We start from the raw sequence: 121,896 nt of genomic DNA on the forward strand, positions 1-121,896 counted from the left end.
CCATATCAAAGGGTGTGAGCCAAGCCAGTTCCCAAGTGGAACTTGAGGGTGGCCGGGCAGGGCCTCGGTTTCTTTCCCAAAATGCTACAACTCCAGGGGCTTCGATGAAACCGATGGGCTCCAGGGCCTCCAGTGAAGCAGAATAGATTCAGGATGGATAGAAGGAAATATTTCGTTACACAGCGAATGATTAAAAGGTGGAATTCGCTGCTAGAGGCTACAGTGATGACCACAGGAATCATGATAACTCTCTCAGTGGCTACTAGCCACGCTGACTAAGGGGGACCTCCACATCTAGAGGCACTAAGCCTCTGCATCCCAGAGCCAGGAGGCAACATCAGGGGGAGCCTCGGACTCCATGCCCTGTTGTTGGCCCTTCAGAGGAACTGGGTGGCCTCTGTGTGAGACAGGAGGGTGGACTAGATGGACCCTCACTGGTCTGATCCAGAAGAGCTCTTCTGTGGTTCTTCTCAGGGGAAGGCCTCGGCCTCTCTGCCCTGTTGTTGGCCCTCCAGAGGAACTGGTTGGCCTCTGTGTGAGACAGGAGGCTGGACTAGATGGACCCTCACTGGTCTGATCCAGAAGAGCTCTTCTGTGGTTCTTCTCAGGGGAAGGCCTCGGCCTCTTTGCCCCGTTGTTGGTCCTCCAGAGGAACTGGCTGGCCACTGTGTGAGACAGGAGGCTGGCTAGATGGACCCTCACTGGTCTGACCCAGCAGGGCTCTTCTGAGGTTCTTCTCAGGGGAAGGCAGCCTCTGTGCCCTGTTGTTGGCCCTCCAGAGGAACTGGTTGGCCACTGTGTGAGGCAGGAGGCTGGACTAGATGGACCCTCCCTGGTCTGATCCAGCAGGGCTCTTCTGAGGTTCTTCTCAGGGGAAGGCCTCGGCCTCTCTGCCCTGTTGTTGGCCCTCCAGAGGAACTGGCTGGCCACTGTATGAGACAGGAGGCTGGACTAGATGGACCCTCACTGGTCTGACCCAGCAGGGCTCTTCTGGGGTTCTTCTCAGGGGAAGGCCTCGGCCTCTCTGCCCTGTTGTTGGCCCTCCAGAGGAACTGGCTGGCCACTGTGTGAGACAGGAGGCTGGACTAGATGGACCCTCCCTGGTCTGATCCAGCAGGGTTCTTCTGATGTTCCTCTCAGGGGAAGGCCTTGGCCTCTCTGCCCTGTTGTTGGCCCTCCAGAGGAACTGGCTGGCCACTGTGTGAGACAGGAGGCTAGACTAGATGGACCCTTCCTGGTCTGTTTCAGCAGGGCTCTTCCTGTGTTCTTATGTCATTTCTGCCACCTCCCCTTTCATGCTGGATTGGGAAGCAGTTGGCCGACCCTTTGAGAACCTCCGCTTCACCCCCTCCCTCCCTCCCTTTCTCACCAGATGTCTCAGTTCATCGTCCAGTGCCTGAACCCCTATCGTAAACCAGATTGCAAAGTTGGCCGAATAACCACCACTGAGGATTTCAAACACCTGGCACGCAAGGTACCGCGCTGGGACTGGGCTGACGAGGGGGGGCGCGGGCTGTGTGTGTCTGCCTGCTTTCTTGCGTTGGCCTTCACCTCTTCAGAAAAGCCCACCCCGTTCTTTCACTCAACGGCCTGCAGGCTTGTCGTGGGCAGTGCTGAGATCCGATGAGATTGGGCTCGCCTGGACTTCCTCCTCGGCGGTCTCCTTTCCCAGCCCTCCCCACGCCCATCCTTGCTTAGTTGGCTGAAATCGGGGTCCCGCCTGGGCTGTCCCGAACTTCCAAGACCAGGGGGGCTCTGGGGGAACCGTTGGTGGTTGTTATAAATAGGAATGGCCAGAGATGCAGGAGGAGAGACGTTTGCCTTTGCTTTACATGTGAGGGCCTGGGAGAGGAGCTTCGTGCCTCTTTGCCTTTCAAGAGCAGAAGCGGGCTGCAGTGTGCACATTTGGGGCTGAAGTGCCGCCTTTGAAGTCAGTGCCAGATTTGGTCTTCTGCTAGGAGTGCCCCCCCCACCCCCCGCATCCCTCCCGTCTTCAAATGCTGCTCTCTGCTGAGCGGCACACGTTGCCTGCTCTTGAGCCGGGGAAGGTCTGAAAGCTCCGACAGACAGCTGGCGTCTGGTGGATGCCCGCAGCCTGGCTTGCTGCGTGTTGGAGGTGCTGCCGCCCTGTAGCCACAAGGCAGTCTCTTTGCCCGACCAGGTTGGTAGCAAGGAGTCAGGTAGTCTGCTGCTACTAAGAGGCAAAAGCATCTTGTCTGTACAAGAGAGAGGGTGAGCTCTTGGTCCAGGCAGTTCCCTCTGTCCATCAGCTCCAGTCAAGTCCCGGGGCACCTTGGAGACCACCTGTGGGGGGAGGGGCGGCATGGGCTTCTGGGAGTCAACACTCCCTTCGTCGGATCCTAGTCGGCCTGGAGTTCCACAAGCCCTTCTAGCCCAGCCTGAAGATGGGATGGCACAGTGCAAAAAGTCATCGCCTTGATTAGAGCAGAGGAGATATTCTGAGGGGCAGAAAATTCGCACCTGCGATAAGAATCCTGTGTCCCTGTTCAGGCCCATTCTGAATCTGTGAATGAGCTTCGGTCAGATTGTTATCTCCCTAGACGCTGATTTTCTGCCTCTAAGCACCTTTTCTCTGTTCCAATCAAGCAGATTTATGTTTTGCATGGCACCTTTCAATCCTTTCTTTGGAACATCCCTCCTACCTTCTTCAGCCGGGGATAGAAGGACTCGGGGACCTCCGTTCCTACTTGTATCCCACGGAGGGAGATTTCACCCTGATAATCCAGCCGGGTCCCTAAGGCGCTGCTGGAACTCCAGGCCTAGCCGTTCTCCTGCGGACCAAGACGGCTGCCGTCTGAAACTCTCTCCCACCAAGGACATCTTGGGCCAGCCTGCCTCTTAACTCTGCCTCCGCCTGTTCTTTCCCCCCCCCCCTCCCCAGCTGACCCACGGAGTGATGAACAAAGAACTGAAGTACTGCAAAAACCCCGAGGACCTGGAATGCAACGAGAACGTGAAGCACAAGACGAAAGAGTACATCAAGAAATACATGCAGAAATTTGGGGGGATCTATAAGCCCAAAGAGGACACAGACTTGGAATAAGGGGCCCAGGGCCGCCGCGTCCCTCTTCAGAGGCCGAAGCCGTCCAGCTTAAGGAGGCTTCGTTTGCGTGGGATTCCTGGCCGCCTTGGGTGGGGGCGGGGGATCCTCGGTCTGCCACCCCATGAATCTTGTGGCACGTGCGAATCCCTTTCCATGTCACCTTTGGGGAGACCGGAGCAGAGCTACAGAACGAATGACTGACATCCACCTGCTATCCAGCTGTGACTCTGCACATCACCCGGTGTGCGTTCTCTGCGCGAAACTTCTGACCTGGCGGTGGCGCTGTTCAACACGACGCCCCACGAGCACCCCCCCCCCCCCAGCCCCGTCTCCCCGTTCGAGATCTGTATTATATTTGAACGTATATGTGAATATCTGGAGGTTTTTCTCTCGTTCCCTCCCCCTCCCTCCATGTGTTGATATCATGGGAACACTTTGTAAGAATAGTTTTGAAGGTTTCTTCTTCTTCTTCTTTTTTTTTTGGTTTTGTTCTCTGGAAGGTTGGAATCTGTTATCATGTAAATATTGGCAAAACTGGCTGCCTCGGGGTTTCCGGCCGGCCCTGTGCTATGTTGATAAGATTGATTTTACTGCTTAAAATCATTTTACTTTATCCAATTTTTACTGAAGTTTTTATGTAAAAGAGAAAAAAAAATTAAAAAATTAAATAAAATGGCCAATGGAAAGAATGCCATCGTATGGAAATGGCCCCTGGACTTTGGAAAAGTGCCAGCTGTGGCGTTACTGGAACACGTATGAAAACTGCAAGGCTGAAAAGCCGGGAAAGCTGAAAACGAGGAGGGAAGGAAGAGGCTTCTAGCTCCGTTTCTGTTCCTTGCAATTGTGTCAAAGAACCTCACATCAGGTAATATTTCTTTGAAGGCACAGAATTTTAGGGGGGAAGGGGGACGAGAATACCGTCTCTCTATTCCCAGGTTTGTTTATTTTTTTATTTTTTATTTTTCGTATTTATATCTGAAGCAGGCTCAGGGCGGCTAGGTTCCGGTGTATTCTCTCAATCAGGGGTGGCCAAACTTGCGTAATGGAAGAGCCACACAGAATAAATATCAGATGTTTGAGAGCCACAAGAGATGAATGTCAGATGTTTCAGGGGAGGGAGGGAGATGGGGAAAGAAAGCAACATTAACTTTGAATGCATTCTCCAAGCCACCTGATGGGGCGGTAGGGGCTCCAAGAACCATACAGTATTTGTGAAAGAGCCACATGTGAGTTTGGTCACCAGTGCTCTAGACGGGGTCGATGCCCGAGAGCCAGTTTGGTGTAGTGGTTAAGTGTGCAGACTCTTTTTTAAAAAAATATTTATAGTTTATTAACTTTATAGACAGTTATACAAAAAAAATAATAATACCAAAAGCATAAATATAAAACGAAGATCAAAGGTAGTTCTATAGCAATAACTTATCATTTACAGTTTATCTTTCATTTCAGACCCATTTTTCCTTCACTTACACTGTAGTTTCCTACTTCCACGTTCCTGTAACCATCTATATATCATTTGTCTTTGGCTGTTTCCTGCTGTTTCCCATTCAACAGTTTAGTTTTTAGTTTATTTATGATTTATATCCCGCCCTTCCCACCAAGGTGGCTCAGGGCGGCTTACAGCATATAAAATCTAACATAAAAAATATTTTACACAGTTAAAACATTAAAAAAGCATAACAGCAGTCTAATAAAACTACACTCAGTTTCCAATGCCGGTTAGTTATAAGCCCAGCCGGAAGAGGGCTGTCTTGCAGGCCCTGCGGAACTGGGCAAGGTCCCACAGGGCCCTCACCTCTTCCGACAGCTGGTTCCACCAGGAAGGGGCCATAACAGAGAAGGCCTTGTCCCTGGTAGATTTCAGGCGGGCTTCCTTTGGCCCGGGGACAACGAGAAGATTTTGGGTTCCCAATCTCAGTACTCTCTGGGGAACATGTGGGGAGAGACGGTCCTTCAGGTAGGCAGGTCCTAGGCCATATAGGGCTTTAAAGGTAATGACCAGCACCTTGTACCGAACTCGGTATATTATTGGCAGCCAGTACAGAACCTGGAGCCCCGGCCGAATGTGCTCCCATCTTGGGAGCCCCAATAACAACCGGGCGGCGGCATTCTGCACTAACTGCAACTTCCGGGTTCGGCACAAGGGCAGCCCCATGTAGAGGGCATTGCAGTAGTCCAACCTCGAGGTGACCGTTGCATGGATCACCGTTGGTAGATTGTCACGCTCCAGGAAGGGAGCCAACTGCCTCGCCCGCGTAAGATGAAAGAATGCGGACTTGGCAGTGGCTGTTATCTGAGCCTCCATCATTAAGGAAGGCTCCAATAGTACCCCCAAGCTTTTGACCCCGTGCGTCGCTATCAACGGCGCACCGTCAAAAGCTGGCAGGGGGATTTCCCTTCCCAGACCCCGACGACCCAAGCAAAGGACCTCTGTCTTCGCCGGATTTAGCCTCAGCCTGAGCCACCCAGCCAGGAGGTACATGGGTCCAATTTGCAAGTTGTTGGGCGTGCAGATAAGAGGATCCTGTCAACTTCCTCCAGGCCGAGAGAACTGAAACCATCCAGAACACAATCCGAAGACAGGCACAGAGCCTCGGTTTCGCTAGCTGTCTCTAATATGGCAGGGAGGTCGAGGCGGAGCGACGCGATCTTGTCCGCAAAAAAAATTCGTGGACTCTTATCTGGGAGAACCGGGTTTGATTCCCACTCCTCCACTTGCACCTGCTGGCATGGCCTTGGGTCACCACCTTGGGACAGTTCTCTCAGAGCTGTTCTCTCAAGAGCAGTTTCTGCCCGAGCTCTCTCAGCCCCAACTACCTCACAAGATGTCTGTTGTGGGGAAGGGAAGGAGACTAAGCTGCCTGGGTAGAAAACCAGTCTCATACTTTCCAGAGTCTCCGTGCTGCTTTCCTTTCCCTGGCTGAGATATTGGGACTAAAGGCCACCCAGTCAAAACCCACAACTGGGAGATTTAAACCACTTGCGTCTTTGTGCAAGGAGCTGGAATGTTGCAAGTGGTTTGCAGGGAGTGGGGCGCTCTGTAATGACAGTCCCAATAAAGGGGGCAACGCGCCCCGTATGCTTGTTTTCAGGGGTCGTTTTGTAGAAAACTAGGTGGTGGAGCTCATTAAGCATAACTCATTAGCATATGCCGCCGCCCCCTACCAGCCAAAAGCAACCTGATGCAAGAAAGGAGAGCCCCGGGTGAGCGAGGCCTGCTTGGGCTGGCTAGAGAACCAGCCAGCCCGAGCAGGCCTCACTCAGCTGAGGTTCTCTTGACCCAATCAAAAGGCCAGCGAGCCACCTGCCGCCCAAAATCACATCAGAAGTGGAGAACGGGTGGTGTGGGCTGCTCCAGGGATTAGTGAGGGCTGTTGGGGGCATGGCAAAGCCCCTGGTGGCTGGCTGGCTGCCCGCTCTCCTAATCCAGGGATTGTTATGCAGCTGCACCTCCTATTCAATGGACAAGGTAGGTGGGGAGGAAGGGGGGGGGAACCCTCAGAAAGCTTCGGGAGCTGCGCTCCTGTGAGCTGCTGAATTCAAGGCCTTCTTTCTCTGTCTAGATTTGAATCCTGCTTGTTTCTCTGTCTAGATTTGCACACTCCAGAGAGTTGCAAAGTCTTTTCAAAGAGCGTCCCTTGAAAATGGCTTGTGTTCTCTTCCCGCCCCCCCCCCCCTGAGTTTGGGAATGTTCTGGTGCTTCAAAATTGCTAGTCTCTTACCCTGTGCTGGAGAGAGAGGGAGGAGGGGGAAATCTAACGCTTGTGGTAGCCAGAGTGACGCTAGAGAGCAAATGTTTTGGCCTCCGGCAAGCTGAGAGCCATTAATCCTCCCTGCTCCTCCTGTCTTTGTGAGTCACGGATCTGCCTCTCAGAAAACCTCTCCGCTCTCATGACTGACTTCTTGGCTCCGTTTGACTCAGAGAAAGAGCTTGTTTTTGTTCAGTCACACAGCTGAGTCCGACTCTTTGCGACCTCATGGACCAAGTCACGCCAGGCCCACCTGTCTTCCGCCATCCTCCGAAGTCAGCCCAAATTCATATTAGTTACATCAGTAACGCTGTCCAGCCGTCTCATCTTTTGCCGTCCCCTTCTTTGGTTTTCTGTCTTTCCTAGCATCAGGGTCTTCTCCAGGGAGTGCTCCCTTCTCATTGGGTGGCCAGAGGATTTGAGCTTCAGCTTCAGCATCTGACCTTCCAGGGAACAGTCTGGGTTGACTTCCCTTAGGACTGACTGATTAGATCTTCTTGCAGTCCAAGGGACTCTAGTTACGTTGTTGTTCAGTCGCACAGTCGAGTCCGACTCTTTGCGACCTCATGGACCAAGTCACACCAGGCCCTCCTGTCTTCCACCATCCTCCGAAGTCTGCTCGAATTCGTGCTTGTTCCATCAGTAACGCTGTCCAGCCATCTCATCTTTTGCCGTCCCCTTCTTTGGCCTTCTGTCTTTCCCAGCATCGGGGTCTCCTCCAAAGCAAGAGTCAAGTGGCACCTTTAAGACCAACAAAGTTTTATTCAGAACGTAAGCCTTCGTGTGCTCTCTAAGCACACAGTAAACAATACTTGGGGAGTGACGGTATACAGCAGTACAATATGATACAATCAACCCGACACTGGCTTCTCAGGAACAAATCACTTAACACTCGTGTAGTTCTGCCCACTCAGTCCCAGATCTCATCAGACGAAGGGATCAGGTATTGAGTACTGTGTGCAGTTCTGGATATTATAGGATTGGAGAAAGTCCAGAAAAGGGCAACTAGAATGATTAAAGGGCTGGAACACTTTCCCTATGAAGAAAGGTTGAAACGCTTGGGACTCTTTAGCTTGGAGAAACGTCGACTGCGGGGTGACAGGATAGAAGTTTACAAGATTATGCATGGGATGGAGAAAGTAGAGAAAGAAGTACTTTTCTCCCTTTCTCACAATACAAGAACTTGTGGGCATTCGATGAAATTGCTGAGCAGACAGGTTAAAACGGATAAAAGGAAGTCCTTCTTCACCCAAAGGGTGATTAACATGTGGAATTCACTGCCACAGGAGGTGGTGGCGGCCACAAGCATAGCCACCTTCAAGAGGGGTTTAGATAAAAATATGGAGCAGAGGTCCATCAGTGGCTATTAGCCACAGTGTGAGAGAGTCTGTGTGTGTGTGTGTATATATATATATATAAATTTTTTGGCCACTGTGTGACACAGAGTGTTGGACTGGATGGGCCATTGGCCTGATCTACCATGGCTTCTCTTATGTTCTTATGAGTAAAACTTTGTTGGTCTTAAAGGTGCAACTTGACTCCTGCTTTGTTCAACTGCTTCAGACCAACACGGCTGCCCTCTTGGATCTATCTACAGGGTCTTCTCCAGGGAGTGCTCTCTTCTCATTGGGTGGCCAAAGTATTTGAGCTTCAGCTTCAGCATCTGGCCTTCCAGGGAACAGTCTGGGTTGACTTCCCTCAGGGCTGAATGATTGGATCTTCTTGCAGTCCAAGGGACTCTCGAGAGTCTTCTCCAGCACCACATCTCAAAAGCATCTATTCTTCTGCGCTCGGCCTTCCTTATGGTCCAGCTCTCACAACCATACATTACCACTGGGAGTAGCTGATCTCTAAGGTGCGGGTTGGTGACACTGCGCTGAACCCGGCCGAGTCTCAAGTCCAACCAAGGAACTTTGAACTGTGTCTGTTCTGGGGGACGTGCGGCAGCAACTAGGGTTGCCAACCTCCAGGTGGGAGCCTGGACATCTTCCAGAATTACGACTTCTCTCTAGAGAGATCCGTTCCCCTGGAGAAAACTACATATCCCAGGTACCAATGTGGTGATAATATACTGCAAGATAAATCACCAGTGAAAAATGCCACTTTCACACTTACAGTGTGTACATGTGTTCTATTTAGTGCAATTTATAAGAAAGTATAAGTTCATAAACCAGCATGAACAATGCAGCTACTCAGAGCTGAAATACAAGACCAAAACACCAAGTGTCCTTTTCTCCCCCAAGCGTCCTTGTAATAAGCTTCAACTATCAGGCAGCCACCGCCTTTTTCAGTTCATAAGTCTGCAATTTGGGTGGAGTCTTTGTTCAGCTATAAAAATCAAACTGAGCAAATAAGGAACTGTATCACCAGAATCTCCCACGGTTTCATGCTTCTGTCCTTCCTCAGCCTTTTCTCTCGAAGATGCTTTTTTTCTGGAGTCAGTTTCCCTACATCAAACATGGAACAACGCATGTTTTCAGCGGGAAACAGGAACCTTGAGTAGCATGCGTTGATTGCGTTACTGGCCGTTAGTTTTGGCCACTTAGCATCTCTGCTTTGTGGGCACCAGAGGGCACTCCAGAGTCACACTGCCTTGGGCTCCAGTTCCCATATGGAAGTCTTGGAGTGGGGTGGGAGTAACTTTGCCTGGTCACTTGCCATGCTGAAGGTCCCTCTATTTTGGGATGTGTGACGTTGCACCCTGCTGTCTGCAGAGAATACACCTACAACCTGCAAAGCCCTTTCCCCCCTCCCTGCTAGTTTGCTGAAGATGACATAGATTGAGATAGATCCCAGTAGGCAGCCGTGTTGGTCTGAAGCAATAGAACAAATCAGTAGGCAAGTGACACCTTTATACCATATACCAACCCATCCTGCACTGTATTTTAATGTCTTCCTTTTTTTCCTAATGGCAAGCTATAATAGATGTCATAACCTCTTGAGAAACCGTGCCCTCTATTTAAACTAACAGAACGTTACTTAGATTTATGGCACTTCGCACCTACGACAGCAGTCTGCTTTTTAGCACCCTCCAGTGTTGTTTCAGCCCTGCTTTGTCCTAACACTAACAAACACAGATCCCTATTTGTGATTCTTTTAATCTGCTAAAAACATTCCCATGATTCTACGCACCAACTCACTGTCCACTTATATTAAGAACTGCCACTGTGTGACACAGAGTGTTGGACTGGAGGGGCCACTGGCCTGATCCAACAGGGCTTCTCTTATGTTCTTATGTGACACAGAGTGTTATACTGGATGTGCCATTGGCCTGATCCAACATGGCTTCTCTTATGTTCTTATGTGACACAGAGTGTTGGACTGGAGGGGCCATTGGCCTGATCCAACAGGGCTTCTCCTATGTTCTTAAGTGACACAGAGTGTTGGACTGGATGGGCCATTGGCCTGATCCAACAGGGCTTCTCTTATGTTCTTATGTGACACAGAGTGTTGGACTCGATGGGCCACTGGCCTGATCCAACAGGGCTTCTCTTATGTTCTTATGTGACACAGAGTGTTGGACTCGATGGGCCATTGGCCTGATCCAGCAGGGCTTCTCTTATGTGACACAGAGTGTTAGACTGGAGGGGCCATTGGCCTGATCCAACATGGCTTCTCTTATGTTCTTATGTGACACAGAGTGTTGGACTCGATGGCCACTGGCCTGATCCAACAGGGCTTCTCTTCTGTTCTTATGTGACACAGAGTGTTGGACTCGATGGGCCACTGGCCTGATCTAGCAGGGCTTCTCTTATGTGACACAGAGTGTTAGACTGGAGGGACCATTGGCCTGATCCAACATGGCTTCTCTTATGTTCTTATGTGACACAGAGTGTTGGACTGGATGGGCCATTGGCCTGATCCAACAGGGCTTCTCCTATGTTCTTATGTGACACAGAGTGTTGGACTGAATGGGCCATTGGCCTGATCCAACATGGTTTCTCTTATGTTCTTATGTGACACAGAGTGTTGGACTGCATGGGCCACTGGCCTGATCCAACAGGGCTTCTCTTATGTTCTTATGTGACACAGAGTGTTGGACTGGAGGGGCCACTGTCCTGATCCAACATTTCTTCTCTTATGTTCTTATGCTGCTTTCCATTCCCATTTTGTCCGATGAAGTCTGCTTAAGAGCATATGAAAGCTTACATCCGGTGTGTCAAACTCATTTGTTATGAGGGCCAGATCTGACATTAATGAGGCCTTGTCGGGCCAAGCCTTGTTGTGTCAGGCCGTGTTTGTTCCTTTTTAAGATCAGGTAGCAGAGATACAGAGTTTATAAAGGAAACAAACACAATTTTTTTTAAAAAAAAACATGCTTAAAACATTACTATTCATTGTTCTTAAAGGTGCTTTCTTTGTATTTCTCCCGTGGGATCCAGGGAACTGAGCAAAGGAAGCTCTGGCTCTTTCCTTCCTTCCTCAGGGGACCAGGAGGGGGAGGAGCCTCAGCCAATAGAAGGAAGAGAGGCTTGGCTGAGTAGCTCTGCTGTGCGACTGAGAGAGCACGGCAAAGCGAGCTCTGCATCCTCTCTTCTTTCAAGGGAGGACCCTTGGCCAGTGGAGAAAATTAATTTTTTGCTCTGTAGCTCTGCTGTACGATTGAGCAAGCCTTGCAAAGCAAGTGGCGATGCAGATTTTTTATTTATTTATTTTTCGTATTTATATCCCGCCCTCCCCGCCGAAGCAGGCTCAGGGCGGCCAACAACACTGAAAGCAAGAGAGAAGGAGAAGGAAGCAGATGACAGCCAGTTGCTCGGGAGCCTGATAGGAGCCCTCCAGGGGCCTGGTTCGACCCCCGGGCCGCATGTTTGACACCCCTGGCTTACATTCTGAATAAAGTTTAGTTGGTCTTTAAGGTGCACTTGTCTCCTGCTTTGTTCTATAGATTGAGATGGGCAACCACGTTGGTCTGTCTGCAGCGGTAGAAAAGAGCCGGAGTCCAGGAAGACCAGCGGAATTTGTGGCTGCAGGACAGGCGCTTTTGTGAGTCGGGGCTCACCTCTTCAGCTCACACCACAACAGCTCCTCCTCCCCCGCCACAAATTCTGCATGTCTTTCAGGGGCTCCTGGTCTCTGGCTCCTGAAAACCACAGAGTAGCAGTGGTCCCTCCAAGCTGAGGGAGTGTGTGCTAGCTCACAATTTTTTAGCCTTTGGCTCACACATTTTTGTCTTAGCTCAGGAAATACGACCCCTGAGGAAACTAATTTATGCAGCGGCTCACAACTTTAAGGCCAGTAGCTCACTAAGTAGAATTTTTGCTCACAAGACTCTGCAGCTTAGAGGGAACATTGCAGAGTAGGCTAATAGTTAGCTTTTGGATCTGACTTGCTATGATGGATGGAAGGATGGGTGGATGGATGGAAGGGTGGGTGGATGGATGGAAGGATGGGTGGGTGGATGGATGGAAGGATGGGTGGGTGGATGGATGGATGGAAGGATGGGTGGATGGATGGAAGGATGGGTGGGTGGATGGATGGATGGAAGGATGGGTGGATGGATGGAAGGATGGGTGGGTGGATGGAAGGGTGGGTGGATGGATGGAAGGATGGGTGGATGGAAGGGTGGGTGGATGGATGGAAGGAAGGGTGGATGGATGGAAGGAAAGGTGGGTGGATGGATGGAAGGATGGGTGGATGGATGGATGGAAGGGTGGGTGGATGGATGGATGGAAGGAAGAGTGGGTGGATGGATGGACGGAAGGGTGGGTGGATGGACGGGTGGGTGGATGGATGGAAGGGTGGGTGGATGGATGGAAGGGTGGGTGGATGGATGGATGGATGGATGGATGGATGGATGGATGGATGGATAGATAGATAGATAGATAGATAGGTTTTATTGTATGTGGCCATTGGCCATTACAATATAAAATCACAGTATAAAAATTTGCATTCAGAAATACCATTCTTAAAAAGCAAATCTTCCGGTTAGAACCGTGCACTTCTAAAATTTCACGAGAATTGATATATTTAAAATCAAAACAGCTACACTAATCTATAGAGCTCACTGTGATGCATTAGTAGGAGCCCCCTTGGGCCTCACTTTTCTAGCTGCGAGGGCAACAAGTGCTGCTTTGCATGAGACGAAGACTCTCTCAGGGCTTTCTGCTCTCCTGATGGCACCTGGAGACCTAATTTGCCCAGCGGAAGAGCCGGCCCTGGCAGGAGGCAGGCAAATTGGAATGGCGATAGAGATCGCCAGAGGTCTGGAAGAAAAATCCTAAGAGCAGGAACTCCTTTGACTATTAGGCCACACACCCCTGCTGTAGCCAATCCTCCTGGAGTTTGCAGTAGGCCCTGGAAGAAGAGCCCTGTAAGCTCTTGAGGGATTGGCTACATCAGGAGGTGTGGCCTAATAGCAGGCCTTTTTTTGTAGCAGGAACTCCTTTGCCTATTAGGCCACACACCCCTGCTGTATCCAATCCTCCTGAAGCTTGGAGTAGGCCCTGGAAGAAGAGCCCTGTTAGCTCTTGGGGGATTGGCTACATCAGGGAGGTGTGGCCTAATAGGCAAAGGAGTTCCTGCTACAAAAAAAGCCCTGTCTAGGAAGAAAGGAACCTGCAAACGTCATTCGAAGAAAAGGATGGGGAGGGAGGGAGGGCAAGACCACATCTCCTGAGCTTAAGTGGCAGAAGGGTTGATTTCCACTGAACTTTGAGGGAACTGAAGCAGTTACTGGGCAAAGGTCCTCCCGTTGTAGCTGCCTTACAAGCTGAGGCTGAACAAGCTGTCTTCCAGGGATACTCTGACTTCAATATTTCCTGTACTGGCTGAGCAGGGAGTTGGACTAGATGGCCTCTTAGGGACCTTCCAGTTCCGCAGAGTTTTCGTCTGAGGAATTCCATGCGGTGGATTTACCAGGCCCAGCCTCTTGGTCCCTGCTGTTTCTCCAAAGGGCTTTGCTGCAGAGAGGAGAGAGAAAGAGAGCGCCGCTTTCTCTCTACGCTCCTCCTTTAGCTGGCATTTCATCCCCTCTCAATTTCCCAGCCTGGCTTCTATTAACAACAGCTGCTCTTCCAGCTGTTCCTCTCGGGGGGGGGGGCTTTGATAACGAAGGCTGGGGCAGCCAAGTTTTCAAGACACCAACACCCCAAGTTCGTGCGTGGGTGCTGCACCAAGCAAGCAAGGGGGGGAGAAGACCCCTGGGCGACCACTCACATACAACATGTGTGCCTTCAGGTCCCAGGTTTTGTCTCCAATGTGAGGGGTTTTTTTTGGGGGGGGGGAGGGGAAGCAAGAGACAGCTGGGTCTCTCCCACCTGACACCCATCAGTCTTCCGGGCTTAGGCTGGAATGGAGAGCAGACTTGGGCTTCTTTCAAGAAGCGATGCTGTTCCAGCAGGTGTTTCCGAGGGGCCAAACCACAGCAGAGGGCGCTCTCATCCACTCAGACTCTGACCTCAGCTTGGGTTGCCAACCTCCAGGTGGATATATGACTCTTGAATACTCTATGAGGGTGTTTCTTTCGAGAGAAAGAGAAAGGGCCCAGTTTGGTGTAGTGTATGGACTCCTCCACTTGCACCTGCTGGAAGGGCCTTGGGGCAGCCATAGTGGTTAAGTGAGTGGACTGTTATCTGGGAGAACCGGGTTTGATTCCCCACTCCTCCACTTGCACCTGCTGGAAAGGCCTTGGGTCAGCCATAGCAGTTAAGTGAGTGGACTGTTATCTGGGAGAACTGGGTTTGATTCCCCACTCCTCCACTTGCACCTGCTGGAATGGCCTTGGGTCAGCCACAGCTGTAATAGAGAGCCAGTTTTGTGTAGTGGTTAAGTGCGTGGACTCTTATCTGGGAGAACTGGGTTTGATTCCCCACTCCTCCACTTGCACCTGCTAGCAGGGCCTTGGGTCAGCCGTAGCTCTGGCAGAGCTGTCCTTGAAAGGGCAGCTTCTGGGAGAGCTCTCTCAGCCCCACCTACCTCACAGGGTGTTTGTTGCGTGGGGGGAGGCGGGGGAGGTAAACAAGATTGTGACCGCTCTGAAACTCTGAGTTTCAAAGTATAGGGCAGGATATAAATCCAATATCTTCATCTTCTTTCGAGAAGCCCAGGACAATAGAAGTGCGGAGCCCTGCTAGATCCACTGGAGATACAGAGCTGTGCCGATTGAAATATTGTATCCCTTGGTGAGCTGCCTGAGGAAGGATTAACTCCAAAAGTGGATGGAAGCAGCCATCCGGTTGCAGCCACACCCATTTAGGAATTGCAGCCACACCTGTTTGGGAATTACTGGACTTCAGGAAGCCAAAGAAAGAAAGAGAGAGAGAGAGAAAGAAAGAAAGAAAGAAAGAAAGAAAGAAAGAAAGAAAGAAAGAAAGAAAGAAAGAAAGAAAGAAAGAAAGAAAGAAAGAAAGAAAGAAAGAAAGAAAGAAAGAAAGAAAGAAAGAAAGAAAGAAAGAAAGAAAGAGAAAGAAAAAGAAAGAAAGAACATGGCACCTTGTCTTTGTAAAATGGACGGCAAAATAGTTCTAAATTGGTATGTGAAAAACACTGTGGTTAATATTTTGTTTTTCAACATATGTCTTCGTTAAAACCCTAACGCAGTGTTCAAAAGTCATACTCATACCCATGAGCTCTCTGGCTTGAACCAAGGCCGGATTAACAAATAGGCAGAGTAGGCACTAGCCGATGGGCCCCCGTGCCTCTAAGGGCCATTCCAGCTGCTCCAAGTGGAGGAGTGGGGAATCAAACCCGGTTCTCCCAGATAAGAGTCCATGCACTTAACCACTACACCCAACTGGCTCTCTATTAGAGCTTTGGCTGACCCAAGGCCATTCCAGCAGGTGCAAGTGGAGGAGGGAGGAATCAAACCCGGTTCTCCCAGAAAAGAGTCCGTGCACTTCACAACTACACCCAACTGGCTCTCTATTAGAGCTATGGCTGACCCAAGGCCATTCCAGGGGCTGCAAGTAGAGGAGTGGGGAATCAAACCCTGTTCTCCCAGATAAGAGTCCACGCACTTAACCACTACTCCAAACTGGCTCTCTATTAGAGCTCTGGCTGACCCAAGGCCATTCCAGCTGCTGCAAGTGGAGGAGTGGGGAATCAAACCCGGTTCTCCCAGATAAGAGTCCGCACACTTAACCACTACACCAAACTGGCTCTCTATTAGAGCTTTGGCTGACCCAAGGCCATTCCAGCAGGTGCAAGTGGAGGAGGGAGGAATCAAACCCGGTTCTCCCAGAAAAGAGTCCGTGCACTTCACAACTACACCCAACTGGCTCTCTATTAGAGCTATGGCTGACCCAAGGCCATTCCAGGGGCTGCAAGTAGAGGAGTGGGGAATCATACGTGGTTCTCCCAGATAAGAGTCCTCACACTTAACCACTACTCCAAACTGACTCTCTATTAAAGCTCTGGCTGACCCAAGGCCATTCCAGCTGCTGCAAGTGGAGGAGTGGGGAATCAACCTTGGTTCTCCCAGATAAGAGTCAGCACACTTAACCACTACACCAAACTGGCTCTCCAGAAGGGTCTTCAGAATTACCAAAAGGAAAGTGGGGAAACTTCTTCATAGAACAGCTAGAAAAAGCCCTTCGAAAGCCTAGATATTATTTATAAACTAGATTGTTGAAGTGACGTCCAACAAGACACTGTCAAGACAAAAATCCCAACTCAGAAATTTAGGGTAAGAATTGAATCCTGGTTCTTACAGAGGACAAAAAAAAGGTTAACCTTTTTAATGCCAAAATTAAATCCACCTGTCGTTTCCCCTTCAGAACAAAGATGCAAAAACTCCACCGTGGCCCAAATTGATCAAATCTGAAAGCCAAAGTGAATATGTCACATTATAGCCATCTAATCTTCTAAGTCCTCCTTTGAGCACTCAGAGGTACCAAAGGGTTGTCGACTCCGGGAAACGCCTTCCTTCCTCAGTCTCAGATGAAAGCCGGATTCCAGATGTTTGCATTTTCTGAATTGTCGATTATCCTCTGGGTGGGTTTCAATTCAATGCAAGGAACCTTGGAACGGGCACCGTTTCAGTCCTTAATACAGATTTTGTGTTTGCAGCTCTTGGTCTTTCATTTAAGGTTGCTGACAGCCTGGGGGGAAATGTCTTATCCTTTTAATAAACATGGTTGCCAGTCTCCAGGTGGGGCCTGGAGATCTCAAAGAGTTACCGCTGATGTCCTGTTAGATTTGAGTCCAATACTACCTTAGGGGCTGCCCTTGTGCCGAACCCGGAAGTTGTAGTTAGTGCAGAATGCCGCGGCCCGGCTGTTATTGGGGCTCCCAAGATGGGAGCACATTTGGCCAGGGCTCCGGGTTCTGCACTGGCTGCCAATAATATACCGAGTCCGGTACAAGGTGCTGGTTATCACCTTTAAAGCCCTATATGGCCTAGGACCTGCCTACCTGAAGGACCGTCTCTCCCCACTTGTTCCCCAGAGAGTGCTGAGATCGGGAACCCAAAATCTTCTCGTTATCCCCGGGCCAAAGGAAGCCCGCCTGCAATCTACCAGGGATAGGGCTTTCTCTGTAATGGCCCCTTCCTGGTGGAACCAGCTGCCGGAAGAGGTGAGGGCCCTGCGGGACCTTGCTCAGTTCCGCAGGGCCTGTAAGACAACCCTCTTCCGGCTGGCCTATAACTAACCGGCATAGGAAACTAAGTGTAGCTCTATTAGACTTCTGCTTTGTTTTAATGTTTTTATATTTTAAATGTTTTTAATTGTGTAAATGCCTAAACTTAATATTGTTATGTCGTATTTCATGTGTTGTGAGCCGCCCTGAGCCACCTTGGTGGGAAGGGAGGGATACAAATAATAAATAAATAAAAATAAATAAATAAAAATAAATTAGGGACCAACACAACTTCTAGGGAATGAACTTCCAAGGGTTTAGGCTTGCCAAGTCCAATTCACGAAATATCTAGGGACTTTGGGGGTGGAGCCCAGGAGCAAGGGTGTGACAAGCATAATTGAACTCCAAAGGGAGTTCTGGCCATCGCATTTAAAGGGATCGCACACTTTTTAAATGCCTTCCCTCCTTTGGAAATAGTGGATAGGGGCATCGTCTATTGGGGCTCATAGAATTGGTCCCCCTGGTCTAATCCTTTTTAAACTTGGAGAAAATTTTGGGGAGAGGCACTAGATGCTATGCTGCAAATTTGGTGTCCCTGCCTCAAAAAACTGCCTCCTTAGAGCCTCAGATACCTGCAGATCAATTCTCCATTATACTCTGTGGGAATCAGTCTCCATAGGGAATAATGGAGTGCCCAGCAGACATTCCCCCCCCCTCCACTAGGAGGGTGTTTTGAGGAGAGACACCGGATGCTAAGCTGCAAATTTGATGTCTCTGTCTCAAACAATAGCCTCCCAGAGCCCCAGATACCCACGGATCAGTTGGTCTCCATAGGGAATAATGGAGTGCCCAGCAGACATTTCCCTCCCCACCCAGTTTACTGATGACCCTGAAGCGGGGGGAGGGCCTCCAAATTGAGGATCCCCTGCCCTCACCTGGGGATTGGCAACCCTACAAGAGTTAATGCTCCCTTGGTGATATGCCAGCCTACTGAGATGAGTTCCCCTGGAGAAAATGGCTGTGTGTGGGGGGGGGGGGGGGCGGGGTCAGCTCTATGACCTTATACCCTGCTGAGGTCCCTCCCCCCAAACCCTGCCTCCCTAGGCCCCATCCCCCCCCCATCTCCAAGAATTTGCCAACCAGGTTTGGGCTACCTTAGAGACTAGATGGGATGTCATTTGGCAAGTGATCTTATTTCTCTCTGCGCCATGAAAAGATTTCACTTCCCATCTCCACACATGAAGGTGGCCTGGGACACAATTAGGCTTCCCAATCCCCAGGTCCCAGCAGGGGATCCCCTGGATTTACAGGCTTCCCCTTCCCCCTCCCTCACAGCCACCATGCACCTCTAGATCTCCGGCAGGTTTCGAGACCTGTGAACGGGTCCATTTCTAAATGTGTGTGTGTGCCTTTAAAGTTAAGTAGGAAGTACTTCATGGGGAAGGGTCAGCAGCACAGTCTCTCCATCTGTTTTGCTTTCGTTTCAGAGCAGAGAGAGAGCAGTGTAACCCTAATCCTGTTCTTTTCAGATGCCCTTGCGGAGGAACCAGACACAGTAAGTGTGTGTGTGTGTGTGTGTGAGAGAGGGAGAGAGAGAGAGGGTTGCCAGTCCCCAGATTTGGAGGCCTTCCCCCCACTTTAAGGTCATCAGAAAGCAGGGGTGGGGAGGGAAATGTCTACTGGGCACTATTATTCCCTATGGAGAATGATTCCCATAGGGAATAACAGGGAATTGATTTGCGGGTATCGGGGGCTCTGTGGAGGCTGTTTTTTGAGGTAGAAGCACCAAATTTGCAGTATAGCATCTAGCGCCTCTTCCCAAAATACCCCCCAAGTTTTGAAATGATTGATCCAGGGGGTCTAATTCTATGAGCCCCAAAAGAAGGTGCCCCTATCCTTCATTATTTCCTATGGAAAGAAGGCATTTTAAAAGGTGTGCTGTCCCTTTAGAACATAAGAGAAGCCATGTTGGATCAGGCCAGTGGCCCATCCAGTCCAACACTCTGTGTCACACAGTGGCCAAAAAACCCAAGTGCCATCAGGGGGTTCACCAGTGGGGCAAGAAGCCTTCCCACTGTGCTCCCCCCAAGCACCAAGAAGACAGAGCATCACTGCCCCAGACATAAGAACATAAGAGAAGCCATGTTGGATCAGGCCAATGGCCTATCCAATCCAACATTTTGTGTCATACAGTGGCCAAAACCCAGGGGCCATCAGGAGGCCCACCAGTGGGACCAGAACACCAGAAGCCCTCCCACTGTTGCCCCCCAAGCACCAAGAAGACAGAGCATCGTAGACACAGACAGGAGCTTTCCATCCCTACCTTGCAGCTAAGAACCAGTCATGGACCTCTGAGAAAGCGACCTCTGACTCATGAAAGCTTGATTGTTGGTTTTATGCCTTCATATGTATTCTAGTTCTATTTCACATTGTTTTTAATGATGTGTTGGTGTTTTTTTGGTTGGCTTTGTTCCCTGGGTTTCTCTTGAAAGGGCCAGACAAAGAAGCCGAGGGAAGAGAGAATTTTTGGAATACTACTGAATATTGTTTAGTATAAAAAAATTGTTTTGGTATTACATGCATTAGTAAAAACCTTCATAGAGTGTTCTATATTTATTTGCTGGTTTTTATAACAGGCAGGGAAGGATCCCTGAAAGGGAAGATTTGGCAGGGGTGGGGCTTTTTCCGGTAGCAGCACCTTCTTTGCCTATTAGGCCACGCCCCCCTGATGTAGCCAATCCTCCTGGAACTTACAGCAGGCCCTGGACTAAGAGCCCTGTCAGCTCTTGGAGGATTGGCTACATCAGAGGGGTGTGGCCTAATATGCAAAGGATTTCCCGCTGAGTTCCACAAGAGTTCCATACACCCCTGATGTAGCCAATCCTCCTGGAGCTTACAGTAGGCCCTGGACTAAGAGCCCTGTCAGCTCTTGGAGGATTGGCTACATCAGAGGGGTGTGGCCTAATATGCAAAGGAGCGCCTTGCAAATTGTCTCCATGGCCTTTCGATGCCATTTCTGAAGGCCGCGGAGACCATTTGTAAGGCGTTCAACGGAGTAACAGACATAGAGCCATGAAAGCGAGAAGAAATGCTATAAGAACATAAGAGAAGCCATGTTGGATCAGGCCAGTGGCCCCTCCAGTCCAACACTCTGTATCACACAGTGGCCAATATATATACACACACACACACACATACACTGTGGCTAATAGCCATTGATGGACCTCTGCTCCGTATTTTTATCCAATCCCCTCTTGAAACTGGCTATGATTGTAGCCGCCGCCACCTCCTGTGGCAGTGAATTCCACATGTTAATCACCCTTTGGGTGAAGGACTTCCTTTGATCTGTTTTAACCTGACTGCTCAGCAATTTCATTGAATGCCCACGAGTTCTTGTATTATGAAAAGGGGAGAAAAGGAGAAAAAAGACTTCTTAAAATCTTCTTTCTCCATCCCATGCATTATCTTGTAAACCTCTATCACGTCACCCCGCAGTCGACGTTTCTCCAAGCTAAAGAGCCCCAAGCGTTTCAACCTTTCTTCATAGGGAAGGTGTTCCAGCCCTTTAATCATTCTAGTTGCCCTTTTCTGGACTTTCTCCAATGCTATAATATCCTTTTTGAGGTGCGGTGACCAGAATTGCACACAGTACTCCAAATGGGACCGCACCATTGACCAACCGCTATGTTTTGCTATACAACGAAACTATAGCCACTATTTTAAAAAGGGCACCACTTACCTTCTGAATCATCAACTAAGAAGACGGTCGCAGGAAGAAGAGTCTTCCGACTCAAAGCGATAGCGGACTGGTTTTTTGTATATCGTTGGACTTTCATTACAGCTCAGATTCTTTTGGACATTGTTCCACAGTACAGCAGGAACGGCGTGTGCTTTTCGTACCGGAGGGATTTTGTGTTGTAGAAGATTGTGGTTTGTCTATCGCTGTGAGATACCGCTATAACTATTCATTAGCAAACGCTGGATTAGTTAAGAATGGTGTATCATTAATTTTCACGTTGCACGGGGAGGTTTTTTGCCGTGGTTTATTTCGCAGCGGAGCCTCCGTGGTCCCGGCTTGTTTGCCGTGTGATTGAGAGGGCCTGGCAAAACAAACTCTCCCTCTCCCTTTCCTCCCCAAGGGAGGAGCCGCAGCCAATGGAGAAAATAGAGGCTTTGATTCGGCCCCTGAATTGCATGTTTGATACCCCTGGACAAGATGGCATCACATCCCCTTCTCAAATGCCACTCTTCCCAGGCAGTGACCCTAAATCTCCAGGATGTTCCTTAACTGGAGATGGCAACTTAAAGTGCCACGGGCCAGACACTATTCTGAATCCAAGAGAGGGAATCTGGCGATACCCTTCCATCTGCTGCATGTCTCTTTTTGCCTGATCTCCTTTACAGCAGATGCCACCTCTGGGCACTTCCGGCGAGGGCCGGGTACCAGCCGCTGGCCCCCCGGAGCGTTTTGGTGCCTGAGCCGCCTCTCTTGACTTTTCAGGATATTTCTCGGTGTGATTCATACAGCTTTTCTGCAAATGATTAAACCGACCTGACTTCAGAGAAGGGCTCTGGGATGCAGTCTTCTTTAAAAAAAGAAAAGAAAATGGGCAACATCTGTCGGACATCTGGGAAATGCTGGCAGGGGGAGATGTGACCGTCTTGCACAAGAGGCCCGGGAGGGGAAGGGGGCAGGACTAGGGCTGCTTTAGGAATGTTTGGGTCCCAAATCCTCTTGCCTTTGTGTCCCGGTTTGGGTTGCCAACCGACAGAGGAGAAACTGGAGATCTCCCAGAATTACAACTTGGCAGCCTCCAGGTGGGGCCTGAAGAACTCCCAAGATTATAACTCATCCCTAGACTACAAGGATCTGTTTCCTGGGGGTGGGGGGGGTGGGGAGGGAATGGCTTCTTTGGAGGAGAGACTGTCTAGATGAGGTCTCTTCCCTCACCAAACCATGCCTCCCAATGCTCCATCAGGAGTTGCCAACCTCCAGGCGGCGGCTGGAGCTCTTCTTTGATTGCAACTGAAGAAGAAGAATTGCAGATTTATACCCCGCCCTTCTCTCTGAATCAGAGACTCAGAGCGGCTTACAATCTCCTATATCTCCCCCCCCCCCACAACAGATACCCTGTGAGGCGGGTGGGGCTGAGAGAGCTCTCACAGCAGCTGCCCTTTCAAGGACGACCTCTGCCAGAGCTATGGCTGACCCAAGGCCATTCCAGCTGCTGCAAGTGCAGGAGTGGGGAATCAAACCGGGTTCTCCAAGATAAGAGAACTATGGCTGACCCAAGGTCATCCCAGCAGCTGCAAGTGCAGGAGTGGGGAATCAAACCTGGTTCTCCCAGATAAAAGAGCTATGGCTGACCCAAGGCCATTCCAACTTCTGCAAGTGGAGGAGTGGGGAATCAAACCCTGTTCTCCCAGATAAGAGTCCGCACGCTTAACTACTACACCAAACTAGCTCTCCATTAGAGCTCTGGCTGACCCAAGGCCATTCCAGCTGCTGCAAGTGGAGGAGTGGGGAATCAAACCCAGTTCTCCCAGATAAGAGTCTGCACACTTAACCACTACACCAAACTGGCTCTCAACAGATCTCTAGGCAACAGAAACCAGTTCACCTGGAGAACATGGTTGTTTAGGAAGTTGGGACTCTGTAGCTTTATACCCCGCTGAAGTCCCTCCCCAAACCCCACCCTCCTCGGTGGGGTCCCTCCCTGAGCCTGCTCCGGCGGGGAGGGCGGGATACAAATAAAAATTGTTGTTGTTGTCGGGGCCAACCCCTAAATTTCCTGGAATTTCTCAACCCAGAGTTCACAACCCTTCTCTGGATTTCAGGGTTCAGTAGTTCTCCCAGATTAGAGACTCCGCACTCAGCCACTACACTGAGCCAGTTGGTGTAGTGGTTAAGTGCATGGACTCTTATCTGGGAGAAGCGGGTTTGATTGCCCACTCCTCCCCTCGCACCTGCTGGAATGGCCGGGTCAGCCATAGCTCTGACAGAGGTTGTCCTTGAAAGGGCAGCTGCTGTGAGAGCTCTCTCAGCACCACTTACCACACAGGATGTCTGTTGTGGGGGAGGAAGGGAAAGGAGATTGTAGGCCACTCTGAGACTCTGTCCTTGAAAGGGCAGCTTCTGTCAGAGCTCTCTCAGCCCCACCTGCCTCACAGGGTGTCTGTTGTGGAGGATGAAGGGAAAGGAGATTGTCAGCTGCTCTGCGACTCTGTCTTTGAAAGGGCAGCTGCTGTGAGAGCCCTCTCAGCCCCACCTGCCTCACAGGGTGTCTTTTGTGGGGGAGGAAGGGAAAGGAGATTGTAGGCCACTCTGAGACTCTGTCTTTGAAAGGGCAGCTTCCGTCAGAGCTCTCTCAGCCCCACCTGCCTCACAGGGTGTCTGTTGTGGGGGAGGAAGATAAAGGAGATTGTTGGCTGCTCTGAGACTCAGAGTATAGGGTGGTATATAAATCCAATATCATCACCACCACCACCACCTTTCTTGTGCAAATTTACTCTATTGGTATCCTTAACACAGACCATCCCCCCCCCCCCCCGCCAGGGTAGCTTTTAGGCTACATGAAATAGCTTGCAAATCCAAGTTGCTTCTCTATCACCGATCATCTTCTCAGGGACCAACTCCAGAGGAACAGCTACATTTCCTGGAACGCAGTGCAAGAATTGCTGAAAGACTGAGAGCTGTCGCCGTACTAGGGTTGCCAAGTCCAATTCAAGAAATTTCTGGGGACTTTGGGGGTGGAGCCAGGAGACATTAGGGGTGGAGCCAAGATCAAGGCTGTGACAAGCATCATTGAACTCCAAAGGGAGTTCTGGCCATCACATTTAAAGGGACGGCACACCTTTTCATTGCCTTCCTTCCATAGGAAATAATGAAGGATAGGGGCACCTTCTTTTGGGGCTCATAGAATTGGACCCCCTGGTCCAATCTTTTTGAAACTTGGGGGATATTTTGGGGAGAGGCACTAGATGCTATACTGAAAATTAGGTGCCTCTACCCCAAAAAACAGCCCCCAAAGAGCCCCAGATACCCGCAGATCAATTCTCCATGATTTTCTATGGGAATAAATCTCCCTAAGGAACAATAGTTTCCAGCAGACATTTCCCTCCCCTCCCCCCCCACCCCGTTTTCTCATGACCTTGAAGCGGCGGGGGGGGGGGGAAGGCCTCCAAACCGGGGGATCAGGGCCATCTGCAGCTGTTTATTATGACAGAAAGAGCCGAAGGGAAACTGAGCGTCTGATGGGCTTTGCCAAGAGAGGGGGTGGATCAGGCCACGCTGTGGATCCCTTCCTTCCACCCGCTGCTGGTGCTACTTCCAAGGAGACCCCCTACAGCCTGGACTCACATCCGCTTTTGGCAAGGGCTTTGCGAGACGAGGAGGAGGAATTGGGATTTTTGCAGTGAGAACGGTTATCTCTTCAGAAATTTCTGAGATGAGAGCTGCAAGATGGGGAGAGAGAGGTGGAACGAAAGCAGCTTTAAAATGCATTCCCTAAGTCGCTGGCTGCCTTGGCCTGAAGAAATGATTTAAAGAGAGAAATGCCTTCTTCAAGCTGACAGGGGGGTGGGGGCTTCGAGAGCCACATGAGCTGCAGTTTGGCCACGCCTACTTTAGGCGGATCCTGCATCAAGGGGGGGGTTGGACTAGATGACCTCTAGTGGCCCTTCCCAACACATCGTTCTAGGGAGTCTTCTCCGTTTGAAATAAAATAAAGCCACCTTGAAGGAATTATAAAGACCAACTGCTCCTGTGTGAAAACAGAGCCGTCCTTTGCAGGTAGAGAGCCACTTGGTGGGAAGGGTGGGATATAAATCATAAATAAAGTAAAGTAAAGTTTGGTGTAGTGCATGGACTCTTATCCGGAAGAACGGGGTTTGTTTTCCCCACTCCTCCACTTGCACCTGCTTGGAATGGCCTTGGGTCAGCCATAGCTCTCGCAGGAGTTCTCCTTGAAAGGGCAGCTGCTGTAAGAGCACTCCCAGCCCCACCCACTTCACAGGGTGTCTGTTGTGGGGGAGGAAGGGAAAGGAGATTGTGAGCTACTCTGAGACTCTGTCCTTGAAAGGGCAGCTGCTGGGAGAGCTCTCTCAGCCCCACCCACCTCACAGGGTGTCTGTTGTGGGGGAGGAAGGGAAAGGAGATTGTGAGCTACTCTGAGGGTGTTTTCGCACTGACCTTAATTGGCAGCGACGTCCCTCTTCACCGCGCAGGATCTGTGCGGATTTCGCACCAATTGCTGCGGAGCACCTGGAAGAGCCGCAAAGTCCCGCGGCTTTTGCGGTGCAAATGGAAACTGGTTTTTGGCGGTTTCCATTTGCGCCGCAAAAGCCGTGGGACTTTGCGGCTCTTCCGGGTGCTCCGCAGCAATTGGTGCGAAATCCGCACAGATCCTGTGCGGTGAAGAGGGACGTCGCTGCCAATTAAGGTCAGTGCGAAAACGCCCTGAGACTCTGTCCTTGAAAGGGCAGCTTCTTCAAGAGCTCTCTCAGCCCCACCCACCTCACAGGGTGTCTGTTGCGGGGGAGGAAGGGAAAGGAGATTGTGAGCTACTCTGAGACTCTGTCCTTGAAAGGGCGGCTTCTGCGAGAGCTCTCTCAGCCCCACCCACCTCACAGGGTGTCTGTTGTGGGCGAGGAAGGTAAAAGGGATTGTGGCTGCTCTGACACTCTAAGATTCAGAGTATAGGGCGGGATATAAATCCAATATCACCTTCTTCCAGTCACCCACCAATTACAAGCGTTCCCCTCCCTCCAACAACCAAAGATGCTTCTTAACCAAAATGGCTTTTAATGTTAAAGTTACACCCTTTCCCCTGTTAATTAAAACACAGCAGAGGCTGCTAACATCAAATCAACTGACTGATCATCCAAAGAAGGGAAAGGGGGAGGGGGGAAACGGCAAACTCAGTGACACACAAAAAACAGCCCCCAAACTCCTCTTCCTTATAAAAGGATGCCAAGGGGGGGGGGGAGGAAGGGTATATTACAATTTACAGTTTACAGAGGAAAAGTCAAAACTGCAGGCCACAAAAGCTTTCCGGAAAAACAAGAGAGCCGAAGAGTCAGGCGACGAGGCACCCGGAGGTAGTTCCCCCCCCCCCCAAGGGTTCAGGTGGGGTTGCCAACCTCCGGGTGGGAGCTGGAGATCTCCTGGAACTACAACGGGACAAGAGAGATCAGCTCTCAGGCATTATACCCCAACGTCGTCCATCCCTTCCCCCAACCCCCTACCCCAGCACCGCTAACCAAGAGCTGGCAAACTTTGGTTCAAATGACTGACTCCCCACCCCACCCCGAAAATTTAAAAAAAGATCTTGCACCCCTGGTCCGTTGAGGTGAGTCGTGTCCTCAGACTGACAGCTGCTCTCCAGGGTCTCAGGCGGAGGTCTTTCTCATCGCCTCCTCCCTGGTCCTTTTCACTGGAGGTGCCGGGGGTTGAACCTGGGACCTTCTGCCTGCCAAGCAGAGGCTCTTCCGCTCAGCCACCACCCCTCCCTGAGGCTGGCAAAAGTTCTCCAGGGTCTCAGGCAGAGGTCCTTCCCATCCCCTCCCGCCTGGTCCTTTTAACCGGAGATGCTGAGGGCTGAACCTGGGACCTTCTGCATGCCAAGCAGAGGCTCTTCCACTCAGCCAGGTTCTCAGGCTGAGGTCTTTCCCGTCACCTGCCACCTGGCCCTTTTCACTGGAGATGCCGGGGATTGAACCTGGGACCTTCTGCACGCCAAGCTGAGGCTCTGCCACTGAGCCACGGCCACTCCCACTTTGATAGGTGACCTTGCTGGGGGTGGAAGGATAGCGCCGCATTCCGGCAGGCTGCTGCAAAGTCCCTCTGCAAGGTCCAGGGAACCCATCCTGTTTGCTGAGGCTTTTTGCTCATCTTGGGCAGAAGAAAAACAGTACGTCAAGCCAAGGCTTAAAGCCAAGGTTTTCGGGAAGCCAAATTGGCACACTTGCCTCCAGCCACCGGCGGATCTGGGGCTCAAATGTGGTCCAGACAAAGCTGGGAATGTTTAGCCTGGTGAGGAGGCGGCTGAGAGGTGATAGGATCACCATCTTCAAGTACTTGAAGGGCTGTCTTATAGAGGAGGGTGTGGAATTGTTTTCTGTGGCCCCGGATGGTAGGACCAGAATAAATGGGTTGAAATTAAATCAGAAGAGTCTCCGGCTCAACATTAGGAAGAACTTCCTGACTGTTAGAGCGGTTCCTCAGTGGAACAGGCTTCCTCCTTGGGAGGTGGTGGGCTCTCCTTCCTTGGAGGTTTTTAAGCAGAGGCTAGATGGATATCTGACAGCAATAAGGATCTTGTGAATTTAGGGGGAGGTGTTTGTGAGTTTAGAGCGGTTCCTCAGTGGAACAGGCTTCCTTAGGAGGTGATGTGGGCTCTCCTTCCTTGTAGGTTTTTAAGCAGAGGCTAGATGGCCATCTGACAGCAATAAGGATCCTGTAAATTTAGGGGGAGGTGTTTGTGAGTTTCCTGCATTGTGCAGGGGGTTGGCCTAGATGACCCTGGAGGTGCCTTCCAACTCTAGGATTCTATGATATGATCACCATCTTCAAGTACTTGAAGGGCTGTCCTATAGAGGATGGGGTGGAATTGTTTTCTGTGGCCCTGGAAGGTAGGACCAGAACCAGTGGGTTGAAATTAGATCAGAAGAGTTTCTGGCTCAACAGTAGGAAGGACTTCCTGACTGTTAGAGCGGTTCCTCAGTGGAACAGGCTTCCTCGGGAGGTGGTGGGCTCTCCTTCCTTGGAGGTTTTGAAACAGAGGCTAGATGGCCATCTGACAGCAATGAGGATCCTGAGAATTTAGGGGGAGGTGTTTGTGAGTTTCCTGCATTGTGCAGGGGGTTGGCCTAGATGACCCTTGAGGTCCCTTCCAACTCTAGGATTCTATGAGTGAATACCAAAGACCAATCAGGGTTCCCAGCTTCCAGGGGCTGCCTGGAGACCTCCCGTTATTACAGCCGATCTCTTCAGATGGCCAAGCACCGTACCCCCCGAAGAAGATGGCTGCAGTGGAGGGTGGACTCTATGACATGGTACCATGCGGAGGTCCTTTCCCCTCTAATCCCCCCTCTTTTGGCTCCATCCCCCAAATCTCCCGGCATTTCCCAACCCGGACTGTCGAGGAACAACCCTCTGCCGGCTTCCACCAGCCCCCGCCCCACGCCAGACTCCCGAGTGCCACCAGGCTGGGTTTCCAACACTTCCCAATGAACCACGACTGCGCTTTCATCTCTTCGTAGTCCCCGCAAGTCCTCCATCCAGCAGGGGGCAGCAGCGTCCGTACATCCCCGCATTGTCCACGGGAATCACCGTTCAAGTGTCCGCGTTAAAACAAAAAAGGTAACAAGATGTCCTCTTCCTGGACTTTCCCCTTTAGTGACCCCTTCCCCCTTTTGAAGAACCCCCACCCACCCAACCCCCGATACGAGTCCACCTGCGGCGCAGCGGGCAAGCCGACCCGCCCATCACACCACCGAGCTGACCTCCGCGGGGGCATTCAAGTTCTCCACCACGTCCTCCCGCTCGATGGCCGCCAGGGCTGTGCACAGAACCTCCAGGGTGGCCCCCTCCTTGGTAGACCAGTCGGAGAGCAGGGTGTGCGCGGGGGCCTCCCCCCGGCCGAAGGTAGCCACGGTTTCCTCCTTGTAGCCCAGGTGATCGGCCAGACAGCGCCAGTCTTTCCCGTGGCCTGGCGTCTCCAGCAGCTGCTCGGCCTCTTCTCGCTTGTGGGGTGGGAGGTGGGCGTAGAGCTGGGGCTCAGGCTTCTGCGCTGTTCGGAGGGGAAGCAGAGAGAGGGAGAGTCATAGAATCCTAGAATCCTAGAGTTGGAAGGGACCTCCAGGGTCATCTAGTCCAACCCGCTGCACAAAGCAGGAAACTCACAAACCCCTCCCCCTAAATTCACAGGATCTTCGCTGCTGTCAGGTGGCCATCTAGCCTCTGTTTAAAAACCTCCAAGGAAGGAGAGCCCACCAGCTCCCGAGGAAACCTGTTCCACTGAGGAACTGCTCTAAACTCACAAACACCTCCCCCTAAATTCACAGGATCTTCATTGCTGTCAGATGGCCATCCAGCCTCTGTTTCAAAACCTCCAAGGAAGGAGAGCCCACCACCTCCAAGGAGGAAGCCTGTTCCACTGAAGAACCGCTCTAACGGTCAGGAAGTTCTTCCTAATGTTGAGCCGGAAACTCTTTTGATTTAATTTCAACCCACTGGTTGTGGTCCTACCTTCTGGGGCCACAGAAAACAATTCCACGTCCTCCTCTATATGACAGCCCTTCAAGTACTTGAAGATGGTGATCATATCATAGAATCCTAGAGTTGGAAGGGACCTCCAGGGTCATCTAGTCCAACCCCCTGCACAATACAGGAAACTCACAAACACCTCCCCCTCAATTCACAGGATCTTCATCACTGCCAGAGGGCCATCTAGCCTCTGTTTAAAAACCTCCAAGGAAGGAGAGCACACCACCTCCCAAGGAGGAAGCCTGTTCCACTGAGGAATCGCTCCTACGGTCAGGAAGTTCTTCCTAATGTTGAGCTGGAAACTCTTTTGATTTAATTTAAACCCATTGGTTCTGGTCCTACCTTCTGGGGCAACAGAAAACAATTCCACCCCATCCTCTCTAGGACAGCCCTTCAAGCACTTGAAGATGGTGATCATTTTACCTCTCAGCCGCCTCCTCTCCAGGCTAAACATGCCCAGCTCCTTCAACCTTTCCTCATAGGACTTGGTCTCCAGACCCCTCACCATCTTCAACCTTTCCTCATAGGACTTGGTCTCCAGACCCCTCACCATCTTCATCGCCTTCCTCTGGACCCGTTCCAGCTTGTCTAGATCCTTCTTAGAATGTGGTGCTCGAGTCAGAGAGTACCCGTGCATCTCCCCATGTGGCTGCGATTGTGGAGGAAACAGGGATGGTCCCAAGAACACCGGGAGAGCCCTGCAGGATCAGACCAGTTGTCCATCTAACCCAGGCTCCTGTCTCACCCACTGGCCAACTAGTTCCTCAGGAGATCAAACTACAGGGTAGAGAGGCTGAAGCCTTCCTCCAAGAAGAATATTAGAACAGCCTAGTTGGATCAGAGCAATATACGCCCATATACGCCCCAGAGGTCGTTGCGATCGGCTTCGCAACACCTCCTGACCACCCCTGGCCCTAAGGACGACCGAGTTGCCTTGACCAGAGCCGGGGCCTTTTCAGCTCTGGCCCCTGCCTGGTGGAATCAGCTCCCTGCGGAGATTCGGGCCCTACCTGAATCACTGCCATTTCGTAGGACCTGCAAGACGGAGTTGTTCCGCCGGGCCTATGGTTGAGGCAGCGAGCGTCCTATTATTCCACCCTTTGGCCTCCCTTGTGGTGACGTCGTGCTTTATTACAGTGCTGTCCTATTGTCGTTACCCTCGTTTAAGGTGGGCCTACAACCGGTGATCGAGACGCTGTGCCCTGTCTGCCGGTGGCACGTTTTATTTATTGCTTACACTGTTAATTTCAAATGGGTGTTTTGACTTGGATACGGAGGTTTTTATTGTTATTTTTATATGTTGCGATCCGCGCTGAGCCCGTTTGCGGGGAAAGGCGGACTATAAGCCCATTAAATAAATAAATGGTCCATCTAGTCCAGGATCCTGTCTGACACAGTTGCCTTGCCCAGGTTGAGCTCTTACCCTTGTTGAGCGGGTGGTGTTCTTGGAGGCTGTGGGTGTCTAGGAAGACCCCGCTGTCGCTGTGGAGTTTCTCGCCTTCTGGGGAAGTGCCCAGCTCCCCAGCCCGAGCCTTTGCCAGCTGCTTCTTCTGCTTACAGGTGCTCCAGCTGCAGAAAAGAGGGGGAGTACAGTTATTACCTGGGAGCAAGGGATAAAGGCCCCAACCTGGATGACGTGGTCTGGCCTGATTTCATCAGATCTCAGAAGCTAATTGCTCTAATGGCAGAAAGTGAGGAGGACCTAAAAAACCTCTTGTTGAGGGTGAAAGAGGAGAGCACAAAAGTAGGCCTGAAACTCAACATCAAAAAAACTAAGATCGTGGCATCTGGTCCCATCACACCTTGGCAAATAGAAGGGGAAGACGCAGAAGTAGCGACAGACTTCACATTTCTGGGATCCAAGATCACTGCAGATGGTGACTGCAGCCATGAAATTAAAAGACGTTTGCTCCTCGGGAGGACAGCTATGGTGAACCTGGGCAGTATAATAAAAAGTAGAGACATCACCCTGCCAACAAAAGTCCGTATAGTCAAAGCGATGGTATTCCCAGTAGTAATGTATGACTGTGAGAGCTGGACCATAAGGAAGGCCGAGCGCAGAAGAACATAAGAGAAGCCATGTTGGATCAGGCCAATGGCCCATTCAGTCCAACATTCTGTATCACACACACAGTGGCCAAAATATACACATGCTCACACACACACACTGTGGCTAATAGCCACTGATGGACCTCTGCTCCATATTTTTATCCAATCCCCTCTTGAAGCTGGCCATGCTTGTAGCCGCCACCGCCTCCTGTGGCAGTGAATTCCACGTGTTCATCACCCTTTGGGTTTTTGAACATGAACATATGAAGCTGCCTTCTACTGAATCAGACCCTTGGTCCATCAAAGTCAGTTTTGTCTTCTCAGACTGGCAGCAGCTCTCCAGGGTCTCAAGCGGAGGTTTTCCACACCTATTTGCCTGGACCCTTTTTTTGGAGATGCCGGGGATTGAACCTGGGACCTCCCGCTTCCCAAGCAGATGCTCTGCCACTGAGCCACCGTCCCTCTCCTACTTCCTTTTTTCCGTTCTAACCCGACTGCTCAGCAATTTCATCGAATGCCCACGAGTTCTTGTATCGTGAGAAAGAACAGATGCTTTTGAGCTGTTGTCGCTAACACGGATTTGAGCAGACTTCGGAGGACGATAGAAGACGGGAGGGCCTGGCGTGGCTTTGTCCACGGGGTCGCAAAGAGTCGGACTCAACTGTGCGACTGAACAACAACAGAAACCAGTTGTGGTTGGGTCTGGTTAAGATTCGAAAGCTAAGCAAGGCTGTCCATCATCAGTACTTGGATGGGAGACCGCCAAAGAAGTCCAGGGTTGCTATGCAGACGTAGCCAATGGCAGACCACCTCTGTTCTTCTCTTGCCTTGAGCCAGGGCTCATCAGATCTCAGAACTAAGCAGGGTTAGCCTTGGTTATTACTTGGATGGGAGACAACGAAGGGAATCCAGGCTTCCTCTGCAGAGGCAAGGAATGGCAAAGCACCTCGGAATGTGTCTTGCCTTGACCGGGGTAGCCCAGAGTGTCCTGATCTAAGCAGGTTTAGCACATGGATGGGAGTCTACCAAGCAAGTCCCAGGTTGCTGTCTCATGGTGGACAATGGCGAATAACTCTGTTCCTCTCTTGCCTCAAAATCTCTACACTAGCAGGGATATAAAACATGCAGCCGGGGGGCTGGATCAGGCCCCCACAGGGATCCTATTGGGCCTGCAAGCAAATCAAAAGCAGGTTTACAACTTACAGATACACACTTGAACCACACCTGAACAGCATACTCAAAATTGCTATAGCACAGACATTGTCGCCGGTGTTTGATGCAGTAATTCAGAAGAAGAGTTATCAGAGACTGTTCAATAAATGAAATATTGCAAGAACGCTAACGTTTTTGGAATTACAGAATCATAGAGTTGGGAGGGACCTCCGGGGTCATCGAGTCCGACCCCCTGCACAATGCAGGAAACCCACAAACACCTCTCCCTAAATTCACAGGATCTTCATCGCCGTCAGATGGCCATCTAGCCTCTATTTAAAAACTTCCAAGTAAGGAGAGCCTACCACTTCCCGAGGAAGCCTGTTCCACTGAGGAACTACTCTAATGGTCAGGAATCATAGAATCCTAGAGTTGGAAGGGACCTCTAGGGTCATCAAGTCCGACCCCCTGCACAATGCAGGAAACTCACAAACACCTCCCCTTAAATTCACAGGATCTTCATCGTTGTCAGATGTTCATCTAGCCTCTGTTTAAAAACCTCCAGAGGAGAGCCCACCACCTCCCGAGGAAGCCTGTTCCACTGAGGAACTACTCTAATGGCCAGGAATCATAGAATCCTAGAGTTGGAAGGGACCTCTAGGGTCATCGAGTCTGACCCCCTGCTCAATGCAGGAAACTCACAAACACCTCCCCGTAAATTCACTGGATCCTCATTGCTGTCAGATGGCCATCTAGCCTCTGTTTCAAAACCTCCAAAAGTTTTAAGCATGTTCCAAAAGTTTTTAATTAAATCTTTAAACGTGTGCGACTGCAACCTGGCAATACAATTTATGACGCACACAGTCCGGATTGACAAAGTCTCATTTATGTCAGATTTGGCCCTCATAATCAATGAGTTTAACATCCCTGTTCTACAAGGTCGCCATGAATTAGCTGCAGATGGACAGCGCTCCCCACCTTCATGGATGAAGACTGAAGTTCAGTAAGACCTCCATTAGAGTAAATAGCCTGGCCCTCTCTCTGAACTTCACACACACACCGCCCAATACAGGGATTCTAGTCGGGTTGCCAATCCCCAAGTGGTGGCAGGGAATCCCCCAGTTGGAGACCCTCCCCCCACTTCAGGGTCATCAGAAGGGGGGGAGGGAAATGTCTGCTGAATGCTCCATTATTCCCTATGGAGACCAATTCCCGTAGGGTATAATGGAGAATTGATCCACAGGTATCTGGGGCTCTGGAGGGGTTGCTTTTTGAGATAGAGGCACCAAATTTGCAGCACAGCATCCAGTGCCTCTTCCCAAAACACCCTCCAAGTTTCAATGAGATTGGACCAGGGGGTCTAATTCTAGGAGCCCCCAAAGAAGGTGCCCCTATCCTTCATGATTTCCAACGGAGGGAAGACATTGAAAAGATGTGCGGTCTCTTTAAATGGGATGGCCAGCACTCCCTTTGGAGTTCAATGATGCTTGCCACACCCTTGCTCCTGGCTCCACCCCAAAAGTCTCCTGACTCCACCCCCAAAGTCCTCAGATATGTCTTGAGTTGGACTTGGCAACCGTAGATTCTAGTGTGGGTGGGTGTTGCTGAAGGGGGTTCGGAGCTCATCCGTCCTTCAGCAATTGCCTTGGAAGGGGAAAAAAAGGGGGAACCAAGGAGAAGCGGAGCCTCTTTTCTCTGCAGGCTCTCAAAGGCCAGGATAATGAGGCCGCATCGATTCCCTCCCCTGCTGGCATCTGAAGACAGATGGCTCTGAAATTCCAGCCGTGGGGAGGAGTCACAGAGGAGTGGGAAGCAGCTGGGCTGGGGAGGGAGCTGAGGAAGCGATGATGGGGGAGGGAGGTAAAGAGCCAAGGCGGAGGTCACAGTCCTCCCGCTAGGAGATATTTCATTGCCAGAGCAAGTTAAGCTGGAGCATAAAAGGAAACCCCGGCCCAGGAGGTTTCCCAGGCATGGATTAAAATTTGATGGCACCAACTGCCAGAGGCTGGAAACTGAGTTTTGTCTATTGCCTTGTGTCACTCATGCCCTTCCACCCTCTACACTGGAGAAATGGGCTGGTCTCTTCGATGGAGAATTAATGGGCATCAGGAGGGAACGCCCAGCAGGAACTTATTTGCATATTAGGCCACACCCCCTGGATGGCACCATTGTTACACATGGAGTAATTTTGTGGGGAAAGCCCAGCAGGAACTCATTTGCGTATTAGGCCACACCCCTGAGACCAAAGCAGCCGGAACTGCGTTCCTGTTCAAAAAAAGTCCCGGGCATCACGTAATTGCCCCCAACCTCTCTTGTAATTGCCCCCAACCTCTGGGGAGCCAGTTTGGTGCAGTGGTTAAGTGTGTAGACTCTTATCTGGGAGAACCGGGTTTGATTCCCCACTCCTCCACTTGCACCTGCTAGCATGACCTTGGGTCAGCCATAGCCCTGGCAGACGTTGTCCTTGAAAGGGCAGCTGCTGTGAGAGCCCTCTACAGCCCCACCCACCTCACAGGGTGTCTGTTGTGGGGGGGAGGAAGGGAAAGGAGATTGTGAGCCACTCTGAGACTCTTCGGAGTGGAGGGCAGCATATAAATCCAATATCTTCATCTACCTCACAGGGTGTCTGTTGTGGGGTGGGGGAGGAAGGTAAAGGAGATTTTGAGCCCCTCTGATACTCTTCGGAGTGGAGGGCGGGATATAAATCCAGTATCTTCCATCTACCTCATAGGGTGTCTGTTGTGGGGGGGGGAGGTGAAGGAGATTGTGAGCCACTCTGAGACTCTTCGGAGTGGAGGGCGGGATATAAATCCAATATCTTCATCTACCTCACAGGGTGTCTGTTGTGGGGGGGGGGAGGAAGTTAAAGGAGATTGTGAGCCGCTCTGAGACTCTTCGGAGGGATATAAATCCAATATCTTCTTCTTCTTCTTCATCATCATCTTCTTCTTCTTGTCTATCCCTGACCTTGCCACAGTGATCCGTGCAATGGTCACCTCAAGATTGGTAGGAAAAGCCCAGCAGAAACTCATTTGCATATTAGGCCACACCCCTGGATGTCACCATTGTTACACATAGGGTATTTTTGTGGGGAAAGCTCAGCAGGAACTCTTTTGCATGTTAGGCCACACCCCTGACACCAAACCAGCCAGAACTGCATTCCTGTTCAAAAAAAGCCAGGGCTTCAGGTAATTACCCCCAACCTCTGTAGTCCAGCTCTGACCTTACCGCAGTGATCCGTTCAATGGTCACCTCAAGATTGGATTACCGTAACTCACTCTATTTAAGGCTACCCTTGAGGCTGATCTGGAAATTACAGCTTGTCTAGAACGCAGCAGGTTATGAGTACCCCAATGACTGTGCATATTTGACCTTAGGGGGAGGTATTTGTGACTTTCCGGAATTGTGCAAGGGGTTGGACTAGATGACCCTGGGAGTCCCTTCCAGTTCTATGAGACTATGACTTGTGTTTTGCCAGCTGTGCTGGCTTCTCGTTGAGTACCGGATCTGCTTTAAGGTTCTGGTTTCGACCTTTAAAGTCTTTAAAGGGAGAGCCAGTTTGGTGTAGTGGTTAAGTGCATGGACTCTTATCTGGGAGAGCCGGGTTTGATTCCCCACTCCTCCACTTGCAGCTGCTGAGATGGCCTTGGGTCAGCCATAGTTCTAATAGAGAGCCAGTTGGGTGTAGTGGTTAAGTGTGCAGACTCGTATCTGGGAGAGCCAGGTTTGATTCCCCACTCCTCCACTTGCACCTGCTAGCATGGCCTTGGGTCAGCCATAGCTCTAATAGAGAGCCAGTTGGGTGTAGTGGTTAAGTGCGTGGACTTTTATCTGGGAGGACCGGGTTTGATTCCCCACTCCTCCACTTGCAGCAGCTGGAATGGCCTTGCGTCAGCCATAGCTCTTGCAGGAGATGTCCTTGAAAGGGCAGCTGCTGTGAGATCCCTCTCCAGCCGCACCCACCTCACAGGGTGTCTGTTGTTGGGGAGGATTTATATCCCGCCCTCCACTCTGAGACTCTTCGGAGTGGAGGGTGGGATATAAATCCAATATCATAATCTTCTTCTTAAACAATCAAGGACCAACATACCTACAGGACTGCCTCTCCCAGTATGCCCCTCAAAGAGATTTACATTCAGGAGATCAAAATAAATAATAAATAAATAGACGTCTGACGTTAGAATCCACAACATTCAAAAAGCAGTGGGGGAACATTTTAACCTTCCAGGACATTAAGTTGCTGACCTCTCTTACAAAGGAATGTCAAAGGGAGATCAGGAAGAGAGTCTGCTGAATTGCAACTGATAATGAAGCTCAAGACAAGGCATCCTCCTGGACTGAATCGAGACCTGGGTTTCCTGTCTCGTTACCAACGCCGATTTCCTGACACCCACTGCCTTTTCAGCATACCGTGCCTGCTATTGTCATTTGCCTGCTAATGTCATTCGACATCTGAAATCACTCCGCTGTTCAAAATGGAGGGCAGATGGACTCACATTCTAGCTGCATCGGAAGAAGTGAGCAGAAGAAAGCTCCTCGCCTGCCAGGGTTAGGCAAACAAGGGGCACCAGTCTTTTGGGGGTGCAGAACTGGGTGCCCCCCAAGTCACTTGGTGACGTTATCAGTAGTGGGGGGCACCAGGAGCTAGCCTTGCCTATGGTGTCAGTCTAGGGCTGACCCTGTCCCCTGCCACAAATGTTGTTAGTTGTTAAGGTGCCACCGTCTGCTACAGCAAACTAACACAGCAACCCATCTTGAGCTTTAGGCTGCTGATTTGCCCCCTGCCCCCCCGAACAAGACAGGAGCGGCTGGGGTCCTTCCCCAACGCTGCCATTTCTTTGTGGGCTAGCCCTTGAGACAAGAATCTGTTTCCCGTTTGGGTCCTTCTTTATTATTATTATCATTAATTATTATTATTAGTTTATTTATATTCCGCCCATTCCCCCATGGGGGCTCAGGGCAGAGTACATCAATACAGATAATAATATGGAGAGAGGGATGGAGAAAGTACAGAAAGAAGTCCTTTTCTCCCTTTCTCACAATACAAGAACTCGTGGGCATTCGATGAAATTGCTGAGCAGCCAGGTTAAAACGGATAAAAGGAGGTCCTTCTTCACCCAAAGGGTGATTAACATGTGGAATTCACTGCCACAGGAGGTGGTGGCGGCCACGAGTATAGCCACCTTCAAGAGGGGTTTAGATAAAAATATGGAGCACAGGTCCATCAGTGGCTATTAGCCACAGTGTATGTATATGTATATATATATATATATATATATATATATATATATATATATATATATATATATATATATATATATATATATGTGTGTGTGTGTGTGTGTGTGTGTGTGTGTGTGTGTGTGTGTGTGTGTGTGTGTATATGTGTGTGTGTATACATATGTATGTATGTGTGTGTGTATACACACACATATATATTGGCCACTGTGTGACACAGAGTGTTGGACTGGAGGGGCCATTGGCCTGATCCAACATGGCTTCTCTTATGATCTTATGTGACACAGAGTGTTGGACTGGATGGGCCACTGGCCTGATCCAACATGGCTTCTCTTATGTTCTTATGTGAAACAGAGAGTTGGACGGGATGGCCCATTGGCCTGATCCAACATGGCTTCTCTTATGTTCTTATGTGACACAGAGTGTTGGACTGGATGGGCCACTGGCCTGATCCAACATGGCTTCTCTTATGTTCTTATGTGACACAGAGTGTTGGACTGGATGGGCCACTGGCCTGATCCAACATGGCTTCTCTTATGTTCTTATGTGACACAGAGTGTTGGACTGGATGGGCCATTGAACTGATCCAACATGGCTTCTCTTATGTTCTTCTGTGACACAGAGTGTTGGACTGGACGGGCTATTGGCCTGATCCAACATGGCTTCTCTTATATTCTTATATGACACAGAATGTTGGACTGGAGGGGCCACTGGCCTGATCCAACATGGCTTCTCTTATGTGTCACAGAATGTTGGTCTGGATGGGCCATTGGCCTGATCCAACAGGGCTTTTCTTATGTTCTTATGTGACACAGAGCGTTGGACTGGATGGGCCATTGGCCTGATCCAACAGGGCTTCTCTTCTGTTCTTATGTGACACAGAGTGCTGGACTGAATGGGCCATTGGCCTGATCCAACATGGCTCCTCTTATGTTCTTATGTGACACAGAGTGTTGGACTGGATGGGCCATTGGCCTGATCCAACAGGGCTTCTCTTATGTTCTTATGTGACACAGAGTGTTGGACTGGATGGGCCATTGACCTGATCCAACATGGCTTCTCTTATGTTCTTATGTGACACAGAGTGTTGGACTGGATGGGCCACTGGCCTGATCCAACAGGGCTTTTCTTATGTTCTTATGTGACACAGAGCGTTGGACTGGATGGGCCATTGGCCTGATCCAACAGGGCTTCTCTTCTGTTCTTATGTGACACAGAATGCTGGACTGGATGGGCCACTGGCCTGATCCAACATGGCTTCTCTTATGTTCTTATGTGAAACAGAGAGTTGGACGGGATGGCCCATTGGCCTGATCCAACATGGCTTCTCTTATGTTCTTATGTGACACAGAGTGCTGGACTGGATGGGCCATTGGCCTGATCCAACATGGCTCCTCTTATGTTCTTATGTGACACAGAGTGTTGGACTGGATGGGCCATTGGCCTGATCCAACATGGCTGCTCTTATGTTCTTATGTGACACAGAGTGTTGGACTGGATGGGCCATTGGCCTGATCCAACATGGCTGCTCTTATGTGACACAGAGTGTTGGACTGGATGGGCCATTGGCCTGATCCAACATGGCTTCTCTTATGTGACACAGAGTGTTGGACTGGAGGGGCCATTGGCCTGATCCAACATGGCTTCTCTTATGTTCTTATGTGACACAGAGTGTTGGACTGGATGGGCCATTGGCCTGATCCAACATGGCTTCTCTTATGTTCTTAACAAAATCACAATCAATTACAATCAAATCACAATCGAATCAATTACAATAACTAGCTAGTCGTACAGTATGGTACAGTAGTGCAGTACCGCAGGGGAGGCCAGCCGATGTAACAAGTAGCTGCCCGCAGCCTCATCCAAAAGTCTGGTGAAACAGCTCAGTTTTACAGGCCCTACGAAAGGCTAACAAGCCAGGTAGGGCCCGGATCTCCATAGGGAGCTGATTCGACCAGGTCAGGGGCCAGGACCGAAAAGGTCCTGGCCCATGTCTTGAGCCAGGGATGGTCAGAAGATCTTGGGAGGCCAAACAAAGCGACCTCCGGGGCACGTATGGGGAGAGACGGCCCTGCAGATATGCTGGTCCCAGGTGGTGCAAGGCTTTAAAAGTCATGACCAACACCTTGAAATGGACCCGGTTACCTGCTCCGCAGGTTGAGTTGGGGTCAGAAATGGGCTGGAGCTCTAGAGAACCTCATTCTCCTCAGTTGGCAGGAGGGAAGGCGGCAGATGCAGCCCACAAAAGGGAGGGTTTGGGGAGCTGCAGGGAAGGCTTCTCGATCGGGGTCCCTCCGTGTGAGCGGAATATAAAGAGCGTACTCGAGCAGGGGGAAGCCGGAATGGAGGGAAATAAATCCGTCCCGAAGGCAGGCACAAAGAAGGGGCTTTGCTCTTTCCAATAGAACAGCAAGTGGCTGGGAATCCTTTCAGCGCAAAGCTCCATTAATCTACGCCTCCCTCACTGGCACAGAGAAGAGGCCGGTCTAATCTCAGCCTGTGGAGCCTGGAGGGAAGCTTAATCCTATTCAGGGGCTGGGCCCCAGCAGCGAACCCAACGCAGCGGGAGACGCAAGGGGTTGGCCCGGCCTCGGCCTGCGTCAAATAATGCCCCCCGCTTCCTGCTAAGAGCATCTGGTTTGTGTGAGTGCGTTTTTCTATAGCTCCATTGACGCCATCTCTGGAGCCGGCTTTTGCGCAGGGACTTGCTCGCTGGGCCAAACACCTGTGCGGCTGGCCTGAAGGGTGGGAGAAAGTGAGAAGGGCCTGCTGTTTTTCTCACACGGTGCTGTGTGTATGTTTGTGTGCGTGAGACGGGCTGACACTCGCGCCTGGAACTCCCTGAATCGGGCGAGGAGTTTTGCTAGAAGGCCTCTTCAAGGAAATGGAGGGATCAAGACTCAAAGAATTAACAATCTGGAATCTCTGCGATGACACTCGCCAACAAACCTCTTGCATAAGGATTGGATCATTATACTCCTTCATCTCCCTCCGTACAAGTCTGGCATGATAAAATTTGGAATCAATTTATTACGCATAACACTTCAGCATTCGGGAACCATAATGTCCATCGATTCGGAGAGATTTTACAATAAATTTATCTCTATTTGAGCCCCTGTACAAAATTTCATGTTGGAACATAATCTGGCAGAGGCTGTCCTTGAAAGGGCAGCTGCTGTGAGAGCCCTCTCCGGCCCCACCCACCTCACAGGGTGTTTGTTGTGTGGGGGGGAGCCCCTCTGAGACTCTTCGGAGTGGAGGGCGGGATATAAATCCAATGTCTTCATCTACCTCACAGGGTGTCTGTTGTGGGGGAGGAAGGTAAAGGAGATTGTGAGCCGCTCTGAGACTCTTCGGAGTGGAGGGCGGGATATAAATCCAATATCTTCTTCTTCCTCCCCTCTAACATTTCCTAACTCTCTTGGTTACTTTTCTAATCTATATAGAACCTGAAAAGCCCATCTCTGAGATTTACGTGCAGTAGACTTATATACAGATATGCCTCTTCTTCCCCGTAGCCTTATTTGCTGTGTATCTTTTTGAGTATTTTAAATTCTGTAATGGTATGATATAATTCTGCAATTTGCATTTTGCTTTTTTTTTTTTAATGTTGGATCAATCAATTTTCTGCAATAAAGATCATGTTGTTGGGGGGGGGGCGGGGAAGAGTCAAAGAAGGGTTTTGTATCATTTCACGATCAAAAGGATCAAAACTGGGCCACTCTGTACACAATCCTAACTGCGTGTATAACATTATCACAACGGAAGAAGACTGCAGATTTATACCCCGCCCTTCTCCCTGAATCAGAGACTCAGAGCGGCTTACAATCTCCTATATCTTCTCCCCCCACAACAGACACCCTGTGAGGTGAGTGGGGCTGAGGGCTCTCACAGCAGCTGTCCTTTTAAGGACAGAGACTCAGAACGGGTTACAATCTCCTTCACCTTCTCCCCCCACAACAGACACCCTGTGAGGTGGGTGGGGCTGAGAGAGCTCTCACAGCAGCTGCCCTTTCAAGGACAGCCTCTGCCAGAGCTATGGCTGACCCAAGGCCATTCCAGCAGGTGCAAGTGGAGGAGTGGGGAATCAAACCTGGTTCTCCCAGATAAGAGTCCACACACTTTACCACTACACCAAACCGGCTCTACACCAAACCGCTGCACCAAACATTGCCTGCTCAAGTTACCTACCTCTGGCATGCAGACGTAGTGGCCAAAGGCCCAGTTTAAATCAGACGCTGTGCATGCGCTAGCTCATGTGCGGAAAATTATTGGTCTCGCCAGTAGGGTTGCCAATCCCCAGGTGGGGGCAGGGGATCCCCCGGTTTGGAGGCCCTCCCCCCGCTTCAGGGTCGTCAGAAAGCGGGGGGAGGGGAGGGAAATGTCTGCTGGGAACTCTGTTATTCCCTATGGAGAATTGATCTGCAGGTATCTGGGGCTCTGGGGGGGGCTGTTTTTTGGGGTAGAGGCACCAAATTTTCAGTATAGCATCTAGTGCCTCTCCCCAAAATACCCACCAAGTTTCAAAAGGATTGGACCAGGGGGTCCAATTCTATGAGCCCCAAAAGAAGGTGCCCCTATCCATTATTTCCTATGGAAGGAAGGAATGAAAAAGGTGTGCCGTCCCTTTAAATGTGATGGCCAGCACTCCCTTTGGAGTTCAATGATGCTTGTCACAGACTTGATCTTGGCTCCACCCCCAAAGTCTCCTGGCTCCACCCCCAAAGTCCCCAGATATTTCTTGAATTGGAATTGGCAACCCTGCTCGCCAGCCGCACCTTGATATTAAGCCAGTTTTTCTGCTGTTACTGATATTGCTCCCTCTTCTCTCTCTGCCTCTTTCTGTCAAGCACATTGCTGCAGGGGTGACAGAAGGCCTCTGTTGGAGGGGGAGGCTGGTTGGCCTCCAGAACCTCCAGTAACAGACCTGACCCATTTCCTAAATTTCTGTCCCAGTTTCTGAGCCTAGGGCCCTGCTAGGGTCTGTGTGGAGTTTATGACACATGATGAGGTGAGGGTCACTGGTTTTGTAAGTCAATGAAACCGTGAGAGGCACTTTCTAGGCACTTCCGCTTTGAGGCACATAGGGTTACCAAGTCCCTCCACTGCTGCGTCCCTGGTGTGACGCTCTAGGATTCATGGTAAAAACTCTATGGTGCCATGGAGTTTAACTGCAAGCGCTAGAGTGTCCGCCATGGGACATGCCCAGCGTGATGGCGTCACTTCTGAGTGACATCATTGCTTAAGGCATGTTGAGCGATGGTGCGCCTCTTTGGGGGAAAGGATCTCCCTGGTGGCCAGCTCCATGCCAGCAGGTTGGGAGGCCTGGGCAGCATCGAGTTCACAAGTCTCTTGGGCCAAAAGTCTTTAACATATATGAACATATGAAGCTGCCTTATACTGAATCAGACCTTTGGTCCATCAAAGTTAGTCTTGTCTACTCAGACTGGCAGCGGCTCTCCAGGGTCTCCAGCTGAGGTTTTTCACACCTATTTGCCTGGACCCTTTTTTGGAGATGCCGGGGATGGAACCTGGGACCTTCTGCTTCCCAAACAGATGCTCTACCACTGAGCCACCGTCCCTCCCCAAGAGAGTCCCTTTGGCCTTCAGTCAGTCGGCATCTTTTTTCTTCGGGATGGACTCGGCCTTTTCTCATCGGTATTGGTTTGGCAGGTTGGAAACTGTACTTGCTTCCTTCCATTGCTTCCGAAGGGCCATCACAGGGAGTTGCGCTCGTCCCTGCTGTTTCTTGTGCAGGCCCTCACTTTGGCAAGGTTGTTGGTGTCAGAACAATCGAATTCTCTGGTCCTGGAGTCCCCTGCCCCTGGCCGGAGCTTGACAGCCTTAGACACAAGTCCTCCTGGCCTCAATCCTTCTGTACGCAGTTAGGATTGTGAGCTGCTCTGAGACCCTTCGGAGTGGAGGGCAGAATATAAATCCAATAACTTCATCTACCTCACAGGGTGTCTGTTGTGGGGGAGGAAAGTAAAGAAGATTGTGAGCCGCTCTGAGACTCTTCAGAGTGGAGGGCGGGATATAAATCCAATAACTTCATCTACCTCACAAGGTGTCTGTTGTGGCGGAGGAAGGGAAAGGAGATTGTGAGCCGCTCGGAGACTCTTCAGAGTGGAGGGCAGGATATAAATCCAATATCTTCATCAACCTCACAGGGTGTCTGTTGTGGGGGGGGGGAGGTAAAGAAGATTGTGAACCACTCTGAGACTCTTCGGAGTGGAGGACAGGATATAAATCCAATATCTTCTTCTACCTCACAGGGTGTCTGTTGTGGAGGGGGGAAGGTAAAGGAGATTGTGAGCCCCTCTGAGACTCTTTGGAGTGGAGGGCGGGATATAAATCCAATATCTTCATCTACCTCACAGGGTGTCTGTTGTGGGGAAGGAAGGTAAAGGAGATAGTGAGCCGTTCTGAGACTCTTCGGAGTGGAGGGCAGGATATAAATCTAAAATCTTCATCTACCTCACAGGGTTTCTGTTGTGGGGGGGGGGGAAGGTAAAGGAGATTGTGAGCCACTCTGAGACTCTTCGGAGTGGAGGGCAGGATATAAATCCAATATCATCTTCTACCTCACAGGGTGTCTGTTGTGGGGGGGAGGTAAAGGAGATTGTGAGCTCCTCTCAGACTCTTCATAGTGGAGGGCGGGATATAAATCCAATATCTTCATCTACCTCACAGGGTGTCTGTTGTGGTGGGGGGGAAGGTATAGGAGATTGTGAGCCGCTCTGAGACTCTTCTGAGTGGAGAGCGGAACATAAATCCAATATCTTCTTCTACCTCACAGGGTGTCTGTTGTTGGGGGGGGCGGGGAGGGAAGGTAAAGGAGACTGTGAACCACTCTGAGATTCTTCGGAGTAGAGGGCGGGAAATAAATCCAATATCCTCATCTACCTCACAGGGTGTCTGTTGTGGGGGAGGAAGATAAAGGAGATTGCGAGCCGCTCTGAGACTCTTTGGAGTGGAGGGCGGGATATAAATCTAATATCTTCATCTATCTCACAGGGTGTCTGTTGTGGGGGAGGAAGGTAAAGGAGATTGTGAGCCGCTCTGAGATTCAGCGTATAGGGCAGGATATAAATCCAATATCTTCTTCCCGTATCTCATGGTATACCCACACCTTTTGTATCCTTGCAACCACCTCCTAATGCAAGATAGGTTGAGGGATTGATTTCCTTCAGTCCATCCAAGGCTTTTCTGACTGGCACTTGCTTTGGGGCAGAAGCAGTCTGACTGGCCACTTCATTGGGGAATCAGCCAATGGGCTTACTTATTCAGGCATTCCTGCCTCTGCTCCTGTTGCCCACCCCCATTCAGAACGCTGGCAGTGGAAAAATTACTGCCTCCAGGGGACACGGCTGCAGCATCAACTCACTTCCAGTTAAAAAAAGAAGCGGCATTGGGTATTTCTAAGTATTAGCAGAAACTCAAGAGTTTCTGGCAGTTCCTTGAGCTACCTATGTTACGTCCATTTGGGTAGTTCTAGGGATCAGAGAAAACCATACACTGGTTAGTTCTAGGAATCAGCAAAACCCATAGAGTTTCCAGTAGTTTGTCAAGCTACCTAAGTTATTTCCATTTGGGTAGTTCTAGGAATCAGCGAAAACCATAGAGTGATATCGAGCAGTTCTAGAAATAAGCAAAAATCATAGATTTTCTGGCCATTCCTCAAACTACCTATGCTACTTTCATTTGAATAGTTCTACAAATCAGTGAAAACCCTAGAATGACAATGAGTAGTTCTAAGAATCATTGAAAACAATGATTTTCCTGGCAGTACTTCGAGCTATCTATGTTACTTCCATTTGGGTAGTTCTAGGAATCAGCAAAAACCATAGAGTGACATCGAGTAGTTCTAGAAATAAGCAAAAACCATAGATTTTCTGGCCATTCCTCAAACTACCTATGCTACTTTCATTTGAGTAGTTCTATGAATCAGTGAAAACCCTAGAATGACAATGAGTAGTTCTAAGAATCAGTGAAAACAGTCATTTTCCTGGCAGTTCTTCGAGCTATCTATGTTACTTCCATTTGGGTAGTTCTAGGAATCAGTGAAAACCACAGAGTGACATTGGGTATTTCTAGGAACCAGCAAAAACCATTGAATTTCTGGCAGTTCCTCAAGTTACGTATGTTACTTCCAGTTGTTATCAGTATTGACATTACATTACAGCCTGTGTCACGCCCTCCTATATCTCCTCCCAGCAGTTGCCAGACAACCCTATTCCTTATAGACCATGCATAGTTCCATGTGTGGGATTATTATGGGATACACCTCAGGTCTCCCCCCCGCCCATCCAGTCCCAGCCGGAATGTGTTGCACGTACCACTTGAAAGCAACGTAAGCGAGGAGTCCCACCACCACCGCCGCGAGGATGGAGCAGTAGACAGGAATAATGTTCTTGCTGTGGTCTTCGGCCAAGGGAGGCACGAACTCCGAGGAGGAGGAGTTGGGGGGAGGGCTGCCCTCCGAATCCAGAAGGGACGTTCTTTTGGGGAAATCCTTGTGGGAATCTCCTTCTGTGCGCTTCAGGATCTGCAGCTCTTTGTCTATAAGACAAACCAAATGAAGTCATTAACTATGACAAGCACAGGAGACGCAAATAGGAACATGAGAAGCCATGTTGGATCAGGCCAATGGCCCATCCAGTCCAATGCTCTGTGTCGCACATTGGCCAAAAAAACCAGGCGCCATCAGGAGGTCCACCAGTGGGGCCAGGAAACTAGAAGTCCTCACACTGTTGTCCCACCAAGCACCAAGAATGAAGAGCATCACTACCCCAGACAGAGAGTTCCAACAATACATTGTGGCTAATAGCCACTGATGGACCTCTGCTCCATATGCTTATTCAATCCCCTCTTGAAGCTGGCTATGCTTGTAGCCGCCGCCACCTCCTGTGGCAGTGAATTCCACATGTCAATCACCCTTTGGGTGAAGAAGGGCTTCTTTTTATCCATTCTAACCGGACCGCTCAGCAATTTCATTGAATGCCCACAAGTTCTTGTATTGTGAGAAAGGGAGAAAAATCCTTCTTTCTCTCCCTACTCCATCCCATGCATAATCTTGTCAACCTCTATCATGTCACCCCTCGGTCAATGTTTCTCCAAGCTAAAGAGCCCCGAGTGCTTTAACCCTTCTTCATAGGGAAAGTGTTCTGACCCTTGAATCATTCTAGTTGCCCTTTTCTGCACTTTTCCCAATGCAACAATATCTGTTTTTGAGGTGTGGTGCATATTTACTTGGGAGTAGTAAGCCCCCCTGCAGAAAGTTACCACAGCTACTAAGTACAGGAATAAGCAGCCACATAGTATAAGCTTGCCAGGTCTAAGCTGAGAAATATCTGGAGGTGGGTGTTTTTTTTTTGGGGGGGGGAGACTAGGGAGGGTGGAGTTTGGGAGGGAAGGGAACTCAGTGAAGAGGAGGAGGAGAGATTGGATTGATATTCTACCCTTCACTCAGAGCCTCAGAGGGGCTTACAATCTCCTTTTCCTTCGCCTCCGTGCAACAGACACCCTGTGAGGTGGGTCGGACTGAGAGAACTCCTTGCACAGATGAAGTTAGCTTGTGTTAGACTTCACATTTCTGGGATCCAAGATCACTGCAGATGGTGACTGTAGCCATGAAATTAAAAGATGTTTGCTCCTTGGGAGGACAGCGAACCTGGGCAGTATAATAAAAAGCAGAGACATCGCCCTGCCAACAAAAGACCGTATAGTCAAAGCGATGGTATTCCCAGTAGTAATGTATGGCTGTGAGAGCTCGACCATAAGGAAGGCTGAGCGCAGAAGAATAGATGCTTTTGAGCTGTTGAGAAGAGTCTTGAGAGTCCCTTGGACTGCAAGAAGATCCAATCAGTCAGTCCTAAGGGAAATCGACCCAGACTGTTCCCTGGAAGATCAGATGCTGAAGCTGAAGCTCAAACACTTTGGCCACCCAATGAGAAAACTGAAAATTAGGAAGCCCAGAAGAAATTGGATTAGCAATAAAGCTCTAAGCTATAGATCTGTCACAGCTGTATTTTTAAAAATCAATGAGAAGGGAGCACTCCCTGGAGAAGACCCTGATGCTGGGAAAGACAGAAGAAGGGGACGGCAAAAGATGAGATGGCTGGACAGAGTTACTGATGTAACAAACACAAATTTGAGCAGACTTCAGAGGATGATGGAAGACAAGAGGGCCTGGCGTGACTTTGTCCATGGGGTCGCAAAGAGTTGGACTCGACTGTGCGACTGAACAACAACACAACTAGAGTCCCTTGGACTGCAAGAAGATCCAATCAGTCAGTCCTAAGGGAAATCAACCCTGACTGTTCCCTGGAAGGTCAGATCCTGAAGCTAAAGCTCCAATACTTTGGCCACCCAATGAGAAGGGAGCACTCCCTGGAGAAGACCCTGATGCTGGGAAAGACAGAAGGCAAAAGAAGAAGGGGACGGCAAAAAATGAGATGGCTGGACACTGTTACTGATGTAACAAACACGAATTTGAGCAGACTTCGGAGGATGGTAGAAGACAGGCTGGTCTAGCGTGACTTGGTCCAGGGGGTCACAAAGAGTCGGACTCGACTGTGTGACTGAACAACAACCAAAAACAAAAAGTCTAGCAGTAGCAGTAGAAAAGAGCCAGAGTTCAGGAGCACCTTCAAGACTAACAACATTTGCAGCTGCAGGGGAGGTGCCTTCGCAAGTCTAAAGAAGTGAACAGTGACTCACGAAAACTCATCCCCTACTACGAATTTTCTTAGGTCTTTAAAGTGCTCCTGGACGCTTCCTCTTTTCTACTCTCGGCTTCGCTTCTCTAGATCCGACAGGTTCTGGTTAGCTCGGGCGATCCAGGTGAGGGCAAAATAATGTTTGGGCTCAAGTAATGGCTCTCCTTTAATTTTCTGTGTGATATCAACAGGTGGCGTGGTTTTCTTTTAAGCGAGTGGATGTGAAAAGTGCAAACAGCGGTGTTTTAATAAAAAGAAGATGGAGAGCAAAAGTTCTCTAGCAGTAGAGACATGATTCTAGGAAACGGAGGCAAGATTCTCTAGTATATGAGAGGCACATAATGAAGGGGAAATCTTGTCAAGGTGTTTCTCTTGCCAACTAACTAGATGCCGAAGGCGTCTTGAAGTGTCTCCCTAGGTCCGAATTAGGCCTGGCCAGAGTTACCCAGAAGAATAAATCTTTTGGCAACTATGATATCACTGATGGGAGGTTGTTTCCCCTTGCTGTTCTATACAAGCCGTCTTCGTTTGCCACTTCTGCCTTTCTGCCTCTTGCTAGAGAGAGCCAATGCCCAATTTTTTTTTAAAAAAAAAGGGCCCTGCAAAAATTGAGAAATTGCACCAAAATGGCTCCCCAAGATGCTGACGAGTGAGACAGTGAGACTGTGAGACGTCTGTGAACCCTAGCCCTCTCTGGCCCATGCTGGCCACCGTAGGCCCTGACTACGCCACACAGAAGAGAGAAATGTGGAAGGCAGCATTCAGAAGAGACCCCCAGGCCTTCTCCGCCCCCTTCCACCCACCCAGGCAACCTGCCTTAGCCAGTGGGATTAGAGACAGGCCCAAGGGACAAAAGGGAGATTAGGGGCAACCCCAGGAGACACCGTCTCGGTGGACAAAAAAGCAACTGTTCCTTGAAAAACCAAAGCCCCCAAAGAGGGCGGAGAAGATAGAGATCACACTTCAGGGAAAGGAAGTTTGGTTTCGATTCCCTCTTCAGAGGAGACTCCAATTTCCCCACACAGAGGTGTTCATGGCTGCCTGCCATTGTGTCCTTCCAAAGGAGAGACGCCAAACCAGCAGTGTATGAAAGCTACCAGGTGGCACTTTGGCACACAGAACCAAAAAGTAACTCATTGCCTCGCTCTGCAGAGAGGGAGGTCAGCCAGTTGCGATGGAGCCAAAAGGAGGTTCAAGAGCTGAACATGGCAAATGGCCAACAGTTTCCTGGTTCTGGTACTGTGGGATAAGGAGAAAAATTCGCTGTATGCACTATCCCCAGTCTATATTGCTGCTAGCCATGGTGGTTGAGAAGAACCTCCACATTCAGATGCTGCATCCTCTGAATCCCAGGGCCAGGAGGGAACATCAGGGGGAGGTCTTGACCTCTGTGCCCTGTTGTTGCCCTCCAGAGGACCTGGTTGGCCACTGTGTGAGACAGGAGGCTGGACGAGATGGACCCTCCCTGGTCTGATCCAGCAGGGCTCTTCTGATGTTCTTCTCAGGGAAAGGCCTCACCCTTTCTGCCCTGTTGTTGGCCCTCCTGAGGAACTGGGCGGCCACTGTGTGAGGCAGGATGCTGGACTAGATGGACCCTCACTGGTCTGATCAGCAGGGCTCTTCTGATGTTCTTCTCAGGGGAAGGCCTCAGCCTCTCTGCCCCGTTGTTGGCTCTCCAGAGGAACTGGCTGGCCACTGGGTGAGACGGGATGCTGGACTAGATGGACCCTCACTGGTCTGATCCAGCAGGGTTCTGTCTCAAGCCAAAGCTCTGTGGTCTTTGTTGTGGAACCACCCATAGTGATCACCCTGAGACATAGGAATGCAGCAAGGGCCCTCCAAGATCAGCTGAAAGAATAAATTCACTTCTTTCCCCATCCACTTGGATTTCCCCATACTCAGAACACATTAACACTATGTGGTTTGAAACGTAGTTATTTTGCCTGGGTAGATCAGAAGGGTTGTGAATATATTTACTAAAAATAAAGCTAAATATCAGCTACAAAAATGTCACTGAGACTTAATAAAACAAAACAAAAATACCCTACCCTATACCCTGGACAGATTCCAGGTGCTTACCCTTGTTTCCAAAAATAACGGAAGAGCCCAAGAACACCTTCAAGACCACCACAATTGCTGCCGAAGAATACAAGAACTCGTGGGCATTCGATGAAACTGCTGAGCAGAAAGGTTAAAACGGATAAAAGGAAGTACTTCTTCACCCAAAGGGTGATTAACATGTGGAATTCACTGCCACAGGAGGTGCTGGTGGCCACAAGTATAGCCACCTTCAAGAGGGGTTTAGATAAAAATATGGAGCAGAGGTCCATCAGTGGCTATTAGCCACAGTGTGTGTGTATATATAAAAATTTTTGCCACTGTGTGACACAGAGTGTTGGACTGGATGGGCCACTGGCCTGATCCAACATGGCTTCTCTTATGTTCTTATCCCACACCCAAATCCTCTGTGTTTTCATCTTGAAAAGCTCCGTGCCACAAGACTTTCCAGTTATTTTTTGACCCGTCTTATTTGCATAGCTCTAACGGATGTGGCCCAGGCAAGCTTGATCTCATCAGAGCTCAGAAGCTAAGCAAAATCGGCTAACCACCAAGAAAGCCCGGAGTTGCTTTCTGCAGTAGCAGGCAATGGCAAACCACCTCTAAACATCTTTTCTGGATGATGAGAACCAGAGAGGCTTGTGAGGCACACCAAAGGGATCACAGTAGATCGTCCATTCTCGTTAATCCCGTGAATAGTGACAGGATTGTTAATTTTTACTTCCTGTTTCAGTAATTTCCTCAGGTGCGGGATTAACAAAAGTCTCCGAAAATCAATGAAGACATCCGTTTACAATATTCCCATGGGACGGAGACATCTCCATGTTACTTACTAAAAAGGCATCTGCTCTGAAGGTTCTAGGCATTTGGAACGGAGGGATGTATGTTTTCAATTGCGTGCCTGTTCTATTTTGAAGCATTGATACAATAAGAAAACTTTTTATTCGTAGTAATTCTGGGTCACAGTCAAGGCTCCCTCGAAACTGTGGAGTCTTGTGAGCAAAAATTCTACTTTGTGAGCTGCTGGCATGAAAGTGGGGAGCTGCTGTGTAAATGACTTTGCTCCGGGGCCGTTTTTCCTGGGCCGAGACAAAAAATGAGTGAGCCAGAGGCTAAAAAGCCGTGAGCTGGCTCACACTAACTCAGCTAAGAGGGAACACTGCTCACAGTAGCCTTTTTTCAGGTCAGGGTTTGTCTCAACTTTGGGTGACCTCTCTCTTTCTATTCGTTGTATTCCACCCTAGGGGATAGCTACCTTACTCCGCACATAGCCCTCCTACACTGGCCTTGCACATAGAAGAAGAAGACTGCAGATTTATACCCCGCCCTTCTCTCTGAATCAGAGACTCAGAGCAGCTTACCATCTCCCGTATCTTCTCCCCCCACAACAGACACCCTGTGAGGTGGGTGGGGCTGAGAGGGCTCTCAAAGCAGCTGCCCTTTCAAGGACAACCTCTGCCAGAGCTATGCCTGACCCAAGGCCATTCCAGCAGGTGCAAGCAGAGGAGAGGGGGAATCAAACCCGGTTCTCCCAGGTAAGAGTCCATGCACTTAAACACTACACCATACTGGCTCTCTATTAGAGCTATGGCTGATCCAAGGCCATTCCAGCTGCTGCAAGTGGAGGAGTAGGGAATCAAACCCTGTTCTCCCAGATAAGAGTCTGCGCATTTAACCACTACACCAAATTGGCTCTCTATTAGAGCTATGGCTGACCCAAGGCCGTTCCAGCAGGTGCAAGTGGAGGAGTGGGGAATCAAACCTGGTTCTCCCAGATAAGAGTTCATGCACTTAACCACTACACCAGACTTGCTCTCTATTAGAGCTATGGCTGACCAAAGGCCATTCCAGTTGCTGCAAGTGGAGGAGTGGGGAATCAAACCCGGTTTTCCCAAATAAGAGTCCATGCACATAAACACTACACCATACTGGCTCTCTATTAGAGCTATGGCTGACCCAAGGCCATTTCAGCAGGTGCAAGTGGAGGAGTGGGGAATCAAACCCGGTTCTCCCAGGTAAGAGTCCATGCACTTAAACACTACACCATACTGGCTCTCTATTAGAGCTATGGCTGATCCAAGGCCATTCCAATAGGTGCAAGTGGAGGAGTGGGGAATCAAACCCAGCTCTCCCAGATAAGAGTCCACAAACTTAAGCATGACACCAGACTGGCTCTCCATTGGGCATCCCCCTGGTACGTACCCATGCAAAGAGTGTCTGAAGATGGGGTGCACTCCTGGATCATAACCTCATTCTCGTGGCACTCCAGACGGCAGCGGAGGCACGGCTCCGAAGAGCTCTTCTCCTCTGAGTAGTAACCCTCCGGGCATTTCTGGCACATGGCGTTGGTGTTGGGTCCACATGGCTGGACTGCTCCATAGCCTTCTGGGCAAACCTGGCAGGGACGGCACTGCCTGGCACCGTGGCTCCCGTTTTTCGCATGGAGGTATTGTCCCTGAGGGCAGCTGAGGGCACACACGGTGTCGCGGGTAGGAGTGCATGCCTCCACTCTGGGCACATGGCCCGGGCATGACGAACATGGCTGGCATGGTTTTGTGGCACTGGCGATGGAGGAGAAGGTCACGTCTGTTGTGGAGAGAGACGCACAGAAGAAGATGAAGAATTGGATTTATATCCCGCCCTCCTCACCGAAGAGTCTCAGAGGGGCTCACAATCTCCTTTCCCTTCCTCCCCCACAACAGACACCCTGTGAAGTAGATGAAGATATTGGATTTATATCCTGCCCTCCACTCCGAAGAGTCTCAGAGCGGCTCACAATGTCCTTTCCCTTCCTCCCCCACAACAGACACCCTGTGAGGTACATGAAGATATTAGATTTATATCCTGCCCTCCACTCCTAAGAGTCTCAGATGGGCTCACAATCTCCTTTATGTTCCTCCCCCACAACAGACACCCTGTGAGGTAGATGAAGATATTGGATTTATATCCTGCCCTCCACTCCTAAGAGTCTCAGAGCAGCTCACAATCTCCTTTCCCTTCTTCCCCCACAACAGACACCCTGTGAGGTAGATGAAGATATTGGATTTATATCCTGCCCTCCACTCCAAAGACTCTCAGAGCAGCTCACAATCTTCTTTACCTCCCCCCCCCCCCACAACAGACACCCTGTGAGGTAGATGAAGATATTGGACTTATATCCCGCCCTCCACTCCGAAGAGTCTCAGAGGGGCTCACAATCTCCTTTACCTTCCTCCCCCCACAACAGACACCCTTTGAGGTAGATGAAGATATTGGATTTATATCCCGCCCTCCACTCCGAAGGGTCTCAGAGCGGCTCACAATCTCCTTTCCCTTTCCCCCACCCCACAACAGACACCCTGTGAGGTGGGTGGGGCTGAGAGGACTCTCACAGCAGCTGCCCTTTCAAGGACAGCTCTGCCAGAGCTATGACTGACCCAAGGCCATGCTAGCAGCTGCAAGTGGAGGAGTGGGGAATCAAACCCAGTTCTCCCAGATAAGAGTCCGCACACTTAACCACTACACCGAACTGGCTCTCTATTAGAGCTATGGCTGACCCAAGGCCATTCCAGCAGCTGCAAGTGGAGGAGTGGGGAATCAAACCCAGTTCTCCCAGATAAGAGTCCACACACTTAACCACTACACCAAACTGGCTCTCTGTTAGAGCTATGGCTGACCCAAGGCCATTCCAGCAGCTGCAAGTGGAGGAGTGGGGAATCAAACCCAGTTCTCCCAGATAAGAGTCCACACACTTAACCACTACACCAAACTGGCTCTCTGTTAGAGCTATGGCTGACCCAAGGCCATTCCAGCAGCTGCAAGTGGAGGAGTGGGGAATCAAACCCAGTTCTCCCAGATAAGAGTCCACACACTTAACCAATACACCAAACTGGCTCTCTATTAGAGCTCTGGCTGACCCAAGGCATTCCAGCTGCTGCAAGGGGAGGAGTGGGGAATCAAACCTGGTTCTCCCAGATAAGAGTCCTCTCACTTAACCACTACACCAAACTGGCTCTCCAGGTGAGTTTCAGTTTACAGGAGTAGATGCGTGTCCCCCAGAATGTCCCCCCAGTGCTTTGGTGCTTCCCATGTAACTGATCCCTCGGCCCTCTAAGGCAGGGGTGTCAAACTCATTTGTTTTGAGGGCCAGATCTAACACAAATGAGACTTTGTTGCTTTGGGCCGAACCATATCAGGCCAGGCCTTGTGTGTACCTATTTAAGATTAGGTAGCAAAGATATAAATTTTACAAAGAACACCAACACAAATATATATTTTGTTAAAAACTTAGACCATGCTAAAAACATGAGCACTTGTTGTTCTTAAAGGTGCTTTCTTTGTATCTCTCCCATGGGATCCAAGGAACTGGGCAAAGGAAGCTCTGCCTCTTTCCCTTCTTCCCCAGGGACTGGTGGTGGGGGAGCCTCAGTCAATAGAAGGAAGAGAGGTTTGGCTCAGTTGCTCTGCTGTGCAATTGAGCAAATCTTGCAAAGCGAGCTATTATACAGAAGGAAGCAAGAGAGAGGGAGAAGAAGCAGATGACGGCCAGTTGCTCGGGGGCCTGATAGGAGCCCTCTGGAGGCTTGACTTGGCCCCCGAACTGCATGTTTGACACCCCCGCTATGAGGCTTAAAAAGCATGTTCAAATGAAAAAGCATTCAGAAAATCGCCTCCCCGCCATTTAAAAAATGGATTAAGCAGGGCAAGGAAGCCCCACCAAACAATGGGCACATCCACAAACCAATTGCCCTTTCACCGCACCCCCTCCAGCCTACAAATAGCAGCTCTCCAGCAGCCCTGGCCCCACTCAATGCACAGCAGCCAAGAAGGTCTGAGCGCCTGCTCCGGCTGCAACGCCACTGAGGATGTTCTCCGCAGCTGAGAACGAAACGTCTGGAAAGAAAACTTTCTCCAGTAGAACACGGCACTTGATCCTGAAAGATTCTACAAACCCTAAAGTCAGTCTTGTCTACTAAGACTGGCAGCAGCTCTCCAGGGTCTCAAGCGGAGGTTTTTCACGCCTATTTGCCTGGACCCTTTTTAGTTGGAGATGCCAGGGATTGAACCTTGGACCTTCTGCTTCCCAAGCAGATGCTCTACCACTGAACTACCATCCCTCTCTTAAAGTTGCCTTCATTCCTTGTGAACATATGAAGCTGCCTTATACAGAACCAGACCCCCTTCCCTCGGTCCATCAAAGTCAGTCTTGTCTACTCAGACTGGCAGCAACTCTCCAGGGTCTCAAGCTGAGGTTTTTCACACCTATTTGCCTGGACCCTTTTTAGTTGGAGATGCCGGGGATTGAACCTGGGACCTTCTGCTTGCCAAGCAGATGCTCTACCACTGAGCCACCATCCCTCCCTAACACTTATGAGGCTCTCCAGGGTCTCCAGTTGAGATTTTTCACGCCTATTTGCCTGGATCCTTTTTAGTTGGAGATGCCGGGGATTGAACCTGGGACCTTCTGCTTACCAAGCAGATGCTCTACCACTGAGCTACCATCCCTCTCTAAAGTCTACTCAGACTGGCAGTGGCTCTCCAGGGTCTCAAGCGAAGGTCTTTCATGCCTACTTGCCTGGACCCTTTTTAGTTGGAGATGCTGGGGACTGAACCTGGGACCTTCTGCTTCCCAAGCAGATGCTCTACCACTGAGCCATGGTCCCTCACGGAAAGCCTTGTGCTTTGGATTTCTCTGCCCAGCTGGGGATCGACAAGCCTACACAAATGTAGACAACCAGGGACAACTCAGCCTGAATGAAAAGGCTTTGGGACATGACTGGCGGTTATTGAATGACTATACTGCTTGTAAGCTGCCTTAGGTTGGGAAGCATATGCAGAGGGATGATTCCCCCCCAGGGCGGACTGGGGCATTCAAGCTGCCCTGGAGTGGAGCTGCAGGGCCAGCTGGATTCAAACCTGGGCCAGAGTTAACTGTTGCCACAGTCCCGGTATGAACTGCAGGGGCCACGGAGCTCCGCTTGTCTCAGGCCTCAGGGGCAGGCCCCCAACTGGAAATGTCCTGGTAAGTGAAGAGGACCAGTCTCCACTTCTTACCCACAGCCCTGGAAGCTTTGCTGCAGCAGGTGTCACCAACATGATACCTGAGGGCTCTGTAAGGGCCCCTGACATCTTTTGGGGTACCCACCAAGTGTTTTCAGAAAGTGGGAGGGCTGAGTGTAGGGTTTCCAATCCCCAGGTGGAGCAGGGGATCCCCCGGTCTGGAGGTCCTCCCCACTTCGAGGTCATCAGAAAGCAGTGTGTGTGGGGGGGGGGGAATGTTTGTTGGGCACTCCATTATACCCTATGGGGATCAATTCCATAGAGTATAATGGAGAACTGATCAGTGGGCATCTGGGGTTCTTAGGGGGCTGTTTTCTTGATGTAGATGCACCAGATTTCCAGCATAGCATCCTGTGCCTCTCTCCAAAACACCCTCCAAGTTTCAAAAAGATTGGACCAGGGGGTTCAGTTCCATGAGCCCCGGAAGAAGCTGCCCCTATCCTTCCTTATTCCAAATGGAGGGAAGGTGTTTAAAAGGAATGTGGTCCCTTTAAACGTGACGGCCAGGACTCTTGGAGTTCCGTTATGCTTGTCACACTCTTGCTCGTGGCTCCACCCTCAAAGTCTCCTGGCTCCACCCTCAAAGTCCCCAGATACTTCTAGAGTTGGACCTGGGAACTCTAGCTGGGTGGGGCTTTTACTCATTGATGCTTCCGATTGGCCACCGGAGATGTGATCGGCGGTGCAGGATTTTCACGGCACTGCTTCAGCAAAAGCGGCCCCCGCCCCACAAAAAGCTTCCTTGACTGCAGGTCAACTTTGGCAGCCGTCGATGTAGCTCTACCCTGCCTTTTCGCTGTCCGCACAGGTCGGTAGGGAGGGTTTTGTTCCTACAAGCCAAGAGGTCTTTCCCGGGTATCTTATACTCACTTTCGACGCACGGCTCACACTTGGTATTGGCGTTCCCGCAGGGAGCCGTCACTCCGTAGCCTGGTGGGCAGAGATTGCAGCACTCCCCCGTAGAGGCGACATGCCCATTTTCGCAGCCTTGATTGGCCAGAACCTGAACACACAAAAAAGGAAGGAAATGAGGTGTGCCAAGAGAATACCACGCAGGACAGCAAAATGCCAGAAAGAGCAGCCCCGCCATGTACACACACACATACAGACACAAAGCTGCCTTCTATTGAATCAGAGCCTTGGGCTTGGTTTCTATGATCCGATTCTGATAGCTAAAAGATACGGTGCTGGAGGATGAGCCCCTCAGTTCTGAAGGTGCCCAATATATTACTGTGAGAGCTGGACCATAAGGAAGGCCGAGCGCAGAAGAATAGATGCTTTTGAGCTGTGGTGCTGGAGAAGACTCTCGAGAGTCCCTTGGACTGCGAGAAGATCAAATCAGTCAGTCCGAAGGGAAATCAACCCAAGACTGTTCACTGGAAGGTCAGATGCTGAAGCTCAGATACTTTGGCCACCGAATGAGAAGGGAGCACTCCCTGGAGAAGACCCTGATGCTGGGAAAGACAGAAGGCCAAAGAAGAAGGGAGATGGCTGGACAGCGTTACTGATGTAACAAACGTGTCTCATGGTGAAAGGAAAGTTCGATGCTGCAAAGAACAAACACGAATTTGAGCAGATTTCAGAGGCTGGTGGAAGACAGGAGAGCCTGGCGTGACTTTGTCCATGGGGTCGAAAAGAGTCGGACTCGACTGTGCGACTGAACAACAACAAAAGTTTTTGAGTTTCCTGCATTGTGCAGGGGGTTGGACTAGAGGACCCTGGAGGTCCCTTCCAACTCTAGGATTCTAGGATTCCATCAAGATCAGTCTTGTCTATTCAGACGGACAGTGGCTCTCCAGGGTTTCAGGCAGAGGTCTTTCCTATCACTTCCTGCCTGCTCCTTTGAACTGGAGATGCCGGGGATTGAACCGGGAACCTTCTGCATACAAAGCAGATGCTCTGCCCTTGAGCTACAGTCTCTGCTTGAGGTTTCTTTTTTTTTTGTCAGAAGCTCAAATAAGAGAAAGGCTTTCCCTTTATATTCAGAAGTGCCACAGGGTAACACTAAATGAGCAAGACCTGAGTCTAGGAACACCTTGAGGACCATCGAAGTGTAAACCTTTGAGACACAGAGCTCCCTTCGTCAGATAAAAGGAGGAATGGAAATCCCCGAGTCCTTATATATATTTATTTATAAAATTTGTCCCCGTGTTTCTGTCCTTCTCAGGGCCACCAAGGCAGCTATTTAAAACGAAGAGTGGGGAGGCCGTGGAAGGAGCTATGCAGGCCAACTGTGGCTTTGGTACTTCCTGTTCTAAGCCCACTAACTCCACCCCACTGGGGTCTTACCAAAATGTGTTTCTTTGTCAGATGGCATAGGATTGGGCAGGAGTAAAAGGTCAAGGTCGTCCCCTGTGCAAGCACCGGTCGTTTCCGACTCTGGGGTGACGTCACATCACGACGTTTTCACGGCAGACAAAGGGGAAAGTGAGGTGCCACCCACAAGTCCTTAAAGGTTCCCTACCATGCAAGGGGCCTAGACCAGTGGCTGGCACCTCACAACTGTGCGGTCTCGTTTTGGAATACTGTGTGCAATTCTGGTCACCGCACCTCAAAAAGGACATTTTAGCATTGGGAAAAGTGCAGAAAAGGGCAACTAGAATGATTAAAGGTTTGGAACACTTTCCTTATGAAGAGAGGTTAAAACGCTTGGGGCTCTTTAGCTTGGAGAAACGTCGACTGCGGGGTGACATGATAGAGGTTTACAAGATTATGCATGGGATGGAGAAGGTAGAGAAAGAAGTCCTTTCCCCCCTTTCTCACAATACAAGAACTCGTGGGCATTCGATGAAACTGCTGAGCAGTTGGGTTAGAACGGATAAAAGGAGGTACTTCTTCACCCAAAGGGTGATTAACGCGTGGAATTCACTGCCACAGGAGGTGGTGGCGGCTACAAGCATAGCCAGCTTCAGGAGGGGGTTAGATAAAAATATGGAGCAGAGGTCCATCAGTGGCTATTAGCCACAGTGTGTATATGTGTATGTATATATATAAATACAATTTCATCGAATATATATATTTTTTGCCACTGTGTGACACAGAGTGTTGGACTGGAGGGGCCATTGGCCTGATCCAACATGGCTTCTCATGTTCTTAACTGGACCATAGTTTTCCTAGGTGGAGGCTGCTGGGGAGGGGGGCTGGAGACAGAAGGTCAGAGACCTTTTGGCCCAGGTTTATAACAATAGTGTCATTAACAGACACTCTCACATTTTGACATACTACTGTTTTGTTGCTTTCGCATGCTCATACTACTCAGATCAAAGGTTTGCTCAATTTGTTAATTTTACTATTCTGTCATTGGATCTTATATTTGTACCATTTTACATTCTAAACCACTGCCTACCAGATAATTTTACTTTTCTGTCGTTGGATCTTAAATCTGTACCATTTTACATTCTGAGCCATTGCCCACTAGCTATGCATGACTCTGCTCACTGTGCCGGATTCCTCGTCTGATGAAGTGTGCTTAGAGCACACGAAAGCTGACATTCGGAATAAAACTAAGTTGGTCTTAAAGGTGCAATTGACCCCTATTTTGTTTTTATGGGGTGGTTTGCCATTGCCTTCCCCAGTCATCTACACTTCCCCCCCAGCAAGCCAGGTACTCATTAGACCGATCTCGGAAGGATGGAAGGCTGAGTCAACCTGGAGCCGGCTACCTGAACCCAGCTTCCGCCGGGATCGAACTCAGGTCGTGAGCAGAGCTTAGGACTGCAGTACTGCAGCTTTACCACTCTGTGCCACGGTGCTCTTCCTTGGGCAGGAAGATTACCAGATGATTATTCCAGAAAGACCAAAGTGTTTCTAATACATGCAGTGTCTGCAGCTTTAATAATTTTTTTGCTAAATATTGAAAAATAAACGCAATACTGAGAAAAGAGGAACTGTTAGCTAAGCTTTTAGACCTCGCAGAAACAGATACGTTATCAGCCAGAATGAAAGAAGTTAATCTGTGTAAAACTAAGAAAATATGGAAACCATTATATAGCTGGCCACAGTATAATAATACAGTATATATTCCAAAATAAGATATAAAAATGTGATTTATGATAAACATTGCCGTGTAAAAACATATCTTTGACTTAGTAGGAGTTTTAAGAGATATTAAGGATTAATGAATTAATGCATTATAAGATGCAATTGCAGAAAATGCTACGAGAAGACTGATACTGATGATGAACACATAGAATAAATAATGTATAAGTAGAAACATTTTTGTTGTTGTTCAGTCACACTTCTCCAGGGAGTGCTCCCTTCTCATTTGGTGACCAAAGTATTGGAGCTTCAGCTTCAGCATCTGACCTTCCAGGGAACAGTCTGGGTTGATTTCCCTTAGGACTGACTGGATCTTCTTGCAGTCCAAGAGACTCTCAAGAGTCTTCTCCAGCACCACATCTCAAAAGCATCTATTCTTCTGCGCTTGGCCTTCCTTATGGTCCAGCTCTCAAAGCCATACATTACATTTTTTTAAATACATAGAATCATAGAGTTGGAAGGGACCTCCAGGGTCATCTAGTCCAACCCCCTACACAATGCAGGAAACTCACAAACGCCTCCCCCTAAATTCACAGGATCTTCATTGCTGTCAGATGGCCACCTAGCCTCTGTTGAAAAACCTCCAAGGAAGGAGAGCCCACCACCTCCCGAGGAGGAAGCCTGTTCCACTGTATTTTTGAATACATAGAATCATAGAGTTGGAAGGGACCTCCAGGGTCATCTAGTCCAACCCCCTACACAATGCAGGAAACTCACAAACGCCTCCCCTTAAATTCACAGGATCTTCATTGCTGTCAGATGGCCATCTAGCCTCTGTTGAAAAACCTCCAAGGAAGGAGAGCCCACCACCTCCCGAGGAGGAAGCCTGTTCCACTGTATTTTTAAATACATAGAATCCTAGAGTTGGAAGGGACCTCCAGGGTCATCTAGTCCAACCCCCTGCACAATGCAGGAAACTCACAAACGCCTCCCCCTAAATCCACAGGATCTTCATTGCTGTCAGAGGGCCATCTAGCCTCTGTTGAAAAACCTCCAAGGAAGGAGAGCCCACCACCTCCCGAGGAGGAAGCCTGTTCCACTGTATTTTTAAATAAATAGAATCCTAGAGTTGGAGGGGACCTCCAGGGTCATCTAGTCCAACCCCCTGCACAATGCAGGAAACTCACAAACGCCTCCCCCTAAATTCACAGGATCTTCATTGCTGTCAGATGGCCATCTAGCCTCTGTTGAAAAACCTCCAAGGAAGGAGAGCCCACCACCTCCCGAGGAGGAAGCCTGTTCCACTGTATTTTTAAATACATAGAATCCTAGAGTTGGAGGGGACCTCCAGGGTCATCTAGTCCAACCCCCTGCACAATGCAGGAAACTCACAAACGCCTCCCCCTAAATTCACAGGATCTTCATTGCTGTCAGAGGGCCATCTAGCCTCTGTTCAAAAACCTCCAAGGAAGGAGACCCCATGTACCCCATCCCTTTCTCCCCCATTCCCATTTTACCTGAAAACCTAATAAAGCGATTTAAAACTGGATTAGGCAGGAGTGCCAGCAGTTCTGCTACTTCTTTCCCAATCTGTGGTTGCCAGCTCCAGGTTGGGAAATTCCTGGAGGTTTGGGGGGTGTTGCCTGGGGTCGGTGCGAAGGGACCTCAGCAGGGTATAATAGAGCAGAGTCGACAGTCCAAAGCTGCCCTTTCCTCCAAGGGAACAGATCTCTGGGATCTGGAGATCTGTTGTAATTCTGGGGGATCTCCACACCTGACCCGGAGATTGTCAACCTTGGTAAATGTTTGCCTCGGGCATGGCATGAAAGGCCAGTGAGCCAGTCTTCCCGAGCCAGGGAACATTGCTATGCCAGCAGATGCCAAGACGCAACAGCTGCCAACTGTTTGAATCAGGAAATGGAGGCAGGATATGGGCAGGGCAAAAATAGCATCCGGGTCATCGTGAGAGAGCAGGAAAATGAGGCCGGTTGTATAACGGGGGGAACGTGCCTCAAACACGTTGCTCTCCACATAGGTGAGGGGTAACTGGACACTGAATAGGTGATTGAAGAGCCCTGCTGGATCAGACCAGTAGCCCATCTAGTTAAGTGCCCTGTCTCACAGAGCGGCCAACCGGTTCCTCTGGGGAGAAGAAGACGACTGCAGATTTATACCCCGCCCTTCTCTCTGAATCAGAGACTCAGTGTGGCTTACAAGCTCCTATATCTTCTCCCCCCACAACAGAGGTAGGTGGGGCTGAGAGAGCTTTCCCACAAGCTGCCCTTTCAAGGACAACTTGTACAAGAACTATGGCTGACCCAAGGTCATTCCGGTAGCTGCAAGTGGAGGAGTGGGGAATCAAACCCAGTTCCCCCAGATAAGAGTCCATGCACTTAACCACTACACCAAACTGGCTGTGAAGGGCCAACACTAGGGCAGAGAGGCCAAGGCCTTCCCCTGAGAAGAACCTCAGAAGAGCCCTGCTGGATCAGACCAGGGAGGGTCCATCTAGTCCAGCATCCTCCCTCACATAGTGGCCGCTCAGTTCCTCAGGAGGGCCAACAACAGGGCAGAGAGGCCAAGGTCTTCCCCTGAGAAGAACATCAGAAGAGCCCTGCTGGATCAGACCAGGGAGGGTCCATCTAGTCCAGCCTCCTGTCTCACACAGGGGCCAGCCAGTTCCTCTGCAGGGCCAACAACAGGGCAGAGAGGCCGAGGCCTTCCCTTGAGAAGAACATAAGGAGAGCCCTGCTGGATCAGACCAGTGAGGGTCCATCTAGTCCAGCATCCTGCCTCACACAGTGGCCGCTCAGTTCCTCAGGAGGGCCAACAACAGGGCAGAGAGGCCAAGGTCTTCCCCTGAGAAGGACATCAGAAGAGCCCTGCTGGATCAGACCAGTGAGGGTCCATCTAGTCCAGCATTCTCTCACACAGCGGCCAGCCAGTTCCTCTGCAGGGCCAACAACAGGGCAGAGAGGCTGAGGCCTTTCCCTGAGAAGAACATCAGAAGAGCCCTGCTGGATCAGACCAGGGAGGGTCCATCTAGTCCAGCATCTTGCCTCACACAGTGGCCAACCAGTTCCTCTGGAGGGACAGCAACAGGGCAGAGAGGCTGAGGCCTTCCCCTGAGAAGAACTTCAGAAGAGCCCTGCTGGATCAGACCAGGGAGGGTCCATCTCGTCCAGCCTCCTGTCTCACACAGTGGCCACCCAGTTCCTCTGGAGGGCCAACAACAGGGCAGAGAGGCTGAGGCCTTCCCCTGAGAAGGACATCAGAAGAGCCCTGCTGGATCAGACCAGTGAGGGTCCATCTAGTCCAGCATTCTCTCACACAGCGGCCAGCCAGTTCCTCTGCAGGGCCAACAACAGGGCAGAGAGGCTGAGGCCTTCCCCTGAGAAGAACATCAGAAGAGCCCTGCTGGATCAGAGCAGGGAGAGTCCATCTAGTCCAGCATCTTGCCTCACACAGTGGCCAACCAGTTCCTCTGGAGGGACAGCAACAGGGCAGAGAGGCTGAGGCCTTCCCCTGAGAAGAACATCAGAAGAGCCCTGCTGGATCAGAGCAGGGAGGGTCCATCTAGTCCAGCATCTTGCCTCACACAGGGGCCAACATCAAGGCGTGGAGGCCAAGGCCTTCCCCTGATGTTGTCTCCTGGCTCTGGGATTCAGAGGCTTAGTGCCTCTGAATGTGGAGGTTCCCCTCAGTCACTGTAGCTAGCAGCGATTCATAGACTTCTCCTCCATGAATCTATCGAATCCCCCTTCGAAAGCTGTTTATTCCTGTGACCATCACTACATCCACTGGCAGCAGATTCTACATTCAATCCCCCTCCGCTTACATCACTCTATTCTCCTGCATTTTCTTTTCACAACCTGCGACTCGAGGTTGGTATAATATAGTGGGTTCAAAGCATGGAGGAAGCAGTGTGTCATGAGCCCTGATGAGGAGGAGCTGGAAGGGTTAACAGACCTGGAAGAGTTGCCAGCCAGTTCCTCAGCTAAACAAACAGCAGCTGGCCCATCAATCACTCTCCAGGCACCAGTGTCAGCTGTTGAGGATCAATCTCCTCCAAGCTCTCCTCCTCCCATCTCAAGAGTTCGAAGCAGGCTCCGGAAAAAACTTTCAGAGTGAAGACATGAGGCACGTCGAGGCTTCCGATCTCTCAGCCCTGAGTTCTAGCAGAGTCACTGCCACCCAGGGAGCAGGCTGATTGAGACACCCATATAGCTCCCATCCAGGACCTGGTAACCTTGTGGAAGCAACAAGTCTATTCTCTGTCTTGCATCCACGCTCCTTCCTGATTCCTGATCCTGACCTGCTTGATTTCCTTGGCACCCTGACCTTTTGGCTTTTGGACATTGACTTCTGATTCCGGTTTGTGATTCTGCATTGGTGACTTGGCCCGTGCTTGACTTCCTGAACTTTGACCTTGGACTGGCTTTGGACACCTTTTAATATATACACTTTAGATCACACACACAACAGTTGGTGAGGCTGAAAGAGTGTGAGTGAGTGGCTGAAGATCACCCAGCAAGCTCTAGGACATGAGTCGGGAATCGAACCTGGGTCTCACAGGTACTCATGCAAACAGTAAGGCACGCTGGGCACAGTCCTAAGAGGATCTACTTGGAAGTGATGCTAGTGATGCTCTGTATTCTTGGTACTGGGGGGGGGGGCAAGAGTGGGAGGGCTTCTAGTGTTCTGGCCCCACTGATGGACCTCCTGATGGCACCTGGGGTTTTTTGGCCACTGTGTGACACAGAGTATTGAACTGGGTAGGCCATTGGCCTGATCCAACATGGCTTCTCTTATGTTCTCTTATGTTCTTCTCTGGGTCCAGTTTAGGGAACACCAATGCACAATGCATTACAGTAGTCTAGTCTGAATATCGCTGTAATATGGATCCGGGAGACTGGTTCTGGTTAAGGACCATCTTACAGGACATCTTCACCCAACGGGTGATTCATGGAATTCACTACCGCAGGAGGTGCTGGTGGCTACAAGCATAGACACCTTCAAGAGCAGATTAGATAAACATATGGAGCAGAGGTCCATTAGTGGCTATTAACTCTTATCTGGGAGAACCAGGTTTGATTCCCCACTCCTCCACTTGCACCTGCTGGGATGGCCTTAGGGTCAGCCATAGTTCACCCAGAAGTTGTCCTTGAAAGGGCAGCTGCTGTGAGAGCCCTCTCAGCCCCATCCACCTCACAGGGTGTCTGTTGTGGGGGAAGAAGATAAAGGAGATTGTAAGCCTCCCTATGAGTCTCTGATTCAGAGAGAAGGGCGGGGTATACATCTGCAGTCTTCTTCAAACAACAATTTAAAACATTTGAATTGAAATATATATTGCCGAGTGCGATTAAGCACGGATATAATGTTTGCGGAGGGTGTGCAATTCTTGTATTAAGCTGCGTTACATGAGTTGCAATTGTTCTTTGCACAGACATTTTTCACAGCCTCCTACGTTTTTCTCAGCCTCCGGATGGGGCCTGGAGCTCCCCTGGGATCGCAACTGATCTCCATACAATAGAGCAGGGGTGGCCAACGGTAGCTCTCCAGATGTTTTTTTTTTCCGCCTACAACTCTCATCAGCCCCAGCCAGCATGGCCAATGGCTGGGGCTGATGGGAGCTGAAGGCAAAAAAAGCATCTGGAGAGCTATCGTTGGCCACCCCTGCAAGAGAGATCAGTTTTCCTGGAAGAAATGGCAGCTTTGGGTGGCGGATTCTGTGGCATTATACCCTGCCGAGGTCCACCCCCCGCCCACATTCCACCCCCAAACCAGCAGCAATTTCTCAGCCTGGAGGTGGGAACCCAAGAACGGCTCCCAGCCCTCGGCCCTGCAGCGTGGCCTTTGAAGAGACTCGCACTCCCCACCCGCCCCACCCTGCGGGGAGGCTGAGCCTTTCTTCCCAGCCGCCATCCAGAGGGTCTCTATTAATAACCTTTGGAATGCAGGCATGTCACACACCAAAAAACCCCCTTGCACAAAAAGCCCCCCCTCTCCGTGCCCCCCCCTCTCTCCCTCCACTGAGGAATCCATGTTGAAATCACCTCGAGGAAAATGCACATCATGAGCAGGCCCACAGCTGGAAGTAGGGTTGCCAATCCTCAGGCGGGGGCAGGGGATCCCCCAGTTCGGAGGCCCTCTCCCCGCTTCAGGGTCATCAGAAAGTGTGGGGGGATGAAATGTCTGCTGGGCACTCCATTATCCCTTACGGAGACTGATTCCCATAAGGCAGAGGGGGCCAACGGTAGCTCTCCAGATGTTTTTTTGCCTACAACTCCCATCAGCCCCAGCCAGCATGGCCAATGGTTGGAGCTGATGGGAGTTGTAGGCAAAAAACATCTGGAGAGCTACCGCTGGTCACCCCTGCCATAAGGTATAATGAAGAATTGATCATAAGAACATAAGAGAAGCCATGTTGGATCAGGCCAATGGCCCATCCAGTCCAACACTCTGTGTCATACAGTGGCCAATATATGTGTGTGTGTATACACACACTAACTGTGGCTAATAGCCACTTATGGACCTCTGCTCTATATTTTTATCCAGTCCCTCTTGAAGCTGGCTATGCTTGTAGCCGCCACCATCTTCTGTGGCAGTGAATTCCACATGTTAATCACCCTTTGGGTGAAGAAGTGCTTCCTTTTATCCGTTTTAACCTGACTGCTCAGCAATTTCATCGAATGCCCACGAGTTCTTGTATTGTGAGAAAGGGAGAAAAGGACTTCTTTCTCTACTTTCTCCATCCCATGCATCATCTTGTAAACCTCTATCATGTCACCCGGCAGGTGACGTTTCTCCAAGCTAAAGAGCCCCAAGCGTTTTAACCTTTCTTCATAGGGAAAGTGTTCCAAACCTTTAATCATTCTAGTTGCCCTTTTCTGGACTTTCTCCAATGCTATAATATCCTTTTTGAGGTGCGGTGACCAGAATTACACACAGTACTCGAAATGACACCGCACCATCAATTTATACAGGGGCATTATGCAGGTATCTGGGGCTGGGGGGGGGGCTGTTTTTTTGAGGTAGAGGCACCAGATTTGCAGTATAGCATTCCGTGCTTCTCCCCAAAATACCCTCCAAGTTTAAAAAAAGATTGGACCAGGGAGTCCAATTCTAAGGGCCCCCAAAGAAGGTGCCCCTATCCTTCATTCTTTCCAATGCAGGGAAGGCATTTAAAAAGCATGCAATCCCTTTAAATGTGATGGCCAGAACTCCCTTTGGAGTTCAATTATGCTTGTCACACCCTTGCTCCTGGCTCCACCCATAACGTCTCCTGGCTCCACTCCCAAAGTCTTCTGGCTCCACCCCCAAAGTTTATTTCTTCCCTTATGGGAAAGGAAAGGAAAGGTCCCCTGTGCAAGCACCAGTCGTTTCAGACTCTGGGGCGACGTTGCTTTCACAACGTTTTCACGGCAGACTTTTTTACGGGGTGATTTGCCTTTGCCTTCCCCAGTCTTTTACACTTTCCTCCCAGCAAGCTGGGGACTCCTTTGACCGACCTCGGAAGGATGGAAGGCTGAGTCAACCTCGGGCCGGCTACCTGAACCCCGCTGGGATCGAACTCTGGTCATGAGCAGAGAGTTCAGATCACAGTCGTGGACGGACCAAAAAAATCTTGAATCTCTGGTAGCCACTCGAAAAATGAATACTAAATAAATCAGAGGAGTGGGTTTCTTCTCCAAATTCTGGTTTACTCTCGGGCACAACAAAAGTTCCCGGCAGACGCGTCGTCCCATCTCCCTCAACATGAAAGCAATTGCTAAATGTCAAGGGCATTCTTGACAGTGGGACCCAGAGATCTCCTGGAATTCCAATGGATCTCCAGGCAATGGTTTTCCATTCCCTTGGAGAAAACATCTGCTCTGGATGGTAAACTCAAGGGCATTACACCCTGCTAGAGTCCCTCCCCAGCCCCCCCTCTGCCCAGTCTTCAGGATCCTCCTCCTCCATTCCAGCTGTTAGATCCGGGGCAAATGGAAAAACACCGGCCCTGTATCCCTTGCACTTACGGTTGCCAAGTCCAACTCAAGAAATATCTGGGGACTTTGGGGGTGGAGCCAGGAGCAAGGGTGTCGCAAGCACGATGTTCTGGCCTTCCCATCTAAAGGGATGCCTTTTAAATGCTTTCCCTTCTTTTGGAAATAATGAAAGATAGAGGCACCTTCTTTGGGGGCTCATAGAATTGTCCCCCCCGGCCCAATCCTTTTGAAACTTGGGGGGTATTTTGAGGAGAGGCACTGGATGTTATGCGAAAAATTTGGTGCCCGTACTTCAAAACAGCCCCCCCTCAGAGCCCCAGATACTCACAGATGAATTCTCCATCATACTCTATGGGAAGAAGATGATGATATTGGATTTATATCCTTCCCTATACTCTGAATCTCAGAGTCTCAGAGTGGTCATACTCTCCTTTACCTTCCCCCCACAACAGACAGGTAGGTGGGGCTGAGAGGGCTCTCACAGCAGCTGCCCTTTCAAGGACAATTCCTACGGGAGCTATGGCTGACCCAAGGCCATTCCAGCCGCTGCAAGTGGAGGAGTGGGGACTCAAACCCGGTTCTCCCAGATAAGAGCCTGCACACTTAACCACAACAACAAACTGGCTCTCCATTAGAGCTATGGCTGACCCAAGGCCATTCCAGCAGCTGCAAGTGGAGGAGTGGGGAATCAAATCTGGTTCTCCCAGATAAGAGTCCACGCACTTAATCACTACACCAAACTGGCTCTCTATTAGAGCTATGGCTGTCCCAAGGCCATTCCAGCTGCTGCAAGTGGAGGAGAGGAGAATCAAACCAGGTTCTCCCAGATAAGAGTCCGCACACTTCACCACTACACTACACCAAACCGGTCTCCATAGGGAATAATGGCGTGCCCAGCAGACATTTCCCTCCTCCCCTTGCTTCTTGATAACCCTGAAGTGGGCGGAGGGCCTCCAAAGCGGGCGATCCCCTGCCCCCACCTGGGGATTGGCAACCCTGCCTGCCCTTCAGACCCCTCTCCTACTTCCCCCCCCCCCCTATTCAAAGCCCAAAGCCCTGTTTTGATTAAACCCTTCCAGTTTGTTCTGTCACTCCCAGCGCTTTGGGAGATGGGTGATCAATTTACAAGGAATCGTAGAATCCTTGCAATTAAAACCAAGATTGCAAGAAAAACCACAATTTTTTTTTAAAAAAAATCCCAATCCCTCACTCCAGTTGTGTTTCCCTAGAAGACGGTCCTGCTGTAATGTCCTTTCCCCTCTGCCCGCCCACCCCCCAAGCTGTGCTGCATCTCCTTCATCTGGAGATGGTTAATTATTACCGAGCCATCCCAAAGGCAGAGCAGGAAAAAAAGCAAGACGGGTGGGGGCTGCTCCAGAGACACGATCTTTCTCCACCCTTCCGAGAACCCTGAAGACAGAAGGCAGCTCTGTTAGAGGAAAGGAGGCTCAGACAGGCTTGCCACGCCTCTCGAAACTGCCCGTCCCGTTTGCAGTTTTTTTTTTCTAAAAAGAAAAACTGACAACCAGGTGTTCAGAATTCATAAGAACACAAGAGAAGCCTTGTAGGGTCAGCCCGATGGCCTGTCCATCACTCTGTCCTGTAGTGGCCAAACCCCAGAGGGCCACCAGGAGGTCCACCAGCGGGGCCAGAATTCCAGAAGCACTCCCACTCTCGCCCCCCCAAACACACAAAAAAAACCCAGAGCATCACTGCCCCAGAGAGTGTTCCATCAATATGTTGTGGCTAATGTCCACTGATAATGTCAGCATTGTTTTCAGATGGCCACCTAGCCTCTGTTTCAAAACCTCAAAGGAAGGAGAGCCCACCACCTCCCAGGGAAGCCTGTTCCACTGAGGAACCGCTCTCACTGTCAAGAGGTTCTTCCTCATGTTGAGCCGGAAACTCTTCTGATTTAATCTCAACCCATTGGTTCTGGTCCAACCTTTTGGCGCAACAGAAAACAATTCCACATCATCTTCTATATGGCAGCCCTTCCAGTACTTAAAGATGGTGACCCTATCACCTCAGCCACCTCCTCTCCAGGCTAAACATCCCCAGCTCCTTCAACCTTTCTTCATAGAACTTGGTCTCCAGACCCCTCACCATCTTCATCGCCCTCCTCTGGACCCGTTCCAGCTTGTCTAGATCCTTCTTAAATTGGGGTACCCAAAACTGAACACAAGACTTTAGGTGAGGTCTAACCAGAGCAGAGTAATGTGATATTATTACATCACATGATCTGGACACTATACTTCCGTTCATACAGCCCAAAATCACATTGGCCTTTTTAGCTCATACTGCTGGCTCATGTTCAGTGTATGGACCACTAAGATTCCTAGATCCTTTTTTGCAGTTTCATTTTATAATCATGGCTAATAAGAAAGTGGTTTTAAAAGAAGTGGGTGTGCCACAACATCAGATTGCTTTGATGTGCAACATGTATTCCGGATCAGAGGCTACCGGTAGTACAGAATACAGAGAAACAGAAGGGTGCCCAGTTGGGAAAGGTGTCAGACAAAGGTGCATTTCATCTCCCTTATCTGTCCAATCTATATGCAAAAGATATCATAAGCCGAATTAGATTTAGATGAAAGAGGTGTGAAAACTGGTGGGAGGAATACTGAAGGATTTGAGATATGCAGATGATGCCACATTGCTGACAGGAGATTATGATTTGAAGCGGCTGATGATAAAGGCTAAAGCAGAAAGCATCAGTGAAGGATTACAGCTAAACATCAAGAAGACCGAAGTAATGACTGTGGGGCGAATTACCATCATCAACTAAGATGAGAGACTGCAATCAAGAAATCAGGATTGGGTTGCCAAGTCCCATTGCTGCTGCGGTGGGGGACTGTTCTCTCTCTCTCTTTGCATGCACAGCTTGATGATGTCACCCAGAAGTGAACATATGAACATATGAAGTCGCCTTATACTGAATCAGACCCTTGGTCCATCAAAATCAGTCTTGTCTTCTCAGACTGGCAGCGGCTCTCCAGGGTCTCAAGCTGAGGTTTTTCACACCTATTTGCCTGGACCCTTTTTTGGAGATGCCAGGGATTGAACCTGGGACCTCCTGCTTCCCAAGCAGATGGTCTACCACTGAGCCACCGTCCCTCCCTAACACTTATGAGGCTCTCCAGGGTCTCAAGCTGAGGTTTTTCACGCCTTCTTGCCTGGACCCTTTTTAGTTGGAGATGCCAGGGATTGAACCTGGGACCTTCTGCTTCCAAGCAGATGCTCTACCACTGAGCCACCGTCCCTCCCCTAAGTGATGTCATAGCTCCAGGGATGTCATGCCGGGGACGCTCTAGGACTCGTGGGGGGGAAAAACCCTCTATGGTACCATAGAGGGTTTTTTTTAACCATGAGTCCTAGAGCATCACACTGGGGACTCTCTAGGAATTTCAGTAAACTCTATGGTACCATAGAGTTTACCATGAGTCCTAGTACGACTTCTGGGTGGGGATCCCGCTGGTGGCTTGCTTCCTGCCGGTGGGTTGGGGCCCTCCAAACTGGGGGAATCCCTGCAACCATGGGAACTTGGCAGCCCGAAATCAGGAGAAGATGGAGAGCTGGGGAGGTAGGGTTCCCAAATCCCCCGCTAGGCCTGGAGACCCCCGATTTGGAGCCTCCTCCCCCCGCTGGCCATAAAAGGGAAAGCGGGGGGAGGGGAGGGGGAGAACGGCAGCCCTTCCCACCCAGCCCCCGCAGCAGCCAGAGCTCTTCCGTTTTCTCAGGCTGCTTCCCCCCCCAGTCAGCTGGCCGGTGAAGGGAGGGGAGCCCAGCCACGCCCCCAAAGGACCATGTGCCTTTGCACCTCCGGAGGTGAGTGAGTTCTGCCGGCTTCCTATTCCATGCCATAAAGTGCCCAGCTGGTGTGCCTGTGTTGCTGTGAGAAGCTGCAGCAACTCGTGAGTACAGAGTCCCCTGCATCAGATTTGCCAGAAACGGGGGGTGGGGGTGGGGGGGGCGGGGTGGAGGGGGGAGTGGAGAGGGAAACGTCTTCTCATAGGGTATAATGGGGAATTGATCTGGAGGTTTCGGGGGCTCTGGGGGAGCTGTTTTTTGAGGTAGAGGCACCAAATTTTCAATATAGTATCTAGTGCCTGTCCCCAAAGTATCCCCCAAATTTCAAAACGATTGGACCAGGGGGTCCAATTCTATGAGCCCCAAAAGAAGGTGCCCTTATCCTTCATTATTTCCTATGGAAGGAAGACATTTAAAAAGGTGTGCTGTCCCTTTAAATGTGATGGCCAGAACTCTCTTGGAGTTCAATTATGCTTGTCACACTCTTGTTCCTGGCTCCGCCCCAATGTCTCCTGGCTCCACCCCCAAAGTCCCCAGATATTTCTTGAATTGGACTTGGCAACCCTATGGGGAGGGCAGCCATGAAGGAGTGAGAGAAGATCCTTCAGTGTAAGGGCGTGTTGCTGGCAACAAAAATCAAGTTAATCCATGCTGTGGTGTTCCCCATTACTACGTATGGGTGTGAAAGTTGGACAGTGAAGAGAGAAAGTTGGTTCCTCTGCAATGTGGTGTCAGAGGAGATTTTTTTACAAAAGCTGTGGACTGTCAAAAAGACCAACCAGTGGGTTCCATTATGCCCTATGGAGAATGCTTCTCATAGGATATAGTGGAGAATTAATCTGTAGGTATTTGGGGCTGGAGGGGGCTGTTTTATAAGGAAGGGGCACCAAATTTTCAGCAAAGCATCTGGCGTCTCTCCTTAGACCCCCTTCCAAGTTTCAAAAAGGTTGGACTAGCGGGTCCAATTCTATGAGCCCCCCCCCCCCCAAAAAAGAAGCTGCCCCCCTCCTCAAGTATTTCCAAATGGAGGGAAGGGATTTAAAAGGAATGAGGTCCCTTTAAATCTGACGGCCACAGCTCCTGTTGGAGTTCAGTCATACTTGTCACACCGTTGCTCCTGACTCCACCCCCAAAGTCTCCAGGCTCCACCCACAAAGTCCCCAGATATTTCTGGAGTTGGGCACAGGAACCCTAAAACTGAGGCTATCATACCTTCTTAGTTTTTTTTGGTTTTGGCCACTGTGTGACCCGGAATGTTGGACTGGATGGGCCATTGGCCTGATCCAACGTGGCTTCTCTTATGTTCTTATGTGACACAGAGTGTTGGACTGGATGGGCCATTGCCCTGATCTAACATGGCTTCTCTTATGTTCTTATGTGACACAGAGTGTTGGACTGGATGGATCATTGGCCTGATCTAACATGGCTTCTCTTATGTTCTTATGTGTCACAGAGTGTTGGACTGGATGGGCCACTGGCCTGATCTAACATGGCTTCTCTTATGTTCTTATGTGTCACAGAGTGTTGGACTAGATGGGCCACTGGCCTGATCTAACATGGCTTCTCTGATGTTCTTATGTGACACAGAGTGTTGGACTGGATGGATCATTGGCCTGATCTAACATGGCTTCTCTTAAGTTCTTATGTGTCACAGAGTGTTGGACTGGATGGGCCACTGGCCTGATCTAACATGGCTTCTCTGATGTTCTTATGTGACACAGAGTGTTGGACTGGATGAGCCATTGGCCTGATCTAACATGGCTTCTCTGATGTTCTTCTGTGACACAGAGTGTTGGACTGGATGGGCCACTGGCCTGATCCAACATGGCTTCTCTTATGTTCTTATGTGTCGCAGAGTGTTGGACTGGATGGGCCACTGGCCTGATCTAACATGGCTTCTCTGATGTTCTTCTGTGACACAGAGTGTTGGATTGGATGAGCCATTGGCCTGATCTAACATGGCTTCTCTGATGTTCTTCTGTGACACAGAGTGTTGGACTGGATGGGCCACTGGCCTGATCCAACATGGCTTCTCTTATGTTCTTATGTGTCACAGAGTGTTGGACTGGATGGGCCACTGGCCTGATCTAACATGGCTTCTCTGATGTTCTTCTGAGACACAGAGTAAGAACATAAGAGAAGCCATGCTGGATCAGGCCAACGGCCCATCAAGTCCAACACTCTGTGTCACACAGTGGCAAAAAATGTTATTTACACACATACACTGTGGCTAATAGCCACTGATGGACCTCTGCTCCATATTTTTATCTAAACCCCTCTTGAAGGTGGCTATACTTGTGGCCGCCACCACCTCCTGTGAGTGTTGGACTGGATGAGCCATTGGCCTGATCTAACATGGCTTCTCTGATGTTCTTATGTGACACAGAGTGTTGGACTGGATGGGCCATTGGCCTGATCTAACATGGCTTCTCTGATGTTCTTATGTGACACAGAGTGTTGGACTGGATGGGCCATTGGCCTGATCTAACATGGCTTCTCTGATGTTCTTATGTGTCACAGAGTGTTGGACTGGATGGGCCACTGGCCTGATCCAACATGGCTTCTCTTATGTGTCACAGAGTGTTGGACTGGATGGGCCACTGGCCTGATCTAACATGGCTTCTCTGATGTTCTTCTGTGACACAGAGTGTTGGACTGGATGGGCCACTGGCCTGATCCAACATGGCTTCTCTTATGTTCTTATGTGTCACAGAGTGTTGGACTGGATGGGCCACTGGCCTGATCTAACATGGCTTCTCTGATGTTCTTCTGTGACACAGAGTGTTGGACTGGATGAGCCATTGGCCTGATCTAACATGGCTTCTCTGATGTTCTTACACTATGAGAAGACCAGAATCACTGGAAAAGACAATGATGGGAGGAATAGTGGAAGGTAGCAGGAAAAGAGGGAGAAGACTCAACACCAAATTGATTGACTCAGCCAGGGAAGCAACAGTGGCCTTCAATCTGCAAGACCTGAGCAAGGCTGTTAATGAGAGGACACTCTGAAGGATATTAATTCATAGGATCACCACGAGTTGGAAAACTTGATGTCACTTCACACACACACACACACACACACACACAACAGTAATTGGTGGACCTCACCTCCAAGAATCTGTCCATTCCCCACCCCCTTTTTTGGTATTTTGTATATTTGTGTGTGTGTGTTTGCATCTGGAAGTCAACTGGGCCTCTGGTGACTGACCCCTAATGGGGGCCTGGAGGATATTCAGCAAAAAAAGGTAAAAGGTAAAGGTAGACCCCTGTGCAAGCACTAGCCATTTCCAACTCTGGGGTGATGTCGCATCACAACGTTTTCACGGCAGACTTTTGACGGGGTGGTTTGCCATCGCCTTTCCCAGTCATCTACGCTCCCCCCCCCCCCAGATAGCTGGGTACTCATTTTACCCACCTCGGAAGGATGGAAGGCTGAGTCGACCTTGAGCCGACGACCTGAACCCAGCTTTCAACGGGATCGAACTCAGGTCGTGAGCAGAGCTTAGGACTGCAGTACCGGAGCTTACCGCTCTGTGCCGCGGGGCTCCATCGGAGGACGTTCAGAAAGGTGGCTAAATAGAGCCCGCCCCTGCCTTCCGACTGGGTATTTCAAGGAACTCTCCCACCCAAGTAGCAACCAGTTGACCCTGCTTAGCTCCTGAGATCTGACGAGCTGGGGTTTGCCTGGGCCACCCAGATCAGGTGTCTAATCTCCTTTCAAAGCTATCTATGCTTGCGGCCATTACTACACCTTGTGGTGGTGAGATCCATGTTCTAATTACTGAGTACAATATAGTCAGGTTCATTGCGTGCCCCTGGCATTCTGGGAAAGAGAAAGAGAGCTTCTCTCTCTCTCTCTCCCTCTCTCTCTCTTCCTCCCCCCACACAACATTCCATAACACTAGGAAATACATGTCCTTTTGTTTAGCCTAGACTCTTAGTAAAAGCAATTGACAGGCAACATATACTACCTTTTATTGGTTTCCCACGCAAGTGCTATCCAGACCAAATGGTCTTCCAATTTATTACACTGTGTTGCCGTTTGATCCTAGCTTTTGTATCGGTTTACACTCTTAAGAGCCCCGTGGCGCAGAGTGGTAAAGCTGCAGTACTGCAGTCGGAGCCGTCTGCTCACAACCTGAGTTCAATCCCAGCAGAAGCTGGGTTCAGGTAGCCGGCTCCAGGTTGACTCAGCCTTCCATCTTTCCGAGGTCGGTATAGTGAGTCCCCAGATTGCTGAGGGGGAAAGCGTAGATGACTGGGGAAGGCAAGGGCAAACCACCCCGTCAAAAGTCTGCCGTGAAAACGTGAAAGCAACGTCACCCCAGAGTCGGAAATGATTGGTGCTTGCACAGGAGATTACCTTTACCTTTACACTCTTAACCCACCAGCTATATGTATTCCAGCTCACTGTATCCCATCCCCTCGTCTGAAGAAGTGTGCATGCATACAATAGCTTACATTCCGAATATAACTTTGTTGGTCTTAAAGGTGCAACTTGACTCTTACTTTGTTCTACTGCTTCAGACCAACACGGCTGCCCTCTTGGATCTCTCCATAACACCCTGCTGGCCATCTTTCTACATTGAAAAACCCTTCGCCTTTCTTCGTAGGGAAGTGGCCAGCTCCGGATCTCTTGGATTCTCTGCACCTTATCTGGCCCTACAATATAGGAATTTTTCCTCCCTCTGCTATGGTGACCAGACTTGTACCTCCTCTCTGCGAGGTGCAGATAAAAGGGCTGGCGCATTGTTAGCAGCGTGGTGTGTGGCTTTCTCACCCTCAGGGGGAACTCTTGCCTGCCTCCGCACCACACACAAAGGGACTTTGATGAGGCCGCGCCCTCTCCCTTGGGATTTTGCAAAACTCAGCACTCATCTCCTGGACTCCGACAGGAAATCGGGGCAGGGAGAAATGGGAGTCAGGGTAGGAGAGCTGGGAAGGGAAGCTGGAAATACCCACCCGGTCTAATCCCCAGATGGAGAGCCAGTTTGGTGTAGTGGTTAAGTGTGCGGACTCTTATCTGGGAGAACCGGGTTTGATTCCCCACTCCTCCCCTTGCAGCTGCTGGAATGGCCTTGGGTCAGCCATAGCTCCACTAGAGAGCCAGTTTGGTGTAGTGGTGAAGTGCACAGACTCTTATCTGGGAGAACCGGGTTTGATTCCCCATTCCTCCACTTGCAGCTGCCGGAATGGCCTTGGGTCAGCCATAGCTCTGGCAGAGGTTGTCCTTGAAAGGGCAGCTGCTGTGAGAGCCCTCTCCAGCCCCACCCACCTCACAGGGTGTCTGTTGTGGGGGAGGAAGGTAAAGGAGATTGTGAGCCGCTCTGAGACTCTTCGGAGTGGAGGGCGGGATATAAATCCAATATCTTCTATCTTCTTCTTCTTCTACAGCATCTTCTCGTGTTTCCAGTCTCTGGCCTGGAGATCACAGCTGTCTGCCCCCCCTTTGTAGATGATTATGCTGTGTGATATTGATGTAAGGGAGCCGTTGGAGGATTCGCACAGGGTCTGGCAATCCTGGGTTCGAATCTCTTTACCATGAAACCCCAGGCCAAACCAGGCATTTGCTTTTCAAGAGTCGAGTCGGGACAAAAAAGAGAAGACTTCTTTATGCGAAGAGGGATTCCAATGTGGAATTCACTGCCAGAGAATGTAGTCATGGTGACTCGTGACTGTAGATCAGGGGTGTCAGACATGCAGTTTGGGGGCCGAATCAGGCCCCCAGAGAACTCCTGTCAGGCCCCCGAGCAGCTGGCTGTTATCTGCTGCCTTCTCCCTCTCTCTGGCTTCCTTCTGCATCACAGCTTGCTTTGCCAGGCTTGCTCAATCGCACAGGAGCTACAGAGCAAAACCCTGATTTTCTCCGTTGGCAGAGGCTCCTGCCTTGAGGAGGAAGGAATAGCTTGCTTTGCCAGGCTTGCTCAATTGCACAGGAGTTACAGAGCAAAAACTCTGTTTTCTCTATTGGCTGAGGCTCCTCCCTTGGGGAGGAAGGCAGAGCTTCTTTTTCCAGGCTCTCTCAATCGCACAGCAGAGCCACTGAGCCAAGCCTGTCTTCCTTCTATTGGCTGAAACTCCTCCCCCTCCTGGTCCCTGGAGAAGGAAAGAAAGAGCCAGAGCTTCCTTTGCCCAGTTCCCTGGAGCCCACGGAAGAAATACAAAGAGAGCATCTTTAAGACCAATGAGTGCTAACGTTTTAAGCATGTTTTAAGTTCTAAAATATATATACTGTGTATATATATATATGGCCCAACAAGGTCTCATGTATGCCAGGGTAGGGTTTGGGAGAGTTGCCACAAAGTCCACCCTTTAAATCAGCCATTTTCTCCAGGGAAGCTGATCTCTGCTAGCCGGAGATCAGTTGTAAGAGCGGGAGATCCCCACGGCCCACCTGGAGGCTGGCGACCCTAATAGATGACTTTCAAAAGGGATGAGACAGATTGATGGAGGAGGAAGAAGAAGATATTGGATTTATATCCTGCCTTCCTCTCCGAAGAGTCTCAGAGCAGCTCACAATCTCCTTTACTTTCCTCCCCCACAACAGACACCCTGTGAGGTAGATGAAGATATTGGATTTGTATCCCGCCCTCCACTCCCAAGAATCTCAAAGGGGCTCACAATCTCCTTTACCTTCCTCCCCCACAACAGACATCCTGTGAGGTAGATGAAGATATAGGATTTATATCCCGCCCTCCACTCCCATGAATCTCAGAGGGGCTCACAATCTCCTTTACCTTCCTCCCCCAGAACAGACATCCTGTGAGGTAGATGAAGATATAGGATTTGTATCCCGCCCTCCACTCCCATGAATCTCAGAGGGGCTCACAATCTCCTTTACCTTCCTCCCCCAGAACAGACACCCTGTGAGGTAGATGAAGATATTGGATTTGTATCCTGCCCTCCACTCCCAAGAATCTCAAAGGGGCTCACAATCTCCTTTACCTTCCCCCCCCCCCACAACAGACATCCTGTGAGGTAGATGAAGATATTGTATTTATATCCCATCCTCCACTCTGAAGAGTCTCAGAGCAGCTCACAATCTCCTTTACCTTCCTCCCTCACAACAAAACCCCTGTGAGGCGGGTGGGGCTGGAAAGGGCTCTCCCAGCAGCTGCCCTTTCAAGGACAACCTCTGCCAGAGCTATGGCTGACCCAAGGCCATTCCAGCAGGTGCAAGTGGAGGAGTGGGGAATCAAACCCGGTTCTCCCAGATAAGAGTCCGCACACTTCACCACTACACCAAACTGGCTCTCTAGGAAACAAGCACATCTAGGCTGCTGATACCATAAAAAACCGAAAAGAGTAAATTGAGATAATGTGAAGTCTATTTATCTATTGTCATTTAGATCGTTATTGTCTGTTATTAAAGCTAAGATGGCCCAGGCTAGCCTGACTATGTCAGATCTCAGAAGCTAAGCAGAATCAGCCCTGGTTAAAACACAGATGGGAAACCACCCAAGGAAGTCTAAGGGTGCTACGCAGAGGCCTCTGCGAATCTTTTGCCTTGACCTGGATTGCTTAGGCTTCCCCAGTCTTGTCAGTTGCCAAACAGAGTCAGCCCCGCTGAGTACATGGGTGAGAGACCACCAAGGAATTCCCGAGTTGCTACGCAGAGGCAGGCAAGGGCAAACGACCTCTGTTCCTCTCTTGAGAGAACATAAGAGAAACCATGTTGGATCAGGCCAACGGCCCATCCAGTCCAACACTCTGTGTCACACAGTGGCACCATCAGGAAGTCCATCAGTGGGGCCAGGACACTAGAAGTCCTCACTCCGTTGTCCCTCCCAAGCACCAAGAATACAGAGCATCACCGCCCTAGACACAAGAACACACATAAGAGAAGCCATGTTGGATCAGGCCAATGGCCCCTCCAGACCAACACTCTGTGTCACACAGTGGCCAAAATACCCAGGTGCCATCAGGAGGTCTATCAGTGGGGCCAGGACACTAGAAGTCCTCCCACTGTTGCCCCTCCCAAGCACAAAGAATACAGAGCATCACTTGCCCCAGACAGAGAGTTCCATCAATATGCAGTGGCTAATAGTCACTGATAGACCTCTGATCCATAGGCTGATCCAGTCCCCTCTTTTTTTTTTTAGAAATATGATAAGTGTATTTTAAAAATTCCATGCTATACAGAACTTTGTTGGGTGAAGGAGTATCAAATAGATTAATTCCATATATAACAAAATTCTACTATGCATAACGTACTATGATATGTATCAGGGGTGGCCAACTATAGCTCTCCAGATGTTTTTTGCTTACAACTCCCATCAGCTCCAGCCAGCATGGTCAATGGCTGGGGCTAATGGGAGTTGTAGGCAAAAAAACATCTGGAAAGCTACTGTTGGCCACCCCTGATATATATAACATTGTAAAACGTCTTATTTAGCATTTAAGATAATGTCCAGTTCGCCAATCAATCAATAGACAAATAAATAAATATCATTACGGCTAAATTAACTGATAATTGGGCTAGAATTTTTTACTCTTAAGGTAAGAATAATAGCTTGCTCCATCCCAAGCCAAATGAAAGAGAATATTTAAATAAAAAGAGAAAGAGGGGATAGCGTAAGTTAGAAAGATTATAGTGAGAAAAATTGAAGGTAAGTTGTTTTAATAGGTAATATCAAGCATGCTGTTTCTAAAGGTGTTTAGCAGACAAGCCAGATACAAAGCAGAACACCCCTCTTGCTCCCCTCCCCCTTCTTCTCCTTCTAACCTAAGGGTGCATAATAAATTCATCGGGACCCAGGATGTTTAGAGTAACCTTGTATTAAAGGTGTAGAGTGCCTCTCCCCCAGATTCACACAGCCAGGTCTTATCGGTTCTCAGAGAATGTGTGAGAAAGGGAGATGTTTTTATTAGCTGACATTCCTTAGCCATAAAAGAGATACTAGTGGGTAGCCTTTGAACCCTCAACTCAATTTGCATCTTTATGTTATTCTTTTGAAGTTATCTGTAACCTATCCTTTTGAAGCGTGCATATAAGTTACTATTCAACGTTGTGTATGTCATTACTTCCTAGAAGTCCGTCCTTGGGCAAGCTACGGAGTTTTTACAATAAAGCAACTTTTGATTGAAGAACAAAAGCTTGACTATTGAGAAATAGCGATGCTTGACAGGTAAGAGGTTTTTAGATTCAGTGTATCTCCAATCCCCTCTTGAAGCTGGCCATGCTTGTAGCCGCCACCACCTCCTGTGGCAGTGAATTCACCTGTGGATCACCCCTTGGGTGAAGAAGGACTTCCTTTTATCTGTTTTAACCTGACTGCTCAGTGCCCGCGAGTTCTTGTAGTAAGAAAGGGAGAAAAGGACTTCTCTCTTGCCCTGACTTGGCTGGCTCAGGCTAACCCAATCTCACCAGGTCTCTAAAGCTAACCACAGGGTGCCCCTGGGATGGTTCTTGGAGGGGAGACCACCAAGGAAGTCCAGCGTCGTTAATGCAGAAGCAGGCAGCGGCAAACCACCTCTGAACTTCCCTCCCCTCGAAATGCCTCCTGGGTTGCCTTAAATTGGCTGCGACCGGTTGGCCCTTCCCGCCACCCTTCCCGTCTGAGGGCCGTCGGCGAGGATATATTTAGCATAATGATTAATCCTGCTCTGGTCCCGTAGGTGAGACGGAGGGTGGTCTCCCAAGGCGTTTATGGGAGGCAGTGATGAGAAGGCAGAATTTATGAATGGCTCGCAGGTCGGCCCCATGGCGCGGAGTGGTAAAGCCGCAGTACTGCAATACTGTGGGGCTGTTCACGACCTGAGTTTGATTCCGGCAGAAGCTGGATTTCAGGTAGCCAGCCCAAGGTTGACTCAGCCTTCCATCCTTCCGAGGTCGGTCAAATGAGTCCCCAGCTTGCTGGGGGGAAAGCGTAGATGACTGGGGAAGGCAATGGCAAATCACCCCATAAAAAGTCTGCTGTGAAAACGTCGTGAAAGCAACATCACCCCAGAGTCGGAAACGACCGGCGCTCGCACAGGGGACCTTTCCTTTTCTGCAGGTCGGGAGTTAAGCAGCACCTGAATTGTGTGAGTCACATGTTGCATGCTCGTCCCACACTCAGCTCAATGGCTTTTCTGCAGGGTCGAGGAGACCCGGGTTCGAATCCCCCACTCTGCCATTGAAGCTTGCTGGGTGACCTTGGGCCACTCCCGTGCACTCGCCGTCATCTCCCTTGTAGGGCTGCAGTGATGACCGAAGGGAAGACAGAAGCAGGGATGGTGCCTTGGACACTTGGGATGCAAGAAAGAAATGGGGGAGGCAGGGTGGCCAGGTCCACTTTAAGAAATATCAGGGGATTTGGGGGGTGGAGCTAGGACAAAGGTTGTGACAGGCATAACTGAACTCCAAAGGGAGTTCTGGCCGTCACATTTAAAGGGACGGCACACCTTTTCAATGCCTTCCTTCCATTGGAAAATGCAAGGATAGGAGCACCTTCTTTGGGGGCTCAAAGGACTGGACCCCCTAGTCCAGGGGTAGGGAATGTTGGCTCTCCAGATGTGTTTTGCCTACAACTCCCATCAGCCCCAGCCAGCATGGCCGATGGCCGGGGCTGATGGGAGTTGCAGGCAAAAAACATCTGGAGAGCTACCGTTGGCCACCCCTGTCCTAGTACAATCCTTTGGCAACTTGGAGGGTGTTTTGAGGAGAGGCACTGGATGCTATGCTGAAAGAGGGGGTTGGATAAACATCAGGAGCAGAGGTCCATCAGTGGCTCTTAGCTGAAGGGTATTGTTGGAACTCTCTGTCTGGGGCAAGTGATGCTCTGTATTCTTGGTGCTTGGGGTGGGGCACAGTAAAAGGGCTTCTGGAGTTCTGGCCCCACTGATGGACCTTCTGATGGCACCTGGGTTTTTTGGCCACTGTGTGGCACAGAGTGCTGGACTGGATGGACCATTGGCCTGATCCAACATGGCTTCTCTTATGTTTTTATGTCTGGGGGCAGTGATGCTCTGTATTCTTGGTGCTTGGCGGGGGGGGTGGGGGGCAACAGTGTGAGGGCTTCTAGTGTCCTAGCCCCACTGGTGGACCTCCTGATGGTGCCTGGTTTATTTGGCCACTCTGTGACACAGAGTGTTGGACTGGATGGGCCATTGGCCTGATCCAACATGGTTTCTCTTATGTTCTTATGTAACACAGAGTGTTGGACTGGAGGGGCCCTTGGCCTGATCCAACAGGGCTTCTCTTATGTTCTTATGTGACACAGAGTGTTGGACTGGATGGGCCCTTGGCCTGATCCAACATGGCTTCTCTTATGTTCTTATCTGACACAGAGTGTTGGACTGGAGGGGCCATTGACCTGATCCAACAGGGCTTCTCTTATGTTCTTATGTGACACAGAGTGTTGGACTGGATGGGCCCTTGGCCTGATCCAACATGGCTTCTCTTATGTTCTTATCTGACACAGAGTGTTGGACTGGAGGGGCCATTGACCTGATCCAACAGGGCTTCTCTTATGTTCTTATGTGACACAGAGTGTTGGACTGGATGGGCCCTTGGCCTGATCCAACATGGCTTCTCTTATGTTCTTATGTGAAGAGGAGGAGGAGGAGGAGGAGGAAGAGGAGGAGATTGGATTTATACTCTGCTCTTCACTACCTGAAGGAATCTTTGAGCGGTTTACAAAATCCGTTCCCTTCCCCTCCCCACAACAGACACTCTGTGAGGTAAGTGGGGCTGAGAGAGTTCTTTGAGAACTGCTTTTAAGAGAACAGCTCAGAGAGAATTGTGATGGACCCATGGTCACATCAGCTGGCTGCATGTGGAAGAGAAGTGGAGGATCAAACCAAGTTCTCGCAGGTAAGAGTTCATGCGCTTTAACCATGACACCAAACTGCCACTATGCCCTGCTGAGGACCCTCCCCAATCCCCCCCTCTTCAGACTCCACCCCTCAAATTTCCAGGCATTTCCCAAAGTCCGGCCTCATTCCAGAAGGGCAGCTGTGTTCCTGTGTTGTAGCAACATGAAAAAGGAATCCAGCGGTACCTTGAAGAATAGCAAAGCGTATTTCAGCGGAACCTTTTGTGAGTCAGAGCCTGAATCATCAGAGGGCAGCCAGAAGATCTTCAGGAATGAGCTCTGGTTCAGGGAAGCTGACGCTGGAATATATTTTCTTAGTCTTTAAAAGAGACCTTGTTGAACTGCTTCAATACCACCCTCAGCCATGCCAGGAAATCCTGGTGGCTCAGCCTCTAAGAACATAAGAGAAGCCATGTTGGATCGGGCCAATGGCCCATCCAGTCCAACACTTTGTGTCACACAGTGGCCAAAAAACCCAGTGCCCTCAGGACATAAGAACATAAGAAAAGCCATGTTGGATCAGGCCAATGTCCCATCCAGTCCAACACACTGTGTCACACAGTGGCCAAAAAAACCCAGTGCCCTCAGGACATAAGAACATAAGAGAAGCCATGTTGGATCAGGCCAATAGCCCATCCAGTCCAACACTCTGTGTCACACAGTGGCCAAGAAAACCCAGTGCCCTCAGGACATAAGAAAATAAGAGAAGCCATGTTGGATCAGGCCAATGGCCCATCCAGTCCAACACTGTGTCACACAGTGGCCAAAAAAACCCCAGTGCCCTCAGGACATAAGAACATAAGAGAAGCCATGTTGGATCAGGCCAATGGCCCATCCAGTCTATCCAGGTGCCATCAGGAGGTCCATCAGTGGGGCCAGGACACTAGAAGCCCTCCCACTGTGCCCCCTCCCAAGCACCAAGAATACAGAATATCACTTGCCCCAGACAGAGAGTTGCATCTATACCCTATGGCTGATCGCCACTGATGGACCTCTGCTCCAGATGTTTATCCAATCCCTTGTTGAAGTTGGCTATGCCTGTAGCCGTCACCACCTCCTGTGGCAGTGAGTTCCATGTGTTAGTCACCCTTTGGGTGAAGAAGGACTTCCTTTTATCCATTCTAACCCGGCTGCTCAGCAATCTCATGGAGTGCCCACAAGTTCTCATATTGTGAGAAAGGGAGATCTACTTTGCCCTCTTGCCCTCAATGTTGCTTTAAAAAAAAAATAATTAAGAACTGAAACAGACAGAGCTGTAAGGGCTCCCAGACGTCATCCAAGCCAACCCCCTGCACAATGCAGGAAATCCCACCCCCTTTTTACACACCGATGACGTCCCTCAATGTCTCCTGTTGCATGCCCAGGGGAAGGCAAAAAAATCTCTAGGATCCCCAGGCCAACCTAATCTGGAGCAAAATTCTTTCCTGGCCCCAAAGCGATCAGCATTAAAAAGGTAAAGGTAGTCCCTGTGCAAGCACCAGTCATTTCTGACTCTGGGGTGACGCTGCTTTCGCAACGTTTTCACGGCAGACCTTTTTACAGGGTGGTTTACCCTTGCCTTCCCCGGTCATCTACACTTTCCCCCCCCAGCAAGCTGGGGACTCCTTTGACCCACCTCAGAAGACTGGAAGGCTGAGTCTACCTTGGGCCGGCTACCTGAACCAGCTTTCGCTGGGATCGAACTCAGGTCGTGAGCAGAGAGTTCAGACCACAGTACTGCAGTACTGCTGCTCCACCACTCTGCGCCACGGGGCCGCTAGAAGCTGAGACCTTCCCCTAAAAGAAGAGCCATGCTGGATCAGACCAGTGAGGGTCCAGCATCCCATCTCACACAGTGGCCAACCAGTTGCTCTGGGTGGGTCAAAGAAAGACGGCATAGAAGCAAAGGCCTTCCCCAATAAGAAGTGAAGAGCCCTATTGGATCCATGCAGTGGTCCATCTAGCAGTCATCTGGCTCAGCATCTTGATTCACACTGTGGCCAGCCGGCTGCTATGGAGGTCCAACAACAGGTCATAGAAACTGAGGAAAGGAAAGGAAAGGTGCCCTCTGCAAGCACTAGTCGTTTACCACTCTGGGGTGACGCTGCTTTCACAACGTTTTCACAGCAGACTTTTTATGGGGTGGTTTGCCCTTGCCTTCCCCAGTCATCTACACTTTCCCCCCAGCAAGCTGGGGACTCCTTTGACCGACCTCGGAAGGATGGAAGGTTGAGTCAACCTCGGGCCGGCTACTTGAACCAACTTCTGCTGGAATCGAACTCAAGATTGTGAGCAGAGGGCTCCGACTGCAGCTTTACCACTCTGCGCCACGGGGCTCCCTAAATGGCATTATCCTGGGCCTATAAGAGAGAGTCACAAGAATTGAGTGCCGGCTCTGCCCTTCTTTCCCTCCTTCTCATGATCTGCTTATAGGGAGTCATAGACTCAGCATTGCTGTCAGAAGGCCATCTGGCCTCTGCTTTCAAAACCTCAAGAGAAGGCAAGAATGGGCACCTCTGGTCACCAGTGGCCTCGCTAAGCTGAGTTGGAGAGCCAGTTGGGTGTAGTGGTGAAGTGCACGGACTCCTATCTGGGAAAACCAGGTTTGATTCCCTACTCCTCCACTTGCAGCTGCTGGAATGGCCTTGGGTCAGCCATAGCTCTAATAGAGAGCCCGTTTGGTGTAGTGGTTAAGTCCATGGACTCTTATCTGGGAGAACCGGGTTTGATTCCCCACTCCTCCACTTGCACCTGCTAGCATGGCCTTGGGTCAGCCATAGCTCTGGCAGAGGTTGTCCTTGAAAGGACAGCTGCTGTGAGAGCCCTCTCCAGCCCCACCCACCTCACAGGGTGTCTGTTGTGGAGGATGAAGGGAAAGGAGATTGTGAACTGCTCTGAGACTCTTCGGAGTGGAGGGCGGAATATAAATCCAATATCTTCATCTACCTCACAGGGTGTCTGTTGTGGGGGAGGAAGGTAAAGGAGATTGTGAGCCGCTCTGAGACTCTTCGGAGTGGAGGGCGGGATATAAATCCAATATCTTCATCTACCTCACAGGGTGTCTGTTGTGTGTGTGTGTGTGGGGGGGAAGGTAAAGGAGATTGTGTGCCGCTCTGAGACTCTTCGGAGTGGGGGGCGGGATATAAATCCAATGTCTTTATCTACCTCACAGGGTGTCTGTTGTGGGGGAGGAAGGGAAAGGAGATTGTGAGCCGCTCTGAGACTCTTCGGAGTGGAGGGTGGGATATAAAACCAATATCTTCATCTACCTCACATTGTGTCTGTTGTGGGGGAGGAAGATAAAGGAGATTGTGAGCCACTATGAGACTCTTCGGAGTGGATGGCGGGATATAAATCCAATATCTTCATGTACCTCACAGGGTGTCTGTTGTGGGGGAGGAAGGTAAAGGAGATTGTGAGCCGCTCTGAGACTCTTTGGAGTGGAGGGCGGGATATAAATCCAATATCATCTTCTTCTTAGTGTGAGCTAGCTCACAGATTTTTAGCCTCCAGCTCACACACTTTTGTCTGCACTCAGGAAGGATGACCCCAGAGCACACTCATCGATGCAGCAGCTCACAACTGTAATGCCAGTCTCTCACAAAGTAGAATTTTGGCTCACAAGACTCCACAGCTGAGAGGGGACTTTGCTTGTCACATGCCCTTTCTCTCCTCCGGATCCTCAGTGCTGCCGAAAAGGTCTGCCTTCTTCTCCCAGCCCCGCGCCCCCCCTCCCCCCTCCAGTCCCTCTCCAGACTCAAGGAGGGCGATTCTCCAGCAGCGGGCGAGCCACGACTAGTCCAGAGAGCAGCCAAAGGACTGAAGCCAATTTCTGCAGCTGATCAAAGGCGGAGCCTCTGCTCAAATATGCGCTTGCTACTCATCAAAGAGCCGTTCCCAGGAGGGAAGGGATGTCACCCTCCAACCCCTGATTAATTCCCACTTCTCACATGGAAGGGGCGGGCCCCAGTTCTCCTGGAATCGCAACTGGGAGCTCCAGACAGCAGAGATCCGTTCGCCTGGGGAATACGGCACCTTTGGAGTAGGGATGCCAGCCTCCAGGTGGGATCTCGAGATCCCTCAGAATTGCAGCTCAACTCCAGATGGCAGAGAGATAAGAACATAAGAGAAGCCCTGTTGGATCAGGCCAATGGCCCATCCAGTCCAACACTCTGTGACACATAAGAACATAAGAGAAGCCCTGTTGGCTCAGGCCAATCGCCCATCCAGTCCAACACTCTGTGTCACATAAGAACATAAGAGAAGCCCTGTTGGCTCAGGCCAATCGCCCATCCAGTCCAACACTCTGTGTCACATAAGAACATAAGAGAAGCCATGTTGGATCAGGCCAGTGGCCCATCCAGTCCAACACTCTGCGTCACATAAGAACATAAGAGAAGCCCTGTTGGATCAGGCCAATGGCCCATCCAGTCTAACACTCTGTGTCACACAGTGGACAAAAAAACCAGGAGCCATCAGGAGGTCCACCAGTGGGGCCAGGACACTAGAAGCCCTCCCGCTGTTACCCCCTCCCAAGCACCAAGAATACAGAGCATCACTGCCCCAGACAGAGAGTTCCAACAATATGCTGTGGCTAATAGCCACTGATGGACCTCTGCTCCATATTTTTATCCAATCCCCTCTTGAAGTTGGCTATGCTTGTAGATGCCGCCACCTCCTGTGGCAGTGAATTCCACCTGTTAATCACCCTTTGGGTGAAGAAGGACTTCCTTTTATCCGTTCTAACCCGACTGCTCAGCAATTTCATTGAACAGGACCGGAACCAATGGGTTGAAATTAAATCAAAAGAGTTTCTGTCTCAACATTAGGAAGAACTTCCTGACCATTAGAACAGTTCCTCAGTGGAACAGGCTACCTCAGGAGGTGGTGGGCTCTCCTTCCTTGGAGGTTTTTCTACAGAGGCTAGAGGGCCATCTGACAGCAATGAAGATCCTGTGAATTTAGGGGGAGGTATTTGTGAGTTTCCTGCATTGTGCAGGGGCTTGGACTAGATGACCCTGGAGGTCCCTTCCAACTGTATGATTCTAGGTTTTTATGCAGGCCTCAGATTCAGCAGGAGCTCACAGGAGCTCAGCTCTTGAACCTTTCCGAGAGTTCCTCCTCCTCCTCCTGAGAGCTCCACCTCCCTGTCCATTGAATAGTAGGTGCAGCTGCATAACAATCCCTGGATGAGCTCCACCACCTATTTTTCTACAAAACAACCCCTGATTCTATGAAAGGTTTCATGCTCACAGGCAAACCGCCTTCCCTTCTAGCTCCCCCCTCCCCTGGCCAATCGTCTTTCCAGATGACAAAATGTATTTGGAGTTAAAACTTTTCTACGCTTTTGCCAACTCCAGGTTGGGAAGCTCCTGGGGATTTGGAGGGATGGAGCCTGGTGAGGATGGGGTTTGGGGGGGGGGGGAGTAGGGACCTCAGTAGGCTCTAACGCCATCAAGCCTACCCTCCAAAGTGGTCATTTTTTCCAAGGATCTCTGTAATCTGGAGAGCAGTTGGAATTCTGGGAGCTCTCCAGGCCACACCTGGAAGTTGGGAACCTTGATAATGAGGCCTGCTAGCGCACTTCAAGAGCGTATTTTTTTAAAACGGTGGCGTTTTTTAAAAGGAAAGTCTTGCGGCTCGTTTACTAGCATCTCCGTTATCACAGAAGCCCCAGAGAGCCGAATATTCCGGAATTAATGTCTATTGATTCATCTCATCTCTCTCCCACAGTTCCTCTGGAAGTCCTCGAGGCAAAACGTATGATTTCTCGCAATAACTCTGTGAGGTAGGCTAGGCCAAACTTGCTTAACTTAAGAGCCACGCAGCATAAACGGCAGATGTCTGAGTGATGCAAGACAGGGGAGAGAGGAAAGCAAATAGGAGGGAGGAGGGAGGGAGACGGGGAAAGAAAGCAACTTTAACTTTAAATGCATTCTCCAAGCTGCCAGCTAGCTTGGCTTGGGGAAGTGATTTAAAGAGACAAATACCTTCTCTAAGCTGGTCAACAGGGCAGTGGAGGCTCCAAGAGCCACATATTTTGTGTGGAAGAACCATATGCGGCTCCTGAGCCACAGTTTGGCCACCCCAGGGCTAGGCTGACATATGAACATAAGAGAAGCCCTGTTGGATCAGACCAATGCCCCATCCAGTCCAACACTCTGTGTCACATAAGAACATAAGAGAAGCCCTGTTGGATCAGGCCAGTGGCCCCTCCACTCCAACACTCTGTGTCACATAAGAACATAAGAGAAGCCCTGTTGGATCAGGCCAGTGGCCCCTCCAGTCCAACACTCTGTGTCACATAAGAACATAAGAGGAGCCCTGTTGGATCAGACCAATGTCCCATCCAGTCCAACACTCTGTGTCACATAAGAACATAAGAGAAGCCCTGTTGGATCAGACCAATGTCCCATCCAGTCCAACACTCTGTGTCACATAAGAACATAAGAGAAGCCCTGTTGGATCAGGCCAGTGGCCCATCCAGTCCAACACTCCGTGTCACATAAGAACATAAGAGAAGCCCTGTTGGATCAGGCCAGTGGCCCCTCCAGTCCAACACTCTGTGTCACATAAGAACATAAAAGAAGCCCTGTTGGATCAGGCCAATGTCCCATCCAGTCCAACACTCTGTGTCACACAGTGGCCAAAAATATATATATATATATACACACACACACACACACACTGTGGCTAATAGCCACTGATGGACCTGTGCTCCATATTTTTATCCAAACCCCTCTTGAAGGTGGCCATGCTTGTGGCCGCCACCACCTCCTGTGGCAGTGAATTCCACATGTTAATCACCCCTTGGGTGAAGAAGGACTTCCTTTTATCCATTTTAACCTGTCTGCTCAGCAATTTCATCGAATGCCCACGAGTTCTTGTATTGTGAGAAAGGGAGACAAGTGCTTCTTTCTCTACTTTCTCCATCCCGTGCATTATCTTGTAAACCTCTATCATGTCACTCCGCAGTCGATGTTTCTCCAAGCTAAAGAGCCCCAAGCGTTTCAACCTTTCTTCATAGGGAAAGTGTTCCAGCCCTTTAATCATTCTAGTTGCCCTTTTCTGGACTTTCTCCAATGCTATAATATCCTTTTTGAGGTGCGGCGACCAGAACTGCACACAGTACTCCAAATGAGACCGCACCATCGATTTATACAGGGGCATTATGATACTGGCTGATTTGTTTTCAGTTCCCTTCCTAATAATTCCCAGCATGGCGTTGGCCTTTTCTATTGACATTTTCAGTGAGTAATCTACCACGACCCCAAGATCTCTGTCTTGGTCAGTCTCTGCCAGTTCACACCCCATCAACTTGTATTTGCGCTGGTGTCCATTCACTCCACAAGATTTAGCCCACCACACCATGCCATGCGAGACAAAAAAGAGCTTTGCACAAGGAACACGACAAGAGCGACATGTTTTTTGAGGGGGAGGGGATTAAAAAATGATGCCCCCTTGTGGGTCCATTCTATCTTATGGGCCCATAGAATAGAATGGACTCCATACCCAATTTGGCGGACCCCCTGCAGTGGCACCCGGCGCAAGCGCCCCCTCTGCCCCTCCCAAGATCTGGCCCTGACAAGGAGTCAGGGTTTCAGTCCTTGTCGGTTGTCTTTTTAACCTCCTTTTCTCTCTCGGAGGTCAGAGAGGCACACGGAGTCATCACCACCCGTTTTCTTCTCGCAACCACCCTATAAGGTAGGTTGTTGTTGTTGTTCAGTTGCGCAGTCGAGTCCGACTCTTTGTGACCTCATGGACCAAGTCACGCCAGGCCCTCCTGTCTTCCACCGTCCTCTGAAGTCTGCTCAAATTCGTGTTTGTTACATCAGTAACGCTGTCCAGCCATCTCCTCTTTTGCCATCCCTTCTTCTTTTGCCTTCTGTCTTTCCCAGCATCAGGGTCTTCTCCAGGGAGTGCTCCCTTCTCATTGGGTGGTCAAAGGATTTGAGATTCAGCTTCAGCATCTGACTTTCCAGGGAACAGTCTGGGTTGATTTCCCTTAGGACTGACTGATTTGATCTTCTAGAACCCTCCCCAAAGGCAAAAAGTTTATATCTCTGGTGTTTATATCTCTGGTATATCTCTGGGAACAGTTTGGGTTGATTTCCCTTCAGACTGACCGATTGGATCTTCTTGCAGTCCAAGGGACTCTCGAGATTCTTCTCCAGCACCACAGCTCCAGCACCACAGGCCTTCCTTATGGTCCAGCTTTTTAAGGCAGGTTATGTTGAGAGAAATTATGATTGACTCGCAATCACTGGTAGTAGCTCTCTCAGCACTACGCCACAAAGGGTTGCCATCTCCAAGCTGGGAAACTCTGGAGATTGGTTTTGTTGTTTTTTTTGGAGGGGGGGAGCGTTTCCTGGTAGGGTTGCCAGTTCCAACTCGAGAAATATCTGGGGACTTTGGGGGTGCAGCCAGGAGCTAGGTTGTGACAAGCACAATTGAACTCCAAAGGGAATTCTGGCCCTCACATTTAAAGGGACTGCACAACTTCTAAATGCCTTCCCTCCATTGGAAATAATAAAAGACAGGGGCACCTTCTTTTGGGGCTCAGAGAATTGGACTCCCTGGTCCAATCTTCTTGAAACTTGGAGGCTGTTTTGAGGAGAGGCACTGGATGCTATGCTGAAAATTTGGTGCCTCTACTTTAAAAAAACAGCCCCCCATAAGCCTAGATACCCACGGATTGATTCTCCATTATACCCCCTGGGATCAGATTTCCATAGGGAGTAACGGAGCACCCAGAAGACATTTTCCTCCTCTCCCCACTTTCTGATAACCCTGAAGCAGGAGGAGGGCCTCCAAACTGGGGGATCCCCTGCCCCAATGGCTTTTTTGAAGCAGGAACTCCTTTGCATATTAGGCCACACCCCTGATATAGCCAATCCTCCTGGAGCTTACAGGAGAAGAAGAAGATATTGGATTTATATCCCACCCTCCACTCCGAAGAGTCTCAGAGCGGCTCACAATCTCCTTTACCTTCCTCCCCCACAACAGATACCCTGTGAGGTAGATGAAGATATTGGATTTATATCCCGCCTTCCACTCCGAAGAGTCTCAGAGGGGCTCACAGTCTCCTTTACCTTCCTTCCCCACAACAGACACCCTGTGAGGCAGATAAAGATATTGGATTTATATCCCGCCCTCCACTCCAAAGAGTCTCAGAGCGGCTCACAATCTCCTTTACCTTCCCCCCACACACACACACAAAAGACACCCAGTGAGGTAAATGAAGATATTGGATTTATATCCCACCCTCCACTCTGAAGAGTCTCAGAGCGGCTCACAATCTCCTTTACCTTCCTCCCCCACAACAGACACCCTGTGAGGTGGGTGGGGCTGAAGAGGGCTCTCACAGAAGCTGCCCTTTCAAGGACAGAGTCTCAGAGCAGCCTACAATCTCCTTTCCCTTTCTCCCCCACAACAGACACCCTGTGGGGTGGGTGGGGCTGATAGGGCTCTCACAGCAGCTGCCCTTTCAAGGAGCTTTCCTTCCTCCCTCATCCGCCCCGTACTAAGAGCCCTGTAAGCTCTTGGAGGATAGGCTACATCAGGGGTGTGTGGCTTAATAGGCAAAGGAGTTCCTGCTACAAAAAAAACCCCCCGCCTGGGGGTTGGCAACCCTAGTTCTGGGGAAGGTGGGGGGTAGAATACCCTAAGGTCCGCCTTCCCAAGCGGTCCTTTTCTCCAGGGGAAATTGATCTCTGATGTCCAGAGGTGACATAATTCCAGATCTCCAGGTCCCACCTGCAGGTTGGCAACCAGCCTTTGTAATCACAGAAGGCCGGAAAGAGGCTAAGATTCTGTCTGGATGCTCCGGGAGGCCGTGCCAGCATTCCCCATCAATCTGTGTTCCGCCTCCAGCATTTTTGCATCAAAAAAAAAAGGAGAAACGCAGCCCCTCTCCCCCCAAAATTCATTAAGTCTTTCCTCCCCCGACCCCTCCGCCATTCCTTCGAAAGAAACATCCCCCTGAGCTCAAAGTCACAGCTAATAAGAATAGAAAATATTTAGCCATGCCCTGTTAATTACCCTCCCCAGGAAATATTGGGGTGGTGGTGGATAAAGGCAGCTTTTATACGCCTGACCGCATAATTGCAGGAGTTGGCAAAGCAAAAATGTTAATGCTAGACGGGGGGAAAAAAATGTGTTCTGCATTAATCCTGACATGAAACTCCTTGGAAATACTGAATGAATGAAGGCAGGAATTGTGTCAGCCATCTTCTTTCTTGCACACGGGCCCTTGCCAGGGTATAATCGGAGCCAGTTCCAAAACTTCGGAGAGCATCTCTCTCTGCCTAAGCCAGCTGGGAGAATTAAGATGGAGGAATTGGGTCCTCTTGGGTTGCCGACGCCCAGGTGGGAGCTGGAGACCTCCTGCTATTGGATATCATCTCTCAGGCAACTGTCACGTTCTCCGGGGGCAGGCAGGCAGGAGTCCAAAGCCAGTCCAAGGTCAAAGTCCAGCATGTCAAGCACGAGACAAGTCACCAATGCAGAATCACAAACCGGAATCAGAAGTCAATGTTCAAACGCCAAAAGGTCAGGGTGCCAAGGAAATCAAGCAGGTCAGGATCAGAAATCAGGAAGGAGCGTGGATGTAAGACAGAGAATAGACTTGTTGCTTCCACGAGGTTACCAGGTCCTGGGTGGGAGCTATATGAGAGTCTCAATCAGCCTGCTCCCTGGGTGGCAGTGACTCTGCTAGAACTCAGGGCTGAGAGACCTGAAGCCTCGGCGTGCCTCATGTCTTTACTCTGAAAGTTCTTTCCGGAGCCTGCTTCGAACTCTTGAGATGGGAGGAGGAGAGCTTGGAGGAGATTGATCGTCAACAGATGACTCTGGTGCCTGGAGAGTGATTGATGGGCCAGCTGCTGTTTGTTCAACTGAGGAACTGGCTGGCAACTCTTCCAGGTCTGTTAACCCTTCCAGCTCCTCATCAGAGCTCATGATAGCAACGTAGATCCATTCGATAAAGAATGCTTTCTCCAAAAATATTGTAAATCCAATTTCTTTTACTGGTAGCAAAAATATATGGAAACATCCGAATTTGTACAATTTCTGCAGAGGATAAAAAGGTAAAGATATTCTCCTGTGCAAGCACCAGTTGTTTCCAACTCTGGGGTGACCGTCGCATTAAGACGTTTTCACAGCAGACTTTTTACGGGGCGGTTTGCCATTGCCTTCCCCACTCATCGACACTTCCCCCCCCCCCCAGCAAGCTGGGCACTCATTTTACCGACCTCGGAAGGATGAAAGGCTGAGTCAACCTGGAGCCAGCTACCTGAACCCAGCTTCCGCTGGGATCGAACTCAGGTCGTGAGCAGAGAGTTTGGACTGCAGTACTGCAGCTTTACCACTCTGCCCCACAGGCCTCTTAAACGTAAACACAAATTCCAAGTACCAACATCAGCTTACAGGCATAACCGGTCTGCGTTCCTGTTTCGCATTACTGCTTTATCCAAGCAAGAGTTTTGTGCCGCTATTTTGCTTTACTCTTCACACTGATACTCAATTCTTATCACATTTACTCCAACAATCGCTGGTATCTTCGCAGTTATTTCAAACGACAAGAAGGGGGTATAAATCCACTGGGGTGCCTCGTTCTCAGATGAAAATCATCAAGCGTAGGTGCCGCAGCCAACGATAGAGGGGGGGAAACATGTGCAAAGAATTTTGGAACCCTCAAGTCCAAACTGCTATCAGGAGGGAGAGATCCAACACACATGTCAAGGGAAATTGCTGACCGCATGGGGAAAATTGCTAGGGAAGGACTCCAGAATCTAATATTGTATTCTCCTGACTTTTCCTGTCAAAGTCCGGTGCTCAGAGTGCTAAACTGTCTGTACTTTGCACTTGCCAAAACAAAAAAAGGTGCCAAACATCACATTTCTGGACCAAATAAAGTGCACCAAATTTGCACATGATTGCATTATTTTTGGACATTTCCCCATTTCTGGTGAGGCGTGGGGTGGAACAAAGAGCTGTGCAGAATGCAGGAGAATGCGGGAGAAATGCCGTAGAATCATGGAAGAAATACCCCCTGCTGGATGACGACAACCTTGTGGTTTCTCACGACCTCTGGACAGCTGATGGATGCAATGTTCTTAGTCATCTCTTCTCCGCATCAGGCATTCTGGGGTATACTGCTTGGGAATAAGCCGGTTCTATTTAGCTATCAGAGCCCCGTGGCGCAGAGTGGTAAAGCTGCAGTACTGCAGTCTGAACTCTGCTCATGACCTGAGTTCGATCCCGGTGGAAGCTGGGTTCAGGTAGCTGGCTCAGGTTGACTCAGCCTTCCATCCTTCCGAGGTTGGTCAAACGAGTCCCCAGTTTGCTGCGGGGAAAGCGTAGATGACTGGGGAAGGCAAAGGCAAACGACCCCGTAAAAAGTCTGCTGTGAAAACGTTGTGAAAGCAACGTCACCCCAGAGTCGGAAACGACTGGTGCTTGCACAGGGGACTACCTTTACCTTTTTTATTTAGCTATCATGACTAATCAGGGGTAGAGTTCTAGCAGGAGCTCCTTTGCATATTAGGCCACACACCCCTGATGTAGCCAATCCCCCAAGAGCTTACAAGGTTCTTTTTTGTAAGCTCTTGGAGGATTGGCTACATCCAGGGGGATGTGGCCTAATATGCAAAGGAGTTCCTGCTAGAATTCCACCCCTGTGGCTAATAGCTATTGTTCTTTTTATGTTTTTGGATGTGTATCTTAGGGCTGACCACGGGTCCGGTGCTAAGACCTTGGGCGCCCCAGGCTGGCTATTGCCCCTCACCCCTGACACCGTCGCACCCCTGCCGCACAGAGAAGGCAGCAAACCAGTGGAGGTACAGTGATAGCAAAATAGAAAAAAAACAACTGCCCCTGAAAACGAAACTATTAAGTAACTTATTTCTATAGAATTAACACTACAAAGGCAAAAGATACACAACAAGATTAAAAACGATACTTCCAAAGGTCCAGTGTCTCTTAAAGTTCTTTCTGTATGACTCCTCAGCGTGTTCTTTTTTAATTCAGGTCATGAAAGATCCAAAGTTCAATCCATAAAGAGTCAATATCCAGAATTCGGCTCCAAAGGGTAATTTTCCTTCACGCAGTTGCCGGCTAGATGATCCACGTTGTGCTTGAACAAAGCTTTTTGACAAGCCTGACATCTTTACCATTTGCTCTCCAAGCATCACTTTTACTCACCCATTTCTTTAGACATTCTTTTGAAGAGAAGGCTCTCCTAACACAACTGTGGCTTTCCTCTTCCCATCTCTTGAAAAGAAAAAAGTGTGTGGTTTGGTGCCAGTTTGGTGTAGTGGTGAAATGCGTGGACTCTTATCTGGGAGAACCAGGTGGGGCTGAGGTGGGTGGGGCTGAGAGAGCTCTCACAGCAGCTGCCCTTTCAAGGACAACTCCTACGAGAGCTATGGCTGACCCAAGGCCATTCCAGCAGGTGCAATTGGAGGAGTGGGGAATCAAACCCGGTTGAACATATGAACATATGAAGCTGCCTTATACTGAATCAGACCCTTGGTCCATCAATGTCAGTATTGTCTTCTCAGACTGGCAGCGGCTCTCCAGGGTCTCAAGCTGAGGTTTTTCACACCTATTTGCCTGGACCCTTTTTTGGAGATGCCAGGGATTGAACCTGGGACCTTCTGCTTTCCAAGCAGATGCTCTACCACTGAGCCACCATCCCTCCCCAGGTTCTCCCAGATAAGAGTCTGTGCACTTAACCACTACACCAAACTGGCTCTCTATTAGAGCTATGGCTGACCCAAGGCCATCCCAGCAGCTCCAAATGGAGGAGGGGGGAATCAAACCTGGTTCTCCAGATAAGAGTCCATGCACTTCACCACTACACCAAACTGGTACCAAACCACACACTTAACCACTACACCAAAAGCGAGAGCAACCGGACAGGGAATGTTCCCCTCGGCTTGCCAATTCTATGAGCCCCCAAAGGATGTGCCCCCGTCCTTCATTATTTCCTACAGAGGCAAAGCATTTAAAAGGGTGTGGTTCCTTTAAATATAATGGCCAGAACTACCTTGTCACACCCTTGCTCCTGGCTCCACCCCCAAAGTCTCTTGGCTCCACCCCCAAAGTCCCCAGATATTTCTTGAATTGGACCCGGCAACCCTATTAATTTTGCATGAGGGCTAGAAATTGATGATGATGATATTGGATTTATATCCCGCCCTATATTCTGAATCTCAGAGTCTCAGGGAGGCTCACTATTTCCTTTACCTTCCTCCCCCACAACAGATACCCTTTGAGGTGGGTGGGGCTAAGAGAGCTCTCCCAGAAGCTGCCCTTTCAAGGACAACTCCTGCGAGAGCCACGGCTGACCCAACACCATTCCAGCCACTGCAAGTGCCCTGTCCACGCACTTAACCGCTACACCAAACTGGCTCTCAAATCTGCTTACTGCGGTTTTAACAAACATAAGCAGTGAGCTGCAATGCTGAATTCTCTGGGCCTCCTTCTCCATCCCACAACTGTGATTTGCAGCCGCATCAGAGCCTTGGAGCTTTTCCCGAGTGAACTTTCTAAAGGAAAACAAGATCTTGTTTAAGAACGCTCAGGGGAGAGTGGCAATCGCACAGGAGGAAGGAAGTTCTGGCAGCGGCTCTCCGGGAATATGTAGGAGTGTGAATGATTGCGCATTGCGTGTGCCGTCAGGAATGCCAGGGTTATAAACTTTGTTTAAATTTTGACTTCCTACCAATGGCCGCCGATGTTTTTCTATGATGCTATAGTCCTAGAGTAGGCTAGCTGCTTCAATGGTTTCCCTCTTCCACCCGACACTTCCTGCTTTTCTTGCCACCAAATCCCGTTTTCACTGGTAAAAAGATCTCGCGATGTTTGACGTATTTCCTGTGTTGACTGCAAATCTGTGACGATGGGGGCTTTTTCACCAAAACCAAAGTAGACAAAACAATAGACGCCTTTCCACTTTTTAGCACTGTCCTTTACATTTACAAAGTTCAAATTTCGCCCCTTCTCCCCTTCTTCTTCCAAGCTTTCTGAATCTCTATTTCCCACCTTCTGATTTTATTTCGTTTAACTTTAAATAGTCCCGGAATGAAGATAGTCATCAGTACCTTTTTCTGCAGTTATCCAGATCCAACACTGGTCTTGTATAGCTTTAGATGTTTAGCAGTCTCAAAGAAGGTTGGGGAGGGACGGTGGCTCAGTGGTAGAGCATCTGCTTGGGAAGCAGAAGGTCCCAGGTTCAATCCCCGGCATCTCCAAAAAAGGGTCCAGGCAAATAGGTGTGAAAAACCTCAGCTTGAGACCCTGGAGAGCCACTGCCAGTCTGAGAAGACAATACTGACTTTGATGGACCAAGGGTCTGATTCAGTATAAGGCAGCTTCATATGTTTTCATATGTTTAAGGTTAGGATCCTGTCGAGCTTATGTCCAATAAATGACTCTGGAAACTTCTGCAGATGATGAATATGCAACTCGTCTCCGGAGACCCCTCAAAAGAGCGCCCCCCCCGGTAAATCTCCTCCCCTCCACCCCACGTAGGGTTGTCAAGTCCTCTTCATCCCCCGGTGGGGGACATTCGAGTGTGTGATGCGCGCACGCGACAAAATGACGACACGCGGAAGTGATGTCATCAAAACGGTGGTGCCTGTGTGGGGCCACTCAAGGCGTTTCCGAGGAAACTCTATGGCATAGAGCAGGGGTGGCCAACGGGTAGCTCTCCAGATGTTTTTTGCCTACAACTCCCATCAGCCTAGCCAGCATTGCCAATGGCTGCGGCTGATGGGAGTTGTAGGCAAAAAACATCTGGAGAGCTACCGTTGGCCACCCCTGCTCTATGGTTTTTCTGGATGCTCTAGTTATTTGGGAGGTACGATAAGTACTATAGAGTTTTAACCTCCCAAATAGCTAGAGCATCCAGGAAAACCATAGAGTTTTCCTGGCAATGCCTAGAGCGGACCCACCATTTTGATGACGTCACTTCCGGGTGATGTCATCGTGCCAGCAAAGCAGGGGGAGGGTTCCCCGTTTGAACCGGGGGCTTGGCGGTCCTAAACTCAGGGACTCAGGGCAGGATGGGGGCCACACAGTAAGAGGTGGTTGCACAGGTTCAGGACAGGTCTGTCTATGGTGGGTTACTTATCAAGGTGGCTAAAGGGAAGCTCCATCGGTTCAATCCATAAGAACATAAGGGAAGCCATATTGGATCAGGCCAATGGCTCAGCCAGTCCAACACTCTGTGTCACACAGTGGCCAAAGAAACCAGGTGCCATCAGGAGGTCCATCTGTGGGGACAGGACACTAGAAGCCCTCCCACTGTGCCCCCCCCCAAGCACCAAGAAGACAGAGCATCATTGCCTCAGACATAAGAACATAAGAGAAGCCCCGTTGGATCAGGCTAATGGCCCATCCAGTCCAACACTCTGTGTCACATGAGAACATAAGAGAAGCCCCGTTGGATCAGGCCAATGGCCCCTCCAGTCCAACACTCTATGTCACATAAGAACATAAGAGAAGCCCTGTTGGATCAGGCCAATGGCCAATCCAGTCCAACACTCTGTGTCACATAAGAACATAAGAGAAGCCCTGTTGGATCAGGCCAATGGCCCATCCAGTCCAACACTCTGTGTCACATAAGAACATAAGAGAAGCCATGTTGGATCAGGCCAATGGCCCATCCAGTCCAACACTCTGTGTCACATAAGAACATAAGAGAAGCCCTGTTGGATCAGGCCAATGGCCCATCTAGTCCAACACTCTGTGTCACACGGTGGCCAAAAAAATGATATATATATACACACACTGTGGCTAATAGCCACTGATGGACCTCTGCTCCATATTTTTATCTAACCCCCTCTTGAAGCTGGCTATGCTTGTAGCCGCCGCCACCTCCTGTGGCGGCTACGACACTCTAGGAATCATGGTAAAACTCTATGGTATCATAGAGTTTTACTGCAATTCCTAGAGCATCCCCAGTGCGAGTCCCCGGCACAATGATGTCACTTCCCGGAGATGTCATTGCACAGGGCATAATACCCTAGGGCCCACCTTTTCAAGCTGTCCTTTTCTCCAGTGGGAAATGATCTCTGGCGTCCAGAGGTGACATAACGCTGGATCTACAGGTCCCACCTGCAGGCTGGCAACCCGACTTTGCATTCACAGAAGGCCCAAAGCAGGCTAAGATTCTGTCTGCATGCTCCAGGAGGATTGGCTACATCAAAGGGGTGTGGCCTAATATGCAAAGGAGTTCCTGCTACAAGAAAAGCCCTGATGATGACACATAGTTTGCCTTCCAAAGAGGCCATCTTTCTCCAGAGGAGATGATCTGTCGCCTGAAGATCAGTTGTAATGACCTGAGATCTCCAGCTACCACCTGGAGATTGGCAGCCCTGCTTGCTACATCTGGTAGTGATTGGCCGGTCCCTCCCTGCCTCCCTCTTAGCCCTGCCCTTCTTCCAGGGAGTTTTCAGATGCAAAAGCAGCACCTCCGGACGCCCTGGAGTCCTGCCCACGCAAAGGTTTTTCTGGGAAGAGAAAGCCACAGTTGTGTCAGGAGAGCCGCACAAACAAACAGGCTCTTTTGCACTTCATTAGCAGCTGTTTATTTGGGGAAACTTATCAGGCTGGCTCAGGGCAAAGCGCCGAATGCGTAAAATTCACCACGCAGCAGAGAATTCCACCATGCCTTAGGCCCTGCATTAATTAACCTCTGAAAATATGCAAAATAGAAGGCCGACGGAACTTTTTGCACCGTTTAATTATCGTTTTTCTCCCGCTCCCACATTTGCAGAGCCCGTCTTTTCTTAGGGCTGCCAGCCTCCAGGTGGGACCGAGCGGTCCCCGGGGATTACAGTCTACAGAGAGAAGTTCCCCTAGAGGAAACAGATGCTTTAGGGGTGCCAAGTCCTTCCACTGATTACAAAACCCGGAAGTGACATCATCGCGCCGGGGACATTCCACCTGGGGCACTCTCGGACTCGCGATGAAACTCTTACGGCACCAGCTCGATAAGACTCGCGATGAAACTCTATGGTACCATAGAGTTTTACCACAACTCCTAGAGTGTCCCACCAGACACGCTCTAGGGCTCACGGTAAAAACCTATGGTGCCATAGAATTTTTAGTGTGAGTCCTAGAATGTCTCCCAGTGCAACGCCCCCAGTGCGATGACGTCCCTTCCAGGTGATGTCATCGCACTGGGGACGGCGCACACCGACTGGCCTCTTTGGGGGCAGAGATCCCCCCCCCGGTGGCCAGCTCCCTGCCAGTGGGTTGGGGCCCTCCCGGGTGGGGGATCTCCTGCCCCCAGCGGGAGTTTGTGAAACGAAGAAGAGAATCACGGCAGAAAGAAACCCAAGGTTGCTGCGACATCCAGCCTCCAAATTAAGACAAAGAAAGAACAAATGAGCCAAATTTATGTATTCTCTTAGAACAAAGCAGGAGTCAAGGAGCACCTTTAAGGCCAACAAAGTTTTATTCAGGACGTCAGCTTTCGTATGCTCCAAGCACACTTCGTCAGACAAGGAATCTGACGTTCTGATAAAACACTGTTGGTCTTAAAGGTGCTCCTGGTTTGGTGTAGGAGAGCTGGTTTGGTGTAGTCGTTAAGTGTGTGGACTCTTATCTGGGAGAACCGGGTTTGATTCCCCACTCCTCCACTTGCATCTACTAGCATGGCCTTGGGTCAGCCATAGCTCTGGCAGAGGTTGTCCTTGAAAGGGCAGCTGCTGTGAGAGCCCTCTCCAGCCCCACCCACCTCACAGGGTGTTTGTTGTGGGGGAGGAAGGTAAAGGAGATTGTGAGCCGCTCTGAGACTCTTCGGAGTGGAGGGCGGGATATAAATCCAATATCTTCTTCATCTTCATCTTCTTCTTCCTTGACTCCTGCCTTGTTCTACTGCTTCAGACCAACGCGGCTGCCCATCTCTCTCACACAAAACACTGTCCCTGCAAGGAGCAAGGGGGTTGGACTAGATGGCCTCCATGGGCCCTTCCTACTCTGTGATTCTATGCCCAGTCCTTTGTAGCCTAAGCCACCTCAAAGGATTATTGTGAAGAAAAAATGCAGGAATAGGAGAATGAACGAGGCCTTAAGAAGGATCTGGACAAGCTGGAACGGGTCCAGAGGAGGGCGACGAAGATGGTGAAGGGTCTGGAGACCAAGTCCTATGAGGAAAGGTTGAAGGAGCTGGGCATGTTTAGCCTGGAGAGGAGGCGGCTGAGAGGTGATAGGATCACCATCTTCAAGGACTTGAAGGGCTGTCTTCTAGAGGAGGGTGTGGAATTGTTTTCTGTGGCCCCAGAAGGTAGGAATAGAACCAACGGGTTGAAACTAAATCGAAAGAGTTTCCGGCCCAACATTAGGAAGAACTTCCTGTGTGTTAGAGTGATTCCTCAGTGGAACAGGCTTCCTCCTCAGGAGTTGGTGAGCTCCCCTTCCTTGGAGGTTTTTCAACAGAGGCTAAATGGCCATCTGACAGCAATGAGGATCCTGTGAATTTAGGGGGAGGTGTTTGTGGTCCCTTCCAACTCTATGATTCTAAGATCCTGTGAATTTAGGGGGAGGTGTTTGTGAGTCTCCTGCATTGTGCAGGGGGTTGGACTAGATGACCCTGGAGGTTACTTCCAACTCTATGATTCTGATTCTAGAGGATGGTGTAGAATTTTTTTCTTTGGCCCCAGAAGGAAGGACCAGAAGGAATGGATTGAAATTAAATCAGAAGAGTTTCCGGCTCAACATTAGGAAGAACTTCCTGACGGTGAGAGCGATTCCTCAGTGGAACAGGCTTCCTCCTTGGGAGGTGTTGGGCTCTCCTTCCTTGGAGGTTTTCAAACAGAGGCTAGATGGCCATCTGACAGGTATCTGTGAGTTTCGTGCATTGTGCAGGGGTTGGACTACACGATCCTGGAGGTCCCTTCCAACTCTATGATTCTATGACATACACGCCATTCTAAACTCCCAAGAGCAAGGGTGTTCCTAACTGATACTGAAACCCTTTCTATGTCTCTAGGCATGAAATTATCTTGGCTTCATAGCACTTGATATCCGCATTCAGCTAACACAGTTGTCGACAGAGTTATTTTTGTATCCCCCTAGGGTTAAGATGGCCTGGAAAAGAAGCTAGGAGGGCAGGGAGAACTCTTCGCTGGTGGTCCTTGTGGGAGATCCCTACAAATGCCGGGAAAGGCTGAAGGTGTTAAGCTGTGATCTGTGCAGTCCTGTATTCAAATCGTGCTATAATTACAAGGCAAACATCCTTGAGAAAAATCTGACACTGGAAATCTGAAGGAAGCAATGTCCATATGCATATCACAGTGCTCTTTTAATGCTCTTCTTGTACAGCTCAGTGAGCTGGAATACATACAGCTGGTGGGTTAAGAGTGTAAAGGTAAAGGTAATCTCCTGTGCAAGCACCAATCGTTTTCGACTCTGGGGTGACGTTGCTTCCACAACGTTTTCACGGCAGACTTTTGACGGGGTGGTTTGCCATTGCCTTCCCCAGTCATCTACACTCCCCCCCCCCACAAGCTGGGGACTCATTTGACTGACCTTGGAAGGATGGAAGGCTGAGTCAACCTCGAGTCGGCTACCTGAAAACCCACCTTCCACTGGGGATCAAACTCAGGTCGTGAGCAGAGCTTAGGACTGCAGTACTGCAGCTTTAACACTCTGGGGCAGTGATGCTCTGTATTCTTGGTGCTTGAGGGGCACAGTGGGAGGGCTTCTAGTGTCCTGGCCCCACTGATGGACCTCCTGATTGGGCCTGGTTTATTTGGCCACTGCGTGACACAGAGTGTTGGACTGGATGGGCCATTAACCTGATACAACATGGCTTCTCTTAAGTTCTCTGTATTCTTGGTGCTTGGGAGGGGCAATAGTGTGAGGACTTCTAGTGTCCTGGCCCCACTGATGGACCTCCTGATGGCACCTGGGGTTTTGGCCACGGTGTGACATAGTGTGTTGGACTGGATGGGCCATTGGCCCGATCCAACATGGCTTCCCTTATGTTCTCATGTCTGCGGCAGTGATGCTCTCTATTCTTGGTGCTTGGGGGAAGGGGGCAGCAGTGGGAGGCTTTTAGTGTTCTGGCCCCACTGATGGACCTCCTGATGGCCACTGTTTTTTTTGGACCACTGTGTGACACAGAGTGTTGGACTGGATGGGCCCTTGGCCTGATCCAACATGGCTTCTCTTATTTTCTCTGTATTCTTGGTGCTGGGGGAGGGGACAGTGGGAGGGCTTCTAGTGTCCTGGCCCCACTGATGGACCTCCTGATGGCCCCTGGTTTTCTTGGCCGCTGTGTGACACAGAGTGTTAGGCTGGATGGGCCATTAACCTGATCCAACATGGCTTAACCAAAGTCTGTGAGTCTAGGGATGCCAGCCTCCAGGTGGGACCTGGGGATCTCCTGATACTACAGCTCATCTCCAGCCTGGAGGAAATGGCTGTTTTGGATATTGGACTCTATAGCAGGGGTGGCCAAACTGTGGCTTTTCGACATAAATTGCGTGGCTCTTGAACCACCCCACTGCCCTGTTGGCCTGCTTGGAGAAGGCATTTCTCTCTTTAAATAACTTCTCCAAGCCAAGCCAGTTGGGGGCTTGGAGAAAGCATTTAAAGTTAAAGTTGCTTTCTTTCCACCTCTTCTTCCCCCATTCGTTTTCCTGCCTGCCTTCATATCGTGTGGCTCTCAGACATCTGAAATTCATGTTTTGTGACTCTCAAACATCTGATGTTTATTCTAGGTGGCTCTTATGTGAAGCAAGTTTGGCCATCCCTGATCTATTGTCCCACTGAGGTTCCTCAACTCCCCAGACTGCGTCCTTAATCTCCAGGAATGTCTCAGTCTGGATTTGGCAACCCAACCTCCCATCCCCGCTGCCCAAGGGAAACCAACCCTATGGTCCACGGGTTTCGGTCTTGCTCACAGCGATCTGTCTTTTGTTTTCAAACTAGACATGCAAAATGCTTTTTAAAATTGCATTCCCCTCCCTCCCCTTCATACTTCAACACATATACAGACACACCCTGCCCCTCTCAAAGCAAGAGCATGTTCAGAGAAACCAGGGAGGAATTCAAAGGAGCAAAACGTAACTTTTTTGCTTTTTAAAACGGCTTGTGTCCCACCTTTCCAAGAAGACGTTTGCTTCTTAAGAACATAAGAGAAGCCATGCTGGATCAGGCCAATGGCCCCTCCAGTCCAACACTCTGTGTCACATAAGAACATAAGAGAAGCCATGTTGGATCAGTCCAATGGCCCATCCAGTCCAACACTCTGTGTCACATAAGAACATAAGAGAAGCCATGTTGGATCAGTCCAATGGCCCATCCAGTCCAACACTCTGTGTCACATAAGAACATAAGAGAAGCCATGTTGGATCAGTCCAATGGCCCATCCAGTCCAACACTCTGTGTCACATAAGAACATAAGAGAAGCCATGTTGGATCAGTCCAACACTCTGTGTCACATAAGAACATAAGAGAAGCCATGTTGGATCAGTCCAACACTCTGAGTCACATAAGAACATAAGAGAAGCCATGTTGGATCAGTCCAACACTCTGTGTCACATAAGAACATAAGAGAAGCCATGTTGGATCAGTCCAACACTCTGAGTCACATAAGAACATAAGAGAAGCCATGTTGGATCAGGCCAATGTCCCATCCAGTCCAACACTCTGTGTCACATAAGAACATAAGAGAAGCCATGTTGGATCAGTCCAACACTCTGAGTCACATAAGAACATAAGAGAAGCCATGTTGGATCAGTCCAACACTCTGTGTCACATAAGAACATAAGAGAAGCCATGTTGGATCAGTCCAACACTCTGAGTCACATAAGAACATAAGAGAAGCCATGTTGGATCAGGCCAATGTCCCATCCAGTCCAACGCTCTGTGTCCCATAAGAACATAAGAGAAGCCATGTTGGATCAGTCCAACACTCTGAGTCACATAAGAACATAAGAGAAGCCATGTTGGATCAGGCCAATGGCCCATCCAGTCCAACACTGTGTTACACAGTGGTCTACAGCTAGATTCAAACCCAGTAACCTTCTTAGAGAGCAACAGATTTTTTGGGGGGTGGGTATGAGTTTAAGGGAAGGAACTTTGGCCCTGGAAGGCTTGTACCCCCAAAATCTTGTTGGTCTCTAAAGTGTCGCTGGACTCGAATCCAGCTCTCCTAAACAGAACAAAGTTGGAGCCCTGTTTGGGTTAAACAGAGGGCATAGCTTTCTCAGAGATGTTCCTGTCCACTTTTTAACATGTAGCTCTGCTCACTGTACCCCAATTCCATTGTCTGATGAAGTCTGCATGCCTACAGAAGCTTACATTCTGAATAAAACTTGGTTGGTCTTAAAGGTGCCACTTGACTCCTACTTTGTTCTACTGCTTCAGCCCAACAGGGCTGCCCACCTGGATCTATCTATGGCATTCTATCATGTTGAGGCTCCTCTCCTGGTTCCAACCCCCCCCCCCCCAAAGTCTCCAGGTATTTTCCAGCACAGACTTGGCAACCATAATGATTACAGCTGAATGTCGAGAAGACAAAAGTAACATACAACTTCCAGGCTGACAATGGGGAAACTGAAATTGCTCAAGATTTTCTATTCCTTGTGTCCATCATCAACAGAAGGAGAGATGGCAAGCAAGAAACCAGCAGGAGATGGAGGCTGGGGAGGGCAGCCAGGAAGATCCAGTTAATTCATAGAATCATAGAGTTGGACCGGACCTCCAGGGTCATCTAGTCCAACCCCCTGCACAATGCAGGAAACCCACAAACACCTCCCCCTAAATTCACAGGATCTTCATTGCTGTCAGATGGCCATCTAGCCTCTGCTGAAAAACCTCCAAGGAAGGAGAGCCCACCACCTCCCGAGAAAGCCTGTTCCACTGAGGAATTGGTCTAACGGTCAGGAAGTTCTTCCTAACGTTGAGCCAGAAACTCTTTTGATTTAATCTCAACCCATTGGTTCTGGTCCTGCCTTCTGGGGCCACAGAGAACAATTCCACACCATCCTCTCTATGATAGCCCTTCTAGTACTTAAAGATGGTGATCCTATCACCTCTCAGCCACCTCCTCTCCAGGCTAAACATCCCCAGCTCCTTCAACCTCTCTTCATAGAACTTGGTCTCCAGACCCCTCACCATCTTTGTCGCCCTTCTCTGGTCCCCTTCCAGCTTGTCCATATCCTTCTTAAAATGTGGTGCCCCAAACGGAACACAATACTCCAGGTGAGGTCTTACCAGAGCAGAGTAAAGTGATACCGTCACATCACGTGATCTGAAAACTAGAATTCTGTTGATGCAGCCCAAAATTGCATTTCTGCAATTCACACGGTGGTCTTCCCCATTGCTAAGTATGGGTGTGAAAGTTGGACAAGGAAGAGAGAAAGTTGTTTCCTTTGCAACGTGGGTTGCCAAAAAGACCAAGCAGTGGGTTCAAGATCCACTCAAGCCTGAGCTCTCTGTAGAAGCAAAAATGACTGAACTGTCTGAGGCTTATCATATTTGGGACACAATGTAAGAAGACTACAGTCAATGGAAAGGACAATAATGCTAGGAAAAAGTTGAAGGCAACAGGAAAAGAGGAAAAAGACCCAACAGGAGAAGGATGAACTCAGTCAAGGAGGTCTTTGAGCATAAGGACATAAGAGAAGCCATGTTGGATCAGGCCAATAGCCCATTCAGTCCAAAACTCTGTGTCACATAAGAACATAAGAGAATCCATGTTGGATCAGGCCAGTGGCCCATCCAGTCCAACACTCTGTGTCACACAGTGGCCAAATAAACCAGGTGCCATCAGGAGGTCCATCAGTGGGGCCAGGACACTAGAAGCCCTCCCACTGTTGCCCCCACAAGCACCAAGAATATAGAGAGCATAAGAGAAGCCATGTTGGATCAGGCCAGTAGCCCATCCAGTTCAACATTCTCTGTCACAAAGTGGCCAAATAAGCCAGGTGCCATCAGGAGGTCCACCAGTGAGGCCAAGACACTAGAAGCTCTCCCACTGTGCCCTTCAAACACCAAGAATACAGAGCATCACCACCCCAGACAGAACATAAGGACATAAGAGAATCCATGTTGGATCAGGCCAATGTCCCATCCAGTCCAACACTTTGTGTCACAGTGGTCAAATAAAGCAGGTACCATCAGGAGGTCCATCAGTGGGGCCAGGACACTAGAAGCCCTCCCACTGTGCCCCTCAAGCACCAAGAATACAGAGCATCACTGCCCCCGACAGAACATAAGGACATAAGAGAAGCCATGTTGGATCAGGTCAGTGGCCCATCCAGTCCAACACTCTGTGTCACACAGTGGCCAAATAAACCAAGTGCCATCAGGAGGTCCATCAGTGAGGCCAGGACACCAGAATCCCTCCCACTGTGCCCCTCAAGCACCAAGAATACAGAGCATCACTGCCCCAGACAGAACATAAGGACATAAGAGAAGCCATGTTGGATCAGGCCAATAGCCCATTCAGTCCAAAACTCTGTGTCACATAAGAACATAAGAGAATCCATGTTGGATCAGGCCAGTGGCCCATCCAGTCCAACACTCTGTGTCACACAGTGGCCAAATAAATCAAGTGCCATCAGGAGGTCCATCAGTGGGGCCAGGACACCAGAAGTCCTCCCAAGCACCAAGAATACAGAGCATCACTGCCCCACACAGAGAGTTCCAACAATACACTGTGGCTAATAGCCACCTGATGGACCTCTTTGGTTTGCAAGTCACAAGCGAGGCTGTTAATGAGAGGACAATTTGGAGGGAAGGTTAGTTCAGAGGGTCTCTAGAAGTTGGAAGGGACTTGAGGGCCTTTGTGCATCTGCACAAACTCTTTGCTTCACCTCCCCCCCCCAGCTCCTCAATGTCATATTTTACAAATAAATAAATAAAGATTTCAAGATCTTCGGGAAATGACCCTGCAAAGAAGCATGCAGTGATATAAACAACTGCTCCACCACAAAGGGAACATCTTTGAGCTGGGTTTTGTCCTGATGGATCCCCAGTGACTCACCCCCTTCCTTTGCTGAAGAACATTTGAAATGAAAAAGAAAGAAAGCGTGTGTGTGGAGGGGAGGGGGGAATCATGCATCTTGGAGATCTGGATTCCTACCCATCTCGGACAAAAGTGACCTTTGATTCTTGAAAGTTCCTACCTTGAAAATCACATTGGGCTCTAACAGGGGTGGCCAAACTGTGGCTCGGGAGCCGCATGGGGCTCTTTCACACATATTGTGTGGCTCTCGAACCCCCACCCCCCGTCAGCTGGCTTGGAGAAGGCCTTTCTCTCTTTAAATCACTTTGCCAAGCTAAGCCAGCTGACAGCTTGGAGAATTCATTTAAAGTTGCTTTCTTTCTACCTCTCCCTTCATCTATTTACTCCCCCCCCCCATCTTTCTCTCAGTTATTCCTTCCTTCCTTCTGACTCTCAAATACTTGATATTCATGTCTTGCGGCTCTCAAACATCTGGTTCTTAGTTTGCCTACAACTCCCATCAACCCCAGCCATTGGCCATGCTGGCTGGGGCTGATGGGAGTTGTAGGCAAAGAAACATCTGGAGAGCTACCGTTGGCCACCCCTGCAATAGCACCTTAGAGACCAAGGGTGGCTCTTAGTTAAGCAAGCTTTGCAACCCCTGGTCTCTAAGGTACTATTGCAGGGGTGGCCAACGGTAGCTCTCCAGATGTTTTGCCTACAATTCCCATCAGCCCCAGCCAGCATGGCCAATGGCTAGGGCTGATGGGAGTTGTAGGCAAAAAACATCTGGAGAGCCACCGTTGGCCACCCCTGTGCTATTGGATTCGAATCCAGTTCTTTTTCTGCAGACCAAGAGGGCTACTTTCTGAAACAAACCCCCATGACTGTAAACCTAACAAGCTATTTCAGGTGGGTGGTGTGTTGGTCTGAAGTAATGGGACAAAGCTGGAGTCCGATGGGACCTTTAAGGTCAACAACGTTCCAACATTCCAACAACGCTTGGGACTCTTCAGCTTGGAGAAACGTCGACTGCGGGGTGACATGATAAGAGGTTTACAAGATAATGCATGGGATGGAGAAAGTAGAGGAAGAAGTCCTTTTCTCCCTTTCTCACAATACAAGAACTCCTGGGCATTCGATGAAATTGCTGAGCAGCCAGGTTAAAACGGATAAAAGGAAGTCCTTCTTCACCCAACGGGTGATTAACATGTGGAATTCACTGCCACAGGAGGTGGTGACGGCCGCAAGCATAGCCACCTTCAAGAGGGGTTTAGATAAAAATATGGAGCAGAGGTCCATCAGTGGCTATTAGCCACAGTGTGTGTATGTATATATATATATATAATTTTTTTTTTGCCACTGTGTGACACAGAGTGTTGGACTGGATGGGCCATTGGCCTGATCTAACATGGCTTTTCTTATGTTCGTATTCCTGGTATAAACTTTTGTGCGCACACGCAGAATTAAACTTTTTGGGGCACCCAGAATTAAACTTTGTTGGTCTTAAAGGTGCCACTGGATTCAAATTTTGTTCTAACTGGCTATTGTAGAGGGTAAGAAGGTGCTCTTTGTGTGTCCTAAGGTTTTGAAAGCCAGCGGGGTCCAAATAGCCACTCCCTCCTGAAACTGGGCAGCCTTAGGCCAAGAAGAGAAGAGATTGAGCATAAGAGAAGCCGTGTTGAATCAGGCCAATGGCCCATCCAGTCCAACACTCTGTGTCACACTCTGGCCAAAAAAACCCAGGTGCCATCAGGAGGTCCACCAGTGGGGCCAGGACACTAGAAGCCCTCCCACTGTTGCCACCCCCAAGCACCAAGAATACAAAGCATCACTGCCCCAGACAGAGTTCCATCTATACCCTGTGGCTAATAACCACCGATGGACCTCTGCTCCAGGTGTTTATCCAATCCCCTTTTGAAGCTGGCTATGCTTGTAGCCACCGCCATCTCCTGCAATGGTGAATTCTGATTTCAGAGACCCCAGACATATTTCCGCCCAAGCCACACTGAAATAGAATCATAGAGTTGGAAGGAACCTCCAGGGTCATCTAGTCCAACCCCCTGCACAATGCAGGAAACTCATTGGACTTATACCCTGCCCTTCGCTAGCCAAAGAGGTCTCAGAGAGGCTTACAAATCATCTTTCCCTTCTCTTCCCCACAACAGACACCCTGTGAGAGCTCTCCCGGAACTGCTCTTGAGCAGAACGGCCTTGAGAGAACTTGAGGCTGAGCCAAGGTCACTCCAGCAGGTGCATGTGGAGGAGTGGGGAATCAAACCCGGTTCCCCCAGATAAGAATCTGTGCACTTCACCACTGCACCAAACTGGCTCTCACCAGCCAACCTCACAGGATTGTTCTGAGGGCAAAACAGAGGCAAAAGATGCATGCAGTTTCAACCTGCTCGGAAGATGTTGGAGGAGGAATTAAAATATTATTCTTATAATATTGTGAATATTCATATGCTCTCTATCCAATGTCACATCCAGGACATTGTAGAAGTATGAAAAACTTTAAGCAGGTCAACGGGGAATTGAGAGTTAGGTTACTATTAGCTTAATCTGAAAAGTGAAGCCCAAGGCCACTGCGTGGACATGCGCATGATTTGAACTCAGCTCCAAGCTCCACACAGGGCCCCCATTGAGGACATTGTATGATGCAGAAAGCATGATTTGGCGCCTTAACCATTATTTGCAGAGCTTTTTTTTGAGAAGGAACGCACAGGAACACAGTTCCGGCTGGCTTTGTGTCAGGGGGTGTGGCCTAATACGCAAATGAGTTCCTGCTGCAATCCCCCAACAAAAAAGCCCTGTGCGGAACAATGGTGGCATCAGGGGTGTGTGGTCTAATATGCAAATGAGTCCCTGCTGGGCTTTTTCTACAAAAATAGTCCTGATTATTTGACTTTTACCTACATACCAGCTGGGGAATAACACTGCTGGAAAGGCAGAGTCTTACCCCAAATAAGTTGCTTGCAGATAAGACCATGTGCTCTGTACATGCTCAGAGGCATTCTGAGGCTTTTTCTCACTACCTCACCCATCCAAACTAAGCTCTGGTCTATATTACAGTGAAGGAACTCATTTGCATATTAGGCCACACCCCCTGGTGACAACTGCGTCCCTTTGCATTCTTGCTCTAACACCTCCACCCCGCACAACTACGGTGTATAGTTTGCTCCTACTGTGGAGTCTTTGCGTCACATAATGAGTCGTATTTACACCGGGGCTTTGTTCTGTTTGTCGATTTCTGGCTGTCTCCAGATCCCTACAACTCTAACCTTCTTGCATTCTTTTACTGAATCACCCCTCCCGTCGATTGTCTGAACTCTGTTGTCATCCGCCTGGAGTCTCAGCGGGAAAGGCGCGCTACAGAGAACCCCTAACTAAATCAGAAGACTTAAAACTCTGGAACTCCAAAACAGGTTCCGGGCTTGCTTCCACCCTGCAAATCTTGCGAAGCTCTCTCTCTCTCTATTTGGGGGCGGGGGAACCCTGACTCCGGTCAAAACGCCTCCCCAAGATTCAAATCGCAGGCCCCCGACTCCACGAAGCACTTAAAATTCGACAAAGTTTGAGCCTCTTTGGCCACTTTTTAAGCCTAACAAAAAGTTTGAGTCTGGGGTGTTCCGTTGGTCTCAAACTAGAAAAGAGCCAGCGTTCAGGTCGAACAACTTCAACTTTGCTCGGAGGAGACCGACCCTCCCCCAGAACCCACATTCACAAGCGGGAGTCACCCCCTCCCGTCGGGCTCCTCGACTCCGGATTAAGCACTCCCAGGGCCCCACAGCCTCCCCCCCCCCGCCCCAGTTCCTCGCAAAGAGAGAGGCGCGGGCTGGCCCGGCTCCATTCAAATCCGCAGGCGTTAAGAGAGCGCGATAGCTCCTCTCCCAGTCTCTGGGCTCTTCCCTCCCTTCCCCGTCCTCGAAATCTACCCAACGCTGGCGCGGAGAAGCGTCTTTCTCCTCCTAGGCGAACGGAGACTCACCTCGGCCGCCCAGAGGGGCAGCAGGCAGAAACAGAGCGCCCTGGTCAATTTCATGTCAGTTTCACCGGCGCGGCGGCTGCGGCTCAGCCAGCCCATTCCCGGGGCGCCTCTCTTCGGGCAAGGGCAACGAGAAGCGGCGCCGGGGTGGGTGGGGGGGAAGTCTCCGCCCCGACGAGCTCGCTGGTCTCGGGCGTTTGGGCAGGAAAGGGCAAGGGAGGCGGGCGGGCCTCCTGCCACCCGGCAAGACGAAACGGGGCTTCTTTCCCCGCCCCCTCCAAGAAGAGCAAAATCGGGCAGGCGCTGCAAAAAGATCTCGAACAATTCACAAGTCTTTGGGTTTCCTGGGGTTTCTTTCTCCACGTCCCTCTGCGGGGTCTGCTAGCGCCCAGCGCTCCACGGAGCCGGCTGGGGCGTCGGAAAAGAAGCTCCAGATGTGGCGGCCCGGGGGCGCCAAGAAGATCCAGATGTGCGGGAGGCGGAGGCGCGGCGGGGGTGGAGCTCTCGTCGCCTGCAAACGAGGGAGGGGGAAAGAAAAAAGCCCAGGCGGGAACCGGGAAGGCGAAAAAGGAGACGCCTGGGCTGGATCCCGCGACGCTTCCCCCGCGGACGGCGGGGCGCTGGTGCGAAAGAGGCGCTGTGTGAGGGGGGGGGGGGAGTGGGGAGAGCGAAGCAGCGCCTCCACTCGGCCGGCCCCCGGGCTCCCTCTCTCCGCCCCCGTCTCCTCCTCCCAGGGGCGTGGGGCTGCGGTGGCCTCGCCCTCCCCGCGCCTCCTCCGGGCTGGATCTTCTCGCCTGGCGCGGGAGGGAGGCTTGGACCGGGGAGGGGCTGCTGCTTGACTGGGCAGCCGGGCTGGATCAGACCAGAGTTGGCTCTCTGCCGATCCTCCCTGACTCTTTCTCTCCCCCGCCGGCGCAAGCGGCCAAAGCGATGCTGCCCGCCACCGGCAGGGGGCACCAAGCGCCCCCTTAGTGACCTGAGCCGTACTGCCTTGGGCCGTGGAGGCTCCACGGTGGCTCAGGAGAGCTCAAAGCGGGAGCCCAGTAGGAGAAGAACTGCAGAGCTATACCCTGCCATTCTCCCTGAAGAAACGGCCCCGTGGCGCAGAGTGGTAAAGCAGCCGTACTGCGGGTCTGAACTCTCTGCTCACCACCTGAGTTCGATTCCTGCGGAAGCTGGATTCAGGTAGCCGAGGTCGGTCAAAGGAGTCCCCAGCTTGCTGGGGGGAAAGCGTAGAGGACTGGGGAAGGCAATGGCAAACCACCCCGTAAAAAGTCTGCACGTCACCCCAGAGTCGGAAACGACTGGTGCTTGCACAGGGGACCTTTCCTTTCCTTTTCCTTCTCCCTGAAGCAGAGACTCAGAGCGGCTCACAATCTCCTATGCCTTCTCCCCCCACAACAGGCACCCTGTGCTATGCTTGTAGCCGCCACCACCTCCTGTGGCAGTGAATTCCACATGTCAATCACCCTTTGGGTGAAGAAGGACTTCCTTTTATCCGTTTTAACCTGACTGCTCAGCAATTTCATTGAATGCCCATAAGTTCTTGTATTGCGAGAAAGGGAGAAAAGGACATCTTCCTCTACTTTCTCCATCCCAAGCATAATCTTGTCAACCTCTCTCATGTCACCCCGCAGTCGACGTTTCTCCAAGCTGAAGAGCCCCAACCCGTTGAACCTTTCTTCACAGGGAAAGTGTTCCAACCCTTTAATCATTCTAGTTGCCCTTTTCCCAATGCTATAATATCCTTTTTGAGGTGCGGTGACCAGAATTGCACACAGTATTCCAGATGAGGCCTCAACATCGATTTATACGGGGGCATTACAGGGCCGCTTGACTCCCGCTTTGTTCTACTGCTTCAGACCTACTTTGTAAGCTCCAAGAGGACTGGCTACATCAGAGGACATAGCCTAATATGCAGAATAGCTCCTGCTAGAAAAAGCCCTGCCCAAGGCCATTCCAGCTGCTGCAAGTGGAGGAGTGGGGAATCAAACCCAGTTCTCCCAGATAAGAGTCCACGCACTTCACCACTACACCCAACTGGCTCTCTATTAGAGCTATGCGTGACCCAAGACCATTCCAGCAGCAGCAAGTGGAGGAGTGGGGAATCAAACCCAGTTCTCCCAAATAAGAGTCCGCACAATTAACCACTCCACCCAACTGGCTCTCTATTAGCCGCCCTGAGCCTGCCTTGGCGGGGAGGGTGGGATATAAATAAAAGTTTATTATTATTATTAATCGAGCTATGGCTGACCCAAGGACATTCTAGCAGGTGCAAGTGGAGGAGTGGGGAATCAAACCCAGTTCTCCCAGATAAGAGTCCTCACACTTAACCATGACACCAAACTGGCTCTCTATTAGAGCTATGGCTGACCCAAGGCCATCCCAGCAGGTGCAAGTGGAGGACTGGGGAATCAAACCCGGTTCTCCCAGATAAGAGTCCGTGCACTTAACCACTACACCAAACTGGCTCTCTATTAGAGCTATGGCTGACCCAAGGCCATTTCAGCAGCTGCAAGTGGAGGAGTGGGGAATCAAACCCAGTTGTCCCAGATAAGAGTCCTCACACTTAACCACTACACCAAACTCGCTCTCTATTAGAGCTCTGGCTGACCCATGGCCATTCCAGCAGGTGCAAGTGGAGGAGTGGGGAATCAAACCCGGTTCTCCAAGATAAGAGTCCGTGCACTTAACCACTACACCAAACTGGCTCTCTATTAGAGCTATGGGTGACCCAAGGCCATTTCAGCAGCTGCAAGTGGAGGAGAGGGGAATCAAACCCAGTTCTCCCAGATAAGAGTCCTCACACTTAACCACGACACCAAACTGGCTGTCTTAAAGTGGCACCTTTAAGACCAACAAACTTTTATTCATAATAGATGCAAGTGGGCAGCCTTGTTGGTCTGAAGCAGTAGGACAAAGAGGGAGTCAAACGCCACCTTTAAGACCAACAGGGTTTTATTCAGAACGTAAGCTTCCGTGCGCAAGAAGCACACTTCTCGAGACGAGGAATGAGGTACAGTACGCAGAGCACCATGTAGCTGGTAGGGTTTAGAATGCAAAGTGGTGCAAAGTCAAAATCCTGATAGCAGAATAGTAAAATCAACAAATGCAGAAAAACCTTTGATCTGGGTTGCATTGGCGTGGGAAACCAATAAAACAGTAATATGTCAGAATGTGAGAATGTCAGCTAATTATTCTATTGCTAATAAGCCTGGGTAAAAAAAAAAAAAGAGAGAGAGATCAAGAAGAAGAAGAAGATATTGGATTTATATCCCACCCTCCACTCCGAAGAGTCTCAGAGCGGCTCACAATCTCCTTTCCCTTCCTCCCCAACAACAGACACCCTGTGAGGTGGGTGGGGCTGGAGAGGGCTCTCCTAGCAGCTGCCCTTTCAAGGACAACCTCTGCCAGAGCTATGGCTGACCCAAGGCCATGCTAGCAGGAGCAAGGGGAGGAGTGGGGAATCAAACCTGGTTCTCCCTGATAAGAGACTGCACTCTTAACCACTACACCAAACTGGCTCTCCTTAGAAGAAGAATTGCAGATTTATACCCCGCCCTTCTCCCTGATTCAGAGACTCAGAATGGCTTACAATCTCCCATATCTTTTCTCCCCACAACCGACACCCTGTGAGGTGGGTGGGGCTGAGAGGGCTCTCACAGCAGCTGCCCTTTTAAGGACAACTCCTGAGATAGCTATGGCTGACTCAAGGCCATTCCAGCAGGTGAAAGTTGAGGAGTGGGGAATCCAACCCGGTTCTCCCAGATAAGAGTCCGCACACTTCACCACTACACCAAACCCAAGATGGGTTGCACTGTGAGTCTGTAGCAGTGGCGGCCAAACTGCGGCTCGGGAGCCACATGTGATTCTTTCACACATGTTGTGTAGCTCTCAAAAGTCCCCACCACCCTGTTGGCCAGCTTGGGGAAGGCATTTCTCTCCTTATATCATTTCTCCTAGCCAGCCAGCGGCTCGGAAAATGCATTTAGTTAAAGTTGCTTTCCTTTCATCTCTCCCCCACATCTGTTTGCCTTCTCTCCTGTCTTGTGACTCTCGAACACCGTGTCGTGAGGCTCTCAAGCATCTTACGTTTATTCTATGCGGCTCTTACGTGAGGCATGTTTGGCCACCCCTGGACTGTAGCAAGAGTCCAGGAGCACTCAATGAAATTGCTGAGCGATCGAGTTAGAATGGATATAAGGAAGTCCTTCCTCACCCGAAGGGTGATTAACACGTGGAATTCACTGCCGCAGGAGGTGGCGGCGGCTACAAGGATAGACGGCTTCAAGAGGGGACTGGATAAACATATGGAGCAGAGGGCCATCAGTGGCTCTTACCCACAAGGTATAGATGGAACTCTTTGTCTGGGGCAGGGATGCTCTGTATTCTTGGTGCTTGGGAGGGGGCAACAGTGGGAGGGCTTCTAGTGTCCTGGCCCCACTGGCGGACCTCCTGATGGCACCTGCTTTTTTGGCCACTGTGTGACACAGAGTGTTGGACTGGATGGACTACTGGCCTGAACCAACATGGCTTCTCTTATGTTCTTATGTGACACAGAGTGTTGGACTGGATGGGCCATTGGCCTGATCCAACATGGCGTCTCTTATGTTCTTATGTGACACAGAGTGTTGGACTGGATGGGCCATTGACCTGATCCAACATGGCTTCTGATGTGACACAGAGTGTTGGACTGGATGGGCCACTGGCCTGATCCAACATGGCTTCTCTTATGTTCTTATGTGACTCAGAGTGTTGGACTGGATGGGCCACTGGCCTGAACCAACATGGCTTCTCTTATGTTCTTATGTGACTCAGAGTGTTGGACTGGATGGGCCACTGGCCTGAACCAACAGGGCTTCTCTTATGTTCTTAGCAGGGGTGTCAAATTCATTAGTTATGAGGGTCGGATTTGACATAAATGAGATCTTGTTGGGCCAGGCCAGGTTGAGCCGGGCCATGTGTGCACCTGTTTAAGATTAGGTAGCAGAGATACAAATTTTATAAAGAATGCAGACAAACACAAATATTTTTTTTGAAAAAAACTTAAAACATGCTTAAAACGTTAGCGCTCATTGGACTTCAAGATGCTTTCTTCGTATTTCTCCCCTGGGATCCAGGGAACTGGGCAAAGGAAACTCTGGCTCTTTCCTTCCTTCTCCAGGCGACTGGGGGGTGGAGCCTCAGCCAATAGAAGGAAGAGAGGCTAGGCTCAGTAGCTCTACTGTGCGACTGAGAGAGCCTGGCAAACAAGCTATTCCTCCCCCCCTTCCTTCCCAAGGGAGGATCCTCAGCCAAGAGAGAAAATAGAGGTTTTGCTCTGTAGCTCCTGTGCAATTGAGCAAGCCTTGCAAGGCAAGCTGTTATGCAGAAGGAAGCAAGATATAGGGAGAAGAAAGCAGATGACAGCCAGTTACTCGGGGGACTGATAGGTGCCCTCAGGGGGCCTAATTTGGCCCCCGAACTGCATGTTTGACACACCTGTTAGGTGGTTTGCCTCTTTGGTGGTTTGTTAGGTGCTTGCAGCCACCACCACCTCCTGTGGCAGTGAATTCCACGTGTCGATCGCTCTGTGGGTGAAGAAGGACTTCCTTTTATCCGTTCTAACCTGACTGCTCAGCAATTTCATTGAATGCCCACGAGTTCTTGTATTGTGAGAAAGGGAGAAAAGGACTTCTTCCTCTACTTTCTCCATCCCATGCATTATCTTGTAAACCTCTATCATGTCACCCCGCAGTCGACGTTTCTCCAAGCTAAAGAGCCCCAAGCATTTCAGCCTTTCCTCACAGGGGAAGTGTTCCAACCCTTGAATAATACTAGTTGCCCTTTTCTGCACTTTTTCCAAAGTATAGATACTGGGCGATCTCCGGATGCAACCCTGGACTGGCAGGTCCCTGATGCAGTTGGGTTTTGAGTGTGACGTTGAGCCTGTCTCTGGCTCCCTGCATTGAATCGTGGCGGCTGCTGACGATTCCCTGATGAGGTGTGCATGCCAAAAGCACAACCCCCTTTGCTGCTGACAGGGCAACTGTTTGAAGGAGACCGATCCTATCGCTGCTGTTTTACGCCAAGTGTAAAAAAGGTAACCAAAGCAAAGGCGCTTAAACAACGGTGCTTTCTTGGCAACAGGATCTTGAGAATAGCCAGGGGGGAAAAAGTTTTTAAATCTTGCAGGGCATTTTCGGCCTTGCCAAAGAATCAGGCTTGGATGACGCGTGCAGCCGGCTGAGTTTGCAGATGACACTCAATTGTTCAGGGTGGTGAGAACCAGAGAGGATTGTGAGGCACTCCAAAGGGATCTGTTGAGGCTGGGTGAGTGGGCGTCAACGTGGCAGATGAAGTTCAATGTGGCCAAGTGCAAAGTAATGCACATTGGGGCCAAGAATCCCAGCTACAAATACAAGTTGATGGGTTGTGAACTGGCAGAAACTGACCAAGAGAGAGATCTTGGAGTCATGGTAGATAACTCATTGAAAATATCAAGACATTGTGCGATTGCAATAAAAAAGGCCAACGCCATGCTGGGAATTATTAGGAAGGGAATTGAAAACAAATCAGCCAGTTTCATAATGCCCCTGTATAAATCGATGGTGCGGTCTCATTTGGAGTACTGTGTGCAATTCTTGTCACCACACCTCAAAAAAGGATATTATAGCATTGGAAAAGGTGCAGAAAAGGGCAACTAGAATGATTAAAGGTTTGGAACACTTTCCCTATGAAGAAAGGTTAAAACGCTTGGGGCTCTTTAGCTTGGAGAAACGTCAACTGAGGGGTGACATGATAGAGGTTTACAAGATAATGCATGGGATGGAGAAAGCAGAGGAAGAAGTACTTTTCTCCCTTTCTCACAATACAAGAACTCGTGGGCATTCAATGAAATTGCTGAGCAATCGGGTTAAAACAGATAAAAGGAAGAACTTCTTCACCCAAAGGGTGATTGACATGTGGAATTCACTGCCACAGGAGGTGGTGGCGGCCACAAGCATAGCCACCTTCAAGAGGGGTTTAGATAAAAATATGGAGCACAGGTCCATCAGTGGCTATTAGCCACAGTGTGTATATATATATAATTCTTTTGGCCACTGTGTGACACAGAGTGTTGGACTGGATGGGCCATTGGCCTGATCCAACATGGCTTCTCTTATGTTCTTGTGTCTGTCACAATTCTCTCAGACCTGTTCTCTCAAGAGAAGTTATCTCAGACTTGAGCCTTTTGGAGTTTTGAGTCTTTTGGAGTTTAGGGCCATTTTGAAATCTTACTGGAGACTTTTCTGTCCCATTTGTCCATTGGGAATTCTATGTGCAGTCTTTGGATGCACCGAAAAAGAATCTTGTGGGTTTTGCAGCTTTTTGCAAGTTATTGATGCACCAGAAACACTTCGATATTTTTTCCTGAGCTTTTGCCTTCGGTTGAGAGATGTGGTTGGAGCCCCCGATGCTAGAAGGGGATCCGAAGCAGGAATAATCAAGTCGACCGCCTGTTCATTGGGGTTCCCTTGATGGAACGGTGAAACTTGGGGAATT

At 50.0% G+C, this 121,896-nt stretch overlaps 2 protein-coding genes and 1 non-coding gene across 3 annotated transcripts in view; 1 reads left to right on the forward strand and 2 right to left on the reverse strand.

Moving 5' to 3' along the window:
• The window catches only part of SETD2 (SET domain containing 2, histone lysine methyltransferase), a 138,948-nt gene extending 135,195 nt beyond the window's left edge, over window positions 1–3,753 (forward strand). The window contains 2 exon segments of the mRNA XM_060248264.1: window positions 1,373–1,474; window positions 2,903–3,753. Of these exon segments, the coding sequence (XP_060104247.1) occupies window positions 1,373–1,474; window positions 2,903–3,064 (264 nt within the window). The 3' untranslated portion in view covers window positions 3,065–3,753.
• A 25,023-nt stretch (window positions 3,754–28,776) lies between these two features.
• On the reverse strand, window positions 28,777–114,471 carry LOC132578325 (tumor necrosis factor receptor superfamily member 16-like). Its single transcript, XM_060248265.1, has 6 exons — window positions 114,376–114,471; window positions 57,727–57,859; window positions 53,020–53,403; window positions 46,378–46,600; window positions 31,023–31,168; window positions 28,777–29,123 (listed from the first exon to the last, which is right to left on the reverse strand). Exons 1-6 carry the CDS (start codon window positions 114,469–114,471, stop codon window positions 28,819–28,821), a joined length of 1,287 nt encoding a protein of 428 aa, XP_060104248.1. The 3' UTR covers window positions 28,777–28,818.
• TRNAS-GGA (transfer RNA serine (anticodon GGA)) lies at window positions 98,040–98,114 on the reverse strand. Its single transcript has one exon. It is a non-coding gene; the product is annotated as a tRNA-Ser (tRNA).
• Window positions 114,472–121,896: the final 7,425 nt, after the last annotated feature.

Source organism: Heteronotia binoei, chromosome 10 (assembly GCF_032191835.1).
Source record: "Heteronotia binoei isolate CCM8104 ecotype False Entrance Well chromosome 10, APGP_CSIRO_Hbin_v1, whole genome shotgun sequence".
NCBI classification, from domain to species: Eukaryota; Metazoa; Chordata; class Lepidosauria; order Squamata; family Gekkonidae; genus Heteronotia; species Heteronotia binoei.

What these genes read in the sequence shown, in the direction of transcription:
- LOC132578325 (XM_060248265.1), bottom strand. Translation starts at nt 114,471, where the DNA reads ATGGGCTGGCTGAGCCGCAGCCGCCGCGCCGGTGAAACTGACATGAAA. An exon ending in TTCAGACACTCTTTGCATGG is followed by an intron (nt 46,601 to 53,019) that starts GTACGTACCAGG and finishes TTTGTCTTATAG; the next exon opens with ACAAAGAGCTGCAGATCCTG. An exon ending in ACACCACCCGCTCAACAAGG is followed by an intron (nt 29,124 to 31,022) that starts GTAAGAGCTCAA and finishes CCCTCCGAACAG; the next exon opens with CGCAGAAGCCTGAGCCCCAG.